Raw genomic sequence first — 144,179 nt, 5'->3', positions numbered from 1 at the left:
AACCACTAAAACTATAATCTGTAATGAGCTAATTGCATACATTAGTCAGCATAACAAGGTCTCAAATTGCATCGTGCAACAAATGAATCCTCATCTAACCTCAAATTAGCATCTGCATGTGGGATTTCATGCAAAAACAATTTAGCAACATTAATTTGGAAAACTCCTAACTAGGGCTCTTATCAAAAATCAGCAGTTGGTTACCTAAAAAGAAACACAATGCAATTGTACATTTTTCCTTTCATATTTACCAAATTCAATCAGCATTCAAGGAAGTCTTCGTCTCACAGGTACCGGTTTCGATCAGCATGGGACGGGGGAAAGGGCAGGGTGGACGGGGCAATTGCCTCACAGCGGCAAGATAAAAGGACAAAACTACTACTTTATGCAAAGGGGCAAATCGAAGTTAAAGTCTCTAGGGCGAGAATTACTTAAAGTCTCTTTCTCTCGATTAGAGAAAGCATCAAAGTCTCATTGAACATCAATTGGCATCGTAGAAGATGGCAAAATGACGAAGTCTGCAAGATGGGCCATAATGGCTGCAATGTCCTGCAAAATGGCGGGTAATGTCTAATGGCTGGTAATGTCCGGGTAATGGCTAATGGGCAATGTCCGCAAATGGCTGCTGGCTGGTAATGGCTGCTTTCTTCTTGTGCACCGGGTTTAAATAAACAACAGTTCAAATCCAGTAGGGTCTTCCATTGGAGGGTTCATAGGTTGGCTTCAAATTGTCCAATCAAAAACAACAATTCACAAGCTTCTACCTAGGCATACATTATCCTTGGAGTCGGGAACGTAAGTTGCAACATATTTTACCAATGAACTCACTTTCAGACCTTCCATTGTCTGCACCTGCAGATTGACCTTGGAGCAAAGAAGAAGATGCCAGGCTGGCACGAAACCTTAAAGATAAGCATGTGAACCGATCTCACTGGAAAAGTACAGCTTCAAGCAAGAATACACGTTGTATTAGCACATTAGAAAAACACGAGCATCTAAACAGTGAGACAAGGCAACTAGGCCGAAGCCTCCACTAAAGTTATGCTAAGCTAAAACATTTCAAACAAGCAAATCATAGCACACGTTTACAGTTATGTCAGATTAGTACAATTCTAATACATCACGTTATATAAAGCACGCTTATAAATGTTGGCAAACTACTCTGAGGGCACATTTGTCCCCGTACAATCTTTATTAATTCGGTTAAAGTCACACTTGATTATTGCAGTACTACGTTTATGCGCTAATAAATGTAAAACCTTAATTTCTGCGTCATCAATCCCTCCTCTGATGACTACTTGTCATCACACAAAACCATTCCCACAAATTTTATTCCATTAAAATTCTGTCAGTTCTCTTTGCCTTTTAGTTCCCCTTGTTCTTGCCTTGTATGCTTCTGCCATTCTTTTCATCATTTTCTCTTCCTTCCTTCGTTTAATTCTTGCCATGATCATTAATATTCCCCTTTTTATTCCCCAAATCCCAAAGATGCAAATTAGTACTATTAGTATTCCCTGTATTATTTTTAGTAATATTCCATTCCAAATGCCACCAAGCCAATTTCCCACTGAAGCAATTCCCTTTCCAACTTTCTCCCAAACTCCTTGTTCTTTCAATTCCTTCAAGTCTGCACTCTCTTTTGTTAGATTTGCAAGCATTGTTTTAATCTTCACACTGTTGTCTGGTATATACGTGCAACAGTGACGCGCACCAAGCATTTTGCAAACGCCGCCATCCTTTGCTAAAAGAATGTCTAGGGCAAGCCTGTTTTGAAGAGTCATAGCTCTTTCCGCTGCAAGTTCAGCATCCATCAGGATTATAGCACCTGAAAACTTTGTCAACATGTTATCCACTATAGTAGACAACTTTCTTATTTTGATGGAATTCAACACAACTCCCAATGAAGGAATCATGGCTCCAAATATATCTCCTACCACAGCAGCTGCGGTCTCTCTTTTCTGGATACGATGAGATCCAGGCGTCTTTGGAATCACCGATAGGTCATCCAGTTGATAAACCTTTGGGAACACTATACCCAAATAACATCTCCCCCACCATCCTTTTGGAAGATGATAATAGGCATTATGCCCACAAATGTAATATACACCTGGTATGACAGGGTCAAGTCCGTTCAGCATGAATGTCCATTTGGCCTTAAAGATAAACGTATGTTTACATTCACTCGCTCCTACAAAAATATTATCATAATAAGATTCACCACGATATATACAAAATTTCCCTACATGCCAAGCGTCTAAAGCTATTTTCCCTTGTGTTTTTATTGCGGCAAAAGCATAATTATCTACTGAAGTCCTCTTACTTAGCTCTTTTTCTAATTTCGCATTCATTTGTGCCCTTCTATCATCTGTGCGATCTAAAAAGCTTATTTCTACTGCAGAGAGCGAGCAGGTAAGATTTTCCCTATGAGCGTGAGCTGTTTCAAAAGGTTGCATTGGCTCGAAAAATTCCCTCATTATTTTAGCATCCCAATCTTTAGCAATCTGGCTTAGTTGCGTTATTATAGGAACATATGCAAAAGTAACATCATAATTTGAGTAAAAATACTGTATGTTAGTTTGACCATAAAATCTAGAAGCTACTATACTACATGTAATCCCATATGTAAGAGGCATGTGGTGATAAGTCACCCCTTCCGTTACCGATGTCGGTATCTGTGTACACACATAACAATCTTTCGCATCCATAGTCTCAACATATTCTGTTAGTAAGCGATAGAAAACATTATACGAAAGTTCCTTCTTATCATGCAAGTGTCTCTCATCTAATTCTAGTCTTTTCAATGCGGTTGGTTCAGTGACAGTAACAGGAGCAGAAGTAGAAGCATCAATTTTCTCATTTTCACCCTTACCACGCGTTGCAAGCACTATTGCCATTATTATTAGTACACATGCAGTTATCAAGCCTATACACACATATTTACAATATTTCACTCTACTGTTTTGTGTAGCGTACCTAGTCATGATCTGTATAGAATCAGAGAGCTAGAAGCACTTATAAAGAAACGATTTAGCAATTAGTTACAAAGCTGAACGAGCGCAATGTTCACACAGTTTTCTTCAGGAGCCCAGTCACTTATCGGTTAGCAGCATTTGTCTCAATTCGGCAATAACTCAGTCTTTTATCAGTTAGCAACGTTGTCTCAAATCGGGTTTAAGAGTCAATCAGGTTATCAAAGTCTTATCAAGTTAGCAAATGTCTCATCCGGTTTAGCAATGTCTCAGCCGGTTGTATCACGTTAGATTATAGCAAGCAATGTCATTTATCAGTTTCTTTTTTTTTTTTTTTTTTTTCAGTCAATAGTGTCCATAAAACTTTTCTTTTCTATTGGTATCTCTTCTTCTTCGTTCTCGAGGCTAAGAGATACAAATTCGTCAGTCCAATCGTCATTGACTACATATGCCCATTCTGGACCGGAATATCTCCTATTTGGTATCCTTTTCCTTTTCAATTTTGCATCTCTCTTTGATTCTGTCTCACTGGTACTTTCCTCTTTGGCCAAGTCTTTTCCTTCACTTGATGTTGGTACCACGACAGACACTTCCTTTCTTTTCTCTTTCACTCTTGGCCCTTCACTGTCGTTCAACTTTTCTCTAGTTCTTAGTTTTACTGGCGATATACTTGGTCTTCTCTTTGCACTGTGTCCATTTGATGGACCTGCGATCTCTTCTGAAGAAGTTTGAACAGTTTCATTCTGTTCTGCCTTGTCCCCTCCTTCTGGGGAGTCAATCAGGGTTTCCTTTTCTTTTTCTGTACCGTCTGCTTCTGGGAAAGCCCTCCTCTGATCAGGCTCTCCTGCTTCTTCACCTCTTTCGAGCCCTTTGTCACCTCTACTTTCTTCAGGCTCTTTGTCACTTTCAGCTGCTTCGTCACTGTCTGAGGTTTCTCCTTGGTCTTCCCCAAGTGAATCGGTTGTTTCAACCTCAGAGAATATTTCTCTCTCCTCTATTTCTGCTTGTTCGCTTCTAGTTCTGTTTTGCTCTGTCTCAGCGCTCGGCACTTTGTTATCAGGTACTGGCAGTTTCAGCGCTTCAACTTCCTCATCTGTGGGACACAACACTTTCTTTGTGTGACTGGCGTGAATCCAGTTGGGAACTCCTGCACACTTCACAGCGGTAGTGGTCGTCAGGATCACTTGGAAAGGGCCTTTCCAACGGGGTTCCAGACACGACTTCCTCACGTGCTTCTTTATCACGACCCAGTCACCTGCTTTCAGTGTGTGTCCTGGACCTTGGATCGGTGGCAAGGTGGTTGCTTCCACCTGGTGAGAGAAAGAGCGAACCACGTCAGCCAGACCTTTGCAGTAGTCTAACACCATATCATCTGTAATATTCAAAAGCGCGTTTGCGGGAACTGCAGGAAGTCTCATGGCCCTGCCCATGAGAATTTCGTGCGGGGACAATCCAGTCTTTCTGTCAGGGGTGTTTCTTATTGACATTAACACCAAAGGCAATGCGTCAGGCCATTTCAAATTTGTCGATGCACATATTTTCGCCATTCTTGATTTCAGTGTACCATTCATTTGTTCCACCAGTCCTGAGGCTTCTGGGCGATAGCTACAATGCAGTTTTTGCTCAATGTTCAGCGCTGCGCAAAGTAACTTTATCACCTCGTTATTGAAGTGACTTCCTCTATCTGATTCTAAAGAGATCGGGAATCCGAAACGTGGTATCAACTCCCTCAACAATAGTTTTGCAACTGTAAGGCTGTCATTTCTACGTGTAGGGTATGCCTCAATCCAGTGACTAAAAATGCACACAATCACCAACACATACTTCAGACCTCCATGCACAGGCATCTCAATAAAGTCCATCTGCATTCTGCTGAACGGGCCACCCGCCCTACCAATGTGGCTCACGTTCACAACCGTTCCCTTTCCTGGGTTCATCTGCTGACAAATGACACAACGATGGCAAACTGCTTCTGCAACTTGACGGAATCTGGGGTTAAACCAATCAGTTTTGAACAATCTTATCATGGCATCTCTTCCTAGGTGAGCCTGCCCATGATAGAACCGCGCTAGCTGCGATAAGAGACAATTTGGTAAAACAAATTTTCTTCATTTGAAACCCATAACTCATCTGATCTCTTTGTACATTGTGACTTAATCCAGGAAACTCTCTCATCCTCCCCGACGCTATTCTGTAATGCTTTTAGTTCATCCATTGTATCCACGACCTTCAAGGCAAATGCTTCAGCTGGTTCGAGCTCTGGCTCACTTATCAAATTCCATTCATCCCTGAGCAATATACAGTTCAAGGCACAAAATCTTGCGACTTGATCCGCATATGCATTTCCCAGGGAAACATAGTCCTGTCCTTTTGTATGAGCACTACACTTTACCACTGCAATTTCGGCTGGCATCTGAATGGCGTGTAACAATTCCCTTATTCTCTCCCCGTTTTTCACTGGGGACCCTGAAGAGGTCAGGAAACCTCTCTGTGACCATAGTTGCCCAAAGTCGTGCACAATTCCAAACCCGTACTGACTATCAGTGTAAATGGTAACCTTCATCAATGTAGACAGTTGGCATGCTCTTGTAAGGGCTACAAGCTCTGCTACTTGTGCGGAATAGACTCCTTGAAGCCAGGACGCTTCCAAGACACCTGTTACAGTACATACAGCATATCCTGCTTTCAATATTCCCAATGCATCTCTTAAACATGACCCATCAACAAAAACAATTTGGTCATTTTCATCAAGCTTAGTATCCTTAATGTCAGGTCGGGGTTTTGTGCAAAATTCAGTCACCTGAAGGCAGTTATGCTCGACGTCTTCAGCGTTCTCAATTTCAGCATTTTCACCGGGAAGCAAGGTTGCTGGATTCAACGTAGTGCACCTTTTCAGCTGCACATTCGGTGAGCCCAGAATTATTGTTTCATACCTTGTGAGTCTTGCCCCAGTCATGTGTTGCGTTCGGGAGCGGGTCAAAAGTATCTCAACTGAGTGAGGGACCATGACTGTTAATGGGTGTCCCATCACTATTCCTTCACTCTGAGTGAGGCTGATACCAACTGCTGCTACGGCGCGCAAACACCCTGGCAGTGCTGCTGCGACCGGATCCAAAGTAGCTGAAAAATACGCTACTGGTCTGTTTATGCTACCATGGGCTTGGGTCAAGACAGACAAAGAACATGCATCACGTTCATGACAAAACAATGTGAAAGGCTTTGTGTAATCAGGCATACCTAAAGCTGGAGCCCTGCACATGCATTCTTTCAATTCAATAAAAGCATCCATCTCATCTCCTTTCAGCTCAATTTCATCCAAGGCATCCTTCTGGGTCAGTTTCAGTAAAGGCTTTGCTAGGGTTGAGAAGTTGGGAATCCACTGGCGACAGTAACTCACCATCCCCAAAAACTTCCTCACCTCCCTCCTCGTCTTTGGTGGACTCATTTGAAGTACACTTGTTATTCTTTCCTTCATTATTCTCCATGACCCTTTCTCTATTTGATGACCCAAGTATTTCACTTTCTTCTGACAGAACTGCAACTTTGAAGGAGACAGCTTGTGTCCATTCCTTCCCAAATGGTTCAGTAAAGCAACGGTGTCGGCTGTGCAGCCACTTTCTGTCTTAGATGCAATCAGTAAGTCATCAATGTACTGTACTAAGGTTGACTCGAATGGCAATTCTAACGCTTCCAAGTCTTTCTTTAGAATCTGATTGAAAATTGACGGTGACTCAGAAAACACTTCAGGAATTCGACACCAACTGTAAACTCTGTCTAAGAATTTGAAACAAAAGAGAAATTGGCTGTCCTCATGAAGAGGCACCGAAAAGAATGCTTGTGACAAGTCGATGACTGAGAACCACTCGGCATCGCAAGGGATTTGAAACATTATCACAGCTGGATTCGGTACTACAGGGCAGCATTTAATTATGATGTCATTTATTTTCCTCAAGTCCTGCACTATTCGGACCTTTCCACTCGGCTTTATTAGTCCCATAATTGGTGAATTACATGGACTGCTTAACACTTCTTTCAGTACTCCCTGTTTTACAAACTCGTCAATGAGTTGGGCGACTTTCATGAGGGTGTCTTGTGCCATGTGGTATTGCGGGGTCTAGGGAAAGGTTACATTGGGTTTTACAGTCACTTTCACTGGTTCCACTCCTTTCACCAATCCCACCTCTTTTCCTGTCATATCCCACACTTCCTTTCCGACTGTTTCCCGTAATTCAGGTGGAATATCTTCTTCAGTTATCATCGGAAAAAGCTTAATCAGAGGATATTCTTCATCGACAGTTTCCATCTCATCCCCTTCTACACTGTCCTCTTCTTCCCCATCACTGCTCGTCTGAATTCTAATTCCATCGTCCGAACACATAATCGAACATCCCAATTTGCACAATAGGTCTCTCCCTAACAGTGCTATCGGGCTTGAGTCACATACCACAAAACTGTGTAACCCTTGATAGTTACCAATTCTGACTGGTACTGGATCTGTGATTGGGTTCGTCAGGTGCCTGTTTGCTACTCCCACTACTTGAACTGTTCTCCCTGAGAGTGGCAAATCTGGTACTTCAATGCTCCTAACAGTTGAACGTGTGGCTCCTGTGTCAACCAAGAATGAAACACGATGACCCTTAACTCTTCCCTCCACATATGGACCCTTTTGATCAACTTCCAAGGATGCTGCAAGCACACAATTTCCCTCCTCATCTGAACTTTCACTCTCCCATACATTGTTTATTCCATTCTCACTGTGTAGTGGGAACTGTTGTACTGTGCCATTTGTATTCATCACCTGACCCGAGACCTGTGGAGGAACCATCACTTGCTGCTGACTCACTGGTGCCAAAGGTATTTGCATTTGCTGATTAGGTACCATGGGAAACTGCTGTTGCATTGGCTGCATTTGCGTCATCTGCATACGGGGCATCTGCATCTGCTGCAGCTGCATGGGCTGTAATCCCTGCAGCTGATTTATGGTCTGAAAATTTGGGTTTGGACCTCTCATTTTCGGTCCCCTCATTGTCTGGAATGCATTGACATAATTGTTTTGCTGACCAACACCTGCACCTTCCTGCACCACCATCGGACACTCGCGTTTCCAATGCCCGACGATTCCGCACACGTGACACGGCATCACCCTTTTCATTGCCTGCACACCATTCGGAATCGCAACAGTGTTCAAATCCGGACCATTACTCCCAAAGCCTCCTCTGCCTCTGCCTCTCGCCTGTGGCTGAAACACCATATTTCCCTGCGGCTGCGGTATCTGCTGTTGAAACCCTTGCAACCCTTGCAACCCTGTCTGAGCTGCTTTAAGTTGCATCATCATCACTTTCTCTTTCAACCTTTTCTGTTTCACTTCAATTTCGTCGCTACAGTATTTCGCATAATTCAACACCTCATCAATAGGTTTCGACTGCCAACAAATCAAATGCGTCCTTATCATCTGACTTATCTCTGGACTCAGCCCTTCCACAAATCTAAACACAAAATGAAGCATGTCCTTCGCCTCTATTGTTTCCGTGCCACTGTAGTTCTTGAACGCCTTCAACAACCTCTCATAGTAACCATGAATCGACTCTTTAGCCTCTTGGGCAGTTCGATCAATCTTCTGCCAATCCACATTTTTCGCGGCAACCTTCGTCTTCAAATGCTCAATCACCTTATAGTACAAGCTCATTACCATAGGTGATGGTGCACCCGTATCCCTGTCTCTCTCTGGTTCACTTGTCGGCCAACCTACAGCCCTTTTGCAGTCTTCCCACAAATCTGCCGGAACCACAATCTCAAAGAGGGTGTTCAGGTCTTCCCAAAGACATTTCGCAAGCTTCACAAACCTATCAGTCTGCTGATACCATTCAATCGGTTTCTCTCTCAGTTTGGGAAAATCATCCGTAAAAGACTGAATGTCGCTTCTGTGCCACGGTACATGTATTAATTTTCCCCCTGCTGTCTCCCTCATTGGTAACATGGTTATTGCATCACCACTCTGTGGTCTTTTCTCCTTGTGCTCTGGGACACTGTCTTTCCTCTTTTCCTTTTTCTTTGCCCATCTGCTCTCCCATTTGTCTAAGCACCCCCACACTTGTGCACTCTGCAGCAATTCTCTAAGGTGCGTTTTCATGCCTGCTGACCTCATGTGTTCAAAGTCTGTGGTCCCGAAATCCAATCTATAGCTCCTGCTCAAGTGTTTTGTCTTGTCTATCTCAACCCCGTTTTTGTCAGCTATTTCTTGCAACCTTCTATGTACCTTGTTCACTTCTCTCGTAATCCTGGGACATAGATACCTCAGCTTTTCTTCCGAGTAGGACTCTAACCTATTCAAACCCATAGTCCCTTCCACCAATTCTTCTGCTTCCATGTTCAACCTTACCCTATTCAGATAGTCTTCTCCCTTCCCACTGGCTGAGCTTTGTGTGGAATTCAGACTGTTGAACCACTGTGTCAGCTGTTGCGCATTCAACCCCATCAGTGTAGCATTCACATCGACTGCCATTGATGGTTGCGGCAACTTTTCAGTGTTCGATGATAGCGGTATCATCAGTGGGGGACTCGACCTCACCACTGTTGACTGAGCACATATGGGACTAAACTCCATCAAGGACCCAGATTCAGTTGGCTGAGCCGCTATCGGAGTTGTCTCTGGAGTGTTTTCTATGCACCTCCTTTCCGTCCCATTCTGCACCACTGATCCTTGACCGCTCATACCTGAGTTAGGCTGAATGTACAAAGGTACCGGTGGACCTACGGTAATGGGTAGGGATATCGCATCTGCGTTCTGTCCATTCCCCAGGTTCTGAGGCATGTTCATTCCCACACTATGGGTCATCATTGCCGGCATGCCCGTCTGACTCCCTGTCATCTGAGCATGTGCGGTTCCCCCCTGCATCTGCTTTTGAGGCATCAAAAGCTGGGTTGATTCAGCTTGTGCCAATGTTGGGTTGCGACCATTCTGTACTCCCATTACGGTTGGTTCTAGAATCATTCCCGTACTGTTGTCACTGCTGTAGTACCTTGGGATCTGTGGCTGATAATTTTCTGCTGTTTTCAATATGGGCACATCTGGATATATTCTCCTAACCTGCGGTATCTGCGGGGTGAACAGTAAACTCGGGTCCTTAGATCCCGATGGCGTTTCTGAATTCGGAATTTCATTATTCTGTACCGGTGCCGGAGGGGCAGAACTGGTACTTGGACCTTGTTCACTCTCTACATAAGGTGGTGGACGGTCGTTCAGCAATTGCATGATGAACTCCTCGTCATCTGACTCGTCTTCTCTATCTTTGGAACACCTCCTGTTTGTCTTACAGGTAGCTTTCTTGCCTGTCGCCTCTTCTTCCTTAGCAATTGCGGGAAACAATTTTATCCCCTGCAATATGTCTGACCTCCACACCTTCTGTGCATTATCCCACCTAGCGTCCGCTAGTGTCTTTTCTACCTTTCTTATCCTGTTCTCGAACTTCTTTTGCTGTTGCTGTCTAGCCATTAGTTCCCAAATCGCTAGAGCCTCAAACTGTGCTGGCCTTGGAGGTACCTTCATGTCGTACATCGCGAATCTCAAATTCTCTAGGATCCTTATATTGAATGTCCCATGGATCGGGAACGCTACGCTCCCATGTTTCTCTGTCAGCTTGTGCCATTGCTTTAGCCAAAGGCACGGAGCTACCCCCCTTTCCTCCATTACAATGTAAGCTGGTGTACCTTCGGGTGGCGTCTCCTCTCTTACGCTCGCTTTAATGTAAGACTCCCCCTTCATCGCACTCTTTAATGCTTTAAAAAATTTCATTTTCTCGTCTTTTATTTCACAAAATTTGTAATCAATAAGTGACTTTAATTCCCGGAATACTCTTCGCTTGCCTTTCCCCTTCCAATCGAGCCCCACGGACTGCATCCAATCCGTGCGCGACCCTTCTCTGCAACCAACCTATCCCAGCGCGGCTCCTAGTGACGTCACACTCACACACACTGCGGCTGACAAAGCCTCGCGGCTTGTCCTCCTTCACTCAGCTCCTCTCGTAACAACTTCTAGCATGTATCGCGAGCAACCAAATAATAATAAAACAGATCTGTCGGTTTACTACAGGAAGGGTAACACAATCGCTTCAGGACCTTAGGGATTTTTCACTAGCCTCAGCAGTTATTCCATCTTTCTCGGTCCCCACTTTCGCAAGCAAATTCTGACCCGCAGACTCTGCTCTCAACTTGTCAGTGATCTATTCTAGTGCACTTAGAATTTGTCAAAGCCCGAAGTCGAAGTTTTCTTTCACTCCCTTAACACACGTACCGACTCGTTGACCACGCCCGGTCAACCTATTAAACCGACCAGACCACAACATAAAACAAGTGTCTCATACACTTTTCAACATACTCCGGAGTCTCTTGACCTCGCAGGGCCCGTCTCAACAACAACAACCACGTGGACCTTTTTCTGCACAAAGCGCCACATGCACATGAAGTTCGACGACTTCCCTACTCTCACACTCGGAGTCGCACCTCCGCTATTCTCTAAAATCCTCGCAACCTTTTCAAACAATCTGCGGCAATAAGCTGTGCAAGCGCAAAATCCTAACTTCACTCATACCATCACCAGTACCGCCAACGCCGATTCCACACCTCCATTCTCTCCATTCGCAAGCTCCGAGATCCCGGGAAAGTCGCGGGGGACTTAGCCCATCATCATTCTCTCAATCTGTTTTACCCAAGAAAAATCTAATTCAAACTTCTCGAGTGGGGTCCCAAAGGGCGTAACCGTTAATTCAACACCATATACCTCTCGAGTGGGGTCCAAAAGGGCGAAACCGTTAATTCAACACCATATACCTCTCGAGTGGGGGTCCCAAAGGGCGAAACCATCCTCTGCTACCATCTACTGATAGAGCGTTCCGACCTAATAAATTACCTGTATCTGGACGCTCTTGGGTCGATGAATCTTTTGACCAAGTGGGGCTCTCTTCACCCGAGAGTAATCAATTTAATCAAATCAATAACGAACATAAGCAATGCCCTGATCAACATAACACTTCACAATTAATCCAGAAAACATTTCGGCGAACCATGACCTTCCGGCCATGAATAACCACACCAGTTTATTCAAAGTTAATGAATTTATTTCCCTATATTAACAAAGCTAGCACGATATAAATGTGTCTCAACACCAAATGATATATGTAAATGAACATTAATAGCTGTCCATAACAGCGAAAAAGATGCAATCTATGCAGCATTTGAATAACAATGCATTCGATGATAGCAACGCAAACCACTAAAACTATAATCTGTAATGAGCTAATTGCATACATTAGTCTGCATAACAAGGTCTCAAATTGCATCGTGCAACAAATGAATCCTCATCTAACCTCAAATTAGCATCTGCATGTGGGATTTCATGCAAAAACAATTTAGCAACATTAATTTGGAAAACTCCTAACTAGGGCTCTTATCAAAAATCAGCAGTTGGTTACCTAAAAAGAAACACAATGCAATTGTACATTTTTCCTTTCATATTTACCAAATTCAATCAGCATTCAAGGAAGTCTTCGTCTCACAGGTACCGGTTTCGATCAGCATGGGACGGGGGCAAAGGGCAGGGTGGACGGGGCAATTGCCTCACAGCGGCAAGATAAAAGGACAAAACTACTACTTTATGCAAAGGGGCAAATCGAAGTTAAAGTCTCTAGGGCGAGAATTACTTAAAGTCTCTTTCTCTCGATTAGAGAAAGCATCAAAGTCTCATTGAACATCAATTGGCATCGTAGAAGATGGCAAAATGACGAAGTCTGCAAGATGGGCCATAATGGCTGCAATGTCCTGCAAAATGGCGGGTAATGTCTAATGGCTGGTAATGTCCGGGTAATGGCTAATGGGCAATGTCCGCAAATGGCTGCTGGCTGGTAATGGCTGCTTTCTTCTTGTGCACCGGGTTTAAATAAACAACAGTTCAAATCCAGTAGGGTCTTCCATTGGAGGGTTCATAGGTTGGCTTCAAATTGTCCAATCAAAAACAACAATTCACAAGCTTCTACCTAGGCATACATTATCCTTGGAGTCGGGAACGTAAGTTGCAACATATTTTACCAATTAACTCACTTTCAGAGCTTCCATTGTCTGCACCTGCAGATTGACCTTGGAGCAAAGAAGAAGATGCCAGGCTGGCACGAAACCTGAAAGATAAGCATGTGAACCGATCTCACTGGAAAAGTACAGCTTCAAGCAAGAATACACGTTGTATTAGCACATTAGAAAAACACGAGCATCTAAACCGTGAGACAAGGCAACTAGGCCGAAGCCTCCACTAAAGTTATGCTAAGCTAAAACATTTCAAACAAGCAAATCATAGCACACGTTTACGGTTATGTCAGATTAGTACAATTCTAATACATCACGTTATATAAAGCACGCTTATAAATGTTGGCAAACTACTCTGAGGGCACATTTGTCCCCGTACAATCTTTATTAATTCAGTTAAAGTCACACTTGATTATTGCAGTACTACGTTTATGCGCTAATAAATGTAAAACCTTCATTTCTGCGTCATCATGGTCATGATGCATACCTGTACACACATGCCTGCCACCTTGGAAAGAATGTACTTATTGCAAAACAAAAGGCATTCCAAGATGGCAGCATGCATGCATACACGTGTGGGGCAGCCATCCTATTTTTATGGATGAGCAGAAAGTGCTCCGTCCATTCTGTAATCTCTCTTTGGGCTTAAAACCCCGCCCATGCCACGTCAGTCACTAGCATTGGTTCGTGAGCTTGCCTTTTAAAATCTGCTTGCTTTCATTTGTGAAAGGCATGCATACGTCATGCCTTATCCGGTGTTTAGCCCACCTACACAGCACCGGTATATACCAAAAACATACGAGGCTCGATGTTTTCAGCCTGGAGTCCGGACTACTTTATCTGTTTACTTTCCACGCAGCGTGAGCGCACTGCATTTTACATAGCGTGATCGTGCTGGATTTTTTTTTTGCTTTACAATGCTGATAGCTCTAACTCGAACAAATGCGAGACCCGTTGCATTGAAAATGCTTGTTTTTGGTTTTTGTTAAAGAAAAACGATTACACGATGGTTGCTGCACTTGTGTGTGCCTGCCCTCTGGACATCTGGGAAATAAAACAAATAGTAGCAATGCCAATAGGTCTGCTTCCCAGTGTCACCTCGAAAGATGAGTACTGTGACAATAAAGGCTAAAGTAATGAAGATTACGGGTAAGTAATAAGGGAAATATTTTATCTGTATGTAACAGTGACAGCAGTTCCCCCTGCCTATCGAGGCGTGCCAGTTTTTCATTCTTCTGCGATCGACAAATGAGTACCCTTGAGTTGTATAGTAACACCACTTCGGTATGTTGTGTCTTCTATGATCGCTGTTATTATATTGCCCTGTTTCTTGATTGATTTGAAGATACAGTTGCCTGCCGCCTAGAAGGTTGTTTGTAGGTGGAGCTGTATCCAATTTGCTATAGCACTGCTTATTAAGTAATAAGGGCACACGAACATCACCCGATTGAGCCACGTTATCAGAAAGGTATGGAATATTTTTACATTTTTAGCAGGTGACACACCTCAGGGAGACTTCAGGGGTCTGTGCGAGTCAGGTGATGCAGAGTCACCTTGCCCCCTGTGCTGTGACCTCAAGAAAGCGGAAGCATTCTGCTGTGACCTCAAGAAAGCGGAAGCATACTCAGGTCTCGTTCCCTTAACATGTCATGCTTATTCAGCGGAGACATAGTCGGCACATGAGTCACCCACCGAGGTGCGTTCTTTTGAGTACACTCCTAATACTGTCGAGATGCAGGTGTTACGAAACACAGCGCGTTCTGCATCACAAAGCAGGGCACATTCTATGGGGCTCATTCATTATTTTGGACGCTGCCGTGCTTCCTCTCTTGGTTTCTGTGACAGTAAAGCCATACTACTTACCTCAGCGGCATGGCCTGGCATCACCCCTTCTGACTGAAAATGTCAGCGCTGCTTTTTTTTCTAAAATAACACTGCTGAATAAAATTGGCACAGGCAGTTGAGATCTAAGTGTAAATGTAGATGACAGGTTTAAATCTTGGTATTGTGGGCTTGGTCTTAAATCCCCAGAGGCCTCCAAAATGTGTCATATTGAGTTGCGTAATGGTAACAGCTATTAATGGCAGGGTTAGGCAGCAGTGAAATTGAAGTGTAAGTGCAAAAGGCAAACGAGTTATTACCTTTATGGGGATGTCTTTAATTTGCAAGATCTGATAGTTTTTCTATTTTATTTCAACACATTTACAAATTGCTGGAGGTTTAATTCATTGCACGGGTTGGTTGAGAAAGGACCACCCCAGATGAGCCGGAAGAACACTGCACCAAGCCCTTATGTGAGAAGACATCTTGAATTTGTCAACATTCGAAATACAGAGGTGCCTTCCAGAGGGGTAACACAGGCCCCTGCAGCCCTTGTGGTTGAGGGTGGGGGGCTCCTCCCTTCTGGTGATCCCCATTCGGTTTAAAGACTATGAAAGCTGTTAGATGCAGGAGCCTCAGGGGCCCTTCATCAGTTCTGTAGGTAACCCACTATAAAAACATAATGCTTTTGTTAAATGTTAAAATAATATTTATCTATATCAAAGGAAACAATCATTTGTAGACACAATACTTTTGCAGAAAAAGCCAGGCTTGTTGATTTGCTAGTGTTTGTTTACAATAGCACTAGGGAGCTGATTTAAATCCTGGCGTACGGAGTAATTACCATCGCTAAGGTGGATTACTTGACCTTCCATATTTAAAGATGTCTGCTACCCCGGTGGTCATCACTTGCATTTCCTGGAAAATGTATTATAAGTTTGAAGGACTGCTCCTTCAACATGACAGAGCTGTCCGTCAAATGTAAAAAAAAAATTACCTTCAAAAAGAACATTCTAAAGCGTGATTTTCTTTCCGAAAATAAAGAAAAACAATGCCCACCCCTTGCCATGGGAGCATTCTCCCATGGCATAGGAACCATCTAAAGGTTTTCACTGCCCCTTACCGCCACATTTGTCATGGTGGTGATGGGCAGTGAAAACTGGCCACATGCCTGTCCACTCTAAATAAAGTGAACAGAGACATGGCCAAACTTCTGATGGCCCTTAATGGGGCCATTGGAGGTTTGTGTACTAATCTGACTCTGCTGTCTACACCCTGAAGATCCGCTGACTCTAAATGAGATGGGCGGACCTTCTGTTTGGCAGAAAGGGTACTCTATCATTGTCAAGACTGAGTACCCTTTCCGCCAACATATAAATCAGGCCCTAAGTCAACTGGAAGTTCCACAGTGAACAGATTGGGGGACCAACAAAGGTGGTTTGGATAGCCTTTAATTGATGCCAAGTCAGCTAGTCCCATTTTTTTCCTGACAACACGAAGCATGCTGGAACTTACATTGTCACTTTTCCTGTTATCATTACGCCTCTAGACACTCCAGCCTTCTTAGTGCTGCAGACTAGAAAAAAGGAAAGTCACCCTCATGACATAGGTACAGTTGACAGCCCAGAGTTCAACTTGTTAAACCAAAAATGCCAACGTCAAAGAAAACAGCATGAAAAACAAGGATCTTGGGGCTTATTAGTTTTTGCAATCGTTTTTAACAATGCTATATGGTGTCCCCACTGTTCTGCATGATGGCTAAATGAAATAAACATTAACAAAGGTGCTATGATGCAAGAGTCATATTTTGTAGGTGCATGCACCACACATAAGCAACTACAAAATTATGCAAACTTTTTTTTAAAGAAGCGCATTTGTGGGGTGTGCAACTTAAAACACCAGGGTGGGTGGGAAGCAACATGGAGGGCTGGGGTAGAGAGAAGCAATACGGAGACCCAGGGTGGAAGGGAAGCCACACGAGTGGTAAGAGGGTGGGGCTAAGCAACATGGCAGGACAGAAGCAACATGGAGGGCGGAGAGGGTAGGGAAAAACACAGGTGATAAAGAGGGAAGGTGCAGGGGAGGGGGTAGAAGCGTAGAGGGTCGGGCAAGGAGAAGAGCCAATAGGCGAGAGAGCAATGTGGAGCAGGCGGGGCAGAAGCACATGGGCAGGCAAGCAACACAGCGTGGAAGTACGGGATGTGGAAGAGAAACAATGTTCAAGAGAGAAGGATGGGTAGGGGGATGAAGCAACACAAAGAGCAGCAGTAGGAAGGAGAAGCAACAGTTGAGAGATGAATGTGGACCAGGTGAGGAGAAGTATATAGACGAGAGAGCGATAAACTGTGCATGGAGGAAGGGAAGAGAGGCACATTAGGGAGACAGCTGGAAAACACATGCGCTCTCATTTAGTGCTTAAGAAAAAAGAAAAACATAGGTCCCTAATAGTGAGTAGTGGGAGGACACAAGCAAATTGGCAATGCTCCGGAGAAGGGACAGATGCAAGATGAACAAGGCAAGCTATCGAATAAGAAGCAAGCAAATGAGAATGTCTGGAAAGCCAACCAATAGCAAGTAATAGGTGGATTTCAAGTCCCTTTGTGTTCTTGGTAAGCCTACAATATATCTTACAGGACAAACATGCTCTGCCTAGTAGGCTCGACCTAAACAATAACCAGTTCAATAAATTAGTTGTAATGTAGTGGAGTTTTCACAATTCATTAGATATCATACGCCATATGACAGCACAGACTCCAATAGAAAACATTTAAATATGATCAACACGACGTATCACAAACACATTATCATGATGTGCACAGCAATAACAAACAGAGCTGACTTGTATTGTAGTTTGTATACATGCATGTTGCATGGGGTAGCACTGCACCAGTGATAACTCACCAAGCTTAACCGGTGGGTTTGGCTTTGCAGAATGCTACATAATATTTACACACTTTCCCCACCTCTGAAATTGTTTCAGTCACTGGTGTGCAGCCTCTGGAAGACTGATGGGCTCAGACTACAAATTGAATTTTACCCATTGTTAACATCTTGCACCCCAGTGTTGGAAACTACTGCAAAGAATTCCACATAAATCCGCAGCAACCTATGGATATGCTCTTGATGCTACATCCTGAAGTAAAAAAAATATATAGATATAGTTGTTCCTCTCCTCTCATTTAGCGCATCAGCAACTCCACACAGAGAATTGTTTTAAAAAGCTATAAAAGGTTAAACTGTGCCACAAATAAATTAACAAAAGTGGGACAAGGTGAAGAAACAGGGAAATGTCATATGGTTCATAGATCTCTTTATGAATATGGTCTTGATCGCTTGGAGACTATGACCGATCAGGATCCGGGGGAAACAAGGAGCATTTGTTTACAGTAAATCCCAAGCAGGATGCCCAGGGCTGCAGCACCCCTCGCTCAGTCACATGCTTTTCTCGGTATTACAGTTAGAATGAAACCTTTGTTGGCGGATGCGGCTAAAACCTTTGCTGGCGGATGTGCCTTTTTTGGTCGTACCATACCAGTCCCATCTGTGCACACGGTGACCACTTCCTGTCGGGGGGGGGGGGGGGGGGGGGGGGTAATCTCTGCAGGGCCACGAGGCTGCAATTTGGGCTTTGATCTACCCTGTCATTGACATGCTATTTCAGCCATGCACTACCGTGCTCAAAGCAGCTATTTTATGTGTGGCGAAGGTTTACTCTGGGGGTGGCAGCAGATGACCACGGACCACGGAGAGACCGTCCACACCCCACAAGCCTTCATGCCCACACTGCATGCCGCTCCGACCCACCCGCTCCAAACCTCACACCGTTCTGAGGTCTCCCATCTTCCATTTCCACCCCATCATTTACTTTCTCGGCTTGTCTCTCCACGCCCTTTCCTCCCCTCTTCCGTTGCAGGTTTCATGGCCCTCAAGCCCTCAACGCAGCTCTCCCCTCTCTTTGCGTGCCTTTGTTTTCTCGCACAATCTTCCCTCATCCAGACCCCTCTTCACAGTAGCGCTGTATTTCCAGCGTTAGGCGCTCGTCTTTTTAAGAGTTGAGACTCCACCAATGAGTGAGAAATCATGCTAAGCGCAAAGATGTCACTGGGAACGGACCCCTGACCTTTACAAAAACAACATACCATAACATGCCTTAACACATAACATAACACAATAACATACATAACATAAAATAGCATAACAGAAGAGAAGAGAGGTTGCTGCTTGAGGTGCTTAGCCAGTTCATTCCATAGATGAGGGCTCAGCATTGTGATGCTTCTTTCTCTGTTGTTTCCTGAGAGTGAGTTAGACTTGGATGGATTGCCTGGAGCTCCTCATCGTAAGAGCATGGGGGACATGCAATCTGAATCACAATCTGTCTGTCTGTTAATTTATTCAAACTACAAAATTGTTCCAACACTCATAGGGGAAATAGCCGATCATTATTCCATTATCTTATTATAAATCTAACAACTATGATCGGTATAGATTCTTAAACAGGTTCATTTGTTAAATGCAGACGGTGCCATCTCATATGATTTTTTTGCATTTATTGCTAATGCATTTAAACATCTTCGTTGGGGGCAATATTTACTCAGATTGTAATGCAAATCATATGCGTATATTTCATGATAGCCAAAAACAACATTACTGCAATTCTTATGATGATTTTACACAAATATAAGCAATACTTTGTTTAAAAAAAAATCCCCACTTCTTTTAACCCTGTGCTCTCCATGGCTCAAATAAAAAAGGTTCATATTCATCCATTTCACGACATTGACTAACTTAACCCATACCTCAGTCGGTTGTAGTTCCCAATTGTCTGAAATGTTCCCAAATGCTTAGACATTTCAGTCAATTAGGAAGTCAACAGACTTCGGTGATAGTTCGGAGTATGTGCCTTGGGCGACTGAGCCTTTATGGAGTCAGGGCTGAGCATATATGGAAACAGCCATTTATCACTTTAAGAATGTCTGGAGCTAAGGTACGGGCCTGTTCACAAACTGCCCTTTTTAGTACATTTAGTAAAACTACAGTGGTACTACTCACATACTACAATATACTGGTCACAAACCTACAAATGTAAATCTCCTCCTCTCCTATCTTTCGATGGGGAGATCCTCGCAGATGTACGTTTACTACTTAGCAGTAGATATGGAGGGAACGGCTTGAGTGGTTTGGAAAAGGGAGGGGTTAAAGCAGGTTAAAAAGGAGGTTCAGGGAGTGTTAGGTAGAGAAGTACACATACCCACTAAAAGTAAACCCAATGCTATTTACAAACTTGGGCCCAAAACTGTAGTAAATTACTCCAGCTCACAGCTGAAGTAAGAGCTGCACCACACATGGCCAACCGCTGGTGCTGCAACATCCTCCCACAGAAAACAGTGGCAGTAGGAACTTAAAATTAAACTATGGGATATATTGTTTAAATTAAATTATTCAAAACGGTTAAAAATAAAAACAAATATATTTTAAAATAAAGCATCTTATTATTTATTTAGACAATATTTTAAACACGTTTAAAAAAAAAGTAATGTAAAGTTATGGTTTCATAAATTATAATTAATTGATTCTATACATCACTTTTATTTAATTAAAAATGTACAATAAAATGTATTTTTTTTATTTAAGGTAGGAATTAATAAACTTCTGAAAAATAATTTTTATTTAATTGAATATATTTAAAGATGTAATTCAAAAATAAGTTAATAGTGTGCTAGAATGTTTTGTTCTTCATTTTTAATAAATGTATAAAATGTATTTACAATAATATTTAACATAAAAATAACTGTACTAACTTTTTCCAAGTTTAATAAACTTGTTTAGTGTTCCCTGTAATTTAACATAATTGAACCTAAGTATAGTGCTCTTCTACAAAGGAAAAAAAATTGTAGCCTAAGCTATCCCAATATAAGCCAAAAAAATGTTAAAGAGCAGGGTGGCAGCACTGCATATGCAGTGCCAGGAATGAGGCATGCTGTGGTATTCAGGGAAGTTTGCATCAGCCTTGAGCAGATTCTCATTTCATTGGTACCGGCATGTGACTCCATGCAACTTCTTTCATCTTGTTTCACTTTCCGTATCGCTCTCCATTGCAACATCCATCCATCAGCTCTTGAGCTTTACACGAATACAATGAAGAGACTACTTTGCACATCATAAGCTCTTCTTCTGTCAAGGGAAGCTCCCTCATTTGGGAAGCGATATATATACATTTTTAACTAAAAAGCTATGGCTTTTCGACTTTGCTTCCACTAAAACCCTCAGCTTGCAGTGCTAAGCAAGGAGGAGATATTGTGAAATTATCTCCTTCAGCTCTGCTCGTGAACCACTTTGTTGTCTTGAATGATGGAGTTATGTGCTTGCTGCTTACATCTGATGTGACTCGTAGTTCACAGCTTCCAATCTAGGCAAGGCTAACTCAATACTTCATCCTTCAAAGGCTAATAAATTGAGTCCTATTACATTGTAGTATTGACTCCTGCTATTTACAATGCTTAGAAAGACCAAAAATGTGGAGTGAAGCACTTCATCAACAACACATTGTGATGATGATGATGATTATTATTTTTAATATTGTTATTCGTTTTGTTACTATTATTACTGTAATTATGGTTGTTTTCTTGATATTATTATTTCTCTTTTTGCACAGAGTGGCTCCTCCAGCTGGACTGGTGAAAGATGGATTACATCTTGGGAAGCTCATTGAAAGCTTCTCTGCATCTTCTCTTAATTTCAGTCAGGCACTGTGTTGTCACCTCAAGTATTGTTTATGCACCAGTCTGTGAATCTCCCACCTATGGTAATATCTGGCAGCTTTGTCACTGGTGAAGTATGACTCCCTAGTTTGGACGCTACACTGCTGCATATAGACAGGCAGTGGTTTTGATAGCCATGCAAGCTACAACATCCATTTTGTTGAAAGTCTTCCAGCGAAATTTGCAGCACCTTATTATTCTTCACTATTTCATCGTACCAGTTTCCAGATGCTATCCCAATTTCTTCTGTGACCCACTCTCTCATTATGGCCGATTACCCCTTTTACACTTCAAATGGCTAGTACCTCCTCAATGGCACAAACAGAGGGGACAAAACCTGAATCCTTAGGGGTGCAGCTGCAGCCATGGTGAGCTGTCTGTCCTTGGAACAAAATACCACCCATTTGCCATTTCCTCATGTAAAAGAGCTGGTAAATTACCACCTGAATGAGTGTCTGATTTAGGACTACACAATGCATATTTAAAAGTTTCAGGTAGCTGTCAGTGCTTGATGTCCCAAGGGAGGGCTGCTAAAACAGTCTGGGGTGATTTGAGGGAGCAAACAGACACCAGGCAGTGGGCAGGATTCTACTTGTGTGGGCACCATGCTTTTTTCCAGTGCAGTCAGGAAACGGATCACAGTTAGGCAAATGTGTAGAGTTGCTCATTGGCACTGGCTCAGTTGTTGCTCTGAGTTGTCTCTCATTTTTAGGCTGAGCCTAATAGACGGTGCATGTGCATGACTGCTGCAAGACATACCATGGGCTTACCAAAAAAATACAAGGACCTGTATACCTCCTGTTGCTTACCATTGGTTGGCTTTTCTGACACACTCATTTTCTGCTCCTTATTTGAGAATGTATATGTTCTCCATCTCCTTCCTGTGACTCCCTTTCCCTAAATTACCCTTTGCTTCTTCTCCACCCCACCTTCGATGATTTTCTCCCCACTCCTGACCTGATCTCTCAACCGTTGTTTCTCCTCCCAACTCCCGTACTGCCCCTATTGCTTCATCACCCATGTGCTTCTCTCCTGCCCTCTCTACCTTGTTCTCTGGCCAATTGATTCTCCTCCTCACCCCGGCCCTCTGTGTTGTTTCTTCCACCCGCATCCTCTTTTACACGCCCGTTGCTTCTCCAACTCACCCCCATGTTGCATCCCACCACCTCCCACACTACTGCTGTTTTGCTTCCCTCCTGCCATTTTGAGTTGCTTTTGCTCCATTGTGTCATGTTGTTTCCCTCACCCACAGGCCCTCTATGTTGTTCTCCCACTCTGTGCTGCAATTATAAAAAAAAAAGGCTTGTCTAATTTTCTAGGAGTGCACATGCATGTTGTGAGTCCCACAAAATTACATGACATATGCATCATAGCAGCTTTTTAATAATTTACATTTTTTTTTAGTTTAGCCATGCTTAGGGTGAACAGACATCCTGGATTTGACTGGGCAGTCCTCGTTTTACAATTTCTGTCCCAGCGTCCCGACACTAGTTACAAAAACAGATAAATGTCCCAGTTTTGAGAAAGGGTCAGGTGAGCATGCATATTTATCCCTGTGCTTTGAAGGCTCCAGTTCAAACTGGCCCTCTCATGGCACCAAGGGCAGAGTTTTGTTTAAAAGACCCTCGTGCTGTGTTGCCTGACAGCACAACAGGTGTACAGATGTATAATAAGAGTGGTGAAGCCCTACAAACCTGCTCCCACTGTACTGAAGAGAGAGATGATGAATTTATGGCAAAATAAGCTATAAGAAAAATAAAGTATAATATTCAATAATAATTAATAGTATTATTGTTGATGGATTTATTCTATATCTATCCCTTACAAGCCACCTAGTGTTTTTTCACTGCTAGATGACCCAAGGCTTGAGAGGGTGATTTAGGCAGCCCTCTGTCTTTTGATGGATAGGCCTGACTTAATTCAGTCAGCACAGAAGGATTTAATGGGGTGTTAATTAACCCCTGCAGAGCCCATCACCTGAGGCCAGATTCACAAAGCTCCCCTTGAAAAAGTGATGTAATTTGAGATGTCATCAGTGATGTCATGGACCATGTCATGAGTGATGTAATATGTGAGGTTATAAGCCGTGCATAACAGGGGTGCAAATTATAGTTAGCTCAGGTAACTATAATTGCAAAATTTCACTGGTTTTGTACGAATGAAACGTGAGCCTAACCATAACGTCCCTGTAACCTTTGGCTTTTTCAGTGAATTTCTAAGGTTTTTTAAAATTATATTTCCTAACCATAACCTCCCTGTAACCTTTGTTTCTTTCAGTGAATTTCTATGGTTTTTAAATTATATTTCCAAACTATAACAACCCTGTAACGTTTGATTTTTTGAGTGAATTTAAATTGTATTTTGTAACTATAATCTGTATTGCTTCAAAATGGGTGTGTGAGTGCTTGTATAGGTTGCTAAGTGGGTGTATGAGTAGGTGTATAGGTCTGTTAGTGAGTGTGTGAGGTGTTTTGTGGGTTTGTGAATGGGAGCATAAGCTCTGAGTAGGTCTGTGAATGAGTGTATGTGAGTGGGTGGGTGCATGAGTTTCTGAGTATTACTATGAGTGAATGAATTAAATTGATGTATGAATGACTCTGTGAATGTTTTTTTTCACCTATACAAATTTGTCACAACGTTAAACAGGAGGCCGCACTAAGCATTGCATTGCAGAGTATTCGCAAATATCACATGGGGTAAAAAAATAATGTTATGGTCATATCATTTCACCCTCAAACATCCCTATATCACAGCCCTGGGGTCAGGGTACCTCCATCCTGACCCCTTATGGCACTTTTCATTTTATTTTTCAGCCCCGGGACCGTGTCCCTTTACCTAAAATGGTGGCCCCAACGTTCTGGTCATTCCTAGTGATCGCCGTGAAAACATTATGATCGATCCGTGTCTATAGATATACAAATTTATTTCCCCTTTAATATCTTATAAACTACTGAAAGGACTTACACCAACTATCCAAAAGCATACTCTTTGCATGAAACCTACCTTTCTGCCAAATTTGGTATAATTCCGTCTAGCAGTTTGGGCTGTAGACGTCTTCAAGACTCCTATGGGAATAAACATGGGAAATGCACTTATTTTGACCCCTCCCTTTTTATCTCGGCCCCCACTTAACGGATCAACCCGAAACTTTCCATGTGCAACAAGAATCACTGGCACACTTTTTTCTGGAAAAGTTCTTGAAGATTCCTCAAACGGTGCCAAAGATATAGGCAAGTCAAAAAATGCTTTTCCTATGGAAACATGGTCCTTACTATAACTACCTACTGGCGACCACCAGTAGGTGCGTTAAATGGAAATCAAGAGATGCAGGTACTCATTCTTTGGAGTACCTGCTTACTCCAGAGAAGTGATGGTACTCATCTATTAAATGTATTGTAGCAGTGCTGAGAAGTGCAGGTACTCTGCCTGTCAAATGAAAGACGTGCAGGTTCTCAGTACCTGCACATTTAAAGCACTGTATGTATATATATATATATACATATATATATATATATATATATATCCATTACCATGGAAATAGGACTAAATGTTGGCGCACTGGTCAGTACTGTGACAACCTTTAGTCCCACTTCTATGTCAATGGCTGTCCCAGTTTTTTTGTTCTGAAACTCTGGTGACCCTAGCCGTGCTGCACAATATCGTGGGTGCTCTACAACATTGCTCACAACCGTTGGCAAAGCCAATAGGTCCCAAAAGTGCCATTGCTTTTTTCCATTACGGAGCTGTGCGCTTAACGCAGCTCCTCTAATCTAAAAATAATAACACAGAGTTGTGAACTGCATCGTTTCAAATGTATTCAATTCACACTTTTGTGAATAGTCCTCATTCCCTGGCGTTTTAAAAGAAATCTTGCAATTTTCACCACAGCGTGCCTGCCAAGTCAGCTTCTGGAGTCAGCGCCGGAGACGCCCACGCTATCTGAAGGCGTCTGGGTTTGTCTGGGTTTCCTCCTTTCCGAGGAAGGGGTGAAGGCAGTGTCGTGCCTTTATATGTATGGATTAAAAAACGCTCGAGTTGTTAGCCTGGGTGAAGGATTCTTTTCTAGGCGTGTGGATGCCTGACAAACTCCTCGGTCTGCTGTGTTACAAACGACAACAGATGCCCCCCTATAATACCCCTTTGTCATTTAGTTTTTGTCATGCTTCATTTTTAAATTGTATGGTTTGACTGATTATGGTGATTTCGCTGTGTTGGTTAGCATAGCGATGACATCCCTCGTATTTGAGACTGTCCAGCTGTTTACAGTCCTGCTTCCTTTGAACCGAGGTTACTGGCCAACCTTTTTGCTCTCTTCAGAGGCATACTGGGCTCTCATAGGGCCGCAAGGGGTTAAAAAAGGTGCCCCGGCATCTGGCAGGGAGGGATGGTGTCTTATCCATATCAGGAGTTTGTAGCTGGGCACGGGTCACGCTTCTCCACCCCCCTTGCCAGGCCAGGTGTGGTTCCTCCCCAAGGGCACCTCAATAGGGGCCTGGCTCACTGACATCACCCTTTGTGGTTTGGTCTGGAGTGGATATCTGCTTGTTGTACAATCTTCCCCAGCACCACTCAATGATCACAGATGTGTTGTTCAGAGTTTCCTTAGGATGGTGCTTTTAGGGTTGGATTTTACTTCATTCTCGAGCAACCTTGTGAATAGACAGTTAGGCATACGGTCAATATGGCTGGATGTTTTGATCATTTGAAGAGTATAATCAAGTCAGGATCCTGAGTGACCAGCAGCTGCGCAAATACGCTCTGCAGGAGCTCTACAGAATGTCATTATATCCAAATGTGCTTACTACATATTGATTGTGCATATCCTTAAAACCTGTCTAAATCTTGCTATTCATTTGGAAGAATAAGAAAAGTGCTGGTGGTCGGTAGAAGTGAGAACCCTTTAGGATGTAGCTATTAGAGGAGGGAGGGTTTGGTGATCTTTGCGTCTTCGAAACTTCCCGACAGTGAGTAATGTCATGACGGCGGTTGTGGTCAGAGATGGTTGGGGGACACTGTTCTTCACAGACCTGTGTGAGCATAGATTATGAGTCTTGTGGTTACTCACAAATTTGTATTTCTTTATCCTGGACCTCGGTATGCTTAGGTATTGGATGCTCATACACCAGTTTGTGTGAACAGAGCTGATCACGGGCAATGCAGGTCCAAATTTCCACTCCTAGGAGTCCAGTGCTGGGAAGGTTTGGGGTTTTGCAGCCTTCCATGGTGCCGGTGTAAGCACAGAAAAAAGGCCATCTCCTCCATAGGAGCAGGTTTCTTCCCAGTTGAGTCTATTAGCATGGGGTCTCATAGTGAGGGTTGCATTGCATGTGATGCTATACAAAACCCACACAACACAATGCAACACAAAACAACTCAATATGCCATAGACCCCTTCCTGCCATTGCTTAATGTTTTTGTCCTTCCGGGTGTTACAAAAAAAACCCGTGTTCCCTGCCCAGAAGAGAGCTTACATTTCTGCCAGGATTTGGGCCCCCGAGGATTGGGTACCCTAGGCTATTTTATGGGTTGGGAGGGTGGCCCTGTGCCGGTCTCCCCAATTAATTACTTTAATGGGACCCAGGGATGGGTCCCCCAGGGCTATTTAATGGCTTGGTAATGGCTTAGACTGCCCTATACATTGTGGCTTGGAATTAGAGAGGCTTCTTCCTCATTGCTCTACTATGTGGGAATATATGAAGTGACATCTTGGGTCTTTGTAAAAGTAAATATAAATACAGTCCTGATAAGGTATTTAATGATGAATAAGGGTTCAATTTAGTGGTGAGTAGTGGGTCGTATTACCCTGATTCCTCGGTTCATGATATTTTACAGATAGGTACAGTATTAGGTTTTGTGAAACACCTCCAGTTAAGATTATTATCTCATTATGGGTGCTCTATTAAGCCCTGAGACGTAAATGGAGAGATGTCATATGGGTTGGCTACATGTAATTAATGATAGCATTGGTGTTGGTCATGGTATGCACATTCTGGAAACAAATCTCTCAATGTGACTGTGAGTGTTTTTGTGGAAGTGTAGGTACATATGCACAGGCTCTCCACCCTGTCTCTAACCTATTATAGTTTTATGTTTCGTGTCGAGAGTGTTTCTTCACTTGAGTTTCCTTCCTTAATTTTTAATAAGGTTATTTTAGTAAAATTCCTGTGGCCCAAATCTTTTGTACACTGAATTATTGCAGACTTAGTTGAATGTGAGTACATAGCCAATAGCAGTAAAAATGTTATCAATGATTTGTAGATAGAAAAAAGCCTCAAACCACGCATGTATGACACCTAGGCCACAGGAGCCTGGGCCTGAAGAAGCTGGCATAACTTAGAGAAGCAGCCGCCGAAATGTGCGTCGACTGTTTTCAGTTTCAGCCAGCAGTGTACAAAGAATTATACAAAGAATTGATCTAATGAACAAATGCAGTTTTAAGGGATTGTTGAAAATGCCCGCAGCCCCAGTATTATGTATATATATATATAAGTATGATTGTGTTAATGACTGGAATTAGGAGTGAGGATTTTTTTGACATTCCGTTTTTTGATGATGTGTTTTATGACAATGACAATGTGCTAATAACTGGGTATTTTTGGGAAACGGCTATTAAGAAAGAAGATTTCGTTTTGATACTAAAGAATTTACTAAATGATAATAAACTGTTGAAGAAATGATGTTAATACAAATATGGATTGATGTCATGTATTCTTTTCCAATACCAAATGATTATACACGTGTATAGAAGCAAATCAGGTTGAGCAGGCACATTTAGTATTTTGTGGTTCATCCTTAGATCACCATATATTGGGATGCTCAAATTTGATATTACCCATCTATTTGGCCACTACCAAACAGACTGTGGTCGGGAACCTGATTTTGGCAGCTGCCACAGCTGTGTGGTTACTTGTCCATAATCTAATGGGCATTTCTCCTCTTCTCAAAACAGTGACAATATGGAATAATACTGCAGCTCAGACAGCAGGCAACCCAATCTTTTGGACGTCCTGACATGATTGTGGCCAGATTAAATTTGACCATGTATATGGAGAGGGACACATTAAGGGCCTGGTTTAGATCTTGGCATTGTTACAGCCAAGCCATGTTAGGGCAGACTTGAGAATGCCGTCAAGTTGACAGTATTCCGCCTGCCATATTTAGATGTTACAGCTCTGCAAGTGGAGGTCTGGCGACAGATTGCTGACGGAGGGAGACGGCGGTGGGACCTAATGGACATCGTACACTGGCAGAGGATATGGAATAGTAGTGAGTGACACACACACACGCACACACTGTACCACAGCCATATGTGTTCCCCTGAACTACACATGACACAACCCACCACATACACACCATCATCCATTACAATTCCAACACAATCCGTACATGCCAAAAACACACATTGACATACATCCATGACACCACACACACACCATTGAAACTACATCCACACAAGACACAACCACAACAACCAACACAACTACACACTCAGCCACACAGACGCACTCACACACAAGCACAACTACACACATCATGACAGTGCCTGCCACACAACAACACTTGCCTGAATGTATCACACAACATAACATACACAACAACATCAGTCTCACATAAAAGTTACACACATACAGACACAACCACCACACCCACTCCAGATTCCTCCACCTCAATCAGCCATTTGACACATACATACACATACTGACTCACATGCACAACAGATTGCACAAACCTACCAGTTCAGGTCCCCTGGAAATGAGCACACATGGACCCCATTGTCAAGTGTGAATGTACCCTCGCTGTGGCAGCAGCATTCATTTCGTAATGAATAATGACACCACCATGCCATGTGTGTATGTGTGCAATATGCGTGATGTGCCAGTGTGTCCCCAGCCATGTGGGACACAATTGTCTCCCCAACATATGCATGCCACAGTGATTTAAAAAAATTACTGTGACATGTATATGCCCACAGTGGTCCTGACCTCCAGTGCAGTGCCCACCCAATGTACCCTGGCAATGTGGCATCCATAACTTTGAGCCCAGCAATGGGAGGGTTGTCTTTTCTCTGTGGGATCGTGGCAGCAGTGATGGCAGTTATTGTCCAGTCATGTCCAGTCGAAGACAGAGGTGGAATCGGGAAAAAGGTGAGTTTTCACTCCTTCCCACCACCCCCCAATCCGCCAACTTAGAAGTGGAGGTCGTACCACCACTTTTTGCTTGGCAGTAAGGCACATCCAATCCTGCACGGTAGGAAGGGTGGCTGGGGTCCCACCGGCAGCCTCTTTTCCCTATCTCGCTATCAACGCAGGCAGTGTTTCTTGGCAGAGATGGCCATTCAAATGCAAGATTTTGGCTATGGAACCGGCAACATCTAAATATGGCGAGCGTGCGGACTGTCACATCAGCAGATGGGTTTTCAGTCAAAAACTTGACAGAGGGACCATTACAGCCAACATCTAAATCAGGCCCTAAAGCATTTCGCACTTTGGGTTCTGAATGTGAGGCACTGACCATTGGAGATGTCACAAATTGGTACATTGTCTCCTCACCACGTTGGGAACCCAATAAGTGAAATTAATGGCCTCACTCCTGACGCAATATTTTTGGACATTGGATCCATTCAGATGAGTAGTCTCTGGGCTTTATGTTATTATCATCAAAACTCTTCATTCTACTCCTACCCTCTGCTCAGCCAGGCTTACCTGGCAGACACTTTTCAGAAGGTAATATCGACCTAATAATAGTTTGACCCTATTACACAATCATGATAAAATGCCTAGGAAATCTAAATTAAAGTCTTTCTACTTCAAGGCCCTAAACTATTGGCACTAGACTGAATGGAAAAAAAATGCTGGCTTATGACCAATGTTGGAAATGTAAAGCATATTATTGTGACATAGCATTTCTTTTTGAACTGCCTGACCTTAGCATCCTATTGGAGGAGAATATAGTTCCACCTCAACAAAAAACAGTTCCATCACTAAATTTCCATCCACTCATCTGGCTATCTTGCATGATGTACCAGATATTAGGGGGTTGAACACTCTCACAGTCTGGTGGTAGACTACATCATTAGCTACAGCCAAGATGTGTATACTTTGACACAATATGGTACCAAGAATCAAAATTGACTTCTAATGAGTGGTTGGAGAACTACCCAGAATTGCACTCTGCGAAAGGATGAAGTACATATTAAAGAATAAACTTGAAATGTTTAATAGGATATTAGGCACTTTCCTACAGCTGGAAGGGAGAAACACATGATCATTCCACTTATTATAGGTCACACGCTACATTTTAACCCTTTTCTGGGGCGAATGAGGAGACATAGGAGTTTGAGGACAATATACAACAAAAATCACAGAAGCATTGGTTTCTTCTACCTCCTCCCCTCCCCACTTACTCCTCTTTATATTTACCCACACTGCTACAAAATGCTCTGGCTCTATGCAACATCAGGAATCTTAGGGATGAACTTGATATTTGATGTCTACTGCCCTACTGCAGCCTTGACCATTTTCCCCTACAATTACTCAGTCACTACAGTGCACACTTGACTCATCACACTATAGTGTGGTCCTTCAAACATGCACTAATTACTGTAAGACATTCTTATTTCACAGTATCATTACTTTTACCTGCAATGTACTATGGCAGGCATGTACTATTGGTTCATTACCGAGGCAGAACCTTTTATTTATTATACTTATAGCTCCCAGAAATGTAGTCAAGCATTGAGCATTGAACAGGTCCAATGTGCTACGTTAGTCACATATGTCATATATCTTATGCACTATGTACTACACCTGCAAACACTGGAACAATGTGATTTTTATTAGAGGCGTCTTCACCTTTAAATGTCTATTCTTATTTTCTAGCTCATATGCACTTCTAGCTCTCTGTACCCATCTTCCTTCTGTCCTGCCCTGTTTCCTTCCTTTTAAATTGAGATTATTTGAAGCCTAGAATGACTGCTGAGACCCAGGTGGTCTTTGAGCTGACTAGACGCTCTTTAGACAGTGGATTGAGCCTTTTGCTGCCAGCACTTGGGTATTTCTCTGTATCCTATGTATGCTGCGACTCAAGTACATGTATCATGATACATGATACTTTGTATCCAGGTAGTTCGCAACAAATAAGTGTAGCAAATCTGCTTCTTCAGCATGATCACCCAGATTTTTTGCTTTTTCCTGGACCCTACTTTTGCTGGTTTTTGAACATTGTGCACTATACTTGTGCTAAATAAGAGTAAGGTTCACGTGTACTCAGTTTAAACACTCTGGGCATATTTATACTTTTTGACGCAAAATTGCGCTAACACAGTTTTGCGTCAAAACAATTAGCGCCGGCTAACGCCATTCTGAAGCGCCATGCGGCCGCCGTATTTATTCAATGACGTTAGCCGGCGTTAGCCGCCGGCGCTGCCTGGTGTGTGTGAAAAAAAACGACGTACACCAGGCAGCGCCGGCGTAGGGGGATATGGAGCTTGGGCGTCAAAAAATGGGGCAAGTCAGGCTGAGGCAAATTTTTTGCCTTAACCCGATTTGCGCCATTTTTTTCGACTCCCAACCCCCATAGAAATGACTCCTGTCTTAGCAAAGACAGGAGTCATGCCCCCTTGCCCAATGGCCATGCCCAGGGGACTTCTGTCCCCTGGGCATGGTCATTGGGCATAGTGGCATGTAGGGGGGCACAAATCAGGCCCCCCTATGCCACAAAAAAAAAAAAAAAAATTACTTACCAGAACTTACCTTAATGTCCCTGGGATGGGTCCCTCCAGCCTTGGGTGTCCTCCTGGGGTGGGCAAGGGTGACAGGGGGTGTCCCTGGGGGCATGGGATGGCACCTCTGGGCTCCTTCCGAGCCCACAGGTCCCTTAACGCCTGCCTTTTCCAGGCGCTAAAAAACGGTGCAAAAGCGGCCGTACGTCATTTTTTTTGACCCGCCCACTCCCGGGCGTGAATTTTGCCCGGGAGTGTAAATACGGCGCACATGCCTCGGAGTCAATTTTTTAGACGGGAACGCCTACCTTGCATATAATTAACGCAAAGTAGGTGTCCACGCTAAAAAATGACGCAAACTCCATGGACTTTGGCGCTAGACGCGTCTAACGCCAAAGTATAAATATGGAGTTAGTTTCGCGTCGAAATTGCGTCAAAAAAAACGACGCAATTCCAGCGCAAACGGAGTATAAATATGACCCTCTGTTTGACAAAGCTGGTTTTAACTATTCCTCACTGGGAAACACATCGAAGTAAAGAAACAAAGGTTGAGACTGCCACCAGTAACTCATCAAAGGTTAAACCACAGGCAAAATGGTCACTCTGTTCCATTGCTACTAGGAGATATGCCCAGCACCAAAACCTGAAAAAGACAATGAAAATCCCTTAGGAGTGTCTGTTATGAGTAAACAACATAAATGTTAGTCCTCTAAGTTCAGAGCAGCGTATAGCCTGTTGAGAGCACCTTCAATATACATACGGAGTTGTTCCAATGCCTTAAATAGAGGTTTTCCCCTATTATCTGGTAGAGAATTCAGCATGGGATATCCCTGAAATTCCTCATGGGAAACTGAGCTTTTTCAATACTGTTGCTTTCTTTGATGATAAAATTAAAGACAGACTTGTGGAGAAGAAACGGATCCACCATTGCAGGGTCACATTTGCTGAAGATACACACGTTTTAAAAGTCCAGCCTATGGTGAATGTGACCAATGACTTCATGGAGGCATCTTCCCAGAATGTGTTGCCTTCCAGCTCCACCAATGTTCTTCATCCTCATACTCGTCCTCTGCAACAAAGCAGGATTCTTTAATGGTGAGTTAGGCTGGTTTCAGGACTGCGGGTAGGACTGCATAAATCACAGTCTTTGGTTCAAGAGTGTGAAGGGAGGTCACTCAAGGTGATTCATCAAACAGAAGCAGGGCTTCTTTATGGTGTGCAGCCATTCAGCTGGAGCAGAAGAGCCAAGTCTGGCAATGTACTGCTGCTGCAGCACACATACATGTAAAACATTTGCATATCAAAGTTATGGAGCACCACAGTGGACTGAACAACCAGGAGGAGAGCAAAGCAAGGGAAAATAATGAAAATACAGAAACAACTATTCACATTGTTGCTGTGGTTGTCAATTTCCTTTTGCAGAGACGTTTGCTTGTCTTGAGAGCCTCCTTATAAGGTAAATCTGATAGAGGCATGAGAGGTAAACAGAAGTAATTTCTTTTATTTTCTGTGAAGACCATCACCAACTTTCAAGGTCCAGGCAACTACCTAACAGTTGGTCTTGTCAGGAGGATGAAACGTGATACCATAAATGGAAAGAGAGCAACAGACCTGGGAGAAGGCAGCATCACAGCCAGGGAGGGAATAAGGGGTAAAGAAGGAAGGACCATACCAAGAGATTAGGTAGGTAATATCAGGGCACATTACAACGCAAGGTACACCACAGAAGAAGAATCAATAGACAGCAGCACTATGTGTAAAGTAGAGCACATACTGCAAATAATAAAACATCAAAATATTATGAAGGCAGAACAGTCAATGAAATGCACAACTACATCACAAGATATGTAACCTTGTAGGTACTTTGCTTGCTTTGTTGGAACACTGGCAGGTTATGTGCTAAAGGTTCATGGTTCATTGGCAGAGGTGTGGAGCACGTCACTGACAGACAGGCTCTCTTCAAAAAGATCTAAGGTTCATGTCTGCCTATTTTCTAGTCTTACCTCATTCCGTTTAACTTCCACAATCTTCATAAGTTTAGAATATGTTGTTATTTCACAAACACATATCATGTTTTTGGTTATTTAAATATCTTTCCTTGAAGGATCTTCTGTCCACTTCCACCTTGCCACCAAACCTTATCCATGCAGGAGAACCCTATACCCCAATATTCAGGACATCCCAAGATTTAGGACACCCCAAGATTCATATCACCCCAAAATTTACCTCAGGCAGTTCTGCTCTGAGTTAATCATGCATTAAAATGCACCCTCCACATCATCAATTTAGCAGGGTAAAAAACATAAGTGACTGGTGCTACTCAATAACTGAGTTCTAGGTCACAAGAAAAATTAAGGGTTTTATTACAAAATCTCAAAATCAGGCAGTACGAAATAAATGCAGTGAAGACTCAAATGCAGAGTTATACAGAGCAGTCAAGAATCAGAATTATTATAAGTACCAAATGAGCAATGAAATCATAAAGAAATTGGACAGCATATCTAGTAGAATGGGAAAGTCATCTGGCTCATTCCCAAAACCAAGGTTTTTTTTATACACAATTCCTCCATACGAAATTAGAGAAAATGATGTCTCATTCTGGCATGATCACAAACAACATGTCTTAGACAAATCAGAGGTTTCAACATAACTATTAAGTTCATAATCACTCACCCATTCTAAGGAACCATTCAGCATCTTCTGTGTTATTGTTATCCAGAAGTGTTCAAAATAATATGCAACAATTCAACAATGAGTCTCCACACAAACAAATATGACTTGGCCCAGTAACTGAACTACAGTGGAAGAACATTCAGAAATGTTAGAATCATCATTCACAATGCATGCACACTGTAAAATGTTATGGCATCACCTTGTCTTCACTCTGCGGAGCCTGTGGGAGGAGAATATGCACAGTAGGGTAGGGGAACAGGATAGGAGGGGAAAATCACGAGTGAATGCCAGAACAGCATTCATGTTAATCAATACAGCATTTTATAAAAATGTGGTATAACTAAATCTCATTAATGAACACAATTCAAAATATCATATTAAACCAATTTCAGCTGCAATCATATTCATTTATCATTTGTGTATTGGATCCATTATAAGAAAATATCATCGTTAACTGTTCATGAAAAATATTAACCTAGAAAAACCCTACCATAATTACAATAAGCAAATCACAACATGCTGTCCACTCAGCCATTCTGCTACGAGAAAATTGACGGAAGAACCCTTCACGTGCTAGCATCATCCTTCTGCAGTTCAAACTTGTTGGATCTGAGGTTCGATACTAACTTTCTCAGATTCAGAATACTGCTAAAGACCCGACTCTTCAGACAGACATATGGGTAGTCTATTCATCATAACCTACACAGGCTGCTGGTTAGTTGCTTTAAACAAGCTCTGCTCATCACAAGGGTGACGTTTAGACTGAGACTGAATAAAGTCTCATCCAAGGTCCACATTCAAGGCCATCAGTTCTAGTTATCAGTGATATTTGTATTATATTAACTATTGCTGAATCACTGTACCTCACGCAAAGTGCTCTGAACTACCACCAGTGGTTTGTAGGCCTCTGTAAAAACACCAAGCAAATGATCAAAATGAAAACAAAATATCAGCATGACTGAAACCTGAACTCAGCTACAGGTTGCAGTCATGCCTGGGGCCCACCACAACCCTAAAGCACAAGAAAGGATGGAAAAACCATCTGACCCAATTTCCTTCTCATTTGACCACTTGCCCATCTGTCATCAATCCCCAACAACTCTGCTAGTCATATAACGCTGTAAGGGGTATACGCTATACATATCTTCCCGTCAATGGATGCCAGAGTGAAAGTGACCATTAACCATCTCCCTCCCTTTGAAATCATTGTTCCTTTAAACATCTGTGCAATCTCCCTCAGTCCACACACCTGGGACAACCATGTAAATTGTATCTGACTGCTTTGCACATCCCACCCTCTACCACGAGAATGCCATTTTGAGTAACTCAAACCTAGCCCTGACTAACCCTTTTTGCAGGCAGTCTTAACCTGTTCCAACTAATGCAGATTCAGGAATCTATTACTCCCTTTATAATGAACCATAATGCTAAATCCTCACCCCATCCCAGTATACATTTTCTTGGGACTCTATATCTTACCTGTCAATATAGCCCCCATGAGCAGACTGTTGTCTCTGAGTATGCTGGATAGTGGAGTACATATCGAACTGCGCTTACCTGGGCATGACTTCATCCCCCAAAGACCCCCTCACACTAACGTTTCTGCATAATATTTCAAACATGGACACGAAAACACAGTGACAATAATGAAGTGGAAGATATCATACCATCATATGATCGAACAAAACTGTGTGCTTCATGGTGACCTGTTGAACTGTGCAACACTGAAAGATAATGTTCAAATTAAACACCCATTGCAAATCCTAAAGTAACATACAGTATTTTTCAGTTTTAGTGGATAACCGACGAGTGAGGGGAATAGGAACCTCATTTTGATGGGAGCTGAAATTGATGCATTTCCTAGGATCATACATTGCCACAACCTATGAAAATGGTTAAGATTTTGAACTGAGAGGAATACTGGCTGGAATATGTCGTGTGCTTACTGGTGCTATCCTCTGGCAGTCAAAGGGCCTGTATCCAGTCATTCACCCATGTTAAGCTCTAGAATGAGCCACAGTCGGAAACACGGTGCCATGTCTCACTCTAAGAACAGTTGCTACACTGCCAGAGTCTCAAGACAGCACAAATGGATTCCTGAAAAAAAATCTCCAATGGTGATTGGCTCAACAGACCCAGGATACAGCCTGCAGCAAGGACCCTACACGGAAACTGAGAGTGTAATATGTCTTAATCGATGTCACTTAGGGGTCCAAAACCAGTTGCAGAACTTTGTTGTTTACAAGAAGCCCAAGAGATATTGAATATTTAGACATATAAAATCTATAGGATCCCTTCTCAAAATGTAATTGGTTCATGCAGTCCTCTTTGGAGCAGAATGTTCACGCCACCGCCATTAGATTGTGGTAAGGACGAAAGTCCAGTAGGTTCTTGTCCCACAACATCCCAAACTGAATGAATACTTGATTTTGCAGAAGGTAGAGGAGCGTAGAGAGCTCTCATCCCCAATACACTACATAAGCATGGTGGATTCTGGGAAACTTTACAATATTTGGGGTTTGATTTATGTTCCCCTAAGCAACACAGCAATGCCCAATACATAATCCAGAAAGCATGTACTGATGGCCAGGGATACACTCACATAAAGATGCATGAATTAGATTCGGGTCAGCGATCAAGTATGATTTCGCCAGAATGGGTTATGGGCCCCCTAAGATAGTTTATACTTGGAGAGGTATGGATAACCACAATGACTGTTTAGTTTGGGAGTGGTGTGGATTGTTCCAAAATGGGAGCCTTGGGATGGGCTGCAGACTTTCTAAAAGTATCCAGTTCATAAAGGGATGCAGATATCCAAAATGGCTGCATCGGTTAAAGCAGAAGATCCACTTATATAAGTGTGACTAAAGTGAGTGGGACATTTGCAAGAATTTTTTAAACTGCAGTCAGAAGGAGGCAGTCATCTATAATGTTACTACTTCTAGAGACTTTTCCTGCCACACTTCCCCTTGTGTTTGAGGATGTTTTCAATTTTGACACCACCGTCCAGGCACAGGTGGTAGAATATGACACCATGACCTTGTAACAAGGACCCCTCTGCCTGGACATTCCTCCTGAGACTCTCTTGGCTTCCTCTTCATCTCCACCTGACTACAGTTCACACCGTTCAAACTTACCCATTTCCTTTAGATCTTTGCCTCAGCCACATGATCATCTTGATTCACTGTCCTCCAATACCCACCACTATCCCCAACGGGCCAGTGCCAATCTGCAGTTGATACCATTCACATGGACAACCCACACCAGCCATCACATGAGGGCTCGTGTGTACCATGACCACTGTAAGTGTGAGGAAATATTACTGCTAACACCTTCTAGACAAACCTTCCTTTTCCATCCTTTATTCCAGCTTTGATCTCTCCAAATCTTCTTGTTTCAAGACATTCATCTCTTAACTCTCCGGACTCTTTCCAAATCCACCCCATGATATGTTCTAGATACCAACAATGCTGATTCATTTTGCACAAGCACTTCTACAAATTGGTGGTCAAGTGTTTTTCTGGCACTGACCCCTGCCTTCCTGTACTTGTCCACATGTGTGCAAAAGACTTAATAGTACAGTTTATCTAGCTTCTGTAGGCTTCCAGCTTTGAGAGATAATTGCCTCCTCCAAAATGTGTACACCTTCGAGTCACTGCTCTAAACCCCCACCCCAACCTTGAAAAGCCCCACCTCCACAATGTGTCACTGTTGATGTCACTGGTTCTTACGACTCACTCAATTCCCATGTGATTTTCAAGGAGGATGGATGGTCTGTGTAATCCTTGTGTATTGTCCACTAGTTTGTCTTGTCTTATAAATTCTGGTTTTGTTGCTGTCCACCCTGATTGTTACTGGGCCATTTCTTGATGTTGAGCTATGTATCTGTTGTAGAAGTCTGGTATTACGTAACTTCAATCTTCTTCTGAAGTTCCAAACTTTGATTCCATTTACCGCTTCACTTCTCATGTACCACTTGATGTAAAGAATATGCAGCACTTCAGATTGAAATGTGTAAAAAACAAAATGCATAAGAGGCTTAAATAAAAGGGCAGAATATAAATATGTGCCACCTTTCTTTGGGTGTTGTCAAAAGAATTTGTGATGGTAGTGCAGTTATGCGTTTTACAAACGATGTACAGAATTGGCCACAGTAGATCTGTATTTTTTCATGTAGCCATATTTGTCACTGCAAATCAAACTGTCTTGAACCCAGGTAATAATCTCATGTGTTTAGAATTCCCTAAAGCATAATGAACCCTTGTGCTGCACCACTGCAAGTTACAACTTTAGGTTCTGTGCGCCCTGTTGTACATTACAGTCACCTCTTTAACCGCCGTGCTGCCTGTCTAGGCATGAGTTTGGGCTCCACTGTGGCAGAGAACACCTTTGTTTCCCATGTAGGTACATCTGTGAAAGCAACACTTCCGTCAGGCATGTCTGTTACCACAACTAGTCTTCACTTCTTTGGAACTACGAATGAACCTAGAAAGGCCTGGCAGTACTGATTTGCCATTAATATCTGTGCACATAGGTAGAATCATAAACTACCCAAATATCTTCCTGAGTGGAGATTTGCTATGCATTTGCCATATCTTCATGCTCCAGTAATGTTGAGTAGAGTTGGGTTCTGTCCTCTGATCTTGCTCTTCATCAGTGATAAGGAGAAGTCATGGTCTGCTCATGGGAGTAGTGCACAATGGAGTCACAAAGGACAAGCACAGCCATGGGACTAGACACGTAACGAACCAGCCTGTGGTGATGACCTTTTACAGCAAGCATTGGCATAGCCTGTAGGTTTGTATGTATGTATGTAGATTGTGGTATTTGTACAACACAAACGTAGCCCAAAGGCAGCAGAGCACCAGGCGAAGTCAAAGACATGTATAAAGTCAAAAAGTGATAGGAGAGACAGCTACTTTGTGGACTGTTAATACATTGTAATGCAGTGTTCTTTAAAAAGGTGAGTTTTCAACTTTTTCTCAATTGGACTAGCATTGGAACAGTCCTGATGTATATGGGTATATTGTTCCCGATCCTGGGTGAACAGATGGAAAAGATCTGCTGCCTTATTTGTTTCTATTTTACATTTCAAATATCCTGATTTTGAGTTTGGTGGACATGTTACTCTGTCACAAATATTTCAGATATGCTGTCCACCTTATTACAAGCTCATTATATTGTGTGGCACTTGCAATAATCCAGACAGGAAATTTGTCACATTTGTGACTACCTAACCTGTCTGCCAAACTCTAAATCATGCCTGTAGTCACGGACTGACAGTGTCCTGGGTGCAGGTGTGCCAGAAACAACCAGGCATGGTTTGATGCTTCTGCTGGGCACTAACAAAATCAATAAAAAATGTCAACAGCAGAGTAAAAAACTTTAAAACTTTTTTTGTGAGTATACATGTGTAGATGAGATACAAAATGAAATGTGTGATGACAAAGTGTACAAGTCCCACAAGCATTTTAACAGAAATACAAACTTACATCGAAAGAGCCAATAGAAACAGGTGAGACTAAAATATTTCTGAAGCCTTACCCAAGGTGTGAGTGATAATGTTTCAAGCCAATGGCTGAAGCTTTCTCACCAATGAAACCATTTGTGTTATTACATTGCAACATGCACATAGAGCTTACTGACCTTATGTGCCCCACTGAAGTGTTTACCTACATGGGAAGAAAGCAATGCCATGTACGCTGTGTGGACGGAAGGGTGTTGGCATTGTTTGTGATTCTATGTGGAACATATGTCCTTGTCACGTGTGGTGACCACCAAGGTCCAGTTATTTGTGGAATGCAATGCTTATCAGTGTGGTGGATGAAGAGGTGTGAGAGATAAGAGTGCAGTTTATGGTTTTACTTGCAGCTTTGAGAATCTCTTCAGGTCCCCTTATGGTATTTCTTATGATTATAATCCTTTTAGCAGGCTACTGCTTTTGGTGTCCATTCTGAGATATTTTGTTTAAGTTTATGGTTCTGACAGTGGTTGAAAGAGGCTGACCAAAGCCCCGTAGCACATTTCAATGATACAACAGGGTTGCCGTGAATGGGTGGTATTACACTTCATACCTAAAAACTACATGTTTAACTCTGAGAGGAAAAATTCTCTACTTTTTTGCTTGGTCTGAGATTGGGCCTTTATAAATCTACAATGTAAAGCAACCATGAACCGTAGACTCCCTTACAGCACTAAAAAGAAGCAACAGATAACAGAATGACAAAAAACGTTCAATTTCAAAGTTACACCAAATCACGGCTGCAGGAAGAAAAGTGCGTGCACCGGAGATAACAGCGGGATGTGTCGAGAACATCAGCAAAATGTGACTGTGCATGGTGGTATTGTCACAGAGGGGAGAAGGGGGAATCTAAATTGCATCAGTACCTGTGTTCAGCATTCATGAGGGAAATTAAAGGGAAGACTTCACTGATGTGTGACTGTCGGTTGAATAAAGGAGATGAGCGTGACAACTTTTTAGGGCGAGCGCGCAAGCGCTTCTGACCTGTTGTAAGTACTGTGGGCTTTTAACCACACCGATGTCACGTCCATCACATCCATCACTTTCACTTGTTCGTGGGCTTGCCTTTCAAAAATCCCTTGATGACATTGGTAAATGCTTTATGTTTGTCCCACCTTGGAGCAGTTTTGTTACTGCCTTGCAGACTGCCACTTTTACATGGATTACTGCATGAGTGCAGATATGATTTACTGTGAGCTTTTGTGTCTCTCCTTCGCGCTCATGCTCATGGCGACCATGGCACTTTGAATCGACTCGCACTGCCGTCACCCAGCACTTTCCGCTGTCCCTCAGTTTCCTGTTAGTTTCTGCTCTTCCCCAACACCCCTCCCATGTCGTTGCTTGTTTTTTTTTGTTCCAGTGACCATATAGCGTGAAAGTTGCTCAAGGGGGAAACGGTCTAAACTACGCGGGCACAGCCACGAATAGTGAAAGGCCAAAAGCTAAACAACCCTTGCGTGAACAATGTATATGTCTTAACTACGCATTTGCATGATTAAGACAGGCCACATATGTGTTGTTCAGGCAGCGGTCTTGCTGTGTAGATGGAGGGGGCAAGCAGGAAGGAGCAGAATGATGGATCAGTCGAGGTAATTGGGGCTGGGGGAGTTTTTTTGTTTTTATTTTAGGGGGTTGTGGGGGCTCAGGGCCGGATGGAGGTCAGGGTAGTTTGGTGGATGTCAAGGCTGGGGGAGTCGGGGTAGATTAAAGGGCAATGGGGCTGGGGAGAGGTTTTTAGGTTGTACATGGGGGGGTTTAGGGCTCAGGGCCGGGAGGAATGGTGGGTAAGCAGGAAGGAGCATAAAGAAGGATTGGTCGAGGTAAGTGGGGTTGGGGTTGTTTTTACGGGTGGGGGAATTCTTTTTTATTTCAGGGGTGCATGGGGGGGGTTTAGGGCTCAGGGCCGGGGGTGGGGTTTGAGTTAGATTTAAGGATAGGCGGCCAGTGGGGTCGGGGTAGTTTGGTGGATTTAGGTTTCAGGGCGGGGACGGAGTAGGGGTAGTTTGGGAAGAGGCATTTTGTAGCGGTGAATGGGGGGTTTAGGGCTCAGGGTGGGGTAGTTTTTGTGGATTTTTGGGCCTTAGGGCAGGGGTGGGCAGGGTAGTTTTATGGGAAGGGGCAGGGTGGATGGCTGGTGTGTTTTAGGGCTCGGGCGTGGGTAGATTTTAAGGGTACGAGGGTCATAGAGTCAGGGTAGTTTTGTGGATTTAGGCCTTGAGGTAGTTTTAGGAGCGGGGGGTTTGGGGGAGTCAGGATAGTTTTTTAGGTTTAGGATTTAGGGCAGGGGGGAGGGGTAGTTTTAGGTACAGGGGTATGTTAGACTACAGGGCGGGGGATTTTCCACGCATACTGCTTTACCACATATGCTCTTGAATCAAACTTTGTTGTAAAGGCATGTGTGGCAAAGACATAGGGGGTCATTCTGACCCTGGCGGTCTTTGACCGCCAGGGCGGAGGACCGCGGGAGCACTGCCGACAGGCCGGCGGTGCTCCAATGGGGATTCCGACCGCGGCGGTAAAGCCGCGGTCGGACCGGCACCACTGGCGGGGTCCCGCCAGTGTACCGCGGCCCCATTGAATCCTCCGCGGCGGCGCAGCTTGCTGCACCGCCGCGGGGATTCCGACCCCCCCTACCGCCATCCAGATCCCGGCGGTCGGACCGCCGAGATCCGGATGGCGGTAGGGGGGGTCGCGGGGCCCCTGGGGGCCCCTGCAGTGCCCATGCCACTGGCATGGGCATTGCAGGGGCCCCCGTAAGAGGGCCCCTACATGTATTTCACTGTCTGCTGCGCAGACAGTGAAATACGCGACGGGTGCAACTGCACCCGTCGCACGGCTTCCACTCCGCCGGCTCGATTCCGAGCCGGCTTCATCGTGGAAGCCTCTTTCCCGCTGGGCTGGCTGGCGGTCTGAAGGCGACCGCCCGCCAGCCCAGCGGGAAAGTCAGAATTACCGCCGCGGTCTTTCGACCGCGGAACGGTAACCTGACGGCGGGACTTTGGCGGGCGGCCTCCGCCGCCCGCCAAGGTCAGAATGAGGGCCATAGTCATGGCCTGACCACGTTGTTTAGGCATGCGTTGTTTTTGCATGCGTGGTATGTCGTACAACCAGCCCAAGGGCATAGTCCACTTTACACAAATTTCAGTACAAACCCAGTCCCTTTCCACTGTCTAAGATGCTCTCCAGTTCTACATCTTTATACGGTTACCAATATACCTAAAACCATGTCACAAACTAGGTGATTTATTAACTCTTCCATGCTTAAAGAACAAAGAAAATGCAGCCTCTAATTTAAAGTTGCTGAACGAAGGGGAAAAATAGAAATTTGAATAAACATGTACCACCCGATACAGAACCGTATTTCTGTGTCTCACTTCGACTTCCAGTGATACCGAATAAGGTGGGAAGTTTGTGAGTTCGGCCGCTTTGTGTGTCCCATTCCCGCTGTCCCCATAATGACCCATTCCCGCTGTCCCCATAATGACCCATTCCAGCTGTCCCCATAATGACATCGGGAGTTAACAAGGGGTCTTGTCGGCAGTCTCCCCCCTGGGGAGTTTGCGAGAGGTAGTACAGCCCATCCGCGCCCTTTTTGGGCGCTGTTTGGGCTATATAGAGGCGGTTTGTTAGTAGCCTAAGGCTACAATATAAATACGGGGCGACATTTTAGTTCGCCACCATTTTATGGGCGAAGTTTCTGGCCAGTGGTCGAGCTTTTCATGACAGCCACGAAAGAAAAGATTTGGAAAGGGGAGTATGTGGAGATGCTTAAATTGCTGCACAGGGAGGTTCGGGCAAAAGAGGGATCCAAAGAAGAGGAGTATGAGCTGGCGAAGCGGCCCCGGGTCCCGGTAACAATTGAGAATTGGACAGCGGCGTTTTTGATTTTCGCCAGTGTATATTGCAAGCGTTATCCGGAACGGGCAGTGGCTTTATTTAAATATATGGATGTAATTAGGAAGGCATATTTGAATTATGGTGGATATGCATGGGCACAATACGACGAGGAATTTCGAGCGCGTATGGCGCGGACGAGGAGGCGCAATGGGGAGAGATTGGTATGGATTTGTGGAAGCATACGATGGGGCCAGCGAAGTTCAGTAAGACCGTTTTTACAGCTAGCGGGTTGCCCACCATCTATCGGCCCTTTCGAGATCGCCCCACCCAGGGTGGGGCCAATGTCACTAGCACGAGCGAAAAAGGGGGATCTGGAGCAGCAAGTACAAGTTGGAAGAAATCTGGGGCCTGCTGGGATTTTAACAAAGGGTTGTGCACTAGGGAGTATTGTAAATTCAAGCACGAATGCTCCAAGTGTGGGGGGAAACACGCTCTCACCAACTGCTTTGGGGGGAACAACGTCGGGCAACAGTCGGCGGCATCAGGAGGTAATCCAGCAGGGAATGCAGGACAGCCCAAGGCCAGAGGGCAAAGCACTATGGGGAAAAGCTATAATGTCAATTAGGTTAGATAGGCTTCGTTATTGGGTGAGTCGGTATGGTTTGAAGGATCAAGGGCAACTGTTGCTGCGGGGGTTTTCTGAGGGTTTCGAATTAGGATACACGGGACCGCGACAGCGTCGGTGGGCGGAGAATTTGCGTTCCGTCCGGGGAAAAGAGGAGCTTGTGCGGCTCAAACTGGGAAAAGAAGTAACGGAGGGGAGAATGGAAGGCCCTTTTGCGGATTGGCCTTTGGATAATTTGATTGTGTCCCCTATTGGTGTGGTGCCCAAAAAGGAGCCAGGGCAATATCAGTTAATACATCATTTGTCAGGGGCGTCGGTTAATGACTTCATACCGGAGAAGCTCACTAAAGTGTCATATGCTTCGGTGAACGTGGCAATGGCATTGGTGGAGGCATTGGGTCCAGGCACCCTTATGGCAAAGACGGACATAAAATCTGCGTTTCGACTCCTGCCGGTGCACCCTTGAGATTTTGAACTGTTGGGCATTCATTTCAAGGCAGCTGATACGTTGACAAGGCGCTTCCCATGGGCTGTTCGATTTCTTGCTCTTTATTTGAATGCTTCAGCACATTTTTGCAGTGGATTTTTGTGACGGTCACGGGGCATGCGTCGGTCACGCACTATTTGGATGATTTTTTCATCGCAGGACCAAAAGAATCAGAGTCCTGTGGAGTAGCGCTGCAGAGATTCCAAGCGATTATGGGGGACCTGGGTGTGCCCCTGGCCCCCAAAAAGACGGTGGGGCCCTGCACGGCCTTGTCCTTTCTGGGCATTGAACTTGATACGCGGGCCATGGTGGCGCGTTTGCCGAATGATAAATGGTTGCACATGCTGGAGACGGTGCGGCATGCGGTGAGGAAGAAGAAAGTGACAGTGAAGGAAATTCAAGTGCTGTTGGGTCATTTGAATTTTGCGTGTAGGGTGGTGCGTGCAGGCAGGACTTTTTGTAGGCGGCTTGGTATGGCGCTCTCGGGTGGCATTTTACCGCATCATCATGTACGGCTTAGTGCCGGAGTCAAAGAGGATTTGAGAATGTGGTGCGTATTTTTGGAGTCATTTAATGGCATTCCGATTCAGGCATGGCCTTTATGTGATTGGGATGTGCAAATTTTTTCAGACGCGGCGGGGGCGTCGGGGTTTGGGATATATTGGCAGGGCAAGTATTGTGCAGAACAGTGGCCAGAGGCGTGGCGCGCGGGAGGTCGGAGTATTGCATTTTTGGAGCTGTTTCCGTTGGTTGTGGCAGTGTGTTTATGGGGGCAGTGGTTGCAGCACAAGCGTGTTTTGTTTCGAGTGGACAACTTGGCAGTGGTTCAGGTGGTAAATCGGCAGTCAGCAAGGGAACCACAGGTGTTACAACTTCTTCGAGTTTTTGTTTTAGAATGCTTGCAGCGCGATATTTATTTTAGGGCAAGGCACGTGGCTGGGGTGAATAATGACATTGCGGATGCATTATCTCGTTCGCAGTGGGAGAGGTTCCGTGGGTTGGTTGCGGACGAGCACTTGAGCAGGACCGTGATGCCGGCAGTGCTTTGGAGAATAGGAGACAGAGGATTCTGCGATTGGTCGTGAATTTGTTGGCTCCTTCTACGCAGCACACGTATGTACGGGCTTGGCAGGAATTTTTGGAGCCTGGGGCGCGACGCCGTCAGCGGGTACAGGAGTGGGTGGAGGATGTGATTACCTACATTATGACCTTGATAGACAAAAGATTGTCTATGGCAGGAAAATTGGCAGGTATAGCTTTTATGGGTAAGCTGTTGTGGGGTTACGCTCCGTCGGCGGGGGAATTGGGGCAGCGTATTTTAGAAGGCTGGGCGAGGGAACGGGGTTGTAGAGCAACGGATCGCCAGCCGATTTCTTTAGACCTTTTGAGGCAAGTAATGGCATTGACTGCGCAAATTTGCACAAGTGAGGAGGAGACTATAATATTTCGGACCTTGATGTTCTGGATGTTCTTTGGGGCCTTCCGGGTGTCGGAGTTATTAGGTTCTAAGTTTTGGGATGGTGTTCGATGGGACGATGTATGTATTTCAGAGCGTGGAGTAGGAGTATCCTTGAAGCGCTCCAAGACGGATCAGCAGAGGAAGGGGAGGCAGGTTTTTATGCGGGCCTACCCAGTGCGGGACATGTGCCCAATGTGTTTGGTGCGGCAGATGCAGGAGATGTGGTGAAGAAAAGGGGGGTTAGTTTTTTGTCATATACAAGCTGACGCGGTGTCTGCATATCAGCTTTTGGTGGTCATGAGATCTTGTTTACGCCACATAGGCGTGGATGCGTCACAATACGGAACACATTCTTTTAGAATTGGCATGGTGACAGAGGCAGGTCGACGGGGTTGGCAGAGGGCGGCGGTCTTAGAGCTGGGGCGGTGGAAATCAGATACGTATAAGAAGTATATGCGATAAGCGATGGTGCCGAAAAGAGCGTTAATTTCTATTTCTTTTTGCTGCAGGTTCGGTTCCTGGGCCAACGGTGCAGTCATTGTACATATGGGTCGTGGGACACTCCTTTGTAAAATGGGTGGCAAGACAAGCTCAGTCGACGAATTTGGAGTCTAATTTGGGTTTTGATGCGGCACGCTACCGAGTTCGGTGGGAGGGTAGAGGGGGCATGTGTTGGCATGAGTTGTTAGGAACTTTGCAGAGGCTTAAAGGGCGGGGACATTGCCCGGATGTGTTATTAATACACTTGGGCGAGAATGACATGGTTAAGAGGACGGGTTTGGACATATTGAAAGACATGAAGAGAGATTTGACAGTAGTGCGCCAACAGTGGCATGGGTGTCATCTGATATGGACGGCTTTCGTTCCCCGCCAAATTTGAAGGGGAGCTCGGAGACCAGGAGCTATTGAGAAAGCCAGGAGGAAGATTAATAAGGAGATGAAGGCCTTTTGTTCAGAGCAGGGATTTACGTATATGGAACATACGGATATCCGATTTGAAGACAAGGAATTTTTTGGGGCGATGGAGTACACCTGTCCTTTGTGGCCATGGAATTGTACCTGCTCCAAATGAAGGAGGTGTTGAGACTGACGTTTAGGGAGTTTTAGGTATTCAGGACTGACAGCGAACCAGGGTGAGTTGGGGGGGCAGAAGTCTGGTGGCGGAGACAGAGAACGGGCACATGACAGACGAGAACGGATGGGAAGAAAAGAAGACAAGGCAAATGCTGATTGGATGAGGGTGGACAGTAGCAGGGCTACGTAGATAATATCGAGCTTTAAGGACTGGAGACTTGCACGCTCAAGACGCTAGCAATTGACTATTAAGGTACTAGACAGAGTAGATAGGAGCAGGAAGTAAGGAGGACTGGACTATTGAGCGGCAAGTGCAAAGGGGGAAGGGAGGGGGAGGGGAGGGTAGGGGAGGGGGGGTGTGGATAGGGGAATTTATGTTTAGTGAGGCTTTAGTTTTGTAAGGCACAAGGCCAAGGGAAAAAACTTTGTGAGTGCACCTGTTTCCAATAAAGCGGCCTTTTACACACAAAAAGATGAGTGATGTAGCTGTTCTTTCTCTCTCGCAAAGACTTCCATTACCCCACAACTGCGCTCACCAGTGGCGTCAGAATCCCCATGCTAGGGCTGGGTAAATGCTGCAGGCAATTATTTCCCCTAACCTTCTGTTATTGCTATGTTAATCACAACACCCACCAAACGATGGCTTCTGCCCAGAATTCAATCCGTTCACAGACCTGTCAAGTTTCACAGATCCATGCGTGATTCCTACTCTTCTCCTTTTTTTCTTGTCTTTGAATTCTGGGGCTTGTAGTCTTGTTTTATTCCGTGAAAAACCAGGATTACACACTCCAGAATGCAGGGGAAAAACTGGACTGGAGCAGCACATTACATGGACCTGGGAAACGTGGCATCTGTGTCTGCAGCATTGGCGCCATTGTTAACCTGAGACGGGATGCAAGGGCGATGCATAGTTAAACTCGACAGAATGAAAAGGCTTAGCAGATAGCTAATTCTAGATCTATTAATCGAACAGAAATGAGACCCAGCTTACTGTGTTGTAGACGGAAATGCTAGTTCCGTTTCCTGTATGGTGTTTTAAACCTGAAGCGGACGAGCCTTGAAAGACCGAGGCAGCTTGTCCCCGGCTCCTCGAGGACCTCTTGGAGTCTCTAGCCCACCACGGACCCAGTATTCCCAGGAGGCTATGTGGTTTAGTGGTTACTAGAGATGGGCGAGCCAACAAGTTAACAAGGAGAGCCTAGCCCAGGGTTTGGCTTCTAAGAGCCCTTGCACAAAATCCGAGCGCTCATGCAACATCACGTAAAATATGCGAAAGGCTCTCCAAAATTAAAAAAAATGAATTTCTTTAATATATAACATATTTTACACTAATCAGTCGAATTATATATAAATTGATAAATATTGAAGAAAAAACGGAATTAGTGAAGCAAAATATTTTCCTAAGATCACACAGTTTGGTTAGGCAGGGAAGCTTAGATTACTCCCAGTTTTCAGGTTTTAATTCAAATCAGCCAGTAAATGGGAACCTACTTGTCTCTCCCTTTTACCACAAATATTGATGCTTTGTTTTAAACGTTGCGCTTGAGTATGGGGCAGAAGCCACATGAAGACTCCGCTCATTTTGGGTTCAAGCTTCAAAGAGGACCTCGAGCTGAACCACAGCCCACCATCTGGCTCGTGCTTTGAGTGGCTCCCCCACCGCTAGTGGTTCCAGTTTCCGACCATGTAATATGGGGAATCAGGTTTGAATCCCGTTCATGGCGTCTCATACTGGAAATCATTACAATCCAGGTAGCTTTTTAGGCGGTTTAAAGGGTCTGATTTGGCTGATTTGTAAGGCTAATGTTTATTTTTTGCTCCAGGGACTTTGGAAGCATTGTGCGAGCACCTTACTGAGCTTTGGGCCATGGTTTTGTAGTAAGATTGTATGTCATCTAAACGTTGTACTGTTGTACATTGGTGAAGTTATTGTCCAGTGCACTTCCCCTTTCATGAGCTTGATGGTATAAATCAATGTATTGTCTTATTTATGCATTCTAATATTGAGGAGTGCGTATCATCTTGAAGCAGGACTTAATATTACTTACTGCATTTCGGTGGAGTACCTGCAATAAGCACGTTAAGCTTATTTTTATGGGGCAAAGGATGTATATTTGCATACTGTATATCAATGCACTTTAATATCGTGTTTATCACGTAGTGTTTTTTCAACACACTTTAAATATCTAGGTATAAAGGCTTTTGAATGCTGCTTTCTTTTACTGCTTAAAAGCACTTTATGTGGTATACAGCGGTGATTGTATCCTATTTGTGGAGTGGCGACGTGGAATCAATCTATCTAGCAGTATTAAAGCACTTTATTTCAGTGCCAGATTATAATTATGTAACAATGTTATTATAGGACGATGTGGCCCTCCTTTTTTGATTAATTGGAAGTAATAGATGAATAATAGAATGTTGATGGTCCTTTTTTAAAAAAAAAAACGACATATATATATTTTCAGAATCTGCTCAGTAATATAAAAAATGGCTCCTCATTTTGTAAATCATCCAAATCTCCCTGTGTCATAAAACAAACATGTAAAGTAGTATGTGTCTGATGTAAAGAGCTCTTATGTCCATGGGTAAAATGCATTCCCGCTCTGTGAAACTGCCAAAGATAGAACATGGACTCTGCCCCTTATCCATGCCATAATCTCCTTGCCTGAAAATGAAAGAAAAATTATTAACCTTTGATGTTGAAAGAGATACCCAACTAGTATCTGAATCACACAGCATAAAACTGGAAAATCGTGGATGCTTCCCTGAATAACCAAATTGTGTGATCATAGAGAAACACTTCGTCACCGATCCTACTTTTTAGGTTGAGCACGCAAGACTCAAGACTGACTGAGGGTCATTAATATCATGTGAGATGGCCTTCCTCAAATGTGAGAAAAATCATGGGCATTTGTTCGACTCCCCAGACTGCAGTAAAGGGACAATGATCCAGTAAGTACGCATTCTTGGAGTACAATTATTTATTAGTTGCCCCGCAGGCAATGTTGCCTGTACCAACTTCTAAGTAAATATGTTTTTTTTGCTGGATCTCCGACTGCGTCAACACACTGGCTCCCCTCAGGAAACCCTCCGGCAAGCAGCACTCCAAGAAAGGCAATTGGTTCTCCCCACCCACCAAGAGCCCAAGCGCTCCTGCAGACAGCTCGAGAAAAGATGGAGGAGCAGCAGGATCGTTGCAGAGCACGCAGCCTTCATAACCGCTGTCATCGCACACCACCACCTCATTAGAACAACAAAGAAAGCATCCATACAGGAACGTGTCATAGTCAAAGAATTCGCCAAACCCAACACAGATACAGCAGACATCCCCTCTCTCAAAACCTCTGTGATAACCTCACCACTTTCTTCCACTGCAAGATCAAGGAAATCTATGACAGCTTCACAATCCAAGATCCACTTGCAACCACCACACCTAGCGGTTCCAGACCCCAGCAGTCTTGCCCAACTAGGCCACCCTCATCTCTGACGACACCTTCAGGATCATGAAGAGTATCCACTCTGGAGCCCCATCGTATCCCTGCCCTAACCACATCTTCAATAGAGTCGGCACTGCCATCACACCCAAACTCTTCCGCACCATCAAGTGCTCCATTGAGAATGCCTCCTTCCCATAAGACTGGAAGCTTGTAGAGATCAACCCCCTGGTGAAAAAACCCTCTGCCAACCCTACGGACCTCAAGAACTACAGACCCATCTTGCTGCTCCCATTCCCAGCCAAAGTTATTTAGAAAGCTATCAACGCCCAACTCTCCGAGTTCATCACAACAAAATACATCCTGGACCTCTCCCAATCGGGTTTCAGAAGTCACAACAGCAGCGAGACCACTTTCCTGGCCACTACAGATGACATCCGCATCCTCCTCCACTGAGGCGAAACTGCTGCCCTCATCCTTTTGGACTTCTCAGCCACCTTCGATACCATCTCCCATAACACCCTCTCTACGCAAAACTCCACTACGCCGGCATTCGCAATAAAGCCCTAGAATGGATCCACTCCTTCCTCACCGACCAAACACAGAGAGTCAGATTTGCCTGGGATTCTCCCTGAGCCCAACCTTCTTAAACATTTACATGGTCCCACTTGCAGCCATCATCATAAGCCACGGACTAAACATTGTCTCCTACGCTGACAACATCCAGCTGATTCTCTCCCTCACAGACCAACTCACAGCCGCCAACAGCAACTTCCACGAGAGGATGAAGGCAGTCGCCTCCTGGATGAAGGGCAACAGCCACAAGTTTAACTCAGACAAAACCAAAGTCCTCATCCTGGGCTCCACCCCCTCTGTCTGGGATGACTCCTGGTGGCCTTTAGCGCTCTGAAACCCCCCCCAGATCCACAGACCAAGCACAAATCCTCAGCATCATCCTGGACTCCTCGCTCTCAGTGAACCGCCATATCAACATTGTTTTGTCCTCCTGCTTCCACATGCTCTGCCTGCTTCCTAAGATCTTCAGGTGGATCCCCACCAAGTTCAGGAAAATGGTCACCCATGCACTAGTCAGCAGCAGACTCGACTACGGCAACACACTCTATGCAGACACCACCGAGAAACACCTAAAAAAACTGTAGAACATCCACAATGCCTCCGCCTGAACATACCGCTCTGCAGCCACAGCACCAGCCACCTGAGAGACCTTCACCGGCTACCTATCAACAAAAGAATTACCTTCAAGCTCCTCACACATGCCTACAAAGCCCTCCACAACGCCAGACCTGCATACCTCAACTACCACCTCTCCAACTGCACTCCCACCAGACATCTCCGCATCACCCAACTGGCCCTCGCCACCAACCCACGGATCCGCAAGACCACAGCTGGAGGAAGATCCTTCTCCTACCGCGCTGTGAAGACCTGGAACTCTCTGCCTCTGCACCTCAGACAATCACCATCACTGCCACAATTCAGGAAGGACCTTAAGACCTACCTCTTCAACTAAACTGCAGATCCACTCCCCACTCAGCGCCTTGAGGCCCTTATGGGTGAGTAGTCGCACTTTGTAAGAATCCTGATTTATGTTTTGTACCTAGGAGTAGAATGTGTTTTAAGGGCCTTTTTTGAAAAAATATTCCAGTAGACCTACTAGCCCTTTAGTTATGCTCAGGGCCACAAGAATTATGTAGCAGAAAGTACCAAAATATGCAGCAGGGTTGACCAATTAATGTGGCAAAAAAGTCCAGTTATGCATTTTCCTTACAATGCCTATAGCTCCAACTCGTGTGAATGAGATACCGATTGCATTGCAAATGCTTGTTTATCAGAAGAGAAAGAATCTTGCTGGAGCGAGTAAAGCTGTAAGAGGGTACGCACGTGACCAGATTAGAGGTCGATGAGTAATCGGCTCCTTTGTGCGTCTAGGGCGACACACCTCGCCCCGGCTCCCTGGGCAGAGGGAATTTGTTCCAGCTTTCCTCTTCCCGTTCGCTGCTGGACATCGCCGGGGGTGTGGACAGGTCCCCAAAGCACCTTCGAAGGAAGCAGCAGCTCAGCTCCGCAGCTCCCACACCCAGGACTACGATTAAAATGCCCAGAGTGCCCCTAGGCAGTGCAATCCATCGAAGTAAAACACACTCCTCCATCGCCACCCATCAGTAGAACAGACAGCGCCTATTACCAGGACATGCAACCGCGCCTATTCTGGTGCCGAGATAAAAGCCACTATTGCCTGTTTAAAACACAGGGTCGAGCACAGATTTACAATGCATGTACTCCACAGACCGAGAAGCACTAAATGCAGCCTTCCATCAATGCTTTACTTGTCTCCTCCCAGAGGTGCATCCTATGCAGTTCTTATTCCTTGCTGCGTCACGCCCGCCTGCAGCACTGAAGTACCCGGCGGGTGTGGGGGGGAGGGGGGGGGATAACAGGAAGGCACTGATATATCATTGCGCTTGGGCATCTCTGCACAACATGCATGGAAAGAAAGGCAAGGATTGGTCCCCGACAAGCCACCGGCTTTGGTCAAGCGTTTTTTTTAAATCTGGGCTCTCACAACAGTCCACATAGGGAGTATCTTTTACATATAAAAATGTTACCTTAACCCAAATTTAAAAAAGGAGATAGCCCACCTGTTCTGAATAAACTACAACTTCTGGGTGCGACCCACGACAGAACTGAGATTCCTAGGTACCAAACTACTTAACCCAAGGATCACGGGTTTAGATATGTCAGAATATGCTATATACGAATATCGTCTTACATAAATATTGTATCCTAAATACAACTGAGAACTGGTCTTGGTGTAAATTCTCTACTATGTTTCAGAGTGAACCAAGGGAGTGTTGTTTCAAAAGTGCACTACTGACACTGTACTGACTGGGCAGCGGTGTCCTTCAACCACTTAAATTATTTTCTGTAGACGGGCGCCCCTAGATATAAAGAGATACCATATGCAAGTCAAGCATCAATAATTTCTTCAGTGGCGAAACGTTTACCATTTTCACTTAAAAACTGAACCATTTTCCTCCGCAGCTTATGGTGATAGTAGCAGATTGATGTCAGCTAACAGATCTGGTATTTCATAGACAGTTTGCAGTCAAGCTTTATAGCAAGGCTTTCTAGAATCATTCCAGGAATTGGATGTGTGACCAACTCTCGACACCATTAAGAATCCAGAACTGTGGAATTTTCCATTTGCAAGTATCACCTCCTTGTTTCCAGCATTAAGTTTAAGGCAATTATTACTCATCAACTGCCCTATTGTTTTCTTACAGTGACATTTTGGTACCACACCCCCAATCACCCCTCTTCCCCCTGGCAGCTCAGGTTTTTCCCATCTCTGTGTTCACATGGGAGCTGGAGGTTTCCGGTTAGTAGCCAGATTACTAAATCGGCACCGCCTGCACAGAATCCTTTGGGCCAGATGACCTGCTGGGTTAGCTGCAGATCTGCTTCACAAAAAGTGCTATAAGACCCTTTCAGTAATACTCAATACATCATGGTAAGCCTTTAATGTCATTATCTGCGGAGTTTGCATAGCAAAACAGTCATGTATACTTAATGCGAGACGCGCACAGTTGAATACGGTAAAACGGGAACTCCGCTCCCTTGAATTGGAATTCTATGTGATAAAAAGCGCACCTGCCCTTGGAGAGAAACCCGATATCTGCACCAGGAGACCACTGTGCGACTCCACGGCGGGATGGACCGACCTGGGAAGACACTTGCTAACATGTTACAGAAGCCTTAGGCCTCTGCCTATGTCACTGAGCTTACAGACAACAAGGCAGGCAGACATCCCCTGATGGCCTGCTTAAAACCATGTTGTCCTTCTCCTCCCAGCTATTCAGTGCCACTGTGGGACCTAACGCAGAAGACCTGTTGCCCTACTCGGACACAATCCAGTTGCTCTGGCTAGACCCAGCCCATCTCCCCCCTCTAAGGTGGAGGAGGTGGCCCAGTCATACATGGCTTTCCCAACAACACATGGGCTCACCACCTCCTTTTACAAGGATTATGCCACCCTCCTCGCCCCACACCTCCTAGCCATCTATGAAGACTCCCTGGCATCAGGTGTATTGTCGCCAATCCTGCGGGAAGCAGTCATTGTCGCAACATTAAACCTGACAAGCCCACTAACTGTTGTGACTCATACCGATCTCTTTCAATGATTAATGTTGATAATAAAGTCAGCCAAACGCCTCGCAAAACGGTTGCTCTTTCTACTGCCAGATATTGTGCACCCAGATCAGTTTGGATTTGTACTGGGCAGCTCCACTGCCCCCAACCTTCGCACAATGTTCACCCTCATGCATACTACAGACCCCAAACTTGCTGCAGTAGCTGTCATATTGGACACCACTAAGGTGTTTGGCTCCTTAGAGTGGCCATATCTACTCCGCTTGCTCCCATGACCAGGACTAAGCCTTGAATTTCTGCAACAAAGGCCTTCTGTTTGCATCTCCGACTGGGTGCCTCCATCTCAGCGGGATGCTATTTACCCCATTATGTGCACTAAGGCAAGAGCGCCCTATATCCCCGGTCCTCCTTGTCATGGCGATGGAGCACTATTGCCAGGCTGCAGCAATACCATGCCAACAGGGGCCTCAATTTCACAGTCCAGCGGGAATTGGTATCCATGTACTCTAACAAGGTCATGCTATACAAAGGTGAACCCGAAACAAACACGAGTCCCTTTATCTGCAAAGCAATGAGATTCAGAGGGCACTCTGGTATTTACATAAATTGGGCTAAATCTAACCTATTTCCCCTCACCTTCGGAACTCACCCATTTGCCTCTAAAAAACCCCTGCAGTAGGCCACTGACCCAACACCTGGCTGTAGGGCTCAGTCAAGATATGGACGAACTCTGGAGTGCTAAGTACTGTCAGACCAAGACATAGCTGAAGGAGCGGATCCCGGCCTGGGCCTGGCTGCCTCTCTCTATGATGGGACGGATCGCTATCGCAAAAATGGGCGTCTTGCCCAAATTCCTTTATCTCTTCATTAACCTGCCACTCAATACACACTTCCTGCAGCGACCGTGCTCCAATCTGATTTCCTTAGTCTGGGCAGATAAGCAGCAGTGGGTCACGTAGGAGATGCTTACCTTGTGACTTCAACAGGGAGGCCTCAATGCACCATGACCCTCTACGCTTACTATGCACAAGCTCAATGCAAATTTATTTCTGGATTTATCCCACATGTTTCTAGCCTCACTGGTGGTGGAGGCAGATCTGGCAGCCTCTTGCCCCCTGGCCTTACAAGCTGCTGACATCAGAGAATGATACAGTTGCATGGGTTTGCTGGACGTGGGATGGAACGCAGTGCTGCATCCGGCTGCCCTGCATATACAAACCATCTATCCTCCTTGCCTGCAATCACATGCTCCCAGTACTACAGGATGAGGGCACTAGAGTGAGAGCCCTTAAGTGGGGCATCACTACATTTGTGGACCTATACTCCAGTGGTGAATTCCTACCCCCATTCGAGGCAGATGAGCACCCCGTTCCACCGTGCTAGATGTCCTCCTGTACCACCAGCTTTGCGCTACATGCTGTGCGATACATAATACGTACCCCGCACAGCCCCCTCACATTACATGCCCTAGAACACATGTTAACTAACCCCTCGCCTCAAAAACTGGTTACTCGACTGTACTCCACGATGCAGGGCAAGATGTTGGGGTGCACTCTGGTGGCTCACACTGCCTGGGAGCTGGACTTGGACACACCTCTGACTGAACCGCAATCGGCATACTGCTCCGGGCAAACTCAAGCCCTCTCACCTTATTATAGATTTCGGCATGTTCACTTTAAATTCCTGCACAGGCTTTACAGCACTCTGGTGCAACTACTTCATATGAGATTAGCTGAAGATGCGCGGCACCGCAGCCCACATTCATTCATCCTGCATGTGGATGCCCACGTGTTGCAGTCTACTGGCCTGCAGTATTCAGAGATCTAACCCAGGTAACTGGCCACTCGCCACTACAGACTCCCGTGGTCAACCTCAGGGGCTATGTCAAGGACATTGACCCTGGAGTTCTCAGTCTCACTGCCATGCTGCTGCTCCTGGCTAACCGACGCATGGCCAAACACTGGGGCTGACAGCCTGCACCAAAAACTGAGACCTGGCTGCAAGATGGGGTATACTGCCAGGAACATCTATCCAACTATTCGAAACTCATGTCACTGAGATCCCTCCCAAAAGACATTTGGGAACCACTCCTGACCTACCTGAGGCAAAATGAACCTACCGCACGCCAGCTGAGGAGGAAGTTTTACCAGATGCAGCAGTGGACTGCTTGCCTGCCGGAGTTGCCAGAAAACCTGAACATTTAGTCCCAAGCAGTTGCCTACGAGAAGGGTGAGCCCTGGGGCAGATGTAAGTGACATGTCCAACTGATTTGAGCCCCTCCATGACAGGGTGACGGTTGTGCAATGTTTTATGCGCTCGAAATGTATTTAGAGCTGTGTCTTGACTGTACTCCCCCTTCCCCTCCTTACCCTTCCAGTGGCTCTCGCCTTGTTACCCTTACAAAATGCTAATAAAAGCATGTTAGACACTAGAAAAGTGTACAGTATTTACTGTGACATGCAGCTTTTGGTGTAATAAGTACCCAGACTTCATGTTATTCCTTAAAAACTAAGAATAGGTGCAATTTATCGCATCAGTGTGATAAATAGCAACCACCCATCCAGGGCACTAGTAATCAGGGTTTACCTATGGGTTAAATTGTTACAGTTGTTATATGTGAAGGTTTGCAACCACTCAGGTTTGTCAACATCAAACTAACACAGCACAAAGAGAATGATAAAGGCAATGTACAATACAATATCAGCTGTACCTTAAAAGCAATATACAGTGTCTCGTAGCTTGTCCATGCAGAAACGAACAACAAGGAGGAATGCAAACCTGAGGGTGTCAAAACACAAAGTGGCTCACCAGCAGGCAAGGCTCACAACTGATAAGTGAGGACACTTGATCTGCTCGCTGGCTAGCCAAGCAGGTGTTGGACCACTGACATGGCTAGCAAAAAGGATGGAGCTTAGAAAAAGATAACAAAAGTTTGTCAAGAGAGGAGTGTGCTCTCCTAGAGTAATACTGTCTCAATTGTACTTGATGGGCTCAGCCTCTCGGACAGTTTATTCCTGTCACTGGTGAGGAGCACGGGTAGCTCAGTGGGTGTTCCCAAACATTTTTTTCCGATGAGGCTAAACCTTCAGTAACATGCCTCCATCTCATGGTGGTGAGAGGAGTAGTATGAGACTCCTTGGGTCGCCTGGAAGCTTGTAAGGGCAGCAGCAGTGTAGAAAAGCAGAGCTACAGCAGAGCCTTGGATGAGTTCTAGCCTGGTGGAAGTGGGCAGTGCACTGGCTACACACTGTCGAGTCACTTCAGCAGCGAGGATCTTTGCAGGTCCGAAGCCCAAAGGATGTTCATTGATGTGCACTTCGGCTCCAATTGGGTAGTTGGCTGAAGCCACACTATCAACCAGTGTCCAGTGCATGTCCCATTTTAAATTTTCCAACCAATCAGGCTTTTTGTGTGTGTGTTTTATTACAAGTGTGGTGTTAGGCGGTTACAATTTAGAATCACATTAATATGGAGGGGTGTGGCTTGAGCGCTGTGCTGGATGGTGGCTCTCCAGTGAGCTCCATGGAGCCTCCATCGTGCTGAAGCCATTAAAGATCACAATGCTTCTGAGAGGATGATGAAAATTGCAGGAGGAACTAGAGAGGACCTCATAGACGGTGCTATGTTGAGCCGGAGGCCTGGGATGCAATAATAATCTTAGACTTCAAAATGACATTTCAGACACAGGCGGCTTCCCAGATGGCGCCTCCCATAATATCCTTTTGTTTGATGATCTCTTCAGAGGAGCAGCGCTGCCTGGAGGAGTCACGTGAGCTGCTTACAGCCTGTTTTTAGACCAGGTGATTCAAAGTCTTGCTGGATATACCCGTGGCCCCCAGCTGCCTTTATGCCTATCGCAGTGATGTGCTTGTTGCTTAGTGCATGGCTCCAATTATGCAACATGCCTGTGTGCCTTTAGCCACACCCCAGCTGTACTCCAGTGTCTGTATTATTCTAGACCTCTGAGGAACGTGAAAAATGAACAGTCACATGAAGCTTTGGCTGAACTCTTTTTATACCCTTTTCTCCCCAGATATGGGGGCCACTCTTACAAGCTTGTTGCAGTATTTTTGAAGGTTTTTACTATATTGTGCCTGCATTTCCCTTATTAAAGTAACACAGTTGGGCGGCTGTCTCTTACTTCCTGCATCTTAGGGGTTTTCACTCGCTCTAGGACATGGGCTCAGGCTGGGATCACATTGACACTCACGTTTGGAGTTTTAATGCCCCTCATGCTTCTTATGCCTGATATCTCTGGATAATGTCCCTGGATGCCAGAATATTGCTCTGTACCTGCCACATGGCTCACAGAAGTGCTCTTTTGGGTAGATGCCATCTGGATCATTAGTCACCACGTATCCTGTTAGAGGATTCGTAGAATGAAGGGTCGGTTTAAATTAGAGTTCGCGATAGTGAGATGGTCTGATTTGTGTCTATTTCACTGTGTTTTGTATTTGGGCATTACTGTGCCATTTCTCCCTTCAATCCTGTCTGCTTTATGCCCTTTTCCCTTCACTCCTGTTTCTGCATTATGGCTGAGTCCAGAAACTCTAAGGGTAAAGACGCTGAGGCAAAGCTGACTCCCCTATAAAGGTGAACACAGAGACTCTGCAACAATGGAGAACATCCTATCTAAACTTAATGTTGTACATGACATTGCTCAAAGTACTAAAACTAACACAGATCTCCTGCAAGTGGAGGTGGAAGCCATCAGGAAGGACATGAAAGACCTGACTATAAAGAATATAGAACATTGCGCAATGGCTCATGGGAAACAACTTCAAAGGGTCAATTAGATTGTATTCTCTCTCAAAAGAGATGTCACCGACATGGAAGACCGTAATAGATATGGTACTCTGAGAAATGTTGGCCCTCCTGAGGGAGTGGAGGACAAAGCTCCGTTTATGATTGAGTTCCTCGAGTCCTGGCTCCCGGTTACCCTCCAAATATCATTCCATAGAGACTTTGAAGTAGAGTGCGCCTACCTGATACCACCCTTCCAACAAAAACAATCTACAACCCTACGTCCAGTAGTTTTTAAACCTTTACATTTCCAACATGCAGAGGTCATTCTTGCACACGTGACGAAATCCAGGGTGGTCTCCTGGCAAGGGACTAAGATTTCTATTTCTCAAGACTTCACAAGGGATACAGTGTTAAGGAGAAAGAAAGGGCTTTTAACCCTATGAAATAGACCGTCTAAAAGGAATTTCCCTTTTTCGTTTGCTGCCCCCACATTGCAGGGTCGACTTCTAGGGTAAACCGCAAATCTCTGATGAGCCAGAAGAACTTTTCACCTTCTAGGACAACACCTCTGAGACTCGAATAGACGGTCAGGGTGCTCCTGGTGCCTTGCAGATTGCGCCACCATGGCATTTGCTGGGTTTTATTTGTGCATCAATTTTACTTGTGTAAAGGCCATTTCCTTTGTAATCATTAATGCTATGACTTCTTTCCCCCGGTCTGAAATGGACTTTAGTTTGTCATTTGTGGGAATATCGCAAATCGGTTGTGTTTTTAAGGGTAAGTTATGTGCAGTGTCATGATTAGTTTGGTTGTCTTTTTTTTGTGATGTATGTTTTATTTTACTTTTTACTGTATGTTGCAGGGAGGAGGGAAGGGGAGAAAATTTCTCTTCTTATTTTCTCTTCTTTCTCTTTTTATTTTTTTATTTCCTTTTTTTTATGGTGAGATCTAGTTGGTTACCTCTCTCTTCTGTAAATGCTATCATAGGTTAAAGAGCACACACAGCGGTACAGGCTCAAAAAGCAAGAAGCCCTTCTAGCTAAACAAAGCCAGTAAGTCTTTAGCTGCATATCCTTAATTCAAACACAACAATTCAATCATAATGGTGCTGAAGGAGTCTCAAGGTGTCATTAAAACAAAAATTTAGATATGCTGGACATTTTTACAAAATTGTATGCTGCTCTCTACAACCCGACAATCGGAAACACAGTAGATCCATGTGTGAGCGTTCTTAGTCATGTCTCCATGAAATTCCTCTCAGATGACGATAATGGCTCTCTTAATAAACCAATTGAAAGGAGGGAAATCTTACAAGAAACTAAACTTATTCTCAGGGCAAGGCCTTCCAAATGAATTCTATAAGTCCATTTCTGATACAATTTTGGCTCCTTTGGAGTCTCTACTGTACCACTTTGTCACATCTGGTGCTGTTTTGGGTACATCAGCAGAAGCGACTATAGTTGTGATCCTTAAAGAGGAGGAGGATCATCTTGAGGCTAAGAATTACAGCTCTATTTCCCTCCTAAATATGAAGGCAAAGATTTATGCAAAGAATCTAGTAAAACTCCTGGAACACTTCATTACTAAATTAATCCATCACTCACAGTCCGGGTTAAAGGTAAATGGGCATGAGATAATACTTGTGTCTTTTGTCATGTGATTGAGAAAGCATCCCTTGCTAAGTCCTCGGACACTGTTGCAATGGCCTTGGATGCCAAAAAAATGTTGATAAGGTATAGTGGCCTTTCTTTGAAGCTGGTTTGGATTGTTATAATAATCTTGGTGAGATTTTCTCTTTGATGGTTATGTCTCTATACACGGACCCCATTGATAGGATAAGAGTTAACAGGGCTCTCTCTTCCTGCTTTTCTTTATTTCAAGTTACTTGTCAAGGCTGTCCTTTGTTTTTACTGCTATTTCTTTTGCCAATAGATCCTTTATTGGTGTTGATTAATGACTCTCCAGATATTGGTGGTGTTACTTTTGGTTCACATACATTTAAGACAGCAGCCTATGTGGATCATATATGTATTGCCTCTGAAAACCCTGACACTACAATTCCCAAACCTCCCTCACTCATCCAATCTTTTGTTGGATTCTCGGGATACTCGTTGAATAAATACAGATTATGCCTCTTAATATTTACTGTAAAGCACACAATGTTCATGGAGTGTTCATTTGCATACAAATATTTCAGCGATATTAAATACTATTAAAGTTGTAATTCAACACAGATCAAATTCCATAAATGAATAAATCTTCAAACAGCGTGTAATTCTTTTCTGGAAAAATGAAGAATTTTTATATATTCACTTATAATACATTCATCAATATAGCAAGGCAACAAAGATAATTTTTTGTGTTTTTATACAAATGCACTGGTGATCCCTCTAATCCACAATCTCTTTACATCCAAGGGACAGAAGGAGAGCCCCAACCCTCCTAACTCTCCAACCACAAAAGGTTTGAGTCCTATATACAGTCTTTCAAACAATCACAAATCACTCTTAATGGACTCCAGCAGCTCATGCAAAGAATTGAGTCATGGAGAGTATAAGGTTGACATTTCGGTCTCCCAAGGCTCAAACCGTCCATGAGGCTATCCTCAGGGCAATGTGTCAAAGTGGATTAAGTCACAATAATTGTTGCTCTACAACACAATAAATAACCCACATTAATAAAATGCTAAACAACACTAAAAGGCAGCAGAAAACCAAACCACAAAGATTTCTTCATTTATGGAATTTGATCAATGGTTAATTACAACATAAATAGTATTTAATATCTCTGAAATATTTTTGTGCAAATGATTCCTCCATGAACATTGTGTGCTTTACAGTTTAGATTACCCAGTTCTGTTGGGAATATTGGGTTACCCTGTTCATTTGTCTTAATATTTACTGTAATTCTTCCTGTATTTGAAAATTGGGTCTTCAATGGCAACTAAAAATGATTAAATATCTCGGCATATGGTTTTCTAAGGACCTAGCAGAATCAATAACCACTAATGAGCAGAGAATCTTAGACAAAATCAAAGACCAACTTTCTTTTTGGTCACCTAAATTTATAACTTGGTGGGGAAGATTGGAAACGTTAAAAATGATGATAACGTCCCTTGCGAACTTCTTGGCCATGAGGCTCCCTGTTCAGTTGGCTCCCAGTTTTTTTCTACTTTAGATAGTAGAATACATCACATTTTTTGTGGTCAAATAAAAAACCTAGGATGAATCTTAAGAAACATAGACTTCCAAGTTCAATGAGAGGGTGATTTAACAAATTGGGACGACTGTCAAACAGCTTTCCTTGTAGCTTGTGGGGTGTGTTGGCTTGATAGCTCAACTATCATGGTAGCCCCTTGATTTTTAATTGAGCGCCATCTCATGTCTCCATACTCTCTGTTTTCAGCTTTAACCATGAATTCTTTTGTGTTGCCCCACTCCTCTTGTATCTTTCATGACAAAATTCAATCGCTCAAACTTCTGGACAAGTCTTTGTCTCCTAGGTTATCTAAGTCTTCGGACCTCTCACTATGGAATAACTCAAAAACATCTACTGTAGTTTCAGCTTATATAGGCCTAGATTGGGCCACGAAGGGTATCACTGTAGAGTCTGATTAGATGGAAGATGACTGCCCTCTCTCATTTGCTCACCTACAGACTAAGGGGGTCATTCTGACACTGGCGGTCAGTGTTAAAGCGGCGGCCAACCCGCCAACAGGCTGGCGGACCAAAAAATGGAATTCTGACCCTGGCGGGAACCGCCAACACAGGCCGCCGCTTTAACACTCCGACCGCCACGGCGGAACAAACAAACAGCGCGGCGGTCACCGCCAACAGCCAGGCGGCAGACAATGTACCGCCCACCCTATCACGACTCACCAATCCGCCACCTTTTCCGGGGCGGGAGCCCCGCCGATAAAAACACGGCGGAAACAGACATTTCCAATGGAAAACGCTCACCTCGACACACTCCGCGCGGAATCGGGACAGCATGGAACCGGAACTCCACATCCTCCCAGCCATTGCCTTCCTGCTCTTCTTCCAGGATCACGAACGTCGCCGCAGACGACAACGGTGAGTACTGCACCTACGACACAGGGGAGGGGGGAGGAGGAAAGGTTACGGGCACACACATACGCCACACACCCACCCCCACCCTCACCCCCACCGAAATACCTACACACCAATGCAGATTAAAAAGTCAGAGTGACACCCCCAAACCCCCAAAACAAAAATGCAAAGACAAAAGGCAATGATTGTAAAAATAGAACTATATTATAGCAATAATTAAGTATAGCGAACTTAGCAATATATAAAGAATTTTTACACATCTCGAACAATATATATACAAGTAGCGAAAGTCCGGCACAGTTTTGCAAAGTTCAAATGTCTGTGGGCCAATGTGCAGCAACACATGGGCAAAGCCCACACACGAGATCGAGTCCATTGGAGAGAACACTGCTGGGGCATCACAAAAATAAAATACTGGCACCTCAGGGGGAACGGAAGGGGGGCCACCTCAGCCACAAGAGTCCACGACGCCAGATCCACGAAGGGCCTCCATGCCCACTGTGCCATCCTGGGGAGTGCAAAGCCACAGTCTCTCAAGTCTCACAAGTGGGTGGATTGCCCACTGTGCCATCCTGGGGGGTGCAAAGCCACAGTCCATCAGGTGGATTACAGAGTCCACTGGTCATGGAGGAGGCATGGTGGGCAGAGTGCCTCGTGAAGCCCTGCCCGACACAGAACCGGGCCTGCCAATGGGCCAGCGGTGCTTGAGATGAGGGCCCAGCAGAGCGGTGCTTGAGATGAGGGCCCAGCGGAGCGGTGCTTGACAGGAGGGCCCAGCGGAGCGGTGCTTGACAGGAGGGCCCAGCGGAGCGGTGCTTGACAGGAGGGCCCAGCGGAGCGGTGCTTGAGATGAGGGCCCAGCGGAGCGGTGCTTGACAGGAGGGCCCAGCGGAGCGGTGCTTGACAGGAGGGCCCAGCGGAGCGGTGCTTGACAGGAGGGCCCTGTTCAGCGGTGCTCTTCACGGCGGGCCCAGTTCAGCGGTGCCTGTCTTGGCGGGGCCCTGTTCAGCGGTGCTCTTCACGGCGGGCCCAGTTCAGCGGTGCCTGTCTTGGCGGGGCCCTGTTCAGCGGTGCTTCTCACGGCGGGGCCTGTTCAGCGGTGCCTGTCTTGGCGGGGCCCTGTTCAGCGGTGCCTGTCTTGGCGGGGCCCTGTTCAGCGGTGCCTGTCTTGGCGTGGCCCTGTTCAGCGGTGCCTGTCTTGTGTTTCGAGTGAACCACACCTGGCCAATACTTCCCGCTCAGTCAGCCTCGGACCTTTCCGTTGCGGGCCCTCCTGTGATGGAGTCCTGGGGCCCTGGGTCTCCTTCGATACCCCCGGAATGGGGCTGGTGTGGCCCTCATGGCCAGGTCGGCTGCTCCCTGCCTTTTGCGCTTTGCTGCCCTTGCCCTCCTTGGCAGACTCTCCGTGGCCCTTGGCTCCCTTACCCGATGTGGCAGGTGACGGTGCAAGGCTACCCTCCTTGGGGGCAGGCGTATCAGGCCTGTCGCGCCTGCCCTTAAGTTTTTTGCTCCTCTTCCCGGGGGGGGGGGGGGGGCTGGCTGTGCCTTTGCTGCTGGCCGATGTCCCTGCCCAAGGAAAGGGCGGACTCCAAAAGTCAGGCACGACGTTCTTAGGAGTTGCTGGGCTGGTGGTGGCTGAGGTGTTTTGGGAACTCTTACGAGATGGAGGGGGTGGGTCAGGTGAGGAAAAGAGGTACAGTTTAGAGAGGAATAGTTTTTTAGGAGCAATGGAAAGGGTAGCTGGAGTGAGGATGGGAGTGGAGGAAGAGGATGTGGTTGTAGGAGAGTCAAGTCTGGTGTCTTTGGGTGCAGGTGCTTGGGCTGGAGGCTGACGTGAGGTGGATGGCTGTTGGTTGGGTGCCTGCCTGCGTTTGTGTGGGTTGGAAGCGGGGGTGACAGACACACTGGGAGAGGACACAGGGGACGTGTGCATGGCAGTGGGGGTGGTGACTGCACGTGTGCGGACTGGTCTGGAGGGTGTGCTGGTGATGGGTGTACTGGCTGATGGTGGTGTGCATGCAGGTGTGAGTGTAGACGTCACAGGGAGGGAGGAGGGAGACGAGGAGGTGGGGGACACAGAGGAGGTAGTGGCTGTTGGCATGTCTGCATCTGTATGTTGCTTGTGTGAATGCTTGTGTGTTCTGTGGTGCTTATGTCTGGATGAGCTTCCCTTGGGTGTTGAGGTGTGTGCAGGCTGGTCTGTAGGTGTGGATGGGATAGGCAGAGGAACAGGGGAGTGGGACTGGGTGGAGGGAGTTAGAAGAGGGAGGCTGGAGACAGGGACAATGGCTGCCGTCAGTGCTAAGGCCAGAGCGTTGAACGATCGCTGATGGGCAGCCTGACCCGAATGAAGGCCCTCCAGGTATGCATTGCTTTGATGCACCTCCCTCTCCACACCCTGGATGGCATTCAAAAGGGTAGACTGCCCAACAATGATGGTCCTCAGGAGGTCAAAGACCTCCTCACTGAGGGCAGCAGGGGTGACTGGGGCAGGGCCTGAGGTGCCTGGGGCGAAGGAGATGCCCACCTTCCTGGGTGAGCGGGCACGGGGCAAACGCTGAGGGGCTGCTGGGAGGGCAGAGCTGGTGCGCTGGGTGGCAGCTGTACCTGTAGTATCGGTGGGCACGGATGTTGGCGCCACCGCAAGGGAGCTCCCATCCGAGGACGTGTCGGTGTCACTGACGTCTGCACGGGTCCCCGTGGTGGAGCCCCCCTCGCCTTCTGTCTCACTGGTCATGTCGGAGTCGGTTGCATGGCCCTCCGGGGCCATGTGAGATGCAGCTCCCTCTTGCGCCGATGCCACTTCTCCTCCGCCTGATGATGCTAATGCACACATTCACAGAAAAACAAAGAAAATGGGGGGGGGGGGGGGGGGTGGAGAAATAAAGACAAGTTGAGTGCATGCATTGGGGACACCGTTGGCGGAGAGGACAGACACAGAAGCCCCCTGCACTACGCTGCTCACTTGGGGTACACTACTCATTCACTGGGACATGCCCTACAAGCCTATGTGCGACAACTGCCCACACAGAATACACAGGTCCATGAATAGCGTTACTAGGCACCCTACAGAGGTGGGGGGCGGGGGCACAGGACCACACCTCACGGAGGGGCCTAGCCTACAGAAATCGCCCTGGCCTATGGATACCCACAGCCCTCCTCCCCCACCCAGGCACCTCCACTGCGCGCACATATAGCTGAATGTGCTGGTACTCACCCCCTTGTGTCTGCTGTGATGTCCTCAAGCGCCCATCTAAATCGGGGTAGGCCACCGCCAGGATCCGGGACATCAGGGGGGTCAAGGTACGACTGGCACCCCTCCTAGGTTGGGAGGCCATCCCCAGCAGAGCCTCGGCGGTCTTCCTGCTCCCGCGGCGGATGTCCTCCCACCTCTTGCGGCAGTGGGTGCCCAGTCTGTTGTGGACCCCCAGGGCCCGGACGTCCTTGGCGATGGCACGCCAAATATCGATCTTCTGATGGGCGCTGACCTATGTGACATGTACAGGGGGGGAGAAGAAACATCATCACTTTTCTGCATGCTCGATGTGAGTGGCCTCCCCTCCCCAAACTTGCCATGTGGCACATGCTCTCATCTGTCGTGCCATGCATTCGCAATTCGCTCCCCTCCCCTCCATCGTACATCCCCCCCACTCATCACAGGCATTGCCCACTATGCATTGGCCCCCGTGTACTCATCTGTTGGTCTGGAGGACCGTAGAGTAGCGCATACTGGGGGAGGACCCCGTCCACGAGCTTCTCCAACTCTTCGGAACTGAAGGCGGGGGCCCTTTCCCCAGTCGCAGCAGCCATTGTCACTTCCAGACCGAGGTCACAGCAGCACTTGCAGTATAGGTCCTCTCCCGTGGATGCTCAGGTCTCGTGTGATTAAGCAGAGAGAAAATGGCGGTCACGCCCGCGGCGGTGCGTACCGCGGCGGTGCGTACCGCGACCGCCGGCGCACATCGTCATTGGCTCCTGAAACCCATAGGGTTCAATGTTAACCAATGCTGCTTTGCGCCGCGGTCTTCGACCGCCTACCGCCACAGCGTGCCACGCCAGGGCAATGACCTCACTTCACATTGTCACACTTCACAGGTCAGGCAGCCGCCATTTCAAGGGCCCACATGGCTTAATTCCTACTGCGTCACACATGGCTAGGCCTTGCTTCGACACTCATACAAGCCATTCAATCCAGAGAGAATCGTGTACTGTGCAGGCTGTGGAAACTTACCTGTGGGTTGATTGACTCTGTGCTCCATGTTGTCCTTCCTAGGCACCGTCCGCTGGGACTTGCGAGGAGACGGAGGAATGTTCCAGTGTACAGACCGCTGGTGGACCTGTCGACAATGGAAGAACGACATGTCATACTCACCTACAGACTCAACAGTGCCACTATACAGGAACTGTGTGGCCAGCTGGAGCAAGACCTGATGTCACCCATCCGCCAACCCACGGGGATTCCGCCTCTAGTGCAGGTGCTGTCAGTGCTCCATTTTTTGCCTAGTGGATCCTTTCAAACTACAGTGGCCATTTCATCTGGGATGTCTCAGCCTATGTTTTCCAAGGTATTGTCCAGAGTGTTGTCTGCCCTGATGAAATACATGCGGAGCTACATCATTTTCCCTGAGGTGGGTGACTTGCCTACAGTGAAGGGTGATTTCTATGCCCTTGGACACATTCCCAATATCATTGGTGCCATTGATGGTACCCATGTGGCTTTGGTCCCCCCAAAAGACAATGAACAGGGGTACAGGAACCGAAAAAGTTATCATTCGATGAATGTCCAGGTGGTCTGTTTGGCTGACCAGTACATCTCCCATTTAAATGCCAAGTTCCCAGGGTTAGTGCATGACGCGTACGTCATGCGAAATAGCAGCATCCCTTATGTGATGGAACAGCTACAGAGACAGCGTGTGTGGCTAATTGGTGACTCTGGTTACCCCAACCTGCCTTGGCTATTGACCCCAGTGAGGAATCCCAGGACAAGGGCAGAGGAACGGTACAATGAGGCCCATGGGCGTACTAGGAGGGTGATTGAGCGGACCTTCGGCCTCCTGAAGGCCAGGTTTAGGTGCCTGCATATGACAGGTGGATCCCTAATGTACTCACCAAAGAAGGTGTGTCATATCATCGTGGCCTGCTGCATGCTTCACAACCTGGCTTTGTGACGCCAGGTGCTTTTCCTGCGGGAGGATGGTCCAGATGGTGGGGTTGTGGCCGCTGTGGAGCCTGCGGAGAGTGAAGAGGAGGAAGACGAAGAGGACGACACAGACAACAGGGACAGAGTGATACAGCAGTATTTTCAGTAACACACAGGTAAGAATCTACTCCTGCATTTTATTTTATCTGTAACAGTACTGGCTCTCTACTGTCTGACTTTTCACCCCAATGTATGGTAACTCTGTTGTGAATTTGCCTTCCTATTTCAGTGATCTGGTCCCCACGGAGTGTCCTCTGGTTTATTTCCCATGGACTACCGCTGTGTGACACTGGTATGTTGTCATCACAATGTAATTTGAAATTTTTGGTTGGTTATATCGAATACATTTGGTTTAAAAAAATAAATAGCAGACTCCTGATGGTTTTTGTGCAATTATTGTGTTTATTGAAGTGCAAAAATTGGTGTATAGTTCAAAAAGGGTGATGGGTGATGGTGGAGGCATGTCCATGGCAGAGTCCAGACTCTCGTTCGCACAGGTGCATTGTCCATATGCCTGTGGAAGGTGGAGCAGGGGCAGTTCAAGGGGGACAGGCTGAACAAGTGGGGCAGTGGGATGACATCCGGGGGGATCCGTGCATGGCGAGGGTCTTGACATGCTACTCTGTCTTCTTCCTAGGTCTCAGGCCTTTCTTGCGGGGTGGTTCATGTTCTGCAGGGGGTGGGGTCCGGGTGGCCCGTTGCTGTTGTGTCCGGGCCTCCTGACCACTAGCGCCGGCGGAGGTGGTGGGCTGTTCTTCCTCCATGCTAGTGGCAGGGGCCCTTTGGGGGGCCACATGGTCCCGCAATGTGGTGACAATCTGGTTGAGTGCCACCACGATTGTACCCATTGCGGAACTGATGCTGCGCAGTTCTTCCCGGAACCCCATGTACTGGCCCTCCTGCATGGCCTGGACCTCCTGGAACCTGGCCAGGACCGTCGCCATCGTCTCTTGGGAGTGGTGGTACGCTCCCATGATGGTGGTGAGGGCCTCTTGGACAGTGGGTTCCCTAGGCCTGTCCTCCCTCTGTCGCACAGCAGCCCTCCCAGTTCCCCTTTGCTCCTGGGCCTCTGTCCCCTGGACGGTGTGCCCACTACCACTGCCCCCAGGTCCCTGTTGTTGTTGGGGTGGTGGGTTGCCCTGGGTGCCCTGTAGTGGTAGACACACCGCTGCTTGACCTGTCCTGGAGACAGAGGCATGGACCCGCTGGGTGGGAGCTGTGCTGGGGTTTCCAGAGGGGGGTAGGTCTGCTGTGGCCTGTGGCTGCCTGAGGGGAACCGACTGTCTAGAGGTCCCCGATGGTCCGGGCTGGTCATCAGGTTCTAGGTCGACAGAGCTGCTGTCATCACTGGGGGCCTGTTCTGGTGGTGGGATGGACATTTCTGGACCCTCCGGGCCGGTGTGTTGGCGTTCGGGTCCTGCAGAGATAAAAGAGTATGGTTATTGCTTCTGTGTGTGCCATGGCGTGCGATTTGTGGGTGCCCTTGTCCCCCAGTGCTGGCATTCCCTTGTGGGAGGAGTTGTGAGGGTGGTTTGGGGGGGGGGATGGGTATGTGCAGTGGTCTTGCTTAGGTGATGGGTGTCCATGGTTTGTGTTGGCATTCAGGGGTTGGTGTTGGTTTGGGTGGGTTGTGCTGGTGAGACATTAGCAGGGAGGATATGTGCTGGGGGGTTGGGGGTGAGGGTGGGGGTGTGGGTTGGCATGCTGGTGGTTGGGGGGTGAAGTAGTTGAGATTAGACTTACCAGAGTCCATTCCTCCGCCTACTCCAGCGAGGCCCTCAGGATGCAGGATGTTCTAGACCTCTTGCTCCCATGCTGTGAATTCGGGTGGAGTGGGTGGGGGTCCGCCGCCAGTCTTCTGCACAGCGATGTTGTGTCTTGACACCATTGTCCGCACCTTCCCTCGTAGGTCGTTCCAGCGCTTTCAGATGTCTTCCCGATTTCTGGGATGCTGTCCCACAGCGTTGACCCTGTCGACGATCCTTTGCCATAGCTCCACCTTCCTGGCTATTGTGGTGTGCTGCACCTGTGTGCCGAAGAGCTGGGGCTCTGCCCTAATTATTTCCTCCACCATGACCCTGAGTTCTTGGTCCGAGAACGTGGGGTGTCTTTGGGGTGCCATGGGGTGGTGTGGATGAGGTGTGGGGTGGTGTTTGTGGTGATGAGTGTAGTGGTGTGTGGTGTTTTGTGCGTAGATGTAGTGTGGGGGATGCTGTTGGGTTCCTGTGTGTGTTGTGGTTTGCGTTCCCTGTGCTCTCTCTCTGTGTATTGCGCCTTGTCTCTGAATTTCGATTTGTAGGGGTTTGTGGGAGATGTGGGTGGGTGTTTTATATTGTATTGGGTGTGTGGGAGTGGTGTTTGTATGTGTATCAGGTGTGTGTATTTGTAATTGTCCAATGTGGCAGTGTTTTGAAAAGGTGTGTGTATTTTGAGCGCGGCGGTGTGTACCGCCAATGGGATACCGCGGTTGAAAGACCGCTGCGTGGATTCGTGGGTCGTAATGGCATGGGTGTATCTCTGTTGGCGTGACGGTGGAGGTTTGGTCATCTCCAGTTTATCGCTGACCGCTGATGTGGCGGCCTGCAGTCGAGGTCGGGTTTTTGGCGGTTTGGCAGTTGTGGGTCAGAATGACCCTGGCGGGGTACCGCGGCCGCGGCGGTGTTCTGGCGGTCTTCTGACCGGCGGTAACTGCCTTTTACCGCCAGGGTCAGAATGACCCCCTAAGTGCCTGATTACAAGTATGGTGGTCCTCGGACCACCACCCTTGCTGTGGCTGTTTGACTGCCGTGGTTCTGGCGGCTAACAGCCACATTACAAGGTTGGCAGGCAGCCCCACCAACCTACCGCCGACTCCGCTGGGATCCTTGATCCCGACAGGCTGATGGTGGTGGATGTCAGAATCAGCCAGGGCGGCGCTAAAGTCAGCGCCGCCCTGCTGATTATGATCTGGTTCTCTGCCAGCCTTTTCATGGCAGTTTCATGGTGGTTTCAAAACTTGGTACATTGCTTCCTTCAAATTTTCTCCTCTTTGTCCAACAATTGAGTAGAAAGGGTCATGCAGCATTGGAAACATATAAAACCTTGCGTAGTGCTCTGATGTACTCTCCTTCACTTCTTCAACAACATTGGTCGACATATCTTCAAAAGTCAAATCTTCCTTCGATTGCTGGTGATAACTGGGCCTAGTATTTCTTCTAACCTTCTTAATAATAAATTATTTGCATCCCCTTCTCAGACACATTTCTACACTATGCATTTTCTCTATTTGACACCGTCCAAAATGTTTAAATTACTTCTCCTTGAATCTGAACTTTGCTAGTCTTGTAAAGAAACCACTGGTACTCTTGATCATATATTTTTCACATGTCAACACCCCTCTACCTACGGGAAGGAAGTTTATGATTGAATTCCTAATATTTTTTAAGTATCCTGTCCCCTATCTATTCCTCTCATCATGTTGGGCCCATTTGTCCTGAACCCCTCTTTGGAGTTATCTGATAACAATATGACTTTGTTAGACCTCTTTTTGGTGGTAGCAGTCAAAGTTATTTTGCTAGAATGGAAAGCTCTGAACAATGTTTCATTTCACACGAGGTCGGCGTGGGTCACCTACCTCAGGAGCATACATGAAAGTTTATCACTCGCCTCCAGGACACTTGTCTCATTACAATCGCTCTGGCATACACTGGACACCTTCATGGCCGTAACATAATAGACTTTTCACTACTACTGTATTTTTTCCCTCCCACAGGAAGTGTATAGTTTCTTTCTTTTTTTCCTCTTGTTTTCTCTTTTTTCTTTCCTTTTCTCTCTTTTCTTATCTTTTATTCACTTCTTTAATCCCTTTTATGGAATATACCTTGAGATCTATGAATTCTTAATCCATATATCCCTCTTTTCGCATTACTAGGATTGATGTATAGTATAAATATATTTAATGGTGCTTTCATCGCTCTTTGTACATTTGGAATACATCTCCTAATGTCAAAATATATTGTCAATTTTGTGTCTTATTATGGACTAATGGCACTATGATATCCTTTGATCAACTCTTTGCGCATATATTTGGTCATATCTTTTTTATGCTTTTTACCATGTGTGACTGACTCATTAGGGTCGAGCCTGCAAGAGCATGTATTAGCACATGCATCTCGCTTTCGAGACACTGTTGTTTACAAAAAGGGCTTGGAGTCCTGCCTTTTCTTACCGTTTGGGAATTTTAGCATCAACTCTTCTTTCCAGCATCCCTGATTGGCTATTGCAGCCACAATGTCACTTCCGGTGCTTGCAGTGAACACAGACCAAGCACTGATTGATCAAACTTAATCAGTGCCCTTTCGCTGATCCTGACATAATTGAGGTACTATTTCTTCCCTCTTCCCGCTGTTTTTTTCTTGTTTCCCCATTGCAGGTGGGCAAAATTGATACTTCCTCAGATGTGGTGTCTCATCACATTTTCCTGCTCATCGTATATACATGTATTTCCCTGAAAAAATTAACCTGAAAAAGGAGGCTCTACACAATTTTGCTTTTAATTTTATTTTCGTAATAGGACAGTGCCTATTTATATTGTTCCTAATAATACTGCGTAGCCTTCACTGTAAAATAATTCTCTTTTAGGGTGGCATATTATTCAGTTGCTTGAAGAAGGATTTACAATAATTTGTCCTTCTGTTTCATTAGTTGTTTTGTGGGAGCACACGCACAAGTATGAACATTTTCCTGGTTTACTGTGATTGCTTAGTCACAAAGGCAAGAGCTGGCCAAAAGGTAGCAAAAACCTGTTCAAGCTAATAAATCGACCAGCAACTACACTATATACTCAGCCTGTCACTAGTTAGTCACTTTTAGGTGTTCCTCAACTATCCAGTGTATTCAGTTTTCCACTTATCAATTAGGTTTCATGTTGTGGCTCTACCTGTATGACTGGGAAAGCTGATTGGTTTTCTTTACTAATTCTGTGTATTTGGTGAAATCCTCTTCACATTACATAAATGGAAAGGCAGTGACACAGCCACAGTGGGAATAGCTAGCACACACTGCTATAACCTTTGTAGGGGCTTGATTGAACCTACTTGAGATTGGCATGTATGCTTTCAAAATGTTGGGGGGGAAGTGTGGACCTTGCTCTAGGAGGCCTGTGGGCGTTCTACTGTGTATATGGCTGACTCACAGATATCCTAACATAGCAACATTCCCTTAAACTACTGTGCACACATAATGGTTTTACTGTAGTTTAAAAATATGGAAAGATTAATTTGTGTGTTTAAAAAGCTCTTGTGTACTGAAAGACATTTGCATGAGTTCCCTAAACATTGTTGTGGTTGTATTCAAAACGCATCTGTAACACTAAAAAGTGAATGCAACAAAGTAAGTTTCCTGTAATCCTTGGTTTTCTTCCAAGACCTTCTCTTTTGGCGTTTATTTTTTACAGTGGTAGGCATGTAGGGGAATTTCGTTTTCTTATGGCTGCTTTTTGTATGGTTTGTTTTGGAGGGCTACACTAAGGTGTGGTGTAATTCTGGTTTATGTTTTCTTCTGCTAAAAAAGCCCCAAATGAGCTCCATGGGCGTTTGGTTTTCAAAGCATGTAGTGTGCTTACGCTGGCTGCAAAGGCATTTAACATACACTTTTCAATATTACTGAACCAGTGTGTGAAGTTTCGCCCGCACTGACTAGAGTTTTGTTTTGTGAGTACCAGCCTAACGTGTGGTGTAATTCTGCTCCTTATTTTCTGGTGAAGCTGACATAATCAAGTATATTTCACCCATGTTCTCACGAAGGCTGCAGGTAAAGTGTGCGCTTTATTTAGTGAATCCCAGCACTTTACATTTTTGACGCACTGTCTGGCCCCAGCGTATTTTGTTAACAGAGAGCAGGTACCTTTAAACTAAAGAAGAGTAAGTTCGCGTTTTGAAGACAATTTCTAAAGCAGGGCTTTGTCACTGTTTTTGTACTTTCACCAATGTTAATCAATCTTTTCTTACCTAACTAGAAACACATTGATAAAAATGATACGTTGTCTTTTATTTAGTGCTCTATATCGCACCAATATGCTTACTAAGAGCTGTATATAAAAAATGATATTTATTAAATGGTAGTTAATTTTCAGAATACAGAAGAGCGGAAAGGCGAGTGAGTATGGCCATTTAAAGTCATGTCAACAAGGACAATGTTTGAAGTCCTAGAAACAATCTGAATGTGACATGAAAGCTCAGGGCTTGAACCAGTGTCTGTAATGACAGGGAGTGTGATTGGATTCCTGGGATAAGCCCTGGTGAGATTCCAGCTTGTGATCTCTATCAATGCACAGTTTGGAAGATGCAAATGTTTTCTTTTTTGAGTCACTGTGCTAGTAATACAATAAAATGCTTTCCTAGGATTGTAATTAATTTTTCATATTTGAATATCATACATTTTAACACCTTACATTTAAAATTCTGTATAAAATAATAAAGCATTATATTCAAATCCACTAATTAGAGGGTCAAGAATAGACTTGTTAGCTTTGCCAATGCTTGTTATTAAATTGTTTCAATTAGGAACTACAATGATCCATTCTATTCCTCAAATATTTTTCAATTAGATTATCGTTTTAGTACTGAGATATTTAGGACAATCCATGTCCAATTTGCGTAGAGTTTTGAACTCGGCCCAGTTTGCAAAACCTCCTAAATAGCACTTCACTTCTGTACCTGGACTGGTAGGCATCTTACATTTTAACTTGCATTTGATGTTTTAATTGTTTTGATTTATTTTATTTTCTTTGGAAACATATGCACACCACATGTAGACAGCAACATTTTTATTTGTAGTTACTTTTACAGTTTTAATGCCCTCTGCACACATTTTCAAAATAAAATTATGCATGCTTACCAAGGCAAGACCTATTGGCTTTGCCAATGCTTGTATTTTCTGAAAACTAATAAACTATTTGGAACAAAAAAAGGATCACATACATATACCCCTAACATACCAAAGGTAGATACACTTGTTTTACTATTTCAACTAGTCCTCCACCAGAGTTGTTATGAGCAGTTACATAGGGCCAGATGTAGGAAACTGTTTGCGACTCGCAAACGGCAAAATTTGCCGTTTGCGAGTCGCAAAACGCAGTTTCCTATGCAGAAATGCATTTTGCGAGTCGGAACCGACTCGCAAAATGCATTTCCGACTCGCAAATAGGAAGGGGTGTTCCCTTCCTATGTGCGACTCTCAGTGGGATGCAATACCATTTGCAATGGCATCGCAGTTACCATCCACTTCAAGTGGATGGTAACCCACTCGCAAATTGGAAGGGGTCCCTATGGGACCCCTTCCAGTTTGTGACTGGACCCAAAAATATTTTTTCAGGGCAGGGAGTGGTCCAAGGGACCACTCCCTGCCCTGAAAAAATACGGAAACTAAAGGATTCGTTTTTTTTTTAAGTGCAGCTCGTTTTCCTGTAAGGAAAACGGGCTACACTTAAAAAAAAAAAACTGCTTTATTGAAAGCAGTCACGAACACGGAGGTCTGCTGACTACAGCAGGCCTCCATGTTTGCGAGTGCCTATACTCGCTATGGGGCCGCAATTTGCGACCCACCTCCTGAATATTCATGAGGTGGGTCATTGCGACCCCCATAGCGAGTCGCAGTCGGTGTCTGAGACACCGTACTGCATACCAAATTGCGAGTTGCAATTTGCGAGTCGGATGGACTCGCAAATTGCAACTCGCAATTTGGTTTGTTGCTACATCTGGCCCTCAGTCTCCCATGTTAAAGTGCATTATGGGATGTGTTCAGACAATAACTATTGTGAACAGTATCTAAGTTGTGCCTACCAGGACACTGGCCAACAGATTGCGTTGGATGTCACTGGTGCCTTGGCCATTTCACTACAATTTCTGCTGTATGAAACCCCACAAACGAGGAACCACCATTAAAAGGGAATTTTGACTAAAAGATAGACATATTAGGGGTTGAACTAATCATTATCAAGATTTTACTTTATTGCTACCTCGTCTAAGAAGAGCTTGTAATTTGGGCTTAAAATTTAAAAAAAAAAAAAGTTTTTAGCAGTGCAATTAATGCCCCTGGCCTGCTCTGTGTATCTAGCCATAAGTAAAGCAAACATAACGGAATCACACAGAAATGCACTAATCCCGAAGCTTTGGCTGTGCCCTGCCTGAACACCCTTTACTTGAACAGGTTTTGTGAATAAAATATTATTTTTGTAATTGTTTGCCTCCAGAAGGACGTTTGCATCAACTGGACCGCAACATTCGGGCAAGGTGATGTTTGCTCAATTTGTTATAGGTGCAGCACTAAAAACTAGTGCAAAAACTGCTTCTGCCTATTTCCACCATTCTTGATGTTATATCCAGCATGAACTGAAGGGTCTTCTTTTACAGCACTATTCTGTTGCCCTCTTTTGCATATCTGGAGTATACACCCTTATTTTCGAAGTTGGCCTTTCAAATTTAAGGCATCATTCCGAGCACCCCACAAATCCCAATTCAAGCACAAACCTAAGTGTAGACGGGTCTCCGAGACCGCGTCTCTGCCTTCCGTAACCCGGAACCCTTCAGCCGACCCCAGCACGTCAGTTCCACGTTCCCATGGTAACATGGGAACGCTATGGGACGCATCGGAGGCCGACTTCCTGCTACGGGGCATTGAAAAAGAAGACGGACTCCAGGGAAAGGAGAGGGACGCCGCGGAGCCGAGGAAGGAGGACGGAGACCCGAACCAGAAAGAACCAGACGAGCGAGGACTCTTCCCACGAGCCGAGAAGACCAGCAACACTTCCAGGAATACGCTGGTGCAGAACACCCAAGGAACCCGCCACGACCCGGAGGGTCGTGGCTTTCCAAGGTACGGTCCCTCCTGGGGACAAGGGAGGCCACAGATAAAGGGGCACAGGGGAAGGGACCAGGGGAGGGGGAGAAGGGGAAAAGGAGTGCAACACCCACCAACTAGCCAGAGCACCCCTCACCCTCTAATTTAAAAGCACTAATAGAAATATCACCACAACCCCTCTTCCTCTCACTCACAGTGGGATACCATCACTCTCTTCCCCTGGGAAATCCCTCTCCCTTTCCCCCCCCCCTATTACCCTAAGAGAACCCCAGAACCGCCCACCAACTTACCTTCGCGTTTTTCTGTTTCTTGTTTTCGGTAAAACGCACTGGAGCATCCAGACCCTGTCCATAGCCGACCTAGAAGAGCAGAAAGGAAACAAGAAAGGACAACACTTAAAGGAAGACTAAAAAAACAACCCCAAGAGCTACAAGAAACGTGGAACAGACACTGGATTGTACTTACAATTGGGAAGAAAATTAAAATATAAGTTTTCTTACACAAGTATTGAAGTCTCAGCCCTTTTTGTACCGCCAAAGCCTGCCACACTAAGTTTGCACAAGAAACTATAGGAAGCCATTCATGTCAAAATTACAGCTCCTCATATGGGACACCTCCTGCATAGTATGCTGCAAAATTAATATGACACACACCAGAATGAATGATGCATCCATTGAAAGGAATTTGACACCTGCTAAAATGAATATGACATGCATTGAAATGAATATGAGCTCCACTAAAATGAATTCAACATGTCTTAAACTGAATATGACCAATGCTAAAATTATAAAGAATCTTATAAAATGAATATGTTATGCTTTGAAATTGATATGATACACAGCAAAATAAATATTTCATATACTGAAATGAATATGACCTATGTTGAAATTAATATGACCATGTTAAAATTATTATGACAGGTGTTGAGGTGAATATGACATCTATGGAAATTAATATGACATTTATTGAAAGGGGTAAGACCCTTGTTAAGATGAATATGAGACACTTTGAAATTAATATGACACCTAGTGAAATTAATATGACCCACATCAAAATTAATATGACACCTAGTGAAATGAATATGACCCACATCAAAATTAATATGACAATCTGTAACATGAATATGACACCATTTGAAATGAATATGAAACTGTAAGATAAATGTAGTATGCTTTGAAATTGATTAAGCCATATAAAAATTAACACAAGCCATGTTTACATTAATATGAGCCCTGTTTAAATTAATATGGCTTGCACCAAACCTATGTTAATTTGCTTTAAAACTAATATTACATACTGAAATTAATATTACATAGTCTGAAAGGGTATGATGTGGACTAAAATTAATACACCACACATTTAACAGAATATAAAACAAGGGACCAGCCTTTTCCACGCATCCATTACATTTATACGTTTACAACACATATAAGTATTTCTACTTTTGTCACGCAGTACTGCATCATGAAGGTAAGTGTTTTTGTAAATAACATAATTTTTATGTGCACATAGAGGTAAAAGGGAGGTGTTAGGAATGTAGTCTCTAGTTGGCATTGGTTTGCACCCTGTCCAAGTAGGAACCCTCACACTAGTCAGGGTAAGAGAGTCACACAGCTAAGATAACCCCTGCTCACCCCTTTGGCAGCTTGGCATGAGCAGTGAGGCTTATCTCAGAGTCAATGTTTAAAGTATTAGTACAGACACAGTAACACAGTGAAAACACACAAAAAAGTACTCCACACCAGTTTTGAAAAATATCAAAAATGCATGTGAGTAAAACAAGACCAAAATGACAACAAATCCAACATACACAAGCAAGTTCATAATGCAAACAATCCCTGCAGAATAGGCATAGTGGAGCGGCATCAGGAGCATTCATGGAAGGAGACTGCCCTCGGACACATTTCACTTTGCACATGCTCCTAAAACAGCATTTGCACAGGAATTGGCCTTACATGTATCTCAGCAACAAACAATATTTGAGCCAAGTGACATGCCTATCTGCCAAATGTGTAAGTGCAAGTCAGGAAAGCACATACAACTGCAACAGCATGGGCCATACATCTAGGTGAAGTAGCTGTAGGGTACACACGTCAAAATGAACACATGGTCAGTTTAATGCAAAGGAAGCCCTCCAAGTGTGGACAAACACAAGAGACAAATGTACAATCCATATCAGAAGGGACAAATCTAATACCATACATGCTGACATTGGCCAACACAAAATGAAATACTTGCACTAGCAAACATAACACAATGCAATGACACCCCGACTGGATCAACACCCACATATGCATTCAGTGGCCATCTACCCTTGTCTTGGGTGATACCAGCACTGCCCAAAAAGTCAGATATTGCAAACAACAGCAAATGTATCAGCAATCAGGGTGAAACGCACACAACTGTAGGCATACAACACAAGTTACTCAGGAACAACATAAAGGTAGAAAAGTAATGGCAGGACAAATGTGTACCCAACGAAACAACAACTTAGGTTTATTCAGTTCAAATGCTGAAGAGCAAAGGCCTTTGGCCGTTAGAATATTAGTCCATGCACATTACTATGCCCAACCTTGACTCCAATCACTGCCGGGGAACCTCCACAGGAAGGGGCATCAAGTGGGTAGGCAGGCACCTCAGGGCTAATTCTTGGGTGAGGTGTGGTCGGATTTAGGAGGCTTTGTTTCAGAGGAGTGTTTTTTTTTTTTTTTTTTAGGGGGAAAGCGTGGGTGCTTGCAGGAGGGGTAGGTGTGACAGGGATTGGGATTTGGATGGGGTTCTCTTGGGTTTGGAGGTGACAGGGGAAGGGCAAGGTCAAAAAGGAAACACTCCTTGGGAAAATAGGTAGTGTCATCAGAAAGGGTTGGGGATTTGGAGGTTGAGGGAGTGGCAGGCTTTTCTGTGGGTGTAGATGCCTTGGGTGTGTGCGTTTGTGAGGCATGCTTGTATTTGGGTGGTGTCTGTTGTGTGTGTGAGTGTAGACATTTGTGTGTCCTGGGATGTCGGTGATGTGGGGATGGTGGATGTGTGTGTCTGTTGGGGGAGTCTGTGGGTATGGTTGATGTGGTGGATGTGTCTGTGGATGTTGTGGTGGTGTCTGGCGGTATGGTGTCAGAGGTGTGTGGGTCTGTGTGTTGTGAGCTGTTATCTGGGTGTATGGTGGGTGTGGTGGATGTGTCACTGGGGGTTGTGGGGGTGTCTCTGGATATGGTGGATCTGGTGTGTGTGTGTCAGGGGGGGGTTGTGGTGTGTGAAGAAATGGTGGCCGATGTGGTGTCTGTGGGTGAACGTTGAGTGCCTGTGTGCCAGTGTGTCTTGTGGTGTTTGTGTCAATGGGTGCTGCTTTTGTGTGTTCAGGTGGGTGCGTGCAGATGTGTCTGTGTGCTTGAGACAGGTAGGGGAATAGGGAATTTGGACTGGGAAGAGGGATGTGGTGGGAGGGGGAGGATTGGAGGTGGTTGGCTGCCAAGAGTAAGGAGGCCACAGCCTGAAAAGATCTCTGTAGTTCAGATATGTCACTATGCAAGCCTTCCAGGAAAGCATTTGTTTGCTGAAGTTGGCTTGCCAATCCCTGGATGGCATTCACAATGGCAATCTGCCCCACAGAGATACTCCTCAGGAGGTCAATAGCCTTCAGGGCGGCAGGGTAACAGGGGCTGGGGCTGAGGTGCCTGGGTCAAAGGAGATGCTTACCCTGTTGGGTGAGTGGGGTTGGCCGACTGGGTGGGGAGCAACAGGGAGGGTGGCAATAGAAATGGGGTGGGGGACAAGGATGGTACAGGAGCAGGTCCTGATGGGTCCGCCACCACTAGAGAGTAGCTTCTGGAGGTAGAATCTGAAGATGAATAGATTGATCCTGTATCCTCTGTGGCACAGCTCTCACCCTCCGGGCCACTGAGTCCCTCCTTGTCAGTGGTGTCATAACTGGAGGTACCGTAGCCAGATGCTTCCTCACTTGGTTGCACCATCTCCTTCGCTTGCCTGGGATGATGCTGCAAATACAAAGGGAAAAGAGTCACCACATGTTCCTGATCACACTTAAACAACAGCTATGATTAGCAAATATCACCATGACATCACGTAGGCCACAGCAACAAACTACATCAAAGTGGCTCCTACATGTACCATACCATATGCCTGCATGCCACATGAACGATCAACAGTTGCCTGCAGAAAAATCAGGATCTCAGACAACTCCAATTTGCATGGGTGAACTTGTTCAATCACAGTAACCATTGAACAAGTAGAGGACCATATCACCCTCAATGCTTTGCCTCCTGGAGCATACCTCAGTTACCTGTTGTCACACAATAGTAGGCCAATGCCATGTTCATTCCCACAGATCCCACACAAAGTCATGCAGCCTCTATTTGTCACATACACAAAAACACAACTATAAGAAATTATGCTTCAAAAATCCTGCCACGTTGCTGACAAAGGTACAGTATCCTGAAGAAGGTGACATGGAAATACTCATGACATACTCTGATTGCATCCGTATAGGTCATGAGTCCTTTGTATGTCGGAAAGGCTCAGGGGTTTGCAAGTACTTGTAGCAGGCCCTCAACATGTTGCCCAATGGTAAGATACATCACTGTCTTTATTTTGCTCCTGCAAACTCAGATGTCTGTGGATGAATGGTTGTACCCAACCACATGTGATTCCAACATAACTGCAAGTCACTCCATGATGCATGCCAACAGTCCGGTAACACATCTTCCCAATTTCACATGTGCAGTGCACTTTGCCACATGATGCCACATCAATGGCATGGAAATGCACATTGTGTGTAAAAACTCTAGTCCTACATGTCATGGCATTGCTACTGCAGCTGTACATGCAAAATGACATGCAATGACGGGTGAGGGTATGTGTGAGCCACCAATCACTGGTGACACACTCCTGTCTGTAGCACCACATGAAATGTAGCCCTGGCGCATTTGTTCAATTCCCAAGACAGGTTGGCATGCAAATATATGTGAGGGAATACAGAAACTCATGAACACAGGTAGAAGATGCATGACACAGCAGGTTCCATATTTTGTCAAAAGGGAACGGGACACATGCTAACATGTCGGCACAAGGAATGTTGGCAGCAGTGATGGGCCATAAATCATGTCAATGGACATTCCCCACTTGTTTTGATCTGTAGCTGCACTCAAAGAACATTTTATACTCTGTCACATGTATGATGGCCACCTTCACAAGGCAGACAGTAGTGAGGTACCCACTGAAGACATGTGGCCTCGGGGGAGCAGATGCCAATTTACTCACTTGAACAGACACATGGCTGAGGACAGTGATCCATCACTTCTTTTTCTTTAGGCTGTAACACAGAGGAGTAGTGGTCTGTTGCGTAGAATTTAGACCCACTACAACAACAAACATTACTTAAGTGATCGCTGTACACAGCCATTTGTTGTCCCTGGAGAGCATCTTCTTGTGGATTGCACTCAGTTCTACACAAACAGTTACTCATCTTGTGTATTACATATAGCCCATTCCCAATTGACAGGAGGAGATGTCAGAACCTAACACATCAACTTGGCTATGTGACAGGCAGGAATATACCCTGTACTCACCCCCTTGTGGCTGCTGTGCTCCCCTAAAATGCCCATCAAAGACCGAGTATGCCATAGTCAGAATGCAGGCCATTAAGGAGGGTCATCTTCCGACGTATGCCCCGTGCACGTTGGGAGGACAGCCCCAGCTTGACCTTCGTGATCTGCCAGATCCAGCGTCTCAGGTCCTCCGACCTTTTGCGACAGTGGACGCTCCGCCGGCTATGGACCCCGAGGTCTGCACCTTTCGGGCACTGGCTCTCCAAATCTCCTTTTTCTGAAGCACACATACCCATAAATACAGGGACATGACTACACACGTTTGGACTCACCTGCAGACTAACCCACTGCCCTGCTTACAGCCTACAATGACTAAGCAAGCACATTGACATCAGGTAGCCCATGCTCCAGCAACATGTAGTGTGATGTGAGGCACAATGAAACATCATACTTTGGTTTCTGAAGGGTAAACTCCTTAGACCTGACTGGACAAACACATTTTCACTCTGCAACATTGGCTCAATGCGTACAGTCCCTACAGGCAACTACCATAGTACAGACTTCACCCTTACACTTGAGTGACAGTAAAAGGGCTGGCATGGTGGGTACGGAAAATGTCTTCCCTGTGCATGTGTGGACATGTGGCCTACCAAATGCGTACTCATGTCACTTCAGGGTGGGTTTCGGTGGTATGTACCGACACCACAGAACACTCATTTGAACATATGTTTCTAACCTACAGAGGTGGCATTCAACATACAAATGTATGTATTGTACAGATTCTGCTATGTAACCAAGCTACTGAGTCACATGCCATGGCCTCCCAGGAATCTACACACTGTCTGCACTGTGGGTCTGTTGTGCAACAAGCCTGTACAGGACAAATATGACCTCTGTGAAGGTGCCAACAGAGCTGTAGGAGTAAGGGGTCTTTCATGAGACAGAGACACACATTGACAATGATGCAAAATGCACATATGGGCTAGCTCAGGGATTTACCTCTGTACCCATTCTTAATCGAATGATGAACCTAGGCATTCAGGGCAAGTTTTGCCACTGAAGCCTCATATTGGCCACCTGACAGGATCTGTAGGTCTATAGGGAGTGGGTGCAGTGCCACAGCTCCATAGCCACAGGGACTCTCCTACAACCGGGACTATGTCTCATATTGGGAGATACATTTGACAGGCCCTGAACTTTAAAGACTGAGCATCCAGAACCTACATGAGGCTCACATTTCCATCATTTCCATGCATGACTGTACATCATGTGGCCATCAGCAATGTGGCTTCAGGGGCAACCTGAATGGCACAGTGAGTCTTGATATGTCTTCCAGACAACAGTTCGGCAAGGCCAGATGTGGGGTGAAAAATCTGTGGCACAATCACATTGCTTACAAGATCTTCAATAACTCAGACAAGATGTGTACACAGCTCATGCTGTCATGCACATACTGTTGTCTAACATTTACAACCATCATAAACTAAGAAATGTCAGTGGATGGCAGTAAAGTCTCCTTGCCTAGTTATGTGCATCCAACACAAGGAGGATCTAGGACCCCAGAACATTATACAATACAATGTGAATTAATATTGTACTGGTCTCCAGTACCTGCACCATGTACATTCCATTGGTGCCACACAGACTGCAACAACAGGCACACAAGAAGTCTAACTGGCATACAGCGGCACAATGCAGCCTGTGAGGAGGGAAAGGATGGTGATGAACAGAGTCAAATATGAGGTACTTACCTGCTCCTTTGGAGAGCGATAGAGCTGACCATACAGGGGAAAGACCTCACTCCCAAGCCTCTCTAGCTCCTCTGGAGAGAAGACAGGGGGCCTTTAACCTGCTGGACGTGGCATGATTGCTCCCAGAGGTGGCACACAGCAGCTGAAATGGTGGAGGTGTGGCTGGCAGCAGTGTCAAGAGTCAAGTGATTGATTTTGCACAACGTGGCGTACACGTAGGCAATGTACATGGTCATAACCGGCGACAGACACAGCCATTGGGCCATGACTGCCACAGGCAACAATGTTAGCCTATGGCTCTGTCCGGCTGAGGGACAGTTCCTGATGTCCAGTGAAGTAGGTCAGGCATCTGCCATTTTGGCACCTTGAAAGACTGTATATGGCCGTGTGATATGCGTCACAAAAACAATATGTTTAATATCATCACAGACATCCTCAGTCTGTCTTGTTGTGACGATCTGACTACACAACCACTAGTGTACTGGGTTGTAGGGCACAGATGGTATATGATGGCAGTGCGTGGGCCACCACCGCTGACGGTATTTTTGGTGGTCGGAAAATACAGTCACATTTTGAGGGGCAACCGTGTAGCAGATAGATGGGTGTCACCTGAATCCATGTTGTGGACACGCGTTCACAACCGTAAGGGTCACATTTGACCCTTGTTTAGTTGTCAGCTGTGATGTGTACTGGGAGTCATGTATATCCAGTCAGAAATGCTTTGTCACATGATGTTGTTGCCATGCATCATGCATGTTGCTGTGGACACAGTGACTAATGTTCCAAATCATGTATTTTCACATATTGGTACCCTGGGGGAGTGAGGATGCAACAACCTCCTGTCTATTGTCCATTGCCAGACCTTCAGACCATGGAGGAATGCCACGTCATCTAGCTCTACCGTCTGAATAGGCAAACAATAATGGATTCATGCCATCAGTTGGAGCCAGACTTGATGCCAGCTAACAGGAATCCATACTGCATGCACCCATTGTACAAGTTATGTAAGTATTGCACTTCCTGGCCACAGGGTCCTTCCAACATACGGTGGCCCCTGTCTAGTTGTATGTCCCAACCTATGTTCAGTCTGGTGTTGAAAGATTTCCTATCAGCAATGTTGAAACACATTGACAGCTATGTCAGGTTCCCCCGACGTGATGATTTAGCCAACGTGAAGGCTGACTTCTATGGTTTTGTCCGCATCCCACATGTGGTGGGGGCATTGATGGCTCACATGTTGGTTAGGTGCCACCACAGGCCACTGAACAAGTCTATTGCAACAGTCAAAACTTCCATTCCATCAACGTCCAAGTTGTTTGTTTGTTGGCTCTCTACATCTCAAATGTGTGTGCCTGTTTTCCTGGATCAGCCCATGATTCCTTTGTAGTGCAGAACAGCACTGTACCCCTGCTGATGTCACAACTGCAGCCTGAAGGGGCCTGGCTGGTTGGCAAGTCACATCTGTACTGATTCTGAGTGAGCAATGTCAGGTGCTACAATCATGAAGTGTGGCTCATTGTTGCACTTATGTTCCATTCCTTAACAGGAGACTCTGCATATTCAAACCGTCCTTGGTTATTGACGCCACTGAGGAATCCAACTACGCAAAGGGAAGTCCACTTCAATGAGGCCAATGGAAGAACATGGTGGGCAGTGGAGCGAACTTTTGGGCTCCTGAAGGCCAGATTCCGCTGTCTGGACAGGACTGGTGGAGCCCTCCACTACTCACCCGGGAAAGTGTGTCAAATCATTGTGGCAGGATGCATGCTCCACACCATTGCCCTGCAGACAAATATCCTGTACATCCCTGTGGAGGGGAAACCTGCAGTGCCTCTGGTTGAGAATCCTGAAATGCCAAATGAAGATGACCATGGTAAAGAGGAAGGAGCTGACTTGCGAGAAGATCTTATCCACAGATACTTCTCAAGAGTGTAAGTATGTCATGTGAGGTCATGTGTGTGACTATACAATTAACTGTAGTTGTGACAATGTGTGAAGTTTAATGTTTTTTAAACAGGGAGCTGGTACTCCACAAAAATCAGCCAAAGGCTGATTGATAAGATAGTTTTTGACACATCCCCACCTTGATGATGTTGCTTTGTTTGTGTCAGTTTCTTTGAAATATAACTTCTTTTCCATACGCTTGCTCTGTGACTTGTGTCATATGTATAGCTTTAAGCCTATACTCCTTGTTTTGTTCTTTGTACAGGTACCTTCACCAGGACATCTTCATGTGGGCATTTCAGAGTTTTGACATTGGCAGGTATGTGATGCTGTTCTGACATACAAAGTTGGCATGGATTATTCCAGGTAACGTAGGTCGCAGAGTTTAGGTGTACGAGACCTGTACCAAGACAGGTCTCATACACACAATCCAAGACAGTTTGCACAGTGTTTGGGTGGAGGTTCAGAATTGCCCATTGCACTTGTTTTGTGTCCTGTAGTAGGCATGATGCATCATGCATGTCGTCATCATGTGGTCATCTTCTATGTAGTCCTAGTTTACGACCAAGTATTTGTTTCTTCACATTGACTAAGCACTTTTTGTATGACCTATAGGTAGCTGTAGATGTGTTTCATCATTGTAAGCCACAGTGTCTGTTTCAAACACTGAAATATGTTTGTGTCATATCACCACATGCATGAGCATTGGATTATAAAGGCCCTGTGATCAGGAACTGTTGTACTGCCATCTGTCTGAATCCTGGATTATGTGATGTTGGATTACTTTGGTGTGGTATGTGATAAGGCTCAAGGTGGTGACATCAACCAATGTTTGCCTATTCTACAGAACAATGTCTGACAAATCCCTTCCTTCTGTGGTCTGGAGATCTGTACCTGTAAATATGTTTATTTACTCAGAATGAGTCAATCATTTATGATTTCCAATTGTTTAGACATATTTACATCCTATGTGCTGAACACTGTAATCAGTTTTTTAGTTTGACCATACACTTGCATGTATGTGTTTGTGTGTGATGGTTGTAATCCTGAGCAGGAAATTGTGTACATGCAACATATCCCATCTTAAACAAGTACCTTGGATCATCATCATATGGTTCACATGGTCTGACATATCTACATATGAAAGCAAAATCATCAGACAATCAGTTAGTGATGGGTGATTTTATTGTGAAGCTACGACTAACAGAAAATATATGTGACATAAATCAACCAAAAAATAAGACATGTGAAGGGGTCAGTAATGGTGAATAAAATCATTGGAGTAGATGCCACACCGCTGGAAGTCCAAAGTCCAGGGTACTCCTCCCATTGGAAATGGAAGGTGGTTCTGGATCAGTCCACAAAGCCAATGTGTAGCACACAAAGAAAGACCTTAAGGAAGAGGATTATTGCAGGCAGTGGTGGGTGTCTTGCCACCCCCACCTCCTGGATTCTTTGCTGGAAATCCCGACTTGCGGGGTGGGAGGATCAGCTGCTACAGAGACAGGGCTGTCTGAAGCTGGTTGTTCCTCTGGCAGGGCCTCCTTTCCTGTGGCTGCCACCAATGTTGATGGCCCTGCTGTTGATGAGCCAAACAAAGGAGAAGATTGGTTTTGAAAAGCCTTGCTCAGGGTTGTGTGTATGACCCTCAATACCCCTGTTAGGGAGGCAATGTTGGAATTATGGGCCTCCATCTGTTGACGCATGTCCCTATGCATGTCCCTCTGTAGCTTCTTGATTTCCCAGAGTTTGGTCAACACCTAGCCCATCTAGCCTGGGGACTCCTGATAGACCCCCAAGACGTGGCTCAAGGTGTCCAGCCCCAGTGGCCTCACCCAACTGGCCCACAGTATCCCTCCCACACACCCTACCACCACAGGCCTGTGCCTTTGCCACAGGATGCCTTCTCCAACTTGTTCATGGGCCCTCATTGCCAGAAGTGTTGTGCTGCAACTCAGGATCCAGGACTGGGGGGCACAAGATGGTGACAACTGTGCAAGGTACACAGGTTGGGGGGACAAATGGTTTCCTGTGATGTTGAAGGAACAGGGCTGAGAGGTACGTTGTGGGCACAATGAGACTCAAGGTTGCCCTCTGACCAGGTTGCCCAGATGGGCCAGAATCATCCTCCACGTCCACAAGTCCAAGAGTATTGTTGTCGCTGAGGGCTTCAAGCAAGGTGGTAGTGGTAGTTTGTTCTATAGCCTCCATGTGCCCAGCAGCAGATCCACCTGTTGATAAAAAAACATACATTGTTACTCGTTGAATTGTGACATTTACCTCCAAAGGTTTTGTGTTACAGTAAGCAGAGCCCTTGGACAAAGTTAAGTTGTATGTAATCCAAGTATGTTAAGTAACCATGGTATTGGGTGATGTGACATGACATGTGTAAAGCATACCAAAGCAATTTGCCTCAAGCATCTGATGAGATGTGTAGATCAGTTGCACTTTGGAAGATGGCCTGAAAATGACATTCTATCACCAGTGCAGCCAACACAGTGGAGAGGCAAGATTTGTCTTTGACCATTTGGAGGCCTAGTTTAAGTGGGGTGCTAGCAATCTCAGGGCTTTGCTGTATACGTGACTGGAGTAATCATGTGCACAGCGCGGTGTCAATGTGTCTGCTGGCATTACCAGTCTGGTGATGCATCTTGAGCACTTAGGAACACTTTTTGTACACACTGGGTAAAGTGTCATTCCTGTCCACAATAGTTTAATCTTGGGTTAGCAAGTCAAGATGGAGCTAGGTAGACAGACCCATCTCTGATTTGAGAATGATCTGTATTTTGATGAGTGAGTAAACGTCAATTGAGAGTTCACAAACAAGGGTATTTGGACAAGGGACCACTGGACTGATGTTTGGAGTTACTGGAACAGGGCCAATTGTACTTTGCAGTCAGATCACTCTCTAAACTACACACACTTGACAAATGATATCCTCCCAGGTGACTTCAATTGAGAGTTCACAAATGAGGGTATTTAGACAAGTCACCACTGGGCTGGTGTTTGGAATTACTGGAACAGGACCTATTGTGCTTGGCAGTCAGACCACTCTCTACACTAGACACACCATACAAATATTACCCCCCCCAAGTGAGTTCACTTCAATGAAGAGTTCACAAACAAGGGTACTTGGACAAGTGACCACTGGGCTGGTGTTTAGAGTTACTGAAACAGTGCCTCCTGGGAATTGCAGTCTGGTTACTCCCTCCACTACACACACTTGGCAAATTGTGCCCTCCAGGAGAGTACAATTCAATTGAGTTTTCACAAACAAGGGAATTCGGCCAAGTACCACTGGGCTGGTGTTTGGAATTACTGGAACAGGGTGGCCTATTGTGCTTTGCAGTCAGATCACTCTCTTCACTTCACACACTATACAAATGGTATCCTCCCAGGTGAGTACACTTCAATGGAGAGTTCACAAACAAGGGTATTTGGACAAGTGGCCACTGGGCTGGTGTTTGGAGTTGCTGAAACAGTTCCTCCTGAGAGTTGCAGTCCGGCTACTCTCTCCACTAAACACACTTGACAAATTGTATCCTGCAGGTGAGTACACATTAATTGAGAGTTCACGACAAGGGAATTTGGACAAGTGACCACTAAGCTGGTGTTTAGAGTTACTGGGACAGTGCCTCTTAGGAGCTGCAGTCAGGTCACTCTCTCTGCTCCCCAAAACTTGACAAATGTTTGGTATTACATATCTGTGTGCATGCTGCATTTAGGTTTGAGCATAAGTTTACATTTTGGGACATACCATGAATCATGGAATGTGTTTTTGTTATTGTGATATTTCCAGACACCATTCAGACATATGGCATGTGATGTGGTTTGGTAGTTGTGATGTTGGATCCAATTATACAGAATGACAGTGTTACAATTCTGAGTATTGAATTTTGTTAAAGTACATGAACAAGACAGTGGAAAACAGCTAAGCTGTGAGCATGCATGACATTGCAGTTTTGTGGCATTATCTGTGTTGTGACTGACCAGACTCCAATCCCCAAGCTATTCCTGTCAAGCCCTGAGGCTGCAGGATGGCCAAAGACCTTCTCCTTCCAGGGAAAGAGTCTTAACTGGGCACTAGGAGGGCCACTGCCAGTCTTCTTGGCCTCCAGCTGCTGCCTGGAGAGCAGAGACCAGACCTTGCCCATGAGGTCGTTACACCTCTTCCTCATGTCCTTCTTTGTGTGCAGGGTGGTGTCTACGGTATTCACTCTGTCGACTATCCTGTCCCACATTTCCATTTTCCTACTGAGAGAAGTGTGCTGGACTTGGGCTAAACAATTGTGGCTCTACTCTAATGATTTCTTCCACCATGACTCTCAACTCAACCTCTGAAAATCATGGGTTTTTTGGCCAGTGACATGCCAGGAAATTAAAGGGGGTGACAGTGACTAACTAAACAAGAAAATTTAATATGGGGAAAAAATAGGCGGTGTGTGTGAAAGGTGTAAAATGGGATGGGGACAAAAGGGCTGCCTCATGACAAAAAATTGACAAAATGATATGTGGTCTGTCTCACTGTGCTGCAGTGGAAATGCAAAGGATTGTGGTCTGTGAAGGGGTGTGCTTTATAGTGTTCTTTGCAGGTGTGTCCACTTGGCCAATCTGTGTCAGCTATGTTGTTTTTTAATTCATCAAGTCTGCACTTGTCTGTTAGTTTGCCGAACGCTGACCGCGGTGGTCGACCACCATTGGTTGACCGCTGCGCAAGGACCGCCACAGCAACTGTGTGTTTGTAACAGGCTAGGTGTTTGGCCGTGGCTCTGATGGCACTGGAGGTCAGACCACCTAAATCACAGCGGTTTTGTCTGTATGAATCGTAATTTGGTGGTCTGGGGACCGCCAGCAATGCAGACTTTTTAGGACCACCAACTTGGTGATCTGACGGTCAACCTCGCCAAGCCCTAAATCTTAGTATAGCTCTTAGAAACACAATAGCTCCAACTGGGGCAATCACAACGTCCTGACGGAGTAATTACTAACAGTCTGACACCACTCACAAGGGAGTGTGGGCTGGTCACGAAGCCACACAGACCCCAGATGCAGTACCTTGGAAAATGAGGAAACAAAGGTGTTGCAGGGAGTTGGGAAGGTGGGGCGTCACTGGAGCCAGTGCGGTGTTGGATCCTTACTGCTACCGGGGAAAGGAGGTGTTGGTTTCTTAGTGCTAGGCAGGGGTAGTGAGGCGTCGGCTCCTTACCGTTACAGGGGAGGTGATGCAGCCAGCATCGTTGGCGAGGCATCGGTTCCTTTCGACAAGGTGGTGTTGATTAATCCAGCAGGTCAACACACGAGGCATCAACTTCACAGAGTTGCAATCACACCATGGGGCCACAGATGCTGAGGTGGAGTCAGAGTTGGGTGTCACAGGCGTCAGTGACACTGAACTCAGGACTCACCCTATGGTGGGACTTCACAGGTGCTGCAGTAGTGTCAGGCCTGCGGCATTGGTCTTGGTTGTTATACCCAGTGGGGAACACCGCTCGGGTCTAGGCAGCTGCGCAGATTCAGACAGTGGCGCCGGCTTCAAAGTCACTCTGGAGTCAATGTACATGGTTTCTTCTTGGTTGCACCAGAACTCTCTCCCAAGGGCCCAGGAACTGGATTTGGCACCACTTGGCAAGTCAGGACTCTCAGCAGGATGCCCAGATGCTGTCAGATGACGTCTTTGATGTCCCTGAGAATTCTTAACAGGAGGCAAGCTCAGTCCAAGCCCTTTGAGAACCCTTGGAAGGAGGATGTAGAAAGCAAAGTCCAGTTCTTTCAGTCCATGGACAAAAGCAGCACAACAAAGCAACAGGCATAGTGGTAGTCCCTCCTACAGCATCCAGCTCTTCTTCTTGGCAGAATGTCCTCAGTCCAGAAGATTCTAGCTTTATGGGGTCAGAGGTCCAGTGCTTATACCCATTTCTGCCTTTGAAGTAGGCAAACTTCAAAGAGAAATCTTTGTAGTGCACAAGACCCTGCCTTTCCTGCCCTGGCACCAGGCACACTCCAGTGAGTTGGAGACTGCTTTGTGTAAGGACAGACACAGCCCTATTCAGGTGCAAGTGTCAGCTCCTCCCACCACTCTAGCTCAGGAAGACCCATCAGGATATGCAGGGCACACCTCAGATCCCTTTATGTGGCTGCCTAAAGTGAATTCACAAACAGCCCAACTGTCATCCTGACACAGACAGGCAGAGGCACAGAATGGTTAAGCAATACAACTACCACCTTCTAAAAGTGGCATTTTCAAACTTACAATTTAAACCAACTTCACCATAAGATGTATTTTTAAATTGTGAGTTCAGAGACCCCAACCTCCACATCTCTATTTGCTCCCAGTGGAAAATTACACTTAAAAGATATTCCAGGGCAATCCCCATGTCACCCTACAGGAGAGATAGGCAATAGTGAAAAACGAATTTAGCAGTATTTCACTATCAGGACATGTAAAACACACCAGTACATGTCCTCTCATTTAAATACACTGCACCCTGCCCATAGGACTGCCTTGGGCCTACCTTAGGGGTGAATTGCATGTAGTTAAATGGAAGGTTTGGGTCTGGCAAGTGGGTGCATTTGCCAGGTCAAAATAGCAGTTTGAATCTGTCCACACAGACACTCCAGTGGCAGGTCTGAGGCATGTTTCCAGGGCTTCTCATGTGGGTGGCAGAATCAGTACTGTAGGCCCACTAGTAGCATTTCATTTACAGGCCCTGGGCACACATGGTACACTATACTAGGGACCTACCGGTAAATCAGGTGTGCCAATCACAAATAAACCAATCATCAATACAATTTAGACTGACTGCACTTGCACTTTAGCACTGGTCAGCAGTGGTAAAGTGCCCAGAGTCCTAAAACCAGCAGAAACTAACTGCAGAACACAGTCAAACATATATTAATTTTAGTTAATTCATTTTTGTTCATATTATACCCTTTCAGAATAAGTAATATTAAATTCAACATGTAATATTAATTTTAAAGCAAATCAACATCAACATCAGTCCAATGCAAGCCATACTCATTTAAACAGGGGTCATATTCATTTGAACATGGCTTGTGTTAATTTAATATGTGCTTTATTCATTTCAAAACATGCTTCATTTATCTCACACAGTTTCATATTCATTTCAAAAAGTGTCATATTTATTTTAATGAATGTCGTATTAATTTTGATGTGGGCCATTTTAACTTCACCAGATGTCATATTCATCACAAAGTGGTTCATATTCATCTTAACATGTGTCATATTGCTTTCAATGAATGTCATATTCATTTTAAAGGATGTCATGTTCAACTTAACACCTAACATTATAATTTTAACAAGGGTCATAACCATTTCAACATGGGTCAAATTCATTAAATTTATATGCAGTATTAATTTTGATGTGTAGCAAATTAATTTCAAAGCATAACATATTCATTTTGACAAGTTTAATTTTAATTTCAGCATCGGTCATATTCAGTTTGAGGCATGTTGAATTAATTTCAAAGGGGCTTGTATTCATTACAATAACTGTCATATTCATCTTAGCATGTGTCATATTCCTTTCAATGGATGTCTCAATCATATTAACACATCATATTAGATTTAACATGAATCATACCCATTGCACACATATCATAATCATGTCAATGTGTATCATTTTACTTTCAATGCAAACCGTATTCACTTTGATAAATGTAATGTTCATTGCACATTATATTCTTTTTAGAATAATACATTTTCATTCCAGTACTTTATATTCATTTCAATCTGTCATATTCATTTCAATGTATGTCAGATGTCAGTCATTTCAAGAAATGCCCCATTCTTTTTGATGAAGATTGTATTTGTTTCAGTGATTTCTTTGTTGTTTACAGTAAGGACCATATTTATTTCAGTATGATGATATATAGTCCAGTATATCTCTTATTCAATTTGGTGTGTGTATTATTCATATTAATCATTAAGTAGCATACTCACTTTGCCAAGAGCTATATTTGTTTTGGTTCAAGTTAGATTCACTCTGTCATGTATCATATTTATTTTGAGACATAGTACATTCATTCTAGTGTGTGTCATGTTAATTTTGCAACACGCTATGCAATTCAGGGGGTGTCTTAAATGGGGATCTGTAATTTTGACATTAATGGCGATTTTGAATTTCACAGTTGTTTACCTGCTTGGTTTCTTTTAAGTAAAATAATGCAAATCATGTGCCGAATCGGCTCTCCTATGCCTTTCCTGTTTTTTCTCGTCATCCTCGTTTGACTGAAACATTTTAAATTGTTATTATTATTTTTTTAAATCAGGAATTTAGACAAAGGCCCACTTACTACAAATCAGTACGAAACCAGCTCCTATCAGAACAGTTTATCCCAAACTTGGCCATCCCTCCACCCTTCGCCATACTATTTTCAGTTGGGAAATGTGCGATTCCCCACCACCCTCACCCATGTCACTGACTGAGATACACACCCTTCCCCTCCACAAGTGCAGTTCTTTAATTCTCAGCTACATCTCCGCTAGAAACGTATTGTGCAGCTGGGAGCGCTGTGGTGCTTATTCAGAATTTAACATTGAGGCATGTACAAATCAAACAATATAAATCAGGACGATGTGCCAAAGTGCTGAATGAAAAGAAAGCCTGGGCTAATGCAAGGAAACAGAGCTGGGTCCATTTCCTCCGAAGGTGAAATATAATGAAATTTCTAATCTCGTGGGGTTTCCTCTCATGCAATAACTTGCGTTAAAGTTCCTTCCCCAAGACATCGGTGTCTTGCATTAAAAGGTACACAAGATTCCACAGCGGACATTACTGCAGCATTCTATCGATTAGAAATGCATTAGGACAATTAAACAAGTTACTGGCTGGCAGTCACACAGCTGAACAGAAATCATTTGATTATTTCACTGCAAACCACATAGTCTTAGCTTGTCCGTGCCCCTCCTGGCCTGGTCTAAAAAACAACCGTGCTAAACCTTTTAAATGTGGAATTCCTTCCTTTGTGTGGAACAACAGGAAATGTCAAGACGGAAGCTTGCAGAAAGGAACTTCACTTTATCAAAGGAGAATCCCATTTACTAGTTTGCCTCTGGCGTTTGACTAAAGCAGCGAGCTTGCTCTTAGCGTCCATTGAATAGACTGACATTCACATCAGCCACAAAACGCCTTGCCCCACAGCACCATCTGAAATATCTAGGAAGGAGGTACTCTCATTGTCAATACAGAAAGTAGCTCATAAATCGCAACTTTAGTTCACCAAAGGTGCCACTTCAATCCACAAATCGCAGATTCTTTTAATTTCCTGTAGCCTTCAAAAGTACAAAGCAAAGAAAATACGGAGCGCTATGCAAGGTTCTGCAAATAAAACATCAGGTATCCCTTTTTAATACGAGATATAAAAATCACACAGAAATCTTTACCAGTATTATCAGCCATCACTAGTAGATCTTCGCTATTATTATATTTTAAGCAGTTTTTTTCCATAAAAAGTCTTAACAACATAATTATCCTGAAGAAGAACGCAGACTTTGATAAAAGTTTGAAACACATAACTCTGATATGAATGTGCCCACAAGATAGCAAATGTTAATTAAAAGTTAATTTTTTAGCCACACTTAATTACTTAACGTTGACTATTTTTTGAAGTTCAACACAATTATTACAAACGTATTTATTTGAGAGTTACTCAATATCACACTGTACACATGGGTCGGAACTTATTTTAGACATGTCTTGCTGTCAAGTTTAACAACGAGTAGTTAATTAGTGTTAGTTTACTTGTGTCTCGTTATTTATTTCTTTATCTTACTTTTTTAACAGCAGCAGGACGTGAGTAAATAGTGCCAGTTGGCCTCCCTCTATCGCCCAAGAGACTTCCTTTCAGGTGAACGAGTGCTATGCAAACACACCTGATATGATGTGTTATTATGCACATTGACCAGACACCTTCCAAACATTGAGGTACATGTATTATTACTCTCATTGTGTATTAGTTTGAGACACGTTAATCATATTTGTATTTCTTTATTTAGCATCCACAAGAAACTCCGTGAGGCCTCTCAGAGTGCTACCGTCTGACTGCTGGGATCTAAGAGTTCGAGTACCAGCTGATCCACTTAGCCTGTCATCCTCAAGATGGCCGGTACTGGGAGGAGTTGAGATTGTATACGAGTGGCCTTTGTATACGAGTGGCTTTTGTTATTTGCGTACGGGGCTAAGAGGCCGCATATTGAGTGCGTTCCGCAAAACGTTTTTTAACTATTGGTGATGTTAATTATGATTATAAGATTACAGAGGTGGCGCCACAGATAGTTAAAACGCAGAACAGGTGCCAGTATTCGGGGCGCAACATAAAATGATGGGGGGCCGGTGGAAAATGGATGGCTCTCCCATATCACATTGATATCCATTGGCCTACAGCCGAATGGGGGGCCTCTGAAGGGTTGGGAGCCCTCGGTTGGTGGAGCGGACGTTGCAGAGTGAGCTCGTGCCAGATGAGACAGAGGAAACAGCCTTTACTAAGTGCGTCTGAGAGTGTCCATGAGGCAGCCACTCTGTACCTGCCCTGAGAGTGTCCGTGAGGCACTAACTGTACCTGAACTGAGAGTGTCCGTGAGGCAGCCACTCTGTGCACTCACTGTACCTGAACTGAGAGTGTCCGTGAGGCACTCACTGTACGTGACCCGAGTGTCCATGAGTCACTCACGGTATGTGACCTGAGAGTGTCAATGAGGTACGCACTGTGCATGGCCTTGGAGTATCCATTCTGTACTTGACCTGACCGCGACGGGCAGTGGTAACGGGCACTCTGTGTGACACCAGGAAACAAGGGGAAAACCTCAGTTTAACCGCACACGGTCCCATGAAAAACATACCCCTGGTCTTTTTACTGGCAAAAGCAGTTTAAGTTTTGAAATGATAACTCCACTCGAGGTTAGGAGCGAGATGTTATAATCCAGCACAGGTCCGGCTCCAGGCATTTCGATTTGGATGGGCCAAGAGAGCATTCGGTGGGCCGCTGCAGGCCCAGTTTTTGGCTTCTGGAAGTAGCCTAACAGCCCTGCATTACATCATATCGACTTCAAAACATATTTGCACCATGATACAAAGGATACATTCTGTGTTTAGATATTGCATGTAGAGTTGAAGGTTATTTTAATTGCCTGTTTACTCTCTTTGTTAAAATCCGATCCATCTAAATCAGTGGTCTTCAAACCGAGGGATGCCCCCCCCCCCTAGGGGGGCCTCAAGTAATCCCTTGGGGTGTGAAGGGCGGGAGGTGTCAGCCTGAGGCCAAAAAAAAACATTATATAGATAACAGCGCTTTGTTTTAAGCAGAAACATGTTACCACATTTTTAAAAAGGTAACAGTACTTAACTGCAATGTTGAAGTAAGTCTAGACATATTTAAAAATTGCCATCTTAATAAAATAATTGTGAAAAATTCTGAGGGGAGGGGGGCAATGATTTTTATTTTTCAGCTGGGGGGGAAACGTGACATCAAAAAGTCTGAAAACCACCGATCTAAAGCAATACTTGTGCGCATTCCTCCTCTTCACCTTGAGTTTCTGGTTGACCGCCCTGGAGATGGACTGTGCCAGCACCCACATAGATGCCTGGAGAGAGCAGATACACATTAATGTCAGCCCTTTTACTGGCCTTCACTAAAACTTGGGAATTTCTGACTAGATGAGATAAAGGCTGTCCCTTAACATCTATATGTAGTAGAGGAGTGGACTGGCGATTTATCTTTTTGGGTGTTTCCCCATGAAGAAGTGGGCCTGGGGCCAATAGACTCCTACTTCTGAAGGCCCAGGGCTGCCTCCAGCAGGACCTCGGTGAAGGTGGGAAGACCACTGAAGGCTCCAGCCAGATATCTGGCTCAGCTCAAGGTCCTCCCAAAACAAGCAGAGCTTTCATTTGGCTTCTGCCTGCTGCCCATGATTTGACATCACATGCCAAGAATGAAAGACAAAACATTTAATCTTTCATGCACCACTGGAGAATGAGATATCCATCTAGTGGCTGAAAAGCACAACATGAACTAGAAAACCTGGGATCAATCCTGGCTTCCCTGCTTGACCAAACTGTGTGAGCCTAAATTAATAATTACTTCCCTGAGCCTCCTATTTTATGATAACTTCAGAGGGCACCATCAAATACATGTGTTCAGGATGTGCACTATACAAAAACCTTTTCTGTTTGATATAGTCTGCTATAATGATGACCCATCTGCACTAAGAACCTAAGCCACACATAGGGCACACATAACAATTGAGGGCATGAATGTTTCTGTTGATATTCACTTTTAATAAATGCCTCTAAATGCAGTGATAACATCTGATGTACGAAGGTGCTATGATCCCGCATGTTAAAGCAAAGTACATTGTTAGTGTTGAAGAGATTTTGTCTTATTTTACATGAGATTTGTTACAGAATTTACATGCAAACATTTTGAGGACTCCGCTCATTTCCAGACTCCTAGAGCCAAGCCAAACACTTGGCTCTTCAACTTAATTTGTTGTCTCACCCACCTCAAGAGCTGGGCCCAGGTGACTAGCTTCTCTCAGGGGCCTCCTTGTCTCTCCTGAGCTTAACAAGGCCTTGTAAGATGCACTCTTTTACAAGTCTCTTTCTAAATGGTAACCTAAAAAAGTAATTTTCCTCTTTCATTGTCAAGAGATGATTTCAGAGGTAGGAGTATCAGGCGAGTAATACTGTTCAGGATCCCTCGGTGCCAGTCTTCATAGAGGGATTCTCTCCATTACGACATCCAACTAACCACAGATTCTGCAACACACCCTCTTCCAGGCCTGATTATCCACTTTGCTGCCATTGATCTCCCATAATCTCACAGCTGACCTTGCACGCCAGCCCCTTATCAGCTACCATCCACCTCCACTTTTGTTATCCTTTTAATGTTGCAATAATCACAAGGGCTGCTATTAGGCTAAAATTGAATTTTAATCCCGTAGGAAATCAACTAAATTCATATAGTTTCCGTTTCAGGCTTACCACAGTAAATATAAGGAGGGCTCACTTTGAAATGTGTAGTACAGTTCCCTGATGACCCACCTGATAATTAAAAAAAACAAAAACAGAAAGACCATGTTAATAATGAAAACAACTATTTTTCACGGATTTTGTATTTATTCTGAGCCTCAGCAGATTCTTAAAACGTTAACAAATGGCCAGCCACTCGAACTTTAATGTTGATCTCGGCCTCGCAGCGCGATCTAATAAAGCAGCAGCTGCAGGTTCAAGAAAAGTCAGGAAAGGTGACTCTCTTTAACTTCTTTCCTCCAGTGCTGAAGAGCAATAAGAGGTAGAAAAACAATGGTCGGCTGCCAACTCTAAGGAACTTTTTATTTAGTATGTATTCACTTTTTATTGACTTTGATGTTATCAATGGGAGGGTTAAGGGTCATGTTTGGGTGGGCCTGGCCCACCCGCTAGAACTGGGCCTGATCCAGCAGTGGAAATGTCCACTGGCTTGTAAATCCAGGCCTAGTGACGGTTGTCACCAGTTGAGAGAAACGGTGACAGCAACCAAGGACTTGAAAGGGCTGGACAGGGCTATGTTACTCAGGCACGGTACGAGGCAGCTGCGGTTCGAGGATGGAACGCCATTGTCCGAGGTTGCCCTAATCATGTCTTGACCAAGGCTGGAATGAGAATTAGATTAAGACATAGGTACTCAGATTTTCCCGGGGGCCAAAATTTTGGTCTGCTGTGTGACCGACGGCCACATTGATGCCAGCAGTGGGGTGGTTGTGGTTGGGGTTTGGGGTGGTTTGAGGTGAGTTAGAGGTAAGGTCGGTTTAGGGGGAGCAAAGCATACACATCTGGTGGCTGAATTACACAATGTGAAACCAGAAACCATGGGATTAATCCCAGCTTCCCCACTTTACCAGATTGTGTGACCCCAGGCAATTGTTTTATTCTACTTTCAGTCCATTATCATATATAAAAGGACTCGAAATACAGGACTTTAGGGTGCACGCTGTACTAAACTTTTTCCTGTGTTTGATATAATAAACTATAATGCTATTCATCTATAATAGGAAACCAGTCCAACCAAAGGGTCACATACCAACTGACTTGCCTCTTAGTTTACTATTGCCATAGTTGGTAGGATGGAAGAAGAATGAATGTTTCCAAATTCCTGTTTAAAGAATTATCACTTAAAAAGACACTTCTCAATGCACTCATTTAATCTGAATTACTAAAGTGAAACAGTTCTGCATGTTAATGAAATGCAATTTTTGGATTCTGAAGACTTTACAATATTTTTGCGCTTTTTCTGCAAGATGTCTTGGAAAATGCAAGTGTTCCTAAGCTAACATATGAAAAACAACCTAGTTACATCCTTTTTTAACTTCAATTAACCTGTAAATAAATGCTATCTTGTTTAGTTAACATTTTTTAAATATTAGTGATGAGCTGAGTAAAAAGCAGCCCATTGCTGCTGTTGACAAGGGGGCAGTGCTTAATTTGTAAATAAAAACGTGCCAGTGCCCAAAGCTTTATTCTGAAACACGTGGCTGCTGCAATTAAATGTGCAAGCACAGACTACTGAGACAGCATAATCCTGAAGCTATTTAGGGCCTCTTTAATCCATTTACAGCCCCTCCCTTCCCAGCTCACTCTTGCAGCTTTCTGCTCTCTCCCGTTGTGACGATTTTTCATTTTTCTCTTCCTTCGTCTTTCCTTGTGTCTTTTACTCACAGTAACTGCTTGAGGCAGAAAGTAAGTGCCAGCCCTCAAAAATAAGCGCCAGTGCCCCACACCAGAAACCACCAGCTCAAATTAAACACTGCCAGGTTGTTGCATGTAAATGACAGGAGCGCTGCATGAGGCCTTAGGTCATACTTTGAGTATCACTGGTCTAAAACGCAGAACAGATGCAGCACAGCATCAGAATGCAAGCATCCCTCACACGTAGAACAGGTGCCGGACAGCATCAGAATGCAAGAATCACTAAAACGCAGAACAGGTGCAGCACAGCATCAGAATGCAAACATCCCTAAAACGCAGAAAAGGAGCAGCACAGCATCAAAATGCAAGCATTCCTCACATGCAGAACAGGTGCAGCACAGCCTCAGAATGCAAGCATCCCTCACACGCAGAACAGGTGCAGCACAGCATCAGAATGCAAGCATCCCTCACACACAGAACGGGTGCAGCACAGAATCGGAATGCAAGCATCCCTAAAACGCAGAACTGAAGCAGCACAGCATCAGAATGCAAGCATCCCTAAAACGCAGAACAGGAGCAGCACAGCATCAGAATGCAAACATCCCTCACACGCAGAACAGGAGCAGAACAGCATCAGAATGCAGGCATCCCTCACATGCAGAACAGGTGCAGCACAGCATCAGAATGCAGGCATCCCTCACATGCAGATTCAGTGCAACACAGCATCAGAATGCAAGCATCCCTCAAAAACAGAACAGAGCCAATATGGCAACAGTGCAGGCCTCCCTAAAACGCATAACACGTGCCCCCACACTGGAAAAGATATAACATAGCAACATCAGGGTATTCCCACAAAAACGTTTGAGGAAGAGTGTGGGAAATGATAAGTATTTGTAGAAAGGATGGTCTATTACACAAAAAATGTCATTAACTTGTACATGACAAGGCATTTCTTCCTCTACTTTTACAATGAAAGCTGTTGCACCACTGTTCCTTTAACGAGGAGGAATGAAGACGTTTGTCCATTGACTTGTATGGCAAATGCTGTTGATGAATTTACTTATATGCAAACGTTTTTTTCTTATCAACCTGTCTAATGAACATTGTTTCGCCATCTACTTCTATTGTGATTTTTGTTTCTCCATTGTTTTGAATTCTAGACGTTGGCTCTTGGTAGAATGTTAAGATGAAAGTTTTTTTCTCCAGTGTTCTGTATGGTGAAAATAGTTGCACTCTTGACCTGAGTGGTGAAGTTGTGTCTCCAGTGATTTGCAGAGTTGCAGGGTGTTTTGTTAGAGTTGTATTGATGCACACAGCAGACAATGATATTTATGTTGGTATGTCTAGTAGAAAGCCTTTCTCTGTTGGTATATGGTAGAATTATGCTTGTGGATTCACTTGATTTCTGTAAATGTGTTTTTGCATTCACTCTTTATTCACTTGCATGACGGAAATGTTAATCTCTCATATCAACCCCCCCTCCCCCCCAAAATGTTGTTTTCTACCATTAGTTTGGCAGTAGGTTAGTCTTTATCGTGGGTCTTGTAAAATAAGGGTTGATATAATGATAATTTGAATTGCAATTGACCTGTATTTTCGTAACGTGACTCAAATTGTAGACATGTGCTTCTATATTGACTTCTAGGATGGCACTGCTCAAAATAACAACATTGAGCAAAATCCCTGAGAAAGTATTCTGTGCATCCCTGGTGCAATCGTTCTAGTGCAATATTAGAACCTGCCAACCACCCGTACTTCTAGCACTAAACAAAGTGGTGACAGTAACAATAAAAAATTGTTCTTACATAGCACTTCATATCCCACTATAGTGCATTTCTAAGCACTATAAACAAACGCTATTCATGTTACTCAATTTAATGATGGGCAATTCACCAACTTCGGATGGATGGAATGTTGAGTATGCCTCGCTGGACATCACTGCAGCTGAAGCATTAACACACTGTGCCATCTTGCTGTACCAAAATCCAAGGACAAGAACCGGCCTTTGTCTCAAAGTTTATGATCCAAATGGGTCTAAAATGCTCATCTGCATTCTAAGTGCACTTGTATTCCTGATGCTTATTGTGAATGGAGCTGATATAATGCGTCCCTGAATACATGAATATTAACCATCCCCCCATTCCAGTAACATGAATGTCACAGGGCACATTAGGATTAATTACAGCTTGAAAGCAATTGTGATCAAGGTAAGTTATAGAGCAAGGAGATACTGGGCAGCACTCTATCATGACACCAGGAGGGGCACTGAGTGTATCACTAAAACAACAAATATGACCACAGTGCAGTGGTCCACAAATGGTGGTGAAGCCTCCTTTTCCCAACCCCTGCCCAGCCAGGTGAGTGCTGTTCTATGACAAGAGGGAGAGGTGAAGATTCTTCTGCCACTTCACAGGTACAAGCATCTTTTCATTTTCTAATTTCTTGCCCTTTTAACACCCCAGTCCTAAATACAGTGTGAATAGTCTTTGAGACGACTCCATAACTTGCTAGTTATTTCTTTTCGATTTTTTTCTAGATTTTTATGTGTGTGTCGCACTAATAATGACTTTTTCCAAAAAGACGTAAGTTGTCCACCTGGTTTCTATTACTACGTCTCTCTGAAGGTGGATTGTCTTTTCACCCTTAAGAGCACTGTACCATCATTTCCTACGCCTAGGCTGTGCTTCATAATATTTCAGATTTAGTACACATTTCTGATTTTTGCAAGCATGCCTTTTAGATGGACATATGAAGATCATTGTGAGTTTTGAAATGTTCATTATTTTAATTTCAGAAAATAAAAGGTGACCATTAATATGAGTTTTTCAAAAATTCTTACATAATGTATATAATACCAAGTACCTCACAATTTCCCTTACATGATTTGAATTATACACTCTCAATAGATTCTTCATTTCACATACTGTTATGATATATAGATTTAAAAAGCTTTCAACAAGGAGAGTATCCTAGTGCTGTGCATGTGTGGATGAAGCCAAGCCTAGGACCTGGTATGAGTTCCTGAACAGGCAGGCCTTCAACTTATTGCTGAATTAAAGAAGTGAAATGAAGCTTGGAGGTGTAGTGGCAGGTCTTTCCTCATTTTAGGAGTGATGTAGGAGAATGCTCCACAGCTGGATATGGCTTTCTGAATACAAGGCATAGGTTCAAATAGGACACTGGCTGAGTGGAGGTGTCTGGAGGGTTTGTGCAAACAGATGTGATTGTTGAAGCATGCTAGGCCTGAGTTATATAGTGATTTTTAGGTGATGGGTGAGTTTGAATTGTGCTTGTTTGTTTATGGGTATCAAGTGTAGCTCCCTGAGGTGAGATATGTTTGTGGCATGGAACATTGAGAATGATTCTGGCAGTTGAGTTCTGAATGGTATGCAGCCTCCTGGTGGGTTGTTTGTTGATCATGGCGTAGAGGGTTTTTCCCACAGCCCGGGCTAATTGTGACAAGGGCGTGGTAGATTGCTTTCCGTGTGTCAGTTGGGAGCCATTTGGAAATTTCCCTTAGCATTTTCAGGGTGTGAAAGCATGAGGCAGTGATGGTGTTGACTTGGACTGTCATATTGAGTTTGCAGCCAATGCCCTTGACGTTCTTGGCATGAGTGGCTATTGTGGGTGTTGTTCCTAGTTCTGCTGAGCACCAGGTGGAGTCCCACAGTGAGGAGCTCTTCTCGAAGATCACAACTTCAGTCTTGTCAGTGTTCAACTTCAGACAATTGGCCTTCATCCAATCAGCAATTTTGGTCATGCATGCTGCAAACTTGTTATGTGTGCTAGGCTTCCTGTCCTTAGGGGAGATAAGTGGTGTGTTGTCAGTGTAGGAGAGCATGTTGATGTTGTGAGAGTGGATGATGCTGTTCAGAGGTATCATGTAAGCATTGAAGAGGGTTGGGCTAAGGGAGGAACCCTGCAGTAGTACTCTGAAGATAAAGTCTCAAGTGTATAAGGTGAAGGATGTCAGGTTGACTGCCTGACTTCTGCCAGTCAGGAAGCAGGAGATCCGGCAGAGTGAGACATTTTATTCCAATGTTGTGCACGCATTGGATGAGGATGGGATTGGAGACTATGTCAAGTGCTGTGGAGAGGTCCAGGAAGATGAGGGCCACTGTGTCTACCCTGCCCAGGATCATACAGGTTTCGCGTGTGGTGGTGATAATGGCAGTTTCCTTTCTAGGGCTGGGTCGGAATCTGGACTGGAGGGTGCTCAGGAGTTTGTGGTTGTTTAAGTACTCGATGAGGCTTTTTAAATCATTTTTTCTAGCACCTTGGCTGGGTATGGAAGTAGATAGATCAATCTGTAGTTTACGAGTGTAGAGGCATTCACTGAGGATTTCTTCAGCCAGAAGAGGGCTGTTTCATTTTTCCAGGCACTTGAGAAGGTTGCTCAGGGGATGGATGTTTTCAGGATGGGTGTGAACATTATGCTGATGGGAAGAAGTCCTCTTGTGTAGGTGTGGTAGGAGGCAAGGGTCTGAATGGTTCCCAGAGTGGATGGATTTCATGGTGGTGGTGGTTTCTTCCTGGGAGATGAGGGCCATGAGTTAAGCGTTGGTTCTTTGAATAAGGGTGGGAGTCACTTGTCAGGTCTGTTGAGTCCAATTGCAGGTTGAAGTTGCTCTATATGGTGGTTATTTTGTTGCTGAAGAGTAAGGATAGGTTGTTGCAGAGGTCTAGTGAGGGATTGGTTAAGTTAGATGTGGGCACTGGTGAGATGAAATCTTTCACAATAGTTTAAAATTCCTTGCTTCTATTGGTACTGGTGTCGATATAGTCCGTGAAGGCATTGCGTTTAGTAGTCCATATCAGTTGGATACTGGATTTATTATGCCAAAAAAGCAACACTGAGCACCATTTTAAGACTTTATTTCAAGATGTCCACCATCTGATCCCACTTCAAATGTTTTGACTGCTTGTCAAACTTTAGACTCTGAGTTTATGATGATAAATTGAAAAGCACCTTTCAGTATATAATTTGGTTTAGATCTCTTTGAGGAAATGTTTCAGGTCCAACCACAACCTTATTGTTACTGGGTAATAATCAACATCCTAACTAATAATTGTATGGAAACTATTGTGCTATTTTGCAAGTTCTGCCAAATTATTTTCAATGAGGGTCGCTCGCCTGAAAGTGTTTGAAGACCACTGTCCCATCGCAAAGGAGGGGCATTTGAGAGGGTCCTTATTCTTGCTGAGCCTTGCCCTTCTCTGCTCTGGAACAACTCCTGTGTTTGCGCTTATGGCCTCATCCTCAATGTGGATGAACAAGCTCAAGTCAACAAATGGGCCAATAACATGAAATCTACAGACTCTCTGACAGAGTCAACCAAAATGCAACATCCCTTGACAACCTCTGGGGGAGCACCCCGACCTACATGGGTGCTGCATTAGGACCCGGGCCCCCGAGGGTTGTGCCCCCTTCCCGCGTCAGTGACTCTCTGACAAGAAGGCTGGGGGGAAGGGACAAAGTCCGGAACCTTTACTCGCAACAACGCAGGATGAGCATTGTATGAGTGGTGCAGCAGGGATGATGTAATCGCCGCTCCCCCCATCACGAGAGTGGGGGCTATTTAACCCGCCAACAGTGTTGTGGCCTCCTTTTGAGGCTTCGCAGTGGTGAAAGCGGCGGACAAGCATTGGACATCAGCTTGGCTTTGGCAGGGGCAGCAGTCGGGCACTGTGCTCATCAATCTTTTGGGCAGCAGATAGAGGCAACTGAGCCAGGCTCAACATCCCCTGATTCTGGGTAAATCACTTTGTACCTGTGCTCCCAATTTCCCTGCTGCCGCTCTCCCCTGTTTTTCTCCAACTCCAGCACGGTCTCCGAGGACACCAGCTCGGTCTTCTGGTCGAGACCTTGTGTGCAAAAGACTGCTTTTTATAGTTGTGCAGCGTACTCCTGTACAGCGCTTCATTTTGCTACCTGTAGCCTAGTTGACAATTGCACAGACTTCCACACTGAGTGTTGAGGGTTCTACTCCCGGTGTGTTTGTAGACATTTCTCACCGTTCGATCGTTAATGCTTCCTGCCCTCTGCCTCCGTGTATATCATCCGGGGTCGCATTCCTCTTTTGCCGGAGCCTTAGTTTATTACTTGGGGAGTGTGGGCCACGTTATATAGTTGTGTTGTCCAGCCAGGAGCTGTAGTGCAAAGGCAAGGTCCTGTGCTTTGGGTGTCACAGCTCCGGTAGTGCAAGGGTTCAAGTCACCCCCACTGGTGCCCAAAGCTTATTAAAAAAAGGGGGGCTTATAAGGTCATCCTTGTAAATAAAAAAGATTGGCCAGCGCACTATTATTTAGATTTAATTTATTTGTTACCCCATGCATAACTTCTCATAGACAGCTCTCCTACTCTCTGGGGCTCATCACTTTACAATTGGTCCTCCTCTGAACTCCCTGCCTGGTGTCACTGTCAATCAGCAGTTGAGGTTGCTGTGTGCTGTGATTTTCCTGCCCTCTAATAACTGTTGCACTGCGCTGGGCCAGGAACGCGGACGGGAAATTTTAGGTGAGTCCCCCAGTGGTAACTGATTTGCATGCTGAGGTTGTTGGTGTTTCGTAATTATTTTTTTTAATAGAATTGTCTTGAAGTTCCCAATGCCAGCTAATAATTCTAGAGTGGGTAGAAGGAAGGGTCGGGGTCCTGAATTATCTCAACTACTAAAGATGGTTTTGGCTAAGTTGGATGATGAGGAGGATGATAGTCGTACTTCATCGTCTGAGCCAGAACAGGAACCAGTACCAGAACTGGCAGCGGTGGAGCACCCTAGGCGATCAAATGTTCCCCCATGTGCAGCCTTCCCCCCTGTGAAGAGAAGGAATAAAACAAAAGGTCTTCAATGCGGGCAGGGTTTAGTGGCGGGATTGGTCCCAGGGGAAATAGAATGGGTGGAATGTCGGGACAGCTCAGAGGTAGCTGGTTCACAACAGGCAGTAACTGCTTTGCCCATGGCCTGTATTATTGTTTCTAGCACAGTTGAGCCCAAGCGCGTTGATTCGGGCACTGACGGTATGCTTGTAGTGCTAACCGAAATCAAGCAGTCCTTGAAACAACTCACTGATAAGAGGAATGGGGATTGCTTTGGGCAATCGGGTCTGGGTCTTGTGCCTCAAGAGAGTGTGAGAATCAACAGGTAGGGCCATTAGCTCAGGAAACCCAGCCGGTTCAGGAGACAGCTTTAGGTAGGCAGCCAGATCCATCAGCAGGAATTTTGTCCTCTATTGCATTCTTGCTTTCTCAGCTAGCAAACCCAAAAGGTGGGAGGCATGGCTTTGACTGCCCTGTGGGTTTCATCTTCCCCAGTGCTGTCCACCATTACCGACTTACAGAGACAGGTTGAGGTCCTAGTAAATGCACGCAATGGAGTTGGGCCTGGTCCTGGAGCTCAGAAAGAGGATGCTGATGGCTCAGCCAGGAGTGTGGGTTCCACTGTCGTGGCATCAGGTAAGGTATCTGATGGCGCTGGTAAGAATTCGGGCCCCACGACCAAACTGCTAGGTAGGTAGGACTCTTTGCTATCCAAACCATGGAAGTTGGCATCGCACGTGCTTGTTGAGGTTAAAGAAAAGATCTGGTGACGGGAAATTGTGAACATACTTTCCCTAATTAAGCCTAGGTGGGGGGAAGACGAAGCAAAGGAGAAGGATGTAAAGAACACCTCCTCGAAAGAGAAGAGACCCAAGGTGGAAGAGTCCATTACTAACTGGATGTTTGGATTTAACGTGTTCATGACAGTCATGTTAGTAAAGAGTCCAGATCTGGATGACCCTATGAATTTTATGCGAATAAGATTCTTAAAGCTCACCAGACACATGGCAGGTCAGCCTGGTTGGATTATGATGGAGACATTAGGTGGGCTAGGGTAGAGGATCCTGAGATTGGGTGGGATCAGACAGAGGGTTACATCTGGCTAGAAAGTGTTAATAATATGGCACCCCTTAAGCATCCCTTTTGTTCACAGTGAGGTGCCGGGGACAAGAAGAGGTTGTGCTGGGCCTTTTACGGGAAACTGTGTAACTGATCAGTGGGATCCTGCCAATTTAGACATGTCTGCTCATTTTCTGGAAACCCCTCCACCCGGAATGCAAATATGTCAAGAGATCTAAAATGAAAGGAAATGAGTCCTATAAGTCAATCAGCCAGTGATCCGTTACCAGCTCTGGTCCAGTTAGATAGACTTCTCCCTTGGCTTAATCATTACCCTAACAAGAAGACAGCTCAGTTACTGTGTCATGTTTTTTTTAGCAGTTTTCGCATCCCAGCCATCTGGGTTGTGCCTGTCCCATACCGCGAGAATTTGTTATCGGTTCAAACACCTCCTGGCGTGGTCACTAAGAAGTTGGGGAAAGAGAGTTCTCTGGGTAGGATTGCTGGTCATTTTGTTACACCACCAGGGCCTCATTTTGTATGTTCTTCCTTGGGGGTGGTGCTGAAAAAAGAGCCGGGCCAGCTCTGGGTGATTCGTAACCTTTCGGGACCAAGGGCTTCTCGGACAATGATGCAATCGACCCTGAGCTCTGTTCTGTTGATATGGCCCTAGCAAAATTACACAAGCTGGGCCCTGGGGCTTTATTAGCGAAGACTGGTATTGAGTTCGCCTATAGGCTACTATGGGTTCATTTCAAAGATTACCATTTCTTGGGCTTCCAGTATGGTGGCCAATATTTCCATGACAGGTGTATGCCAATGGGCTGCGCAGTGTCTTGTGATTATTTTGAACAATTAAGCTCTATGCTGCAGTGATCATTCACATACAAGATTGGCCATCGGGACATCAATCACTACCTGGATGACATTCTGATTATGGGCCCACCTGACTCCCAGACCTGCCACCGGGCCTTGGGGGAGCTGATTGCGCTATTCCGCGTTCTGGGGGGCCCACTTGCACCAGATAAAACAATTGGCCCGTCTACTTGTTTGTCTTTCCTGGGTACTGAGACTGATACTGCAGCCAGCGAGTGCAGACTGCCTTCAGAAAAAATCCAGGCCTTTACACAGGCTATTAATGTCACCCTTTTGAAGAAAAAGGTTAGCTTGCATCAGATGCAGGTTTTAGTGGGTGAACATAACTGCAACCCGCATAATCCTGAAGGGGCACCCCCTTCTGTAGATCAATTTCAAGGCAATGGTGAGTCCTAGACATAGAAACAATCATGTCAGATTCCACATGAAGTGAGGGATGAATCAATGATATTGTGGGATTTCCTTCAGCAATTTAACAGATCAGTGGTCTGGCCATCTTCACCTATGTCTAGCGAGTCATTGGGCCTTCTTACTGATGCAGCTGGCAGTTTTGGTTTAGCGGCCATTTTGGGACATCAGTGGTGCATTCCTTTTTCTGCAGCAACCAAATGCTAGACTGGTAGTGCTCTAGAGGAACGGAAGTTGCATATTCCAGTGTATCTCTATGTGAATTAAGGATGCACTAAAATCTACATGCTCCACACTCATGCACAAACCATAAGCTCAGCGTTTTACATTGCCAAGGCCCTTTCGAATAATGCATTGCATTGTGCAGACAACCAAAGCTCGTTGTTAATGTGTGCATGACCAAAATGCACCCATTTCTCAAAAAAGGGTTTATGAAGCTGATCCACTGCCTTTAGCAGAATAACAAAGGCCTTAAAGGATTTTCTGCAGTTTGAGGTGGCGATGATAATATTGAAAAATGTGACCACATGCATTACATTTTGCATGCACGCAAAATGCTGTGTGAAATTCTGTTTCTGCAAAATGCCGACCGGCCCCGCCATCCCAAACAGAACAATTAATTACTGAAAGAGCTTTCTGCAGTTTGCGTTCTTGAAAACCTAGTGATAAATGAGGCAGAGGATGGTCCGAATGGGCACATATTTCCCTTCTGTCGTGCGCTTGTCTCGTTTCTCCACATTTCCCTTTCTGAAAGGCTTCATTGGTTGCCTTGTTCGTGCTTCAAAAACATTTCTTGGTTATTCTAGCCCTTCCTGCTCTCTTGTCTCCGAATTCTCCCTGTTTTGACCTTTTGTGAAGCCGTCTTGCTTCCTCTCTTATGTGGGTTCCCAGCCGATCTCTGCCAGATCCCAGGCCTCGCCTCGGAGCCATCAATCACCTCTTCGACCTCTTCGCTTTCCTTCCTTCTTGCCACACTTCCCATGCGAACGTACCCTTATCTTTGGGTTCCCCGTAGCCTCCTGTGTCACATAAGCACGTTTTCAATCCCAGCAGTACCCGCTACTCCCGGAAGCAGTCCGTCTTCATACCACGGAGGGCCAGATGGCAATCCATCGCTCTGCTTCCTCTTTTTTGATTTACAAATGTGCGTGTTTAACACCTTTCATGCCGGCCTTCACATGCAGCAACCGCGCACCGCTGGAAGCGTGTACGCACGTTAGGACATTAGAGCCCGCTGTCTGAACGGAATCCAAATCGCATTCATTATGTAAATGTCAGCGCAGTACGTGCCTCCGAGTGACTGACACATTGTGGTCGCCCTCACCAGGCCTCGCGCCAAGATGTCAATCAAATCAACAATGGGCTGTGTCTGAAAGAGGGCGCTTTGATTACGTATTTTAAGAGTATATTTTCGCTACTTTTTAATTTATTTTCATTTTTTGTCTTTCCTTATTCATCCCATTATTGATGATGTCCTAACAAGGGTGAGTTAAATGTGCTTTGTGGATGTTAATTTAACTGCCCTGATCTTTATATAACGTATGCATCCGAGGTTAAACTTTTTGTCCATCCTCATCACTTTTGCACAAGTAGAAATTACTGTCAAAGAACATGAAGTAACTTTCCTGTGATCACACCAGTTGACACACCAGCGCATCAAGTGAAGTCGCTAGGATTACAAGTCTGATTTCACAATGAACAACTTAATTATTCATTCACACCCCCTTTTCCTACCTGTTCCTGGCAGAAAAAAAAACCGTGCGTAAAGCCGTGCTGATGGCACCGTGGTACAACTTACCGACTGGTGTCACGAAACGTATGAGGTGGGTGTTTCTGGTCAGTGTCCCTAACTAACAGCTCTTCAAATGTAATGGGCTATCGGATACCAACATCACACGTGTCTTTTGCCGACGTTGCAGTCTGCAGACTTACAAAAGCAGTCATTCATTTCTCACAAATATTGTATTGATGTGCTCATTTGTTAAGTTAAATGTGTACACACAAGTTAAGGCCTTATGTACTACACTAGGGAAGATAATACATATTAGTGATGCAATATATAGGATTGCAGATGTCTAACAGTCAATAACAGATTTTTTTTCACTGAGGGATTCTGAGTGACATCAAATAGAACTGTTTTTGAGGTCACACACTAACATCTATAATTTTATGTTATGTATGGCCCCAAAAATCATCTGCCCCTTCTTTCATCTACTACGAAGGGGCAGAGGATTAATGGGGACACCATACATAACATGGCCCCTCCTCCCTATCCCAAATGTAAATAAATCACCTAGCCGCCTGCCACACATCACCACCACCCTCTATGTCTTCCCTCATCTTCCCCTCCAGAAGGTATCCTCCCCGCTCTCCAAGCTAACGTAGAGCAAGTGATGCACTGGTTGGCTCTCATAGAGACCTGCGAGCAGCCTGGTATTCCTTTATGATGTAGCAGCAGTGGAAAACAACTGTTGTTTCCTACCATTGCTACATCATAGCAGCGAATAAAATAATTTAGAATCTGGTTTTCACAATAGTGGCAGTCAATGACACACTACACAACAGTACTGTTTTGATTTGCACAAACGATTCTTGACTAGCTAAGTAACGTTTATTGGCACCCTTATTCTTTTCTACAGGATCTGCGTGTAGGCCGAAGTTGGTAATGGCTGTCCATTGTAGCCAAAATCCACAACACAAAGGTAATAGACTCTAATAGATATACATGGTCATTGCCAGTGGTGGATTCGCTCAGCTTGGACTCTGCTTGTAACTTCCAGGAGCACTATTTTGCAGCCCCTTTGTTTTAATCCATTCGGCTTCTGGCATTTTAAAATTATGTCTTTTTTGTTTACTAGTTTTAGTAATAGGCGTTTTTGCCAATTAAAATTATTGTTTATATGCACAGCACGATTCTTAAATCGTTTCAGGAGATGCAAGCTGAAGGAACTACCAGAATTTAGCCCTCTAGAAGGGAAACTACTGACAGGCGATCAAGGTGCCCAGGAGATTATAAAAATATATCAATCCTTGATCACACACAGCTCCACCACATTGCCAGCGCTATGGAAGTCATGGGTATAAGATATGGACACCCTAGATGATGACAATTAGATGTAGCCTTTGGGGGCCCTTTGTGGCTGAGATCCCACCCTCCTCAGATTGATACAATTTAAATATCCCCACAAAGCATACTTTACACAACGCTATCTATGTTGTGTGGGCATGATAGTCTTCCTAATGTGCTTACGCTGCAGTGAAAAAAAAGATACTTTCCTCCACACAGAATGGACAAACATTTGGTGGGGTGTTACGACTTGAATCAGGGAGGTTCTTTCCTGGGTTATTCTACTAGATCTCAAGGTGATCCTCCTTCATTGCCCAGAAGGCATTGGTGGAATTGGTGGAAACAGTTGCTTTTCCTGGGACTCACACTATCAAAAAGAGATATCGCCAAAATGTGGAAGGCAAACAGCTCCCCCCCATTGCTTGGTGTTTGGAAGATGGGGCCTGATCACTGTATGGGCCTTGAGGAAGCTGTCTGCCAAGCTAGAGGCTGCCCCCAGAAACGCCTCAAGATATGGCAGCGCTGGGCCAATTAAAGGGACACAGTTCTGGCATCAGTTTGTACCCCGACCTTTCTGCTAAACACTGAGATACAGGAATACCAATCAACAAGACAGGGTCGTACCTTGCTAGAATGAAATGTATGCTGTAGTATGGGCACCCCGGTGATGCCGGGTTCGGAGGGGGGTGGTGTAAAATCGTCTGTCCATGTTATTAAGTTATTGTGGTTGATGCAGGGGATCTAATGGCAAAACTCCCCTCTGTTTTCATAGGGCAGCCTGGCCCTATGTTAATGCTATAACACAATAACATTTGTTATGAAAAGCGGAGTGGCCTCTCATTGGGGTCAAAGTGTATTGAAATGTCACCTCCTGGCAGGGGCGTAGCTGGTCAGCAAGATTAGGGGGGTTTGAGCTTTAGATTTCCCAACAATCATGCTGGCACATAATGTTAAAATGCATTATATGACAAGGAGGGCACACGAGAGAGACTTAAGGGGCAGCAGAAAGGGAGAGGACTGCAGATTGGTATGGGTACTAAGAGAGAGAAAGCACATTAGTTTGTGAAATAACCAACATTTTTGAAGTCTTTCCAGAGGGAGGGAGAGAGTGTGTGTGTGTTTTTGTCTGGATGTAAGAATTCCCGGTGAAATCCGACAATCACCGCACCATACCTGACTGAAAGAACTGAGATGTAGCACCCCAAACCTCCCTCTGCCCCACCCCCAAGCTGCGCCCATGCCGCCTGAAAGATCAACTGGAGCACTAAGGCATAAGATATCACAATTACTATCACCAAAGATTTTGACAATTTTAACATTCAGAAATGCATCATTTTGAGGCCTACAATCCTGAGTTTATGGGCTGTTGTACCTTATGATGATGTGTACAACAGAGAATGACAGCAATACAGAATACAACAAATTCCTCAGGTGCCCCTGCACAGGTACCCCTTGATCTTCAATACTTGCTTTGGAACCCAGCAAGATTTGTGAGCCTGTCCGACTTACTAGTCTCTCATCAACGCATTCATTCGCTGTGGCCCCCAAATTATATTTGTACAGGGAAAAGGTTTGGGCCGAATTTAATATAAACGTAAAAAAAATAAGAAAGTAATTGAGGTTACTGTTGTCTTGAAAAATAACTCGTACCTAAACAGCCCGGATGAAAACCATCCATTAATCTGCATCCCATGCTGAAGTGGCAGACTTGAAACCTTGCTAATGTGGCAGACTTCACCTGAGGGTTGTTACTCTGCAGCTGCGCATTTGAGATGCCTTGACTGTTGTCCCCAACGACTGCATTCAGAAAACTAGATGGAAAAAAGCAAGCATTGGCAAAACCTGTGGGCCTGGGTTTAACTGAGTGAAACAAGCTGGTGGGAGCCAGCAGGAGCAGATAGAGAGGACATTATTTGTAAAGAAGTCCTGAATGCAGTTGGGTGCAAATACTCAGTGGAGGAGAAAGGATACAAACAAACAGCCAGTAGCATTACGTGATAGAGAAACAGTCAACTGGGCCTAACCAAGACATAATTGACACAGTGTCAAGCCAATGTTTGAAGGAGCTGGTCCAAGAAAACCTGTGGTTCAAAGGAAGGAATCAAATCCCACACTAAGGGGGTCATTACGACCTCGGCGGTCTTGCAAAAAGACCGCCGAGGCCGCGGGAAACAGAATACCACCATTGCTGGCGGTATTCCTGGCTCCCTATTATGACATTTCCGCTGGCCCAGCGTAAATGTCACATCAACATTGCTGCTGGCTCGTAATAGAGCCGGCGGCAATGCTGATGTGCAGCGGGTGCAGTAGCACCCGTCGCGCATTTCACTGCCCGAAATTCGGGAAGTGAAATGCACGACGGGGCTATGCCTGGGGGGCCCTGCACTGCCCATGCCAAGTGCATGGGCAGTGCAGGGGCACCCCAAGTCCCCTTACCGCCAGCCTTTCAATGGCGGTGTGTACCGCCACGGACAGGCTGGCGGTCGGCGACTCATAATCCCCAGGGCAGCGGTGCATGCACCGCTGCCCTGGGGATTATGACCGCCAGGCGGAAACCTGGCGGGAAAGTGGAGGGGCCGGCGGTATGGCCGTGGCTTTTCCGCCATGGTCATAATTGCTGGCGGAACACCGCCAGCCTGTTGGCTGTGTTACTGCCAACTTACCGCCGGCCGCCAGGGTCGTAATGACCCCCTAAGTGTATTGTTAGCAACAGCCTCTATGACATCTAAGCTGTCCAAACCCAGACCTAAAAAAGAAATCAACTCAGTTTCTAGAGAAACTTCATGCAGCTGATTAATCTTCGTTACCTGCAAACTACTGAAATGTTGAAAAAGTAAAAGTAGTCAGTTTAGCAACACTACCAAGCCAGACGTTAACCTAGGACCCTCCTGCCACTTGCTATGGCCTTCCCTCATCCAGGGAAGAGCTTGTGAATGAAACCAAATGGTCAGTGAATATGCCATTGCCTTAGCCCGACAGACACACATCACTACTATAAAACTCCAGTCCCTCTTCTTGGAGGTGATGAGGAATGTTTTTCAAGTGCCCCTTGACAAGAGTCATCATGGCTGACTGAGTTTAAGTGTTGTACAGACAAAGCAATGCCCATAACTAAACTCCTAGACTTTAGTTTCATCCAGGAATCGTGTGAGGCCAAACAATCACAGTCCTGGATACAACTGTGCAAACCAGGTAAACTGTTTTATTAGAAGTTGACAAAGAGGTTTCCTGCCCAAACCACCAAGAAGAAGAATAAACAGTATGAAAGCTCCTCATAATGAAGAGATTTCACTACTGTTGCACACAGCCGGGACACGCAGAGTCCACTAATGTTAGTTCACTCGAAAAATACTTCCGCCAATCAAACTCACTTCATCATATCAGACTTTTAAAGCTGCGGGGCTGATCATCTGAAGACACCGGAGAACCTCATTGTATCTCGCTATGTCAAAAAAGTTGGAAAATAAGAGCTAATCACATTCCCCTTGAAGCAACCCAAGAGCCTCATGACCAAGAATTAATGTTATTCATCAAACGATGTTATGAAAATGGCCCGTCATCTGAGATTGCAGCTCCAATCATAAATGAGTGAGAAGTAAAATGTGTAGGCACTTTTCTCGATACCTTCTGTAAAATGAAAGGATTGTTATGACACAGCAGCCTTATGGGTGACTACAGAGGTTCCCGACCATAGACAGTGCGGATATAATCTCATACTGACCCTTCTGGTCTGTTTTTAGACATGATAATCGAAACATAAACTTTGCTTCCTCGAGGCAAATAAGCTCTACGTGGAACGCACCCATACTGTCTTATTTAACATTGCGACCAATTCCTAATTCCGAAAGAATAAATGAAAATACAAACAGAAATGTAGTTTTAAATAGCAGTGACACACAGCGGGAAAACAATGTGAAGTTTTGACATCTATACTATGCTGTCTAGCTCCCCATGTGTGTTCATCAACACTTACGTACCAGACTCCTCTCATACTACTCTGTAGCATAACCTCTCCTACCACTACATTCCTTGCCCACCTGCTTTGCCATTGGCACTTGTTTCAGCAGCAAACGTCTGATTGCACAGCACTATGCTGGCACAGTAGCCCCTTCTCCGTTAGGGCCTGTCTAGATCCCTGGTCACATATGTTGACCACCAGACTTACCCAAAGTGTTGGCAGTGCCCGCCTTCATCTCCCTATGCCACTGGGCCTTGCCTAATCCCAACCCATACAAGGACCATCTTCCCTTTGAAGCGTGGAATGCCACTCCTTACTGCAGCAATTGCCTAAGTGATCAGGTTTGATCATTACAGTTGCATTACACTTGCTACTTAGGCTACATGTTGCAACATACCAGGGTTTCACATCACCATAGTTAATGCAACATCCACCACTAAATAGTAGACTGTCAGGTTCACCACAGTCCTCTCTTTGTTATTAATACCCAATTCGCCTTTTAACTTAATAGCCATTCTCCAATTAAACCAAATTGTAAATGTAATTATACTTGTATTTATATAGCGCTTACTACCTCTGACGAGGTGTTGAAGTGCTTTTTTGGCGAGTAGTACGCTACTCCAGAACCAAAGGTGGATTAGTAAAAATAAATATCTGTTGTTAAGTGGAGGGGCGGACATGTGAGTCAGTTAGTTGGATCGAATAGGATAAAGGAGGGATGGAGGAAGGAAGAGTCTAGAAAGGGTTATGTGGGAGATTATAGTTGTAAAATAGGGTTTGAGATGAGTCAGAGAGTGTAGGTAAAGGATATATTGAAAGAGGTTTAGGCTGAAACATAGAATAGTTAATTGGAGAGAGTTAATCTTTTTTTATCTACAGTGGGAGTATAGTAATACATATATAAATACATTACTACATTAAAAAGTATATGGAAAATGATAAAGAGATGTATAATTTTATACTATAAAGTCTCATATGCACATGCATAGATAAATATTAAAAAAACTCAGGCTTTCAGGGGTTGCTGTACCTAAAGCTAATTTGTTTATATTTATTAATATTTTTGGTAATGGTATGTTCTTTTTAATTAATTAATTTATTCATTTATATTTATTTATTTTTGTTTTATATTTTGCCCAATATTTAGATAGTAAAGCACTTATAGATACAATTGTTATGATCATAATTACAGATTGTGATAAATAAAATAAAACAGAGACCCATAAGCATATAATTAAATGACAGTGTAATTGTAATTGTAAATTCTATTTATATGGCGCTTACTGCCCCTGACGAGGCATTGAATCGCTTTCCACCGAGAAGCACGCTACTCTGGAATCCAAAGGATTAGTGGTGGATTAGAATAGGGAAATATAAATTGTTAATTTGAGCGGTGGACAAGTGAGTCTGTTTGTTTGATTGAATATGATAAAGTAGGGACAGAGTAGGGAATCATCTAGATAGTATTATTTTGGAGTTCATATTAGATTGATGAGGTTTCGGATGAGTCAAAGGAGGGACAGAGGAGGGAAGAGTCTAGAAAGGGTTTTTAGAGAGATGATTGTAGTAAAATGAGGTATGAGATGAGTGAAAGGAGAGCTACAGGAAGGAAGAGTCTAGTAAGTGTTGTTTTGGAGATTATCCCTGTATGACATTACCACGCACATTGCTGATTTTACCACGAATACCATTAACAACCAACTACATTAAAAATAAATGTACCATGTAATCCACTACCCTGTACACTTTTACCACACATACGGTTACTTCTTTTTTAATATTAATTATATGAGTAATTTAAATGTGCAATGCCGATTAGACCACAAAATTTGAAATACGCTATGTGACTTTTCCTGTTACCAAAGACAGGATACTGCCTGCCACTTAGCACCAACAAGCTTGAAGACGCTATCCATCAGTCCTCTAAGCTTAATTGCAGGCATGAAAGATAAATAAAATATAGGCAGAAAGTGTGCCCAGAAGGGAAACTCAACCATACAACATTCCCACAAAGAGCTGTCCTCCCTACAATGTACTGTCTACAGCACAATACCCTGATGCCATTCCAACCAGGAAGCACAGTCCCAGCCACGTGGGAGCCAGACAGTTTCCGTCATGGCCTCTGCTCATTACATGCCGCAGGCTGCCCCGCTCTGCCTTCCAAGCATGCAGCAACAGCCACCCACTGGCTGAGAATGCTCCATGTCCTGCCAACTGAAAATTAAGGTACACAATTTTCTTTTATTTTTTAAGAAGGGTCTTGCCATTAGTTTCTGTGAAGCAAGGTCTGCCTCTCACTAGTAATCAATTCAAGGCAAGGGAGGAACAGAGGGATATTCTATACATCTTGTTCCTTTCTTTTCTGAAGCCAAAGGAGAGTGAGTTTCAATGTAGAACCTTTACATTTTTTTCCAGAATCTGGGCCCAAATCTGGACCACTAGATTGCTGGGTGTTGATTGCCCTTTTCAGTACACAGGTTTGCGAGAGTCAGAAGCCTTACTGGAAGGAGGTGTCGTCGTTGGACTCTTGCTCCTTAGCAAGACTGCTCTTTTAGGGGTAGCAGCACTTCTGTTTGTAGACGACTGAGTCACTCCTCCAAGAAGTCACAACTGTCGGCCCAACCCACCTGGCTCACAAGAAGTACCTCACCAAAACTCAGACAGTAAAGGTGATTTCTTACGCATGGACTTTAAATGCAACTTCTCAGGGGAGTCATGGTGGAACGAAAGTTACCCTTTTCTCTCATTAGCAATATGTCTCATACGCATTCAGGAAATCAAGGAGAAGCATGAGAATTTTCAATATATTTATTGAAAGGACTGCAATCTACGAGAAAATGCATGTACTGCAATGATTAGGATAATGAACAGTAATAAAAGCAGAATTATGAAGATGAGAGTTGTGAATATGAAAACCCCCACCATATTGCAATAAACATAAGATATCCAATTCCTAACAGAGAAAACCTAAGCTCTACCCTAACGAGAGCTAGATGTGATAAACCTTAATCTGCCAGTACCATGTCCATGAGAAGCACCCCCATCTCTCATTACCTTAGAATGAGGTCTCTAAATCAGACTCAGTGAAGACACAAAGGCTGAGTTCTGCAGCAACGTGACATGCAGCATAGATGGCATCTGGAAGGAACCCCACTAATGACCTTGTTCTTATGAGGTGTATTTATATTGATCATGTGGGATCCCTGACGCAGGCATGTTCCCAAACAAGTGATAATGTGGCAGACCTATGTCAGCAATTACATAAACAATCCCTAACAAGTGTGCATAATGTTCTTGTCAAACGTAAGTAAGAAAGAGACATGAGGACAATACCTAACTACATCACTGATAATGACACCTTCTCAGAATGGCACTGATAAGCAAAAGCAATAAATTTCTTATAAAATATAGGCAGCTGCGAAGTGCTAAAAGAAATAATAAAATAAATGGAATAAAACATAGGATTCTAAGTGGGTAAAAGGTGATGGGGGCAACAGGTCTGCAAGCCAAAGGCTAAGCTAACTCCGGTGCTCAGTGAGAAACTAAAATGGATTCACCACACCGTCCCCATTGCCAAAACAAGGATGCTCACTCGCTAGCAGCGGTGCATGAGTCGAACTCTAAAAATACTCCGAACTGAAAGCCTAAAATCTGGTTATCTAGAGATATAGGCCCTCATTACAACCCTGGCGGACGGTGGTAAAGCAGCGGTAATACCGGCAACAGGCCAGCGGAAAAAAAAATAGAATCACGACCATGGCGGAAACCGCCAACATAGACAGCCACTTTAGCACTCTGACCACCATGGCGGTAGAAATAAACACTGTGGCGGTAACCGCCAACAGACAGGCAGAGGACAAAGTACCGCCCACTGTATAACAACAGGCCTATCCGCCACCTTTTCCGGGGCGGAACCAACGGTATCAAAAGCACGGCGGAAACAGTACACAAAAGGGAAACCACTCACCTCTCGACACCCAACGAAGAACCAGGACGCCATGGACCCCGAACTACAGGTCCTGCCCATGCTAGTCTTCCTCCTGCTCTATCAGGAGCAGGACAGACGCCAGCCAGATGAACACACAACGCCACTGCTGCATGAGGGGGCTCCATGCCCATTGCTATATCCTGGGAAGTACAAAGCCACAGTCTCTCAAGTCTTTCCAGTGGGTGGTTTGCCTACTGCTTTATCCTGGGGAGTGCAAAGCCACAGTCTCTCAAGTCTTTCCAGTGGGTGGTTTGCCCACTACTTTATCCTAGGGAGTGCAAAGCCACAGTCTCTCAAGTCTTTCCAGTGGGTGGTTTGCCCACTGCTTTATCCTGGGTAGTGCAAAGCCACAGTCTCTCAAGTTTTTCCAGTGGGTGGTTTTCCCACTGCTTTATCCTAGGCAGTGCAAAGCCACAGTCTCTCAAGTCTTTCCAGTGGGTGGTTTGCCCACTGCTGTATCCTGGGGAGCGCAAAGCCACAGTCTCTCAAGTGGATAACAGTCTCCACTGGTTCTGGAGGGGGCCTTGTGCCCAGAGTGCTTCATCCTGCCAAGGACTGAGGTAGTGGATGTGATTCTCCACTGGTTCTGAAGGGGGCCTTGTGCCCAGAGTGCGTCATCCTGCCAAGGACTGAGGTAGTGGATGTGATTCTCCACTGGTTCTAGAGGGGGCATTGTGCCCAGAGTGCTCCACATGCAGTGTGGCCGGTCCCATTCCCTCACATGGGTGTGTGTGCCACGAGATTGCCAAGGAACAGGTAGCATGATACGCCATGGAGGCAGAGACATACCCCACCCTGGTGCGGCTTCACCTTCCACCTGCAGGTGCAAACAGTGATGAAAGTCATGCCTCAGTGAAGCTGGGCAGGGTCCAGGAAGTCTTCTCCAGCCTCGGACAGCTGACCACTGGGGATGGTAGCCATGTCAGTGGTGGTACCACTGTCCGAGCACATCGCGGGGCTGGTGACGGTGCTTGCGGCGGTGTCTGTGGCGGCGGTGCTGGTGGTGGTGCATGTGTTAGCACCTGTTGAGGGACACAGCAGGACATCTCCTGCAGCCTTGGACGGCTGCCCACTGGGGTAGACGCTGAGGACTGTTGCTGAGGCTGCAGACATGTAGGTGGCGGTGCAGGTGGCTGTGCAGGTGGCGGTGCTGGTGGCGGTGCAGGTGGCGGTGCTGGTGGCGGGGCAGGTTGCAGTGTTAGCCACCATACAAGTTGGTGTAGTCGTTGACAGAAGGGGTGACACTAGTCCCTCAGTCGGTGCCACCGTGCCCTGTCCTGACCTGCTCTTCTGCTTTTGTCCCTTCTCCACCTTTGATGGAGCCACAGGTGTCTTGCCACTGTCCCCTTTAGTTTTGGCGTAGCCCTTAGTAGCTGGTAGGTGCGGCTTCTCCCTCCGGGATGTGGGCACCTTCTTCACCTTGGCAGGTGGCGGAATGTCTTTGGCCTCGCAAGGTGGCACACTGGCAGCCCTGAGGGGTGGTGCACTCAATGACCCCGCAGTTGCTGGCACCACTGTGCCTGGGGATTTGGTGGCTGAGGTGCTGGGCTGGGACCTGGAAAGCCTGGCCCTAGGTGAAGGCCAGGGGGGGGAGGTGAAGGGAAGAGGTCAAAGTTTGCCAGGAAAAGTTTTTTAGACACACTGGCATGGGAAGATGGAGTGGGTTTGGGAGTGGAGGAAGAGGTAGTGCTTGTAGGAGGTGTACGTTTGCTGAATTTGGGTGAAGGTGCATGGGCCGGAGGCTGTTGTGAGGTGGATGGCTGTTGGGTGGGTGGGTGCCTGCGTTTGTGTACTTTGGGAGGAGGGCTCACAGACACACTGGGAGAGGACACTGGGGATGTGTGCATGGTAGTGGGGGTGGTGATTGCACGTGAGCGGTGTGTGGTGATGGGCGTGCTGGTGATGGAGGTAGTGGCTGAGGATGTAGTGCATGCAGGTGTGAGTGGAGACGAGACAGGCAGGGAGGAGGAGGACGTGGAGGAGGGGGACACAGTGGAGGCAGTGGCTGTTACTGTGTCTGCATGGGGATGGTGCTTGTGTGAGTGCTTGTGGGATGTGTGGTGCTTATGTTTGCCATGTCCATTCTTGTGTGTTGATGAGTGTGCATGCTGATCTGATGGTGTACTTGGGATAGGCTGAGGTACAGGGGATTGGGTCTGGGTAGTGGAAGTCGGAAGGGGGAGGCAAGACACAGGGACAATGGCTGCCATCAGTGCTGAGGCCAGACCCTGAAATGCACTCTGTTGGGCTGCCTCCCCAGAATGAATGCCCTCCAAGTATGCATTTGTTTGTTGCAAATGCCTCTCAACACCCTGGATGGCATTCAAAATGGTAGATTGCCCAACAGTGAGGGATCGCAGGAGGTCAATAGCCTCCTCAGTGATGTCTGCAAGGCTGACTAGGGCAGGGGCTGAGGTGCCTGGGGCGAAGGAGATGCCCACCCTCCTGGGTGAGTGGGCACGGGACACACGCTGAGGGGCTGCTGGGAGGGTGGTGCTGGTAGTAGGGAGGTGGCGACTGTACCTGTTGATGCGGTGGGCACAGAGGTGCCCACCACCGCAAGGGAGCTCCCATCAGAGGAGGAGTCGCTGTTGCTGGTGTATGCTCCTGTCCCCGTCATGAAGCTCTCCTTGCCCTCCATCCCACTGGTGGCTTCATACTCTGTTGCTTCACTCTCCAGGGCCAAGTGGGTTGCAGCTCCCTCCTGCTCCGGTGCCACTGCTCCTCCGCCAGATGATGCTATTGCACGCAAGAACAGGGTGGCAAAACAAAAAGGGGGGTGGGAGGCTGAAGAAACACATGTTCAGTGCATGCAACACCACTTCCTTTGGTGGACACAACACACAGGGAGCAGCCCTCTGCACTAAGCCTTGCACTAACAGTTCCTAGCAAATTCACCTGCCCATGGGGGACGAGGCCTAAGCCCAATTACTGCACACCTGGAAGCCACAGGAGCCTGACTAGGTGTAGATGGCTATCACCAGTAGTGGGGTTGGGGTGCCACAGAGCCTGCCTGACAAGGGACCTTGCCTACCAAGTTCGCCCTGGCCTAGGGGAACCCGCAGCCCACCTCCCCAACCCAGACACCTCGTAATGCGCAGCTGAATTAGAGTGTACTCACCCCCTTGTGGCTGCTGTGATGCCCTCAAGCGCCCATCCAACTCCGAATAGGCCACCACCAGGATCTGGTACATCAGGGGGGTCATGGTGCGACGGGCACCCCTTCCACGTTGGGAGGCCATCCCCAGCTGGGCCTCCGCGTCTTCTTGCTCCAGCAGCTCAGGTCCCATCTTTTCTGGCACTGGGTGCTCTGTCTATGGTAGACCCCCAGGGTCCAGACATCCTTGGTGATGGCACGCCAAATACCCTTCTTCTGGTGGGTGTTGACCTAGAGGAAAATTGAAGTAAAAATGGATGTTTCTAGCCCGTACAGTTCATCTCACACATTGCCAAACACCTCCCACACTGGCCCTGCCATACATATACACACAATCCTGACATGCTGGCCTGTCCCCCTCCCCACCCTCTTCCATCCACAACACTCCATACACTCAGGTGCCATCCACCATGCTCACAGTGTACTCACCTGTCTGTCTGGAGGACCGTACAGTTGCATGTAGTGGGGGAGGACCCCATCCAACAGTTTCTCCAACTCCTCTGAAGTGAGGCAGGGGCCCTTTCCCCAGACACTGTAGCCATCGTCGCTTCCGGACACAGGTCACAGCAGCACTTGCAGTGTAGGTCCTCTCCTGTTGAAGGTCAGGTATCAAGTGAGTGAACAGTAAGAAGATGGCGGTCACGTCCTCGGCGGGGCATACCGTCACCACTGGCGTACATCGTCATTGGCTCCTGGGACCCATAGGGCCCAATGTTAACCAATGCTGAATTGCCCCACGGTCTTTGACCGCCCACCGTGACGGTGTACAACACCAGCGCAGTTACCTAATTTCACCTTGTCCCACCTTACAGGTCAGACAGCCACCACTTCAGGGGGCCACATGGGATGGGGGAAAAACTGCGTCACACCTATCTAGGCCTGGAATACAGACAGATACCAGCACATTGCGATTTTCCAACGTTTTAGCAAATAACACATTGTGATACCTAGGTGTTGGATGACCCTCTGCTCGCTGTTCTCCTCCATAGGGCACGTCTGCTGGGGCAGGTGATGAGATGGCGGCAACCTCCGGTGTACAGACCCCTGGTGGACCTGTCGACAATGGAAGAGAGACACATCATTATCACATACAGACTTGATCGTGCAACAATCCTGGAACTGTGTGCCCAGTTGGAGCCAGACCTGATTTCAGCTATCCGTCATCCCACAGGAATACCCCCTCTAGATCAGGTTCTGTCTGTACTCCATTTCCTGGCCAGTGGGTCTTTTCAAACAACAGTGGCCATGACATCAGGGATGTCCAGGCCAATGTTATCTAACTTGTTGTCCAGAGTGTTATCTGCCCTGCTGAAACACATGCGCAGCTACATCGTTTTCCCTCAAGTGGAGGATTTGCCCACAGTGAAAGGTGACTGCTATGCCCTGAGACATATCCCCAACATCATTGGTGCCATTGATGGTACACATGTGGCATTTGTCTCTCCCCCCGCAGGAATGAACAGGTGTACAGAAACCGGAAAAGCTACCATTCAATGAATGTGAAGATGGTGCGTTTGGCAGACCAGTACATCTCCCATGTGAATGCCAAGTATCCTGGCTCAGTACATGACACTTACATTTTGAGGAATAGCAGCATCCCTTATGTGATGGGGCAACTCCTGAGGCACAGTGTGTTGCTAATAGGTGAGGCCAAGGTCCCAACACAGTTGACATAGGTGTCTGGGTATGGGGTTGTCCCTAAGGGTTAGTGTGTGTCAAACAGTTGTCCCTCGACATTTGCAGGTGACTCTGGTTACCCCCAACCTGTCATGGCTACTGACCCCAGGGAGGAATCCCAGGGCAAGGGCAGAGGAACGCTACAATGAGGCACATGGGCAAAGTAGGAGGATTATAGAATGCACCTTCGGCCTCCTGAAGGCCAGATTCCGGTGCCTCCATCTGACAGGTGGCTCCCTATACTACTCACCGAAGAAGGTGTGCCAGATAATCGTGGCATGCTGTATGCTGTACAACCTGGCTTTGCGATGCCAGGTGCCTTTTCTGCAGGAGGATGGGCCAGATGGTGGTCTTGTGGCAGCTGTGGACAGTGAAGAGGAGGCAGAAGAAGAAAATGTTGACAACCGAAACAACTTCATCATGCAATACTTCCAGTGAGACACAGGTAAGAAGATGTAACTGCTTCCCACATCTCATACTATTGTTGGAGCTAGCATAAGTCTGTCATTTTCACTCAGTGTATGGACCCTGACTTGTTACTGTGCCTTTCCATTTCACAGATCTGGCTCCCACTTTGTGCCCTCTGCTATGTTTACTGCTGGCCTACAGCTGTGTTAGCTGTGTTATATTGGTATGTGAACAAGTACATTGACATTGCTATATTCCAGAGGTTTTGCAATTACACATTAGTGAAAGCACAGACAGACTCCAGATTGTTTTGTGATTCAAGTGTGTTTATTTCTGTGCAAATAAGTGGATGGGTGTGTGAAATGGGCTGGGGTGATGGTGGAGGAATGTCCATGGCAGAGTCCAGTCTATTTGTTTCACAGGTGCATTGTCCAATGGGGCATAGGAAGTGGAGCAATGGCAGTTTAAGGTGGACTGGGTGACAAAGTGTGACAGAAGGGTGACATTCAGGGGGGTCTTATTTCCTGGCGGGGGTCATGGCAATGTTCTCTCTCTTGTTCCTGGATCTCAGGGACAGTTTGCGGGGTGGTTCTCCATCTGCAGGGGGTGGGTGCTGGTGGCCTGTTGTTCCTGTGGCGGTGCCTCCTGTCCACTAGCGCCGGCGGAGGTGGAGGGCTGTTCATCGTCCAGGCTACTGTCAGGGGCCCATTGGTGTGCCACTGTGTCCCTCCTGGTGTTGAGAAGGTCTGCCAGGACCCCTGCAATGGTGACCAGGGTGGTGTTGATGGACTTCAAGTCCTCCCTGATCCCCAGGTAGTGTTCCTCCTGCAGCCGCTGGGTGTCCTGAAACTTGGCCAGTACCGTGCCCATGGTCTCCTGGGAATGGTGGTAAGCTCTCATGATGTTTGAGAGTGCTTCGTGGAGAGAGGGTTCCCTGGGCCTGTCCTCCCCCTGTCGCACAGCAGTCCTCCCAGCTTCCCTGTTATCCTGTGCCTCTGTCCCCTGAACCGTGTGCCCACTGCCTCTGCCCCCAGGTCCCTGATTGTCCTGTGTTAGTGGGGTTGCCTGGGTTCCCTGTGCCTGGGTTCCCTGTAGTGGTGGACACACTGCTGATTGACGTGTCCTGGGGACAGAGGGATGGGCCTGCTGGGTGGGTGCTGTGGTGGTGTTCCCTGAGGGGGGAGGTTCAGTGGTGTTTTGTGACTGTGGCAGGGGAACCGACTGTCCTGAGGTCCCTGATGGGCCAGGCTGGTCATCTTGATCCAGGCGTGCAGAGCTGCTGTGGGCCTCTTCTGTGGGGGGACTGGATATGTCTGGCACCTCCTGTCCGGGGACGTTGGGTATGGGTCCTGTTGGGGTGTAAATGCATAGTTATTGTATCAGTGTGTGCCATCTTGTGCAATGGGTGAGTTGCCCTCTACTCCTGTGCTTGCATTATTGCCGTGGCCCTTGTGTGATTGGTGATTTTGGGGCATGAGTGAGTCTCTCTACAGGACATGCTTTGGTGATGAGTGTCTATGCATTGGTTTTACATGCAGGGCTTGAATTTGGGTTGTGTGGGTTGTGTTAGTGGGGTACCTGTTGGTTGTTGGGGTGATGGGTGTGAGGGTGAGGGTGGGAGTATGTGATGGCATGCAGGTGGGGTAGGGGGATGAAGTAGTAAAGATTTGCCTTACCAGAGTCCAGTCCTCTGCTACTCCTGCAAGGCCCTCAGGATGCATGATTGCCAAGACTTGCTCCTCCCATGTTGTTAGTTGTGGGGGGAGGAGGTGGGGGGCCACCACCAGTCCTCTGTACAGCAATCTGGTGTCTGGATACCACGGAACGTACCTTCCCTCATAGGTCGTTCCACCTCTTTCTGATGTCATCTTGTGTTCTTGGATGCTGTCCCACTGCGTTGACCCTGTCGACAATTCTCTGCCATAGCTCCATCTTCCTTGCAATGGAGGTCAGCTGCACCTGTGATCCGAATAGCTGTGGCTCTACCTGGACGATTTCCTCCACCATGACCCTGAGCTCCTTCTCAGAGAACCTGGGGTGTCTTTGAGGTGCCATGATGTGTTGTGGGTGATGTGTGAGGTGGTGTCTGTTGTGATGTGTGAGGGGATGTGTTGGTGTGTGTTGTTTGAGCTGGTGCGTGGATGTTGTGTGAGTGATGTTGTTGTGTGTCTGTGGATGCTGGTGTTGTGTTAGGTAGTCTCTCTCTCTGGCCTTCTTTCGGAATTTTGGTTGTAAGGATTTGTGGGTGATGTGGGTGTGTGCTTTATATTGTATTGGGTGTGTGGGTGTGGTGTGTGTATGTGTGTCAGGTGTGTGTATTTTGAATTGTCCAATGTGGTTGTGTTTTGTAAATGTGTGTGTATTTTGAGCGCGGCGGTGTGTACCACCAATGGAATACCACGGTTGAAAGACCGCCGCGTAGATTTGTGGGTCGTGATAGTGTGGGCGTATTCCTGTTGGCGTGCTGGTGTAGGTTTTGGTATTGCCAGTGTATCACTGACCTTTGGTGTGGCAGACTTGTGTGGGTGTCTGTATTGTGGCGGATTCCGAGCTGTGAGTCGTAATACCTGTAGCGGAATTCCGCTGCCGCAACGGTATGTTGGCGGTCTTCTGCACGGCGGAAAGCGGGATTTACCGCCAGGGTTGTAATGAGGGCCATAATGTCGACCATGACAAGCAAGGCAGGCCAAACATGAGCTGAATTAATAAGGCAATTTGGTATCACATTTTATATTTTGGAAAAAAACAATGGTGGAATGTCAACAATATATGTGGTCCTGTCGAAAGTCTTTGAAGTCATCAAGCGAGAGTGCGTTCAGGAAGAACTCCACATCGGCAGATGTCAAATCAGTCACAGGATTGGCACAAGGATCTACGGAGCAGAAGTGTGCAAAAGCCTCAGATGCAGGATCACCCGCAAAGGCAGCATCATCCATTGTGCCATACATAGAAGAAGCCAAGTAGTTCAAAAGCGGTGGTGTAGGAAAGTAGCCTCTTTTTAGCATTGTTACCCCCACTTTTTGCCTGTTTGTCAGTGTATTTGACTGTGTTCACTGGGATCCTTGTAAACAGGAGCCCAGTGATTATGCACTCTTCCTTCCAACTTGGTTACTTGTACCATTTCCACCCCACATTTGGCATATTGGTGCCTGTAGGAGGCTGGACTGGCTTGTAGTGAGTACCAAGGGGTACTTACACCCTGCACCAGGCCCAGGTATCCCTTATTAGTGTAGAGGGGTGTCTAGCAGCTTAGGCTGATAGAAAAGGTAGCTTAGCAGAGCAGCTTAGGCTGAACTAGGAGACGAGTGAAGCTCCTACAGTACCACTAGTGTCATATGCACAATATCATAAGAAAACACAATACACAGATATACTAAAAATAAAGGTACTTTATTTTTATGACAATATGCCAAAAGTATCTCAGTGAGTACCCTCAGTATGAGGATAGCAAATATACACAAGATATATGTACACAATACCAAACTATGCAGTAATAGCAATAGAAAACAGTGCAAACAATGTATAGTCACAATAGAATACAATGGGGGCACATAGGAATAGGGGCAACACAAACCATATATTCTAGAAGTGGTGCGAACCACGAATGGACCCCAAACCTATGTGACCTTGTAGAGGGTCGCTGGGACTGTAAAGAAACAGTGAGGGTTAGAAAAATAGCCCACCCCAAGACCCTGAAAAGTGGGTGCAAAGTGCACCTAAGTTCCCCAAAGAGCACAGAAGTCGTGATAGGGGAATTCTGCAAGGAAGACCAACACCAGCAATGCAACAACGATGGATTTCCTGACGAGAGTACCTGTGGAACAAGGGGACCAAGTCCAAGAGTCACAATCAAGTCGGGAGTGGGCAGATGCCCAGGAAATGCCAGCTGTGGGTGCAAAGAAGCTGCCACTGGATGGTAGAAGCTGTAGATTCTGCAAGAACGACAAGGGCTAGAAACTTCCCCTTTGGAGGGTGGATGTCCCACGTCGTGGGGAGTCGTGCAGAGGTGTTTCCATGCAGAAAGACCGCAAACAAGCCTTGCTAGCTGCAAGGGTTGCGGTTAGGATTTTTGGATGCTGCTGTGGCCCAGGAGGGACCCGGATGTCGCCAATTGCGTGAGGGGACAGAGGAGGCACCCAGCAAGACAAGGAGCCCTCTCAGAAGCGAGCAGCACCCGCAGAAGTGCCAGAACAGGCACTACGAAGTGGAGTGAACCGGAGCTCACCCGAAGTCACAAAAGAGGGACCCACGACGCCGGAGGACAACTCAGGAGGTCGTGCACTGCAGGTTAGAGTGCCGGGGACCCAAGCTTGGCTGTGCACAAAGGAAATCCTGGAAGAGTGCACAGGAGCCGGAGTAGCTGCAAAACACGCGGTTCCCAGCAATGCAGTCTAGCGTGGGGAGGCAAGGACTTACCTCCACCAAACTTGGACTGAAGAGTCACTGGACTGTGGGAGTCACTTGGATAGAGTTGCTGAGTTCAAGGGACCTCGCTCGTTGTGCTGAGAGGATGTGATGCTAATAATGGAGTTTGACCAATGACTTTGTGTTTCACCACTGCGCATATTAGTTGCTCAATGTTCATCAGTAGCACATTGTATGTTTTGTTCAGTTTAGCCGCCTATTGGCTTTGACATTGCATTAGCCATTACATTCTGTATTCTGCCTATTGGCTTTGACATGATGTATTCAGTTTAGCTGCCTATTGGCTTTGACATGCTATTAGATATTACATTCTGTATCCAGTTCAGCTGCCTATTGGCTTTGACATGATATTATACATTGCATTTTGTATTCAGCTCAGCTGCCTATTGGCTTTGACATGATATTAGACATTGCATTTTGTATTTAGCTCAGCTGCCTATTGGCTTTGACATGATATTAGACCTTACATTTTGTATTCAGCTTAGCTGCCTATTGGCTTTGACATGACACTAGACATTGCATTTGATATTTAGGTTAGCTACCTATTGCCTTTAACGTGGAGTTAGACATTGCAGTTGAGAATCCAAGCTGTATTTTTCCAAGCTGTGTTTTTGCACAAGATGAACCAAGATGTTTTTCTCACACCAGACTAGACCTGATAAGAGAGAGTACATTTGGTGTTTTTACCTTTCTGCTCAAGCTTGGGAAGAGGAGCAGTCTAGGAGATCTGGCCAGTCTCCAAAGGCTTGCGTAGTTTTCCCGAGTCTGAGAGGAGGGGGCACACTTTTATAACGGATGACTCGGGCTTCAGAGAATTAGATTCGAATCTGCCTGACTTCGGACTGGAACTTGCCGCCAGTTGCCAGTCTCCCGTGTGGGTAGATTATCTCTTTCTCGCAGTTGACTGGAGTCATCAACTTGCAGACCCTAGAAAGATGAAGCTGTAAATAGTTTCTCACACGGTGAAGTATTTGTTTTGCTTTGCATTCAATATCTTATAAATATAACCTGCTGTGTACATTGCAAATATATTTTGTTTTCATTGAACGTGTGCTTGAAATCTATTAATTCGTCTCTCACGAACTTGTGGTTTTAGAAGAATTAACAACAATAAAAGTCTTCTTTGAACTCAGAAGTGCATTCTTGATATGTTCTGTAAGCTCTGATTACGAGATAAGAAGGAAAGCAGAACTTTTGGTACCAGAAGTGGGGTGTTAGAGGCGAATTATAGATTTCTACGTGCACAATTTAAAAGTGTAATTGTTTTTTTGTTGTTTGGAGAATTACAGAAGCACGGCAGACCATGTTTGAAAATGCATGTGTAGCTAAACTGCCTGATGGTGCATTGAGAAACATGTTTTGTGGTGATAAAGCATATTTAGAAAATGTGCCTTTTGGAAGTGATGTTCCTTTTGTTTATGACAGAAGGGTTTGGATACCTTTATCTGCTTACAGAGAAATGCAGGAGAAATGTAGGCAGTTGGAACATGAAAATTAGAATTTACGTGAGCAAATTAGCCAGAATACATTAATTCAAGATAATGCTGAAAGTTATAAAAATGCTGTTTTAGAAGAATCTTTCTTTTCCCATTCCAGTAATGAGGGGGTTAAGACAGCTTTGAGCTGCTCTGAGCCTCCGTGTGAGCCAGGTTTTTTGGCAGTCAAAGTGCATTCCTTAACTGATAACACGAACGAGAACGATGAGAGAGCTCAGAATGTGATTTACGAGTTACCGTTGCAAAATGCACAAGTAAAACAAAAGATTTTAGAGTTTCATACTGTTTGCACTAAGCAAGAGACACCGAGTTTCATTAGCTTGTTTGATTTTTGGAAACAGAATAGCCCTCATCTGAGTGAAATCCTAACACTTTGGTATATGGTCACTGGGAAAAATTATATGCAGCTGCGCGCTTGTGATTTGGCAAATGAAATAATTCAGACTTTAGGTTTCTGCGCAATGCAAGAGGGAAACATAGTGCCCCTAGCTAGGATCATACACTGGATCTGGTACATGCAAGACAGGGCTAGAGTGCCACAGGTAAAAGAGTCACTAGTGAAATTGTGTGCACCATTTGAATTCGTGTCCACTGAAGATAAAAAGCATGTTTGTTTCACTAATGATTCATTGACTGAAATGTTGTTTTCTGGCACAGGAGAAGGAACAGTGTTGTACAATGTGTGTCAGATTTTAAAGCAAGAGCTACGTGAGATGTGTCATTTTTACACTGATTCTTGGTTCATTGCCAATGGTTTAGCCGTTTGGTTTTCCACATGGCTTACACCTAACTGGTTCAATTCCCTTGCAGATGTTAATGAGAAAAATTCAGAGAGAGAAGTGTACACCCAGAATTCTGCCTTAGTGGGGATGGCTAAGTGGGTGCCCCAAAAATGTGAACAGCTGGGAGAAAAAGACACTTACAGGTGGGCAGAGATGAGAGAAATGCACATTCCCCTAGATTTGATAAAAACTGTGCAGCACACACAAAAACAATCTGTTATGCAAGCAGTCACAGAGCAGTTGGGGAGAGGAAAGTTACCAGAACAGAAATGGCAAATTGAGCAGGTTTTAGGGGGAATGATTGCTGCAAATTACCAAGGAGAAATCGAAATTATGCTGATACCTAGAAAATAATCTGATTCATTCATAAAAATTGGAGACAGAATGGCCCAAATTGTCAAAAGTGCAGTGAATGGAGGTTTGGTAAAGAAGGAGTCTGCCCCAGCCCTTCTGACAGTGCAAGAAAAGGGAAGCTGTGGTGCAGCAGATAAAAACCCGAGTGCTGATGTGTGGGTTAAAGCCCCAGATGACCCTCCAGAACCTGCAGAAATTATAATAAAGGGCCCCAAAAACGTCTTGCTAATTATAAAACAGGGAAAGAAAGAGGAAGGGTACATTTTAAATGACAAATGTTATTTGCAAGAAAAGTCATACTTGTTTCTTTTGCAGGTCCTACCACGTTTCGCCACTGTCCCTGAGTGTTTTGTGTGGTCCCCCTTCGGGTGTGTGCGAGTGGGGTCGGGGAAGGGACCGAACCCCCAACCTGAACCTGGCTGAGTAAAGTGCGAGCACCATGGATCCATTTTGCGCAAAATTGCGCCTTCAGTTCAAGTTCAACTTGTTTGATTGCATTCTTCCACTGGAACTAATCAACCTTAACAGCTAACTGTCTGTGTTTTTTCGTGTGGAACTCTGACTTTCGCTTACCTTCCAGCAAACCTTTCAGGTGGACCGTGCACCTTTACATGAGTAGAACTCATGCCACATCAAATTGCTATTCTAGAAACACTGTTGAATTAGAGACACTATAATCTCATTCAGAGTATAAAAGTTTCAGTCTTTTCTGTGTAGATATTTCTGATGTGAAAGGTTATGAGATCAATATGTTAATCCACTTTCATTGCTTTACAGGGATTGTTTTGATCATTCAAATCTGATTTGCTGATAATGTTTTTTTTGTTCTGATGTTTTTTTTTTTTTGTTTGAAACAAGAGATATGTGAAACAAAAATTCATTGGTCAAAGGGTGGAATGTGATGCTAATAATGGAGTTTGACCAATGACTTTGTGTTTCACCACTGCGCATATTAGTTGCTCAATGTTCATCAGTAGCACATTGTATGTTTTGTTCAGTTTAGCCGCCTATTGGCTTTGACATTTCATTAGCCATTACATTCTGTATTCTGCCTATTGGCTTTGACATGATGTATTCAGTTTAGCTGCCTATTGGCTTTGACATGCTATTAGATATTACATTCTGTATCCAGTTCAGCTGCCTATTGGCTTTGACATGATATTATACATTGCATTTTGTATTCAGCTCAGCTGCCTATTGGCTTTGACATGATATTAGACATTGCATTTTATATTTAGGTTAGCTGCCTATTGCCTTTAACGTGGAGTTAGACATTGCAGTTGAGAATCCAAGCTGTATTTTTCCAAGCTGTGTTTTTGCACAAGATGAACCAAGATGTTTTTCTCACACCAGACTAGACCTGATAAGAGAGAGTACATTTGGTGTTTTTACCTTTCTGCTCAAGCTTGGGAAGAGGAGCAGTCTAGGAGATCTGGCCAGTCTCCAAAGGCTTGCGTAGTTTTCCCGAGTCTGAGAGGAGGGGGCACGCTTTTGTAACGGATAACTCGGGCTTCAGAGAATTAGATTCGAATCTGCCTGACTTCGGACTGGAACTTGGCGCCAGTTGCCAGTCTCCCGTTTGGGTAGATTATCTCTTTCTCGCAGTTGACTGGAGTCATCAACTTGCAGACCCTAGAAAGATGAAGCTGTAAATAGTTTCTCACGCGGTGAAGTATTTGTTTTGCTTTGCATTCAATATCTTATAAATATAACCTGCTGTGTACATTGCAAATATATTTTGTTTTCATTGAACGTGTGCTTGAAATCTATTAATTAGTCTCTCACGAACTTGTGGTTTTAGAAGAATTAACAACAATAAAAGTCTTCTTTGAACTCAGAAGTGCATTCTTGATATGTTCTGTAAGCTCTGATTACGAGATAAGAAGGAAAGCAGAACAGAGGAGACCCAGAGGACTGGTGATGCAGTTCTTTGGTGCCTGCGGTTGCAGGGGGAAGATTCCGTCGACCCACGGGAGATTTCTTCGGAGCTTCTAGTGCAGAGAGGAGGCAGGCTACCCCCACAGCATGCACCACCAGGAAAACAGTCGAGAAGGCGGCAGGATCAGCGTTACAAGGTCGCAGTAGTCGTCTTTGCTACTTTGTTGCAGTTTTGCAGGCTTCAAGCACGGTCAGCAGTCGATTCCTTGGCAGAAGGTGAAGAGAGAGATGCAGAGGAACTCTGATGAGCTCTTGCATTCGTTATCTAAGGAATTCCCCAAAGCAGAGACCCTAAATAGCCAGAAAAGGAGGTTTGGCTACCTAGGAGAGAGGATAGGCTAGCAACACCTGAAGGAGCCTATCAGAAGGAGTCTCTGACGTCACCTGCTGGCACTGGCCACTCAGAGCAGTCCAGTGTGCCAGAAGCACCTCTGTTTCCGAGATGGCAGAGGTCTGGAGCACACTGGAGGAGCTCTGGGCACCTCCCAGGGGAGGTGCAGGTCAGGGGAGTGGTCACTCCCCTTTCCTTTGTCCAGTTTCGCGCCAGAGCAGGGCTGAGGGATCCCTGAATCGGTGCAGACTGGCTTATGCAGAGATGGGCACCATCTGTGCCCATCAAAGCATTTCCAGAGGCTGGGGGAGGCTACTCCTCCCCAGCCCTGACACCTTTTTCCAAAGGGAGAGGGTGTAACACCCTCTCTCTGAGGAAGTCCTTTGTTCTTCCTTCCTGGGCCAAGCCTGGCTGGACTCCAGGAGGGCAGAAACCTGTCTGAGGGGTTGGCAGCAGCAGCAGCTGCAGTGAAACCCCGGGAAAGGTAGTTTGGCAGTACCCAGGTCTGAGCTAGAGACTTGGGGGATCATGGAATTGTCTCCCCAATGCCAGAATGGCATTGGGGTGACAATTCCATGATCCTAGACACGTTACATGGCCATGTTCGGAGTTACCATTGTGACGCTATACATATGTCGTGACATATGTATAGTGCACGCGTGTAATGGTGTCCCCGCACTCACAAAGTCCGGGGAATTTGCCCTGAACAATGTGGGAGCACCTTGGCTAGTGCCAGGGTGCCCACACACTAAGTAACTTAGCACCCAACCTTTACCAGGTAAATGTTAGACATATAGGTGACTTATAAGTTACTTATTTGCAGTGGTAAATGGCTGTGAAATAACGTGGACGTTATTTCACTCAGGCTGCACTGGCAGGCCTGTGCAAGAATTGTCAGATCTCCCTATGGGTGGCAAAAGAAATGCTGCAGCCCATAGGGATCTCCTGGAACCCCAATACCCTGGGTACCTCAGTACCATATACTAGGGAATTATAAGGGCGTTCCAGTATGCCAATGTAAATTGGTGAAATTGGTCACTAGCCTGTTAGTGACAATTTGGAAAGAAATGAGAGAGCATAACCACTGTGGTTCTGAATAGCAGAGCCTCAGTGAGACAGTTAGTCATAACACAGGTAACACATACAGGGCACACTTATGAGCACTGGGGCCCTGGCTGGCACGGTCCCAGTGACACATACAACTAAAACAACATATATACAGTGAAATATGGGGGTAACATGCCAGGCAAGATGGTACTTTCCTACAGTGCCCCCATATAAGTCCCTAGTATATGGTACCCAGGTGCCCAGGGCTTTGTGGTACCAGGGGTTGCAGCACGTATTATGCCACCCATGGGGAGCCCATGCAAAATGTTCTGCAGGCCTGCCAGTGCAGCCTGCATGAAAGGGTGCATGCATCCTTTTTCACTACAGATCACTGCACCAGGTCATTGTAAGTCACCCCTATGGCAGGCCCTCCTAGCCCAGAGGGCAGGGTGCAAGTACCTGTGTATGAGGGCACCCCTGCACTAGCAGAGGTGCCCACACAAACTCCAGCTCCATTTTCCTGGACTTTGTGAGTGCGGGGAATGCCATTTTAGGCGTGTTCTGGACATGGATCACTACCTATGTCCAGATAAATAATGGTAGCTCCAAACCTAGGCATGTTTGGTAACAAACATGTTGGAGTCATACCCCATACTGTTGCCAGTATTAAAAGTGTGATGCCATGCACTCTGGGGGCTCCTCAGATGACCCCCAGCATTACTCTTACTAGCCTTCTGGGGTTTTCCAGGCAGTCCAAGCTGTTGCCGCCTCTCAGACAGGTTTCTGCCCTCCTGCTGCTTGAACAGCTCAAGCCCAGGAAGGCAGAAAAAAGGATTTCCTTTGGGAAAGGGGAGGTAACACCCTCTCCCTTTGGAAATAGGTGTTACATGGCTTGGGAGTAGTAGCCTCCCCAAGCTACTGGTATGCTTTAAAGGGCACTGCCCTCCATACATAAACCAGTCTACACTGGTTCAGGGACCTCCAGTCCCTGCTCTGGCATGAAACTGGATAGTGGAAAGGGGAGTGGCCACTCCCATGCCTATCACCACCCCAGGGGTGGTGACCAGAGCTCCTCCAGGTGGTTCCTGGGTTCTGCCATCTTGAATCCAAGGTTGGCAGACACCTCGAGGATCATCTGAGTGGCCAGGTCAGGCATGTGATGTCAGAGCCCCCTCCTGAAAGGTGGTCGCCTGGCTAGGTGACCAATCCCCGTTTCAGGGCTATTTAGGGTCTCTCTTTTGGGTGGGTCGTCAGATTCGGCTTGCAAGATTCCAGCAGGATTCCTCTGCAACCTCTACTTCAACTTCTAGCCACTGGAACCGCGACTGGACCCTCCAGGAACCGACAATCTGCATCCACAACAAAGACTTTGCTTGCAACTTTGTTTCCACAGCTCCTTCCAGCTTCTGCAACATTTCCCCAGCTGTGCATCCTCTGAGGGTGGCAAGTCTTCAGGCTGCATGAGAAGGAAGAAGGAATCTCCCTTGGAATGAAGGAGTCACTCCCCTGCATCCGCAGGCACCAACTGCAACGACGACCGGCAGCGTGGATGTCCTCTCATCCTGAGCTGCGTGGATCCTGCATCACAAGTGGTGGTCCAGAGTAGTCCTTTTGGTCCTCTCTGCCAGCTGTCCAACGTTGGTGGAGGTAGGCTCTTTCCTACCCAGGCGGGACATTACTGCTGTGCACTGCATCTGTTGCAGCTACCAAGGCTTGTTTACATCTCCTCCAATGGATCTTCAGGCTTTGTGTAGCCCCAGCCCCCAGCACCCCTTCCCGCAACACAAAACCCTCTGTGTGTTTCTGCTGCTGTGTGGGTCCATTCTCCAGTTGTGCTGCGTGGGCTCCTCTGTGACTCCTCGTTACTCATCCAGTGGGTCTACCGCGGGGGCTACCTCTTCTTCTGTGGACTCTCTGCCTTGCTGTGGCTCCCCGTGTATTGAGTCCTCCTGAATCTTGCTGGTCCCCGGCACCTGTACTTTTGCTTTATCGCGACTTCTGCCTTTGCCAAGGCTTGGTGGTGGCTTTCCACGCCACTGACCTACTGCAATCATCCATCCGGCATGGGATATCGTCTGCATCCTCCAGGAACTCTTCACCTGCTCCAGGGCTGCATTCCTGACCATCTTCATCCTATATCTGACCAACTCCTGCATCCACAGCTGGGTGGGTAGTAGCTCCTACTCCTCCTGGACTCTTCTGTGACTTCTGGATGTGGTCCCCTTCTTCCACAGGTCTTCCTCTTCAGGAATCCACCATTAGTTTCTTGCAGTCTTGTCTGGGTGTTGCACTTTCTTCTTTTCCTTCCTTTTGGGTGGTTTGGGGAAAATCCAGTAACTTACTCCTTTCTTCCTGGTCTCTAGAGGGCACTGTGGTACTTACCTTTGGGGTTTCCTAGTACCCCAGCTCTCCTCTACACATTCCACTTACCTAGGTGGGGGTCAGTTTTGGCTCTGTTTTGCTTTCACTAATGACTGAGCTGACAAAAATCTCTGGAATGCACTTCTTAGTTTAAAGAAGACATTTATTATTACTTCACCACGAGGTTCCTGAGAGAGGAGATTAGTAGGTTGGAGGCACACGTTTAAAAATAGTCACAGCAATGAAAGGAAAATATATCAAAGTTATTCTCAACTGCAATGCACACAGCAAATATATGTGATTATATTATAGCATAACTGCCAAGCAAAGAATAAAGTCAAAATTCATCACTGTAGGGCGTCTCACTGCTCTTCATCTTTCTCATGCCAGCAAGTTGATGGCCCCTGTTCAACTGCGAGAAAGAGCTTTTCCACCCTCACGGGAGGGCAGGCAGTTGACGTCCACTCCTGACTGAAGTCTCCGAAAATTCCCCTCGCTGCTGCCTAGGGACACCTTTTATAGATTAATTATTCAAAAATGCTGACTTGTTTAGGTAAACCTTGACAGGAATGTGTCAAAAGCTGGCCACTGTTTCCAGACACGCCCCTCAGGATCAGACTGTTTTCTGCACTAGAGAAAAACACCAAAATATGCGCTTCCTAATCATGCTATCGTGTTTGGTGAGAGAAAATACGAAAAACACAAGCTTAGTTTACCATGTGGAAAAACACAGCTCATCTGCAATGTCTCAACTGCAATGTCTAATGCCACGATAAAGGCAATAGGCAGCTAAACTGAATACAAAATGTAATGTCTAACGCCACAATAAAGCCAATAGGCAGCTAAACTGAATACAAAATGCAATCTGCAACTGGTGAACATTGAACAACTAATATGCACCATGATGAAACACAAAGTCAGTGGTCAAACATACTTATTTTCACTACAGGCTCCCCCTATGGTCACTATTGTCTATTTGCATTGTTTTCTGTCACTTTCTATGCCTGTTGCTGATAACTAGTGTACATATTTAATGTGTTTACTTACCTCCTATTGAAGGGTTGCCTCTCTAGTACTTTTTGGTATGTCACTAAAATAAAGTATCTTTATTTTTGTAACACTCAGTGTTTTCTTTTATGTGTGTCAGAGCTGTGTGACAGCAGTGGTGTTGCATGAGCTTTGCCTGTTTCCTAGATAAGCCTTGGCCGCTCATCCACAGCTACCTCTTGAGAGCCTGGCTTCTAGAAACTGCTTACACTACACTAATAGGGGATACCTGGACCTGGTATAAGGTGTAAGTACCTCAGGTACCCACCACACACCAGGCCAGCTTCCTACAGGTGGCTCATAAATGGCCTCACAAATCAACCTCAGTTTCATAGGGCATGACCGTGAATGAACCCTCATCCGGAACATTAGTAGTTCCTTGTCCACAGGAGGCACTGGCTGTATAGCATGACACACTAACGGTGTACATTCAAAGAGGCACCAGGTGCAATAAAAGACAAGCAGTATGCACCATAGGACTAACAGGAATGACAATGATCATCATGCTCCAATTCTTCTAGCAACGGAGCGCCAAAGTACTGTATCATGCAATCACAACACAGCTGGGCTGGCGGTAGCTTCATCACTCTGCCTAGCTGAGAGAGCACAACCACTGCGTATCAGGAATAGCAGCAGCAGTATACTGTCAATCAGCGCCAAAGTTATAGGAAATCTGCAAACACTTGAAAAGAGTAAATGGATAGCTGAAGGAATGACTCCGAAGACAGTATGGAAGGTGGAATCAAATCCAGACCCAATAGTCTTAAAAAGTGTACAATTCCTGCAGCGCTCGAGGTATTGAATATTCTGCAGATCAGCTGTCCAAAGTGCTTGGGAAAGTTGGTATTTAACAAGGATTGTATCTCAGCTGATGATCTCGCTATCTGGAGAGTGTTCGTCTCCTTGGCCAATGTCAACACCACTTGTTTTTTAAAACAGCTAGTCCGCTCAGCTTTTAAAAATGTACACTAGCAATATCAATATGAGACCACATTTCTAGTGCTCTTATCTCTTGTGTGGGTTGGGGGAATAAAACATGGCCACAACAAGTTACAATTTGGCAAACTGAAATTAAGTAGGCAATTCCAGGACTCATTCCACATAAATTCTGACCGTTCAGAACCACATAACTTCCATTTGAAAATATATGACATCCTGGATGAATCAAAGGGATGGGAGTACCCTTCAGAAAGCATGCCAGGTTCACGACCTCCACATTGCAGAAGCCATGAAGGGACACCTGCTTGCAAATCATTGAATGACTAACAGTAGTCTCACATTTGCTTCTGCTCAGAATGACCTCTGTTTCGCCGTTCATACATTTGAACTCAAAAGGCAACTCCCTCTCTTCCTTAATATAGCTATATCCTAGCCGCTCGTATCTGCCCGCAGCAAAATGTTTCAAGTATTTTGTGAAACAAAAGATGTAAATTAGCACATTTCTAACCACATGTACTAGCCATACTGTTGATGGTATCTCTGCTACAGTGAAAGGCAGCTTTTCTAACTTTTCACTGTTAAGCATGTTGTAATTTGCTTTTAACCATACTCAGTTGTTCCCTGGACAAATTAAAAGCAGCAAACAATGCACTACTGTTTATGTACTTCCAAGGGTTGCAGCCATTTTTCAGAATTTGCAATGTCCAAGCCAACTGCATGATGGAAAGCAGGTGACTTTGCCCATGTTGTAAAAGGGACATGTCATTCTGAATGATGTCAATCACAAATGACACAATATTATCAAGTGTATATATTCTGTTGGACAGAGTGTTCATACTATTAACGACAACAGCTAAAGCCTTTTCCATATTTTCCTTATCTATCTGCCTCCAACTTGCAGCTGCTTCCATTTGAGAAAGCTTCCAGATCTCATTGTATATGCATACAGGAATCGTTTAGAGAGGGGTTTTCTTGGAACTAGCAAGAAATCCTGCAATTCTACTTCCTCTGATAGGAGACTAAGATGTACTTTAACTGCTGATAAGGTGGTAGTGCATAACCATTGTTGGCACAGTTTTCCCACACTGTATGCAGTAACTACAATAGAGTGTTGACCTCGGACATAGCAAGGGTTTGGCCGGCTTATCTTGAAACCCCATGAGGAATTAACAAAACATGCCTAACACCCATTTGTATTCAGTGGCCACAATAACCTCCTGCCGGGACCTGAATGAGTGGAATTATAGGTACCATTCTGAACCCAAGCATTCAGTTCTTCTTCTGTGACATTAAAGTATGTTTGTCAATTGGTGAATTTTGTTGGTAGGGGGATACAGGGCACATTCATTTATTTTATTTTTGCTAACCCTAAGCATGATGTTTGTTGAACTTTGTCGTTCAAAAATATCAATTGTACAGGAATAAGGCATGCTCTAAACAAAGGCTCCCTACCCTGAATTTGCCAATCTCGTGTTTCCCATATACTCTTCACCTCAATAGTGTTCTTCCAGTATTAATAACCTTCAATAGCAAGGCAGGAAACAAATTATTCTGAATAGCTTAATTTGGTGTCAGTTAGCAAAAATGTTCGCATTGTAGAAGGTGGTATTTTAAAATAATATGGCTCTGCATTTGTA

Source organism: Pleurodeles waltl, chromosome 6 (assembly GCF_031143425.1).
Source record: "Pleurodeles waltl isolate 20211129_DDA chromosome 6, aPleWal1.hap1.20221129, whole genome shotgun sequence".
NCBI classification, from domain to species: Eukaryota; Metazoa; Chordata; class Amphibia; order Caudata; family Salamandridae; genus Pleurodeles; species Pleurodeles waltl.
The sequence above is the reverse complement of the archived record's forward strand: the minus strand, read 5'-3'. Positions refer to the sequence as shown.